Source organism: Entelurus aequoreus, linkage group LG02, assembly GCF_033978785.1.
Source record: "Entelurus aequoreus isolate RoL-2023_Sb linkage group LG02, RoL_Eaeq_v1.1, whole genome shotgun sequence".
In the NCBI taxonomy this organism is placed as follows: domain Eukaryota; kingdom Metazoa; phylum Chordata; class Actinopteri; order Syngnathiformes; family Syngnathidae; genus Entelurus; species Entelurus aequoreus.
In genome coordinates, this window is record NC_084732.1 from 28,512,525 (window position 1) to 28,640,313 (window position 127,789).

The window sequence follows — 127,789 nt, forward strand, 5'->3', positions numbered from 1 at the left end:
TTTTGTTTTTGGCTCTCAAAAAAGTAACAAAAGTAGCAGTACTTAGAAAGCTAAATATTTTTGGAGGGCTGTCCTTGGTGTAAAAGAGTTTTAGAACAACTATTCTTACAACTTTTTAGGTAAGTGGGGTTTTTTTTCCATAATTTTATAATTTTCTTAAACATTTTAACTTTTGAATATTTTTGAAAACAAATAGTGATCATAAAAATGTATTAATATGTAATATAAAATGTATACTTTTTCCCCCTTTTGAATATGTTTCTAAATTCCCCAGTTAAACTTCCCATGGAAAGTTTCCTGAAATTAAACTGTAGTCATCACCAAAATATCCTCTTCACATTTAATGTTTCCTGTACACTCCAAAGAAAGTAACTGTTGACAGGAATTATTCATTTATTGTCACACAATTGCATTGTAGTACAACATTGTGTTTTGTGATTGACTAAGATAACACAACTGTGTGACAAGAAAACAATACTTTGTTGTCATTACATTTGGATATTTGTTTATTGATTACATGCAGCAGGTTGATATGAGTACAGACAACTTTTCATTGATTTGGTTATGCAGTAAAAATGTTTCAAACTCATGTTTTTTTAAGTCTAGGTTGCATTTTATGATATAAAAGTATTTGTGAAGGAATGACTGATAGCAAGTGCACCTATTATTCCCCCCCGCCATGATATCATGTTGCCCATATAAGGAGTTCCCGTGTACAGCATGTGATGGGTATAGCTTGGTTCCAAGTGTCACAACAAATACTCCGGCGCCTCAGACAATCATCGGGCCCTCTAAACGCTGGGGAACGTAGTTTCTCACTCACAGAGGAGTGTCCTCCGGCAATTCACACGCAAAGATGCTTGAAGGGTTTTGTAATAAACAAGCGTTTTTCTTATCATCCATACTGAGGATTTAGGCTTGCACTTGCTGAATGAAATCTCTTTGTTTTATTTGCTTTTGCTTTTGCTTTTGTTTTCTCCCACAATATTTTTGTTTCCAGTTTCTACAGTGTGTGAATAAGTGTGTGTGAATGTGTGTGTGTGTGAGTGTGCGTGTTACCCTCCCAATGTATGGTTCCCGCCATGATTTTTTTGGTCATGACTGTTCCCCAAAGTTTTGCTATACTGCTTTCTCAGTGCCGTGCAATATCATCTGTTGTGATTGCTAAGCAAGAAAAAAAAAGACAAGACATTTGAGAGGCAAGTGATGATGTCATCCAGCTTTTTTCAGTGTTCAAATGTTTTTTCTGTAGTCACAAAAAGTAGAGAATAAACTGTTGGAATTTCCAGCTTCTAAATCATGTCTCCTGTCATTATTTTTATTATTAAATGTATATTATTGTCATTATTATTACTATTTTTGTTTAGTCTGTTAGATATTGTTGTGTGGTATAAAGTCTAAAAACTATATTTTGCTGAGGTTGAAATGACGGTGGTACCACCTTAGAAAAAACTTGGCTCTCCATGTATCACCTTTAAGACCAACATTAAAACACAGTAGCTTAGTAGGCCTAAGTATTCATTAAAACAAGGCAGTGGTTCTATATTCAACAAGTATATTTAATATTTTTTGGCCAGGCCAATGTGACATTACACACAGTTTGAACAGTAACACTGTGTTTGAATATAGGAAAATAAAACACTGTACTTTAATCAAGTGATTCTTTGGCGTGCCACTAGATGGAGCCTGTGTACCACTAGTGGTACGTGTACCACAGTTTGAGAAATAAATGGACAAGACTATATATGCTTCACTATATGGCAAGTAGAACCATGTGACCTCTCCCACCCAATCAGAACAAAAAGTGATTTACACAATGAAAAAAGTTACAATTTCATGAAAGAAAAAGTAAATACTCGATTATTGTAAATATACTAATAAAAATGTTTAGAATAGAAAAATGTATAGATTTTTTACTACACTGTATATTATTTTTTTTAAAACATTACAAAATAAAAAAAATTAAGAATGTTTTAGGGCAGTGTTTCCTCCCATTGTTGGGCTGCAAGCGCCCCCTAGGGGGCTGCCAAAAATATATTTTTCTCAGTTGTGGTGCTTGCGTATGGGCTGCAGCAGTACTTAGTTGTAATACACTTTTCCACCACCCGTGTCAGTAATGACAACACCCAACAAACAGAAGAAGTCTGGAGCTGAAGTCATAGAGTCCGTTTAAACCGCAGGCCAAAATGGCCCAAATCGGATTTTCCCGAAATCTGATTTTTTCCAGCTGACTGTTTACAGTGTAAGTAAAATATGATCTTTATCAGACTCCAGTGTAAAGGCGCACAGGCTCCAATGTGGCCCCAATGTGGCCTCGACGTCACTTGCATGCAGTTTGATAAAGTGAAAACAAAGGAAGTTGACCGGATTCCGTTAATGAACAAGGAAGTCGCTGTTACTTCTACTACAAAATTAAATAAAAGTTGCCACACCTTAAAAAATTGTTTTTTTACGTAAAAATAAATTTAAATAATATAATGTATGAATGGATATATATATATATATAGTGTAATATATTTGGGAGAGTTCTACCTTTTTATGGCTGTTAAGTAGAGGCAACACGGACATCAGCGTGGATCTACGTTAGATTTATTTTTCAACTCACTTACGTAAACAACTCACGCAATGTACGTAACATGTAAGCAAATACGCCACAGCGTTCATTCTGGTCCTTCAACAATCGCTATTTCTTCTGAATCAAAATACATATTTATATATTACATATAGCCTATTATTTGCGCAATATTGACTAGTGATGCACCGAAAATTTGGCCGTTGAAAAAAGACTTTTGTCTCTTGTGATGAAGTATCCACTCCTGCTGGCGGGCTGCTTCTTTCACTGCGCACACGAATGACGTAGCTCGCCCAAAGCTGACGAAAAAGTCCCATACAGGTCGCATTCAGGTCACATTGCCGTTTTGACTGAAGTCACATTTGAAAAGATCAGATTCCAATCGGATTTGGACTCCCTCCTGATGTAGCCTGAATCTGAAAAGATCAGATTTGAAGCACTTTGAAGTGTTTAGACTGGCAAACAAATCCAATCGGTATCACTTTAGGGCAGGGGTCGGCAACCCAAAATGTTGAAAGAGCGATATTGGACCAAAAATACAAAAAAAAAAATCTGTCTGAAGCCGCAAAAAATGTAAAGCCTTATATAAGTGTCATAATGAAGACAAGACCTGATGTAAGTGTATATATTTGCTATATTAGCCTACTATCAAAATGACTTGTGTCGCAGGCTGACACATATCTTCGTTGACAGAAATGTTGAAATGTAATAATTAATTCTACACATTTTTACAACTTTGAAAAACATTACTAAAATGGAGGCTTTTCAGAGGGTGAGATAACTCCTGGAAATGACTGGCTTAGAATGACCAAAGGTAAAGATGTGTGTGTCCAAGTTGAAGGAAACAGAAACTGAAAATATAATGAGCTGAAATATACCTAAAATACGAAGCATAATGATGCATTATGTCCATACAGCTAGCATAAATAGCATGTTAGCATCGATTAGCTTGCAGTCATACCACTGACCAAATATGTCTGATTAGTATTCCAACAAATCAATAAAATCAACAAAGTTCACCTTTGTGCATTCACGCACAGCATAAAAAGTTTGATGGACAAAATGAGACAAAGAAGGAGTGGCATTAAACACATCTTTCTGTGGCAGCGTCTGAGAAAGTTGTACATGTAACCAAACTATGGTGCGTTTAAGGACTTCCGAAATTAGTAGGACAAAATGGCGCGTGCCAATAACTCTCATCAGTGAAGCATGTTTAATGTAAACAGTGGGATTTATAACAATTAGGAAGCTTTGTGTCATGTTTGTCCTCCTACAGAAACAATATTAAAAAAATATTTTTTTTTTTCCTCATCTTTTTCCATTTTCATACATTTTTGAAAAAGCTCCAGGGAGCCACTAGGGCGGCGCTTGTGGCTCGAGAGCCGCGCGTTGCAGACCCCCGCTTTAAGGGCTTAGCAACTAATTGCCCATAACTCAATGAGCATCGTTCTCATGGTTATAAAACGTTGAAGATGTCTGTATCACATATAAGACAGTATTCCAAATAATTATAACTACGAGCCAAAGGTGGGCCACAAATGTCATTTACAGCCATGTGAAACAATGAAGTAATATGAGTCATAGGGACAATGCTTGTTTATACAAGGTTGTGGTGACATCTTGTGGTGAGGAAAAAAATAATAATAATACATTATCAAACTGTGGCACGTGGGCTCCACCTAGTGGTACACATACATTTTAATAGAAATGTAATTACATTAGAGACATGCACATATGAAATACAAATATACATTTTATTAATCAAATATTAGATTTAAAAAAATTAAAATCAAATAATTCACCTCAAATGCTGCTCAAATGGCTGCTGTTGGCAGGAGCTCTGTGCTCTTGTGTCATCCTTTTGTGTTCCTGGTGTTTTTCTCTTGTTATCATGTGTTTTTTTGCCTTTTGGTTCAGGACCCTTTAGGACCGTGTGACAAGGGGTGGTACTTTCGTGACTTCTGCGGTGCTTTTTTTGTGAACTTCTGGATCTGCCTCCAGGGAGGCTTTTGGCCATGGAGACCAGCTGCTGGGTCTCTGCCACACCAGAGTCCGTTTGGAGAGACTGGAGGAGATGCGGATGAAGAGACAGGGCTGCGGAGCTGGCGCTGAGCGCCGGGACGGACAAGCTTCACGGTGTCTTGGCTGAATGAGCAGGTATCGGACACCTCGGTCTCCTTAGACGCATCCTCGCTCATCCATGTGGACTGGACACTGGCCGAGAGTTAGTGGGCGGTCGAGGGTGGAGTCTGCTCTCTTGGTTGCTTTGTTGGGTCTGCTCCTGTCTCTGGCCATGCCCCTCCTCACCAGCAGACGATGGCGTGGAACACCGCAGAGGCCAGCACAGTGTATATGGGTGTTGAAATGATGTTTTTGTTTGGTTTCTTGTCTATGCATGGTGCAATCATGTGTGCGCAATATACAGTATATTATTGGTAAAAAAAAATTTGTTTGTTTGTTTGTTTTACTTTAGTGGCTGAGTGTAGAAGTGGCTGGTTGCATCAGCTCTGCTCTTTTAATGTCTTTAATATCCTTTGTGTTCTTTGATGTTTCCCTCTTGCACACGTTTATGTGTGCTATGGCTATGAGGGTTTTTTCCCCTTGGCCTCAGTCTGGACCCCCTCTCCAGGGGCCAAGACATAGACTGTTTCTCACCTTTTTTGTAAGGGGCCCTGGAAGTTGGCAGACCTGTCAGCGATCCTGTTCTGTCTCCCTGTAATGTTTGTCTGCTCTTGAAAGGGAAAGTGATGAAAATCTTAATTTCCCCTCGGGGATTATTAAAATATTTCTGATTCTGATTTCGAAATGCCACGAGCCAATTAATGATGTAAAAAATAGACGATTGTACTGTACTTGCAAAGCTTAACAGTTTTGAGGTGGTAGGTGGAGTAAAAAGCTGGAGAACTGAATGCATTGGAAGCAATAATCTTTTTGGGAATGTGTGTGCGTTTGTGTGTGAATGTGTATCTGTTTGCATTTTGGGGACCCAGAGTCAGGTTCCCATATCATGGAATATCAGTGCTATTTTAAAGGTCTTTCTTCTTGTGAACTGGGGGAAAGGGGGACATTGCATTATTCATATTACTCCACTAGATGGCGCTATGGTGTATATTATGCACAATATCACATCACCTCAAGCTGGATTTTGCCACAGAGATCATAAATAAACATGAGATCATCAACACAAAATTCCTATACAGATTGTGGACCTCCACCAAGGCCTAACCAGCCTTTATTTGGAGTGTGGCTTATTTGTCGCAAACATGACCTTGCACAACTCAACACGTCAGAAAAGGAGTAGAAAGAACAAGAGCTTATTTAAACCTCCACTTTCTCCGTGTCTCATAAATCACTCATGGTTTGTGTTCAAAGGCACGTTGTGCTAATGAAACACTAAAACATTCATACTAATTACTATCAATACAACATTAGTTAGTTTGAATGTAATTCTGCTTACACACGTAGCTGTAACGACATGCCTGCCTTGTTGGAGTTATTAGTTATTGGCACTCTCTTGTTAAAATAGAAAGTAGATGTGAAAGCCACAATTAAGCACCTGTGTGTACAGCGTTACTGCAAACAACAAAAAATCTCAAATGTTTGAATTTCTTAGTTCCACAACCTGCAAAGTTACCGTAAGTTTAAAAAAAAGTAATACGTAAAGTAACCATCATGGTTTATATACATTATCATTGTCTCTAAACAACATATTAAATAGTATAGTTGTACGGTATACAGGTACTAATAAAGTACCGCGGTACTAAGGAATTAAAAACGGTACTATACTGCCCCTTTAAAATACCGGTACTTTTTTTTTTTTACGGACATTACGTCACGTCCACATCGACTGTAACGATACCAGGTACATGAGCCGTATCTAGTCGATACTAAAATGATTACATCAATATTTTTTATTATCACAAATTTATTTTGTCATTTTTTTTACAAAGTCTGTAAATAAGTCACTGGACACTGGAAAACTTTACTTATGCCCAATGTATGATTCGGTAACTACTTGGTATTGGATTGATACCAAAATGTATCACCTAAAACGAATGTAAAGTATCAAACAACAAAGGAATGAGTTCTTATTACATTTTAACAGAAGTGTAGACAGAACAAGTTAAAACAGAAAATAAGCAGATATTAACAGTAAATGAACAAGTAGATTAATAATCTGTTTGTCCCTAATAATTTTGACAAAATAATAGAATGGAAAATGACACATTATGTTACTGCATACGTCAGCAGCAAAATTAGGAGCCTTTGTTTGCTTACCTAATACTGAAAAAGAAATTGTCTAGTTTGTTCACCATCGAATTTAATGGCAAAATTATTATTTGATTGCAACACGAAGCATACGTTTAATGCAGTGGTTCTTAACCTGGGTTCGATCGAACCCTAGAGGTTCGGTGAGTCGGCCTCAGGGGTTCGGCGGAGCTCAAAACACACCCGACTCATCGTGTAAATAAAAACCTCTCCCTATCAGCGTATTATGGATACTGATTTGCAGGTGTGTAATTTGTTGTGAGTTTATGCACTGTGTTGGTTTTGTTGTTTGAACAAGGTGATGTTCATGCACGATTCATTTTGTGCACCAGTAAAAAAACATGGTAACACTTTAGTATGGGGAACATATTCACCATTAATTAGTTGCTTTTTAACATGCAAATTAGTAATGTATTGGCTCTTAACTAGTCATTATTAAGTACTTATTAATGTCTTATTCTGCATGGCCTTATTATAACCCTAACCCTCTAACCCTGGCCCTAACCCTAACCCTAACCAAATAACTTTAAATTAAGCCTTTTTTACTTAGAATATGTTCTCCATACTAAAGTGTTACCAAAAACATATAACTTTGTCTTGAATTTGAAAAAAACAACATTTTATTTTTCACTAAAGAAGGGTTCGGTGAATGCGCATATGAAACTGGTGGGGTTCGGTACCTTCAACAAGGTTAAGAACCACTGGTTTAATGTATTTTAAGATTTTCTGTTAAACTAAAGCCAATATTTATTTTAATTTTTTTGTGGTGCCCTTTATCTTGAAAAGTATTGAAAAGTATCGAAATGCACTTTGGTTCCGGTAAGCTTACCAAAATATTGGTATCGGGACAACCCTATTAGATAGACATTTTTTGGGTAAATCAGTGCTAGGAGGTTGTTTTGTTACACTTTGTTCCTTTGCTACTGCGTTGAACTTTGACCATGTGACCCTGTGTATTCTGTCTTCTTTGTCTGTGGCATCAAGTAACGCAATTAGTTCAGAATTCCAAAGGAAAACGTCTCATTTTAGGCAATAGGCACCACAGGAAATCATCTGTAAACTCTAGTTTTAGTGACTTGTAATGATAGTCAGTGTAGCAAACAACAATAACACGAATTGTTGTTCTCACTTGAGTTTTTCCCTGTGTGCCTTTTTCCAAAGGATTTAGCCAACAGAGAGGAGATTAAAATAAAGAGATCCCACTCTTCTGTTTTGTTATAGTTCAAGCAGATTTTCCACCACAACTTCCTGGAAAGAATTAAAAGCAGAGGTTCTGTTTTTCAGCTTTCAACAAAATTAACTTTTTTTCTGGGAAACATGCCACTAGATTTGTATTCCGAGTCATTTGTGTACACATTAAGTTATGCTTTGTGGAAGTTAAATTAGGACAGGATAGGATACTTTTTGTATGCCACAATAGGGAAATAATGTGGCTGAAGTGCAGATTCAAAGAGTCCACCAAAAATAAGGTAGAATACGTGAAAACGAGAGGGAAACATGAAAGAACACAAAGGACATAAAATACAATAAAAGAGAACACAGCTGATGAAACCATCTGCCACCTCAGCGACCTCATTTCTACATACAGCTACAAAAGTAAAAACAACAGAAAACAAAAACATTAGCAATAAATGAGACATATTTCGCACATACTGTTGCGCCATGCATAGACTGTCAGGCTTGTCCCTGACAGTTTGGTTATGTTTTACTTTTTCCTCTGTGTTTGTTTTATTTCCTGTCAGAGCTCTTATTTTAGTTCAGTTTCCTGCTTGTCTCCCTGAGCGCTGCTTCCCCTCAGCTGCGGCTGATTGGCAACTGGCCACACCTGGTGTCAATCAGCCGGTTGCTATTTAGACCTGCCTTGCCCTCCAGTCAGTGTTGGAGTATTGTCGTTGTAGCTGTAAGCTACTATCTGTAAGCTGTATGCTGAATCCGGATAGCTGTTAATGTTTTCCTGTATGCTGTGAGCTGTCTTCTAGTTCCTCGTTTCCTGTTTGCTGGTTCCTGTTCCCTGTTTCCAGTTTGCCTGTTCCTGGTTCCTGGTTTGTGTTTTTTCTTGATTTTTGGACATTAAATCATGTTTTCCTGCACCAAGCCTGCCGTCTCTGCATCTTGGGGTTCGTCACCTATACTTCGTGATAGAGACGACGGAACAAAAACACAATTTCAACACCCACAAACACCGCGGTGGCTTCTACGGTGCTCCAAGCTATCGTCTGCTAGGGTGGGGGCAGCACAGCCAGAGACAGGAACAAACCCAACAAAGCAACCAAAAGAGCCTACTCCATCCTAGGCTGCCCACTAGTGCTCATGGGCCAATGTCCGCGCCAAGGCTCTGTGAAGCTCATCGATTCTGACACTCAACGCTAACCCTTTCTCTTCCTCCGCATCTCCTCCGGTCTCTCTATTTAAGCTCCGATGTGGCAGAGAACCAGCAGCTAGTCTAGGGTGCAAATATGGCCATGGCCTAATGGCTTCCCCAAGGCAGATCCAAAAGTTCACAAAAAAGCACCAAAAGGCAACGCAGAAGTCACGAAAGTACCAACCCTTGTTGTTCAGTCTCAAAGGGGCCTGATCCAAAAGGCAACAAACACATGAAAGCACCAGGGAAACACCAAGAACAAAAAATGAGGAAACACAATAGAACAGGGGCCGTATTTATCAAGCGTCTTAGAGTGCCATTTTACACTTAAGTCCTGAGAATTTGCGAAATTTAGTCTTACTCTCAAACTTAAGAATAAAAGCTATTTATCAACTTTCTTAAGTCTAAGAATCACTCCTACTCTCCACGATATTTAAGAGACCTTCAGAAGTGTCCTAAGTGGTTAGGAGTTGCCAGCGGGGGATGGCACTGAGGCGAGAGAGACGTGCGCGAACGTTCAGGGAGCGGAAGGATGTCCTGGCTTTGTTTGATGACGAGCAACTGTTTAAACGGTATCGTTTAGACAGAGCGGGTATTATTTTTGTCACAGATTTAATAAGGGGCGTCATCTCATCAGCAACATCCCACAGCAGAGCTTTCACAGCAGAACTAAAGGTCATCACAATTTTTTTTTGATTGATTGAGACTTTTATTAGTAGGTTGCACAGTGAAGTACATATTCCGTACAATTGACCACTAAATGGTAACACCCGAAAAAGTTTTTCAACTTGTTTAAGTCGGGGTCCACTTAAATTGATTCATGATACAGATATATACTATCATATATACTATCACCATAATACAGTCATCACATAAGATAATCACATTGAATTATTTACTATATTTACAATCAGGGGTGTGGAGGGGGGGGGGATATGGACATCAAGTAGTGGACATAGAGGGAGAGAGAGAGAGAGAGAGAGAGAGAGAGAGAGAGAGAGAGAGAGAGAGAGAGAGAGAGAGAGAGAGAGATCAGAAGGCATAAGAAAAAGAAAAAGTATCTGCATTTGATTGTTTACATTTGATTATTAGCAATCCGGGGAGGGTGTTAGTTTAGGGTTGTAGCTGCCTGGAGTTGAACTTTTATTGCGGTTTTGAAGGAGGATAGAGATGCCCTTTCTTTTATACCTGTTGGGAGCGCATTCCACATTGATGTGGCATAGAAAGAGAAATGCTTCGATATCTCGCCACTGGGAAAATGCAACAGTGTAACGCTGATGATTTGGGGCCATCACAACCATCAGTAAGCAGAATTGTTATGGAAACAATAATGGCCATTACTGCTCCTTACCTCGTCATGCGTTTCATTGACTTTCCAACAACACCCCGGATAATTCAGCAGAAGCAAACTGCATTCATGCAGGTAGCTGGCTTCCCTGGAGTGGTCGGGGCAATCGATGGTACACATGTAAGGATCATCGCTCCAAGTGTGGACGAGAGTGTGTTTGTTAATAGGAAGAGGTACCACAGCATCAACACGCAAGTAGTGTTCGATGCAGACTATAAAATCTTGGATGTGGTACCCAAGTGGTCTGGGTCCACCCATGACGCACGGATACTAAATGAAAGTGGTCTGAAGCAGCTTTTTGAGAGGCACATTGTGCCACCTGGATGTCACCTAATTGGGGATAAAGGATATCCTTTACGCCGCTGGCTTCTTACCCCTTTTCAGATGCCACAGACACAAGCACAAATTAACTATAATAGGTAAACCAAACAAAATGCCTAATTGTTTTAAATGAAAAACATATACATCATATATGGTTTAATAGGAGGGTTCATTCTTATCACAGGGCACACAAAAGCACACAAAGTGTGGTGGAGAGGGGGATTGGCCAGTGGAAACGCAGATTTCATGTGCTGCATTCAGAAATACGGCACACCCCAGACAGAGTGTGCCGTATCATTATGGCATGTGCAATACTGCACAACATTTGTAAGGAGCGCAATGTCCCACTCCCACCAGCAGACGATGATGACGATGAAGGAGGAGATGGAGACGCGAGCGTCTCTGGCAACATCCATCCATGTGATGGGGCAGCCTTCAGACAATACTTCGCCAACCTCCACTTTGGGTAAGAACAATAAATCATCGATACAGTGGCTTTTATCAATTCATTTTATTAGTCACTCGGTATCTTTTCTTTTTTTTAAAGCCAAGCTGTAGTACTCCTCTTGGAGCTGCAGCACTTTAATTTGCAGCTTAATTTTTTGTCTCCGCAGTCCCTGCAGATCATCCGTCTCCTCTGCTGAGTCGCAATCACTCACCTCGGCCTGAAAAACAAAAGAGACGGCATGCTCAAGATGTGATAAACTTAAGTTGATTTCTTCTTTTTCACCCACCACTTGATTGTTGCCTGTTGCCTCACACAAAGTGCTTGGGCCTGGCTGCATTTAATACCTGCATTGTCCTTTCCATCCTTACACTTTCCATCATTGTAACTGAGCTACTGTGTGGAACAATTTCCCTTTTGGATCATTAAAGTTTGTCTAAGTCTAAGTCTAAGTCTATATTCATTTTTCATGCACTTATTTGACATACATGTATTTATCCGCCACACATTTTTTTCTGTCTTGCCACTGGTGAGGGCGGTCGCATCTCTCTCCGCTCCCTCCTTCCCTGCTTGCTCTCTTTGTTTTTTGTCTTGTCTGAACTATTTTGAAGCCTCTTTTCTTGAGCTGTCCTCAAATCTAAACATCAAAATGAATTTGATCAACTGGACTCTCGACGCAATTGACACAGTCTTTTCGACAAGGAAAAGAGGCTCGGGGGAGCCTGGCTGCCCTGATGGAACCATTGCTGCGGGGTACGTGAGAGATTCCTGGAATACTTGGAGAATCATGTGCCTCTCAGTCCTTTCCATCGAGGACGTGGAAGACATCTACCTATTTGGAGCTGTGATCGCAGGGCATTTGCTGATTGGGCTGGGCATTGCTCTGGTGTATCGTCAAATTCGGAAGACGATGGCAGCCACTCAAGGGGCCAACAGGCTGTTCAACGCAATGGAAGGATTGGGTCGTGCTGTGGGATCACAGACTGGAGCGATTGCTGATTTGAATCGCAAGGTAGATTCCATCTTGATGATGTTACAGAAAGAATAAATTGGAATTGTCAGAGCCAGCATATAGAGCAGGAATGTCATTGTTTTGACTGCTCGAAGAAAAAACAACATCTTAATCTACGATTTGACTCCCTCGAATGGCCTTGAGGAACAGGCTGTTTGAAAACACTCCCCCGAGGACTCCTCAAAGATGGACGCTTTTGACCTTTCCCTTTTCTTCAAAAGCACCTGGGTCGGACTCTTGAACTCTTGGGGCCGGCCTCGGCCCATAAAGACAATCCAACATCTCACCCAAGTTAATTGGGCATACATGCACGCACATACCCCTCCCCAAATCAACGCCTTCACCACTGCTTTATTCCTCCGGGGTTGTGGGGGCTGAGCAGCGCTCAACAGCAGCTGCTGGCCTCCAAGGTCCTGTTGGATGACTTTGTTGCGAGTTGTTGTGATTAAATGTACCTTGTTTATGTGTGCCATGCTATGTGAGGTTTTTTTCCTCGGACTCAGTCTGGACCATTCCTGAGGGTCCAGCCTCAGACTGATATTTTTTTTTACTTCCCCCCTCCCCCCAATGTCACCTTTTTCCCACCTTTTTGAGGAGCGCCTAAGTGAGGCTGATCCGTTGGCGGTCCCGTCTTGTCTCCCTGTAACGTATGTCTGCTCTTAGCGGGATTGTGCCGAAAATGTAATTTCAGTTCTTATGTGTCTTGTACATGTAAGAATGGACAATAAAGCTGATTGATTGATTGATTGATTGACATGGAAGGCCGGTCCCGGAAAATAATGCCTACATTAAACCGGTCACTGGTGCAAAAAAGGTTGGGGACCCCTGCTCTACACTACAGATATGAGAGCCCTATATTTACAAGATTGAAATAATATTTATATTGAGTTAGCGCTTACAAAAAAAGCACAAAAACGTTCGTTTGTGCCAGAAAAATTGCATCAGTCTGAAAAAACAAACAAAAGAAAAACAGCATCGTCTCATGAGTAGACGATCTTTGTTCAACTACTAACTGTAGTCTACACTACAGATATGAGAATCCTATATTTACAGTATTAAAACAATATCTATATTGAGTTAGAGCTTACAAAAAAAGCACAAAAACGTTCGTTTGTGACAGGAAAATTGCATCAGTCCCGAAAAAAAGACACAAAAGAACAACAGCATCGTCTCATGAGTAGACGATCTTTGTTCGACTACTAACTAGTCTACACTACAGATATGAGAACCCTATATTTACAAGATTAAAAAATATCTATATTGAGTTAGAGCTTACAAAAAAAGCACAAAAACGTTCGTTTGTGCCAGGAAAATTGCATCAGTCCGAAAAAAGAAACAAAAGAACAACAGCATCGTCTCACGAGTAGACGATCTTTGTTCAACTACTAACTAATCTACACTACGGATATGAGAACCCTATATTTACAAGATTAATACAATATCTATATTGAGTTAGAGCTTACAAAAAAAGCACAAAAACGTTCGTTTATGACAGGAAAATTGCATCAGTACGAAAAAAAAATAACAAAAGAAAAACAGCATCATCTCATGAGTAGATGATCTTTGTTCAACTACTAACTACACCAGCCAAAGCAGGAACAAAATGTTCATGACACTTGCGTACTTGAACGCGCACCTGTACATTAATGAAGGTGTGTATTACTGAGCCAGACCTGGACATAATCTGGACTGTGTAAGTGTATCTTGTGTGTTTTATGTTGGTTTAATAATTTTTTAAAAGCCCCGCGATGAGGTGGCGACTTGTCCAGGGTGTACCCCGCCTTCCGCCCGAATGCAGCTGAGATAGACTCCAGCACCCCCCGCGACTCCAAAAAGGGACAAGCGGTAGAAAATGGATGGATGGATAAAAATATATAAAATAAAATAAATAAAAAATAAGGCACCGCCTTGCTTATTTACACCACAGAGGCAATTTATGCAAACAAGTTAGGGGCTACTCATTATAATCATGAGATTGTTCATTTTCATTTGATCCTCACAAATCCCATGAGCCTCTACACTACAGATATGAAAACCCTATATTTACAATCGAACGGCTCAGGGGTTCGGTGGAGGTCAAAACACACCCGACTCATTATGTAAATAAAAACTTCTCCCTATCGGCGTTTTACGGATATGGCAACAGCAGAAGTCAGACTGATTTGCAGGTGTGTAATTTGTTGTGAGTTTATGCACTGTGTTGGTTTTGTTGTTTGAATAAGGTGATGTTCATGCACAGTTCATTAGATAGATAGATAGATAGATAGATAGATAGATAGATAGATAGATAGATAGATAGATAGATAGATAGATAGATGGATGGATGGATGGATGGATAGATAGATAGATAGATAGATAGATAGATAGATAGATAGATAGATAGATAGATAGATAGATAGATAGATAGATAGATAGATAGATAGATAGATAGATAGATAGATAGATAGATAGATAGATAGATAGATAGATAGATAGATAGATAGATAGATAGATAGATAGATAGATAGATAGATAGTACTTTATTGATTCCTTCAGAAGAGTTCCCTCAGGAAAATTAAAATTCCAGCAGCAGTGTACAGAATTGAGATCGAATTTAAAAAAGTAAATAATGGGGGTATAGATGGAAACAAAATAGAGAAATATTACAATAGAATAAAAACAAAAAGCATCAATGAGAATACAAATATAACAGTAAAATAAGAATATAACAAGAGAAACTAGGCATTAGTGACCATGTTATGAAAACGTATTACACTGTTATTGTTTTGCATCCCCCGTCATTCTAATACCCCCCTCCCTCCCAGAGAGGAGTTGTACAGTCTAATGGCGTGTGGGACAAATAAGTTTTTTAGTCTATTAGTCCTGCACTTGGGATGAAGCAGTCTAGCACTGAACAGGCTCCTCTGGCTACTGACAACGGTATGCAGAGGGTGACTGGCGTCATCCAGGATGCTCACTAGTTTTTCCACAGTCCTCTTCTCTGCCACCGTCTCCAGTGAGTCCAGTTTTTGTCCGATCGTAGAACCGGCCCGCCTGATCAGTTTCTCCAGTCTGGAGCTGTCCTTCTTAGATATACTGCCCCCCCAGCACACTACGATGTAGTACAGAACACTGGCAACCACAGACTGGTAGTACATCCACAATAGTTTTTTACAGACGTTGAAGGAGTGCAGCCTCCTCAGGAAGTACAGCCTGCTCTGTCCTTTCCTGTACAAGTGGTCCGTGTTAACAGTCCAGTCCAGCTTGTTGTCCACCCACACCCCGAGGTACTTGAATGAGTCCACGGTCTGTACCTCGACTCCCTCGATCACAATAGGTTGTGACCTTGGACTCGACCTCCCAAAGTCAATGACCAGCTCCTTGGTCTTCGAAGGGTTGAGCTGCAAGAGGTTCCTGTGGCACCAGACAACAAAGTCCCTCACCAGCCTCCGAAACTCCTCCTCTCTGGCGTCCCTGATGCACCCGACGATGTGTCATCCGCGTACTTCTGGATGCACCAGTAATAAAACATGGTAACACTTTAGTATGGAGAACATATTCACCATTAATTAGTTGCTTATTAACATGCAAATTAGTAACATATTGGCTCTTAACTAGTCATTATTAAGTACTTATTAATGCCTTATTCGGCATGGCCTTATTATAACCCTAACCCTCCAACCCTGGCCCTAACCCTCAAACCCTAACCCTAACCAAATAACTCTAAATTAAGTCTTTGTTACTTAGAATATGTTCCCCTAGTGTCCAAAAAACTCAAAATTAAGTCTTTGTTACTTAGAATATGTTCCCCATACTGAAGTGTTACCAAGAACATATAACTTTGTCTTGAATTTGAAAAAAAAACAACATTTTATTTTTCACTAAAGAAGTGTTTGGTGAATGCCCATATGAAACTGGTGGGGTTCGGTACCCCCAACAAGTTTAAAAACCACTGAGTTAGAGCTTACAAAAAAAATGCACAAAAACGTTCGTTTGTGCCAGGAAAAATTGCATCAGTCCGAAAAAAAGAAACAAAAGAAAAACAGCATCGTCTGATGAGTAGACGATTTTTGTTCAACTACTAACTATCAATCAATCAATCAATCAATGTTTATTTATATAGCCCTAAATCACAAGTGTCTCAAAGGGCTGTACAAGCCACAACGACATCCTCGGTACAGAGCCCACATACGGGCAAGGAAAAACTCACCCCAGTGGGACGTCGGCGAATGACTATGAGAAACCTTGGAGAGGACCGCATATGTGGGTAACCCCCCCCCCTCTAGGGGAGACCGAAAGCAACGGATCTCGAGTGGGTCTGACATAACATTGTGAAAGTCCAGTCCACAGTGGATCCAACACATCAGCGGGAGTCCAGTCCACAGCGGGGCCAACAGGAAACCATCCCGAGCGGAGACGGGTCAGCAGCGCAGAGATGTCCCCAACCGATGCACAGGCTAGTGGTCCACCCGGGGTCCCGGCTCTGGACAGCCAGCACTTCATCCATGGCCACCGGACCTATGCAACTCCCCCTCGCAAGGGACAGGGGAGAAGAGGAGAGAAGAAAAGAAACGGCAGATCAACTGGTCTAAAAAAGGGGGGGTCTATTTAAAGGCTAGATTATACAAATGAGTTTTAAGATGGGACTTAAATGCTTCTACTGAGGTAGCATCTCTAACTGTTACCGGGAGGGCATTCCAGAGTACTGGAGCCCGAATAGAAAACGCTCTATAGCCCGCAGACTTTTTTTTGGCTCTGGGAATCACTAATAAGCCGGAGTTCTTTGAACGCAGATTTCTTGTCGGGACATATGGTACAATACAATCGGCGAGATAGGCTGGAGCTAAACCGTGTAATATTTTATACGTAAGTAGTAAAACCTTAAAGTCGCATCTTAAGTGCACAGGAAGCCAGTGCAAGTGAGCAAGTATAGGCGTAATATGATCAAACTTTCTTGTTTTTGTCAAAAGCCTTGCAGCCGCATTTTGTACCAACTGTAATCTTTTAATGCTAGACATAGGGAGGCCCGAAAATAATACGTTACAGTAATCGAGACGAGACGTAACGAACGCATGAATAATGATCTCAGCGTCGCTAGTGGACAAGATGGAACGAATTTTAGCGATATTACGGAGATGAAAGAAGGCCGTTTTAGTAACACTCTTAATGTGTGACTCAAACGAGAGAGTTGGGTCGAAGATAATACCCAGATTCTTTACCGAGTCTCCTTGTTTAATTGTTTGGTTGTCAAATGTTAAGGTGGTATTATTAAATAGATGTTGGTGTCTAGCAGGACCGATAATCAGCATTTCCGTTTTCTTAGCGTTGAGTTGCAAAAAGTTAGCGGACATCCATTGTTTAATTTCATTAAGACACGCCTCCAGCTGACTACAATCCGGCGTGTTGGTCAGCTTTAGGGGCATGTAGAGTTGAGTGTCATCAGCATAACAGTGAAAGCTAACACCGTACTTGCGTATGATGTCACCCAGCGGCAGCATGTAAATACTAAAGAGTGTAGGGCCAAGAACCGAACCCTGGGGAACTCCGCACGTTACCTTGACATAGTCCGAGGTCACATTGTTATGGGAGACGCACTGCATCCTGTCAGTAAGATAAGAGTTAAACCAAGACAAGGCTAAGTCTGACATACCAATACGTGTTTTGATACGCTCTAATAAAATATTATGATCGACGGTATCGAAAGCGGCGCTAAGATCAAGAAGCAGCAACATAGATGACGCATCAGAATCCATCGTTAGCAATAGATCATTAGTCATTTTTGCGAGGGCTGTCTCCGTAGAGTGATTTGCCCTGAAACCGGATTGAAAAGGTTCACAGAGATTGTTAGTCACTAAGTGTTCATTTAGCTGCTGTGCAACAGTTTTTTCGAGAATTTTGGAAATAAACGGAAGGTGGGAGACCGGTCGGTAGTTTACCATGAGGTCAGGATCGAGGTTAGGTCTTTTGAGCAGAGGATGAATAACCGCTTTTTTGAATGCTAGGGGAACAGTGCCGGAGGAAAGTGATAAGTTTATAATATTTAACACTGATGGACCTAATAATACAAACAGTTCCTTGATAAGTTTCCCAGGAAGTGGGTCAAGTAAACATGTTGTTTGTTTTATCCCACTTACACGCTGTAATAATTCCTCTAATGTTATTTCATCAAAAATAGAGAGACTATTTTGGAGGGCAGTGTCCGTCGTATATACAGTCGTATTTGTGTTAATAGAGCCCAGTTGTAGCTGGGATGCGTTGTCTTTAATCTCCTTTCTAATGAGTTCAATTTTCTTATTAAAGAAATTCATAAAATCATCTGCCGAGTGGGTGGAGCTACTGGGAGGAGTCCCTTGTTGGGTTAGCGATGCTACTGTACTAAACAGAAATTTAGGATCGTTTTTGTTGAGGCGGATGAGATTTGAGTAGTATTTAGCTTTAGCTAAGGTAAGCATGCGTTTATAAGTTATTAAACTATTACTCCATGCTTGATGGAAAACCTCAAGTTTAGTCGCGCGCCATTTGCGTTCCAGTTTTCTACATGATAATTTATGAGCTCTAATTTCTTCTGTAAACCATGGGGTGCGCCTTTTAGGGGCCCTTTTTTGCTTTAGCGGTGCTATACTATCAATAATTTCGCGCAAGGCATCGTCAAAGTTGTTAGTGAGTTTATCAATAGAGCCGACATAATTTGGGAATGGTGCTATTACCGAAGGCAGTAGGTCAGCAAGAGTCATCGTTGTGGCAGCATTAATGTTGCGGCCGCTATAGCAGTTATTATTATTATTAGCTTGTTGACAAAGAGTCAAAACTTCAAATTTTATAAGGTAATGATCGGACATTACTTTAGTATATGGAAGTATCATAACTTTGGAGGTGGTGACACCCCTGACAAGCACTAGATCTATTGTATTACCGTTGCGATGCGTGGGTTCATGTATTATTTGTGTAAGACCACAGCTATCAATTATGGTTTGGAGCGCCACGCACTGAGGGTCCGATGGGGTATTCATATGGATATTAAAGTCCCCCATTATGATTATATTGTCGGCGTGCGTCACTAGATCAGCAACGAACTCTGAGAATTCACTGATAAAGTCCGAATAGGGCCCAGGGGGGCGGTAGATAACAGCCAGGTCGAGAGGTAGCGGTGTGACAGACCTCATAGTAAGCACCTCAAACGATTTATATTTATTATTTAGGTTAGGGGTAAGGTTGAAATTTTCATTGTATATTAGTGCGACACCCCCTCCCCTTTTAAGAGGGCGGGCAACATGCGCATTCGTATAGTTAGGAGGAGATGCCTCATTGAGCGCAAAAAATTCGTCCGGTTTGAGCCAGGTTTCGCTAAGACCAATGACGTTAAGATTGTTGTCTCTAATGACCTCATTAACCAATAACGCCTTGGGAGACAATGATCTTATGTTTAAAAAGCCCATATTATAGGTATTGGGCTGTTTTGACGAGTTTTTGTTAAGATTATCCGTAGTGGCAATATTAACAATGTTGCGTTTATTATGCGTAGTGCACTTTAAATAGTTTCGACCATATCTAGGAATTGATATGACGGGAATTTTCCGATTGTTTGCTTGGTGCTGCAATAGACTGGACATATCATAATTTGCCACCTCAGTAGAATGCATGTCCAACTCTGACACAGACACAACAGAAAAAACATTATGTGAATTGTGTATTATTCTAAGAGAATTGCTATGCGTACATGGATTATCCAGCCTGGCGCTGGCTAGTTCTAGCTTAACTGACTCCTCACCCGGACTAACAGACATTGTAATTGCCTGTGACCGGGCTTGCTCTAGTGTAGTCAGTCAAGTGAGACTTAAATAGTAGTCTATGTTTCTAGACAGGATGATGGCGCCTTCCTGGTTAGGGTGAAGGCCGTCTCTCATCAGCAAGCCTGGTTTGCCCCAGAAAGAGGGCCAGTTATCAATAAACGTTAGTCCCTGCGTCCTACAGTAGCTAGCCAACCACTTGTTAAGCGAGACTAATCTGCTATATCTCTCATCATTGCCTCTCGCAGGCAGGGGGCCAGAGACAATTACTCGATGCCTGGACATCTTTCTGGCGAGATCACAAGTCCTGGCTATGTTTCTCTTTGTAATCTCTGACTGTCTCATTCTAGTGTCATTGGAGCCAACGTGTACAACTATATTCGCATAATTAGTGGTGCGATTAGCCTGTCGTACGTGTTTACTAGGCCTGTTGCGAGTTAGCTCCCTAAGATTAGCTTCAATGTCAGGTGCTCTGGCCCCGGGGATACACTTTATTGTGGCTGGTTTGCTAAGCTTTATGTTTCGGGTGATGGAGTCCCCTATAACTAAGGTGTGGTGCCCGGTAGACTGGGGTGTAGGACTAGCTAAAGAGCTAAATCTATTATGCGTCTCAACCGGTACACCGTAGCTTGTAGGCCGCTTAGGACTGCTACAAGCTGGGCTAGTTAGCTCGCTACAGCTAACGCTAGCAGATGTGTCCGCAACATCTAAAGTTACGACATTACTCTGCTCTAACTGGCGGACACGGCCCTCTAGCAGAGCCAACCTCTCCGTGAGTATGGTGCAAGACGCGCAGGAAGCCATTACTCACAGTGTTTTCTGTCACCGAGTGAAGTTCCTGCTGTCCTCAGGGAAGTGGTCGCGGTCTGTAGGAGTAGCTTCTTACTGACCGGCGCTGCCTTTCTCCGCGCTAGCTTAGCAGCTAGCTAGCTGAGGAAAGGGTGGTGGGACAGAGATCGGGTGATTTGCAAGTTATAAAGTACCAAAAAATGTTTGAGAAGTGATAAAGAAAGCTGTAGAACAATTAAAAGCACACAGATAGAGCGCTACTTAGCTTTTTCGCAACAGCGAACAGACGGCGAGCAGTCACGCACGGTGAACCGGAACCGGAACTACACCAGGGGTCACCAACGCGGTGCCCGCGGGCACCAGGTAGCCCGTAAGGACCAGATGAGTCGCCCGCTGGCCTGTTCTAAAAATAGCTCAAATAGCAGCACTTACCAGTGAGCTGGCATTTACAGAGAAAAAAAGTGCTGCACTTTCCCTCTGTGCAGATGGTGCTGAAAGACAATGCTTCTGCATCTGAGGCTTTTGACAAAGTTGCAGAAAAGTACTCTCAGGTCATAAGAGTTGGGCAAGAGTTTGAGAACAGGTTTTGTGACCTGGATCAGCTTGAGCCATGTGTGTCGTTCATTTCTAATCCTTTCATGAACGTGGACATATCATGCATTGCTGAGCAGTTAAGTGCAACATTCAGCCTGGATGCTGAACAGGTGGAGATTGAAATTGTAACACTGCAAAATGACCTCCACCTCAAAGCCCACCAGGCTGCACCAAACTTTTGGTGCCTTGTTGACACAGAAAAGTACAGTGTTGTATGCGCAGCAGCTATGAAGGTTGCAAGCCTGTTTGGTTCAACTTATCTTTATGAATCAGCCTTTTCTGACAAGAACTTAATCAAGTACAAACATAGAACACGTCTCACTGATGCACATCTGCAAGACTCACTCAGAGTTGCAGTGTCAAGTTACACACCAGAGTATAACACACTAGTTAACAGCATGCAATGCCAGGCTTCCCACTAACTGACAAAGAAACAGATAACAGATTTGGTGTCCAGTTCAAAGTGTGACATGATTTATTTAAAAATTTGAGAGTTGACTTTTGTATTTACATGAGTTACTATTTGTACAAACATGGTGCAAAGTAATTCACGATTTGTTAAAAAATGTTAGTGGCTAGCTAGTTAAAATAGGATATTGTGATTTCACAAGACTGTCTTAGAAGTGATCACTTGAAAATGTTCAATTTGAAAAATGTGCACTTAGAGAAAATATTAAAATAAAGTGTTGCATATTGATATTTATCTGTTTCTATATATATTTATTGTGAGAAATCATTAAGATGATCAGTGTTTCCACAAAGATAAATATCATTAATTATTAATAATAACATAGAGTTAAAGGTAAATTGAGCAAATTGGCTATTTCTGGCAATTTATTTAAGTGTGTTTCAAACTGGTAGCCCTTCGCATTAATCAGTACCCAAGAAGTAGCTCTTGGTTTCAAAAAGGTTGGTGACCCCTGCTCTAAATTAAGTCTTTGTTACTTAGAATATGTTCCCCTAGTGTCCAAAAAACTCCATCTTAAGTCTTTGTTACCTAGAATATGTTCCCCATACTAAAGGGTTACCAAAAACATATAACTTCGTCTTGAATTTGAAAAAAAAAAACATTTTATTTTTCACTAAAGAAGGGTTCCGTGAATGCGCATATGAAACGGGTGGGGTTCGGTACCTCCAACAAGGTTAAGAACCACTGCTTTAAACAATCTAAATTCATTGACAACCTGGTCTGGTAAAGATAATGTCCTTTAATTTAAAAACAAAAACAAAAAAAACATTTTCTTGAACAAAAAAGAAACTAAAATAAATTAAAAACAGTTACATAGAAACTTGTAATTAATGAAAATGAGTAAAATTAACTGTTAAAGGTTAGTACTATCAGTGGACCAGCAGCACACACAATCCTGTGTGCTTCACGGACTGTATCCCTTGCAGACTGTTTTGATATATATTGTAGGAACCAGAATATATTAATAACAAAAGGAAATAACCCTTTTGTTGAATGAGTGTGAATGAGTGTAAATGAGGGGGGGAGAAAGTGTTTTTGGGTTGGTGCACTAACTGTAAGTGTATCTTGTGTGTTTTATGTTGATTTAATAATTTTTTAAAAAGCCCTGCGATGAGGTGGCGACTTGTCCAGGGTGTACCCCGCCTTCCGCCGAATGCAGCTGAGATAGGCTCCAGCACCCCCCGCAACCCCAAAAAGGGACAAGCGGTAGAAAATGGATGGATGGATAAAAATATATAAAATTAAAGAAATAAAAAAGAAGGCACCGCCTTGCTTATTTACACCACAGAGGCAATTTATGCAAACAAGTTAGGGGCTACACATTATAATCATGAGATTGTTCATGTTCATTTGATCCTCACAAATCCCATGAACCTCTACACCGGTGGTCCCCAACCACCGGGCCGCAGCCCGGTACCGGTCCGTGGATCGATTGGTACCGGGCCGCACAAGAAATAAAAAAAATATATATATTTTTTATTTTTTTATTTTTATTAAATCAACATAAAAAACACAAGATACACTTACAATTAGTGCACCAACCCAAAAAACAGTCCGTAAGCACACATGATTGTATTTTTTTATGACAAAAAAATATATATAATAAAAAATATATAATTTAAAAAAAAAACATACATTCAGTTAGAGCTTACAAAAAAATGCACAAAAACGTTTGTTTGTGCCAAGAAAAATTGCATCAGTCCGAAAAAAAAGAAACAAAAGAAAAACAGCATCATCTCATGAGTAGACGATCTTTGTTCAACTACTAACTAGTCTACACTACAGATATGAGAACCCTATATTTACAAGATTAATAAATATTTATATCGAGTTAGTGTCATGTCTGTGTTCATGTTTTTGTTTGGCCATGTGCTGTTTTGTTTTTTGGACACTTCCTTAGTTCCTGGTTTCACTTCCTTGTTTTGTTTGTCACCATAGCAACCATTAGTTTCACCTGGTTCACATTGTCATGTCACGCACCTGTTCACGGTTAGTCACGCACCTGTTTTCACTTATCATGTCACTATATAAGCTTTTCTGTTTCTGTTGTTCGTCCTGGCGACATCACACACCTTCTCCACACAAATTTATGCTCTGCACCTGTTTACCATAGTTCTTGTTTCATCTCATGCCAAGTAAGTTTTGATTTAATGTTTATAGTTTTTATGCCCAAGTGCATGTCTTTTGTTTCATAGTCTAGTTTTCTACTTCCGCATTTGTGCGCGCCTTTTGTTTGTACCTTTTTGTTTGAGTTAAAAGATTAAACATGTCCTCACCTGCACGCCACGTATGGTCCAATTCATTTGCACCACGGGAGAGCAAACCACGCCACAGACCGAGTCATGACAGTTAGAGCTTTCAAAAAAGCACAAAAACGTTCGTTTGTCCCAGGAAAATTGCATCAATCCGAAAAAATAAACAAAAGAACAACAGCATCGTCTCATGAGTAGACGATCTTTGTTCAACTACCAACTAGTCTACACTACAGATATGAGAACCCTATATTTACAGGATTAAAACAATATCTATATTGAGTTAGAGCTTACAAAAAAAGCACAAACACGTTCGTTTGTGACAGGAAAATTGCATAAGTCCCAAAAAAAAGACACAAAAGAACAGCATCGTCTCATGAGTAGATGATCTTTGTTCAACTATAAACTAGTCTACACTACAGATATTTTCGAAAACCCTATATTTACAAGATTAAAAAATATGTATATTCAGTTAGAGGTTACAAAAAAAATGCACAAAAACGTTCGTTTGTGACAGGAAAATTGCATCAGTCCGGAAAAAAAAAGAAACAAAAGAAAAACAGCATCGTCTCATGAGTAGACGATCTTTGTTCAACTACTAACTAGTCTACACTACAGATATGAAAACCCTATATTTACCAGATTAAAACAATATGTATATTCAGTTAGAGCTTACCAAAAAAAATGCACAAAAACATTCGTTTGTGCCAGGAAAATTGCATCAGTCCGGAAAAAAAAGAAACAAAAGAAAAACAGCATCATCTCATGAGTACACGATCTTTGTTCAACTACTAACTAGTCTACACTACATATATGAAAACCCTTTGTTTACAAGATTAAAACAGTATGTATATTCAGTTAGAGCTTACAAAAAAAATGCACAAAAACGTTTGTTTGTGCCAGGAAAATTGCATCAGTCCGAAAAAATAAACAAAAGAACAACAGCATCGTCTCATGAGTAGACGATCTTTGTTCAACTATCAACTAGTCTACACTACAGATATGAGAACCCTATATTTACAGGATTAAAACAATATCTATATTGAGTTAGAGCTTACAAAAAAAGCACAAACACGTTCGTTTGTGACAGGAAAATTGCATAAGTCCCAAAAAAAAGACACAAAAGAACAGCATCGTCTCATGAGTAGATGATCTTTGTTCAACTATTAACTAGTCTACACTACAGATATTTTCGAAAACCCTATATTTACAAGATTAAAAAATATGTATATTCAGTTAGAGCTTACAAAAAAAATGCACAAAAACGTTAGTTTGTGACAGGAAAATTGCATCAGTCGGAAAAAAAAAATAAACAAAAGAAAAACAGCATCGTCTCATGAGTAGACGATCTTTGTTCAACTACTAACTAGTCTACACTACAGATATGAAAACCCTATATTTACCAGATTAAAACAATATGTATATTCAGTTAGAGCTTACCAAAAAAAATGCACAAAAACATTCGTTTGTGCCAGGAAAATTGCATCAGTCCGGAAAAAAAAGAAACAAAAGAAAAACAGCATCATCTCATGAGTACACGATCTTTGTTCAACTACTAACTAGTCTACACTACATATATGAAAACCCTTTGTTTACAAGATTAAAACAGTATGTATATTCAGTTAGAGCTTACAAAAAAAATGCACAAAAACGTTTGTTTGTGCCAGGAAAATTGCATCAGTCCGAAAAAATAAACAAAAGAACAACAGCATCGTCTCATGAGTAGACGATCTTTGTTTAACTACCAACTAGTCTACACTACCGATATGAGAACCCTATATTTACAAGATTAAAACAATATCTATATTGAGTTAGAGCTTACAAAAAAAGCACAAAAACGTTCGTTTGTGACAGGAAAATTGCATAAGTCCCAAAAAAAAGACACAAAAGAACAGCATCGTCTCATGAGTAGACGATCTGTGTTCAACTACTAACCAGTCTACACTACAGATATGAAAACCCTATATTTACACGATTAAAAAATATCTATATTGAGTTAGAGCTTACAAAAAAAGCACAAAAACGTTTGTTGGTGCCAAGAAAATTGCATCAGTCCGAAAAAAAGACCAAAAAGAAAAACAGCATCGTCTCATGAGTAGACGATCTTTGTTCAACTATTAACTAGTCTACACTACAGATATGAGAACCCTATATTTATAAGATTAAAAAATATGTATATTCAGTTAGAGCTTACAAAAAAAAAGCACAAAAACGTTAGTTTGTGCCAGGAAAATTGCATCAGTCCGGAAAAAAAATAAACAAAATAACAACAGCATCGTCTCATGACTAGACGATTTTTGTTCAACTACTAACTAGTCTACACTACAGATATGGGAACCCTATATTTACAAGATTAAAAAATATTTATATCGAGTTAGAGCTTACAAAAAAGCACAAAAACGTTCGTTTGTGCCAGGAAAATTGCATCAGTCCGAAAAAAGAAACGAAAGAAAAACAGCATCGTCTCATGAGTAGACGATCTTTGTTCAACTACTAACTAGTCTACACTACAGATATGAGAACCCTATATTTACAAGATTAAAACAATACCTATATTGAGTTAGAGTTTACAAAAAAAGCACAAAAACGTTTGTTTGTGCCAAGAAAATTGCATCAGTCCGAAAAAAAGAAACAAAAAGAAAAACAGCATCGTCTCATGAGTAGACGATCTTTGTTCAACTATTAACTAGTCTACACTACAGATATGAGAACCCTATATTTACAAGATTAAAAAATATGTATATTCAGTTAGAGCTTACAAAAAAAATGCACAAAAACGTTAATTTGTGCCAGGAAAATTGCATCAGTCCGAAAAAAAAGAAACAAAAGAAAAGCAGCATCGTCTCATGAGTAGACGATCTTTGTTCAACTACTAACTAGTCTACACTACAGATATGAAAACCCTTTGTTTACAAGATTAAAACAGTATGTATATTCAGTTAGAGCTTACAAAAAAAATGCACAAAAACGTTCGTTTGTGCCAGGAAAATTGCATCAGTCCGAAAAAAGAAACGAAAGAAAAACAGCATCGTCTCATGAGTAGACGATCTTTGTTCAACTACTAACTAGTCTACACTACAGATATGAGAACCCTATATTTACAAGATTAAAACAATACCTATATTGAGTTAGAGTTTACAAAAAAAGCACAAAAACGTTTGTTTGTGCCAAGAAAATTGCATCAGTCCGAAAAAAAGAAACAAAAAGAAAAACAGCATCGTCTCATGAGTAGACGATCTTTGTTCAACTATTAACTAGTCTACACTACAGATATGAGAACCCTATATTTACAAGATTAAAAAATATGTATATTCAGTTAGAGCTTACAAAAAAAATGCACAAAAACGTTCGTTTGTGCCAGGAAAATTGCATCAGTCCGAAAAAAGAAACAAAAGAACAACAGCATCGTCTCATGAGTAGACGATCTTTGTTTAACTACCAACTAGTCTACACTACCAATATGAGAACCCTATATTTACAAGATTTATTGAGTTAGAGCTTACAAAAAAAGCACAAAAACGTTTGTTTGTGACAGGAAAATTGCATAAGACCCAAAAAAAAGACACAAAAGAACAGCATCGTCTCATGAGTAGACGATCTGTGTTCAACTACTAACCAGTCTACACTACAGATATGAAAACCCTATATTTACACGATTAAAAAATATCTATATTGAGTTAGAGCTTACAAAAAAAGCACAAAAACGTTTGTTGGTGCCAAGAAAATTGCATCAGTCCGAAAAAAAGACCAAAAAAAAACCCAGCATCGTCTCATGAGTAGACGATCTTTGTTCAACTATTAACTAGTCTACACTACAGATATGAGAACCCTATATTTATAAGATTAAAAAATATGTATATTCAGTTAGAGCTTACAAAAAAAAAGCACAAAAACGTTAGTTTGTGCCAGGAAAATTGCATCAGTCCGGAAAAAAAAGAAACAAAATAACAACAGCATCGTCTCATGACTAGACGATTTTTGTTCAACTACTAACTAGTCTACACTACAGATATGGGAACCCTATATTTACAAGATTAAAAAATATTTATATCGAGTTAGAGCTTACAAAAAAGCACAAAAAGGTTCGTTTGTGCCAGGAAAATTGCATCAGTCCGGAAAAAGAAACAAAAGAAAAACAGCATCGTCTCATGAGTAGACAATCTTTGTTCAACTACCAACTAGTCTACAATACAGATATGAGAACCCTATATTTACAGGATTAAAAAATATCTATATTGAGTTAGAGCTTACAAAAAAAGCACAAAAACGTTCGTTTGTGCCAGGAAAATTGCATTAGTCCGAAAAAAGAAACAAAAGAACAACAGCATCGTCTCATGAGTAGACGATCTTTGTTCAACTACCAACTAGTCTACACTACAGATATGACAACCCTATATTTACAGGATTAAAACAATATCTATATTGAGTTAGAGCTTACAAAAAAAGCACAAAAACGCTTGTTTGTGCCAGGAAAATTGCATCAGTCCGGAAAAAAAAGAAACAAAAGAAAAACAGCATCGTCTCATGAGTAGACGATCTTTGTTCAACTACTAACTAGTCTACACTACAGATATGAGAACCCTATATTTACAAGATTAAAACAATATCTATATTGAGTTAGAGTTTACAAAAAAAGCACAAAAACGTTCGTTTGTGCCAAGAAAATTGCATCAGTCCGAAAAAAAGAAACAAAAAGAAAAACAGCATCGTCTCATGAGTAGACGATCTTTGTTCAACTATTAACTAGTCTACACTACAGATATGAGAACCCTATATTTACAAGATTAAAAAATATGTATATTCAGTTAGAGCTTACAAAAAAAATGCACAAAAACGTTCGTTTGTGCCAGGAAAATTGCATCAGTCCGAAAAAAAAGAAACAAAAGAAAAGCAGCATCGTCTCATGAGTAGACGATCTTTGTTCAACTACTAACTAGTCTACACTACAGATATGAAAACCCTATATTTACAGGATTAAAACAATATGTATATTCAGTTAGAGCTTACCAAAAAAAATGCACAAAAACGTTCGTTTGTGCCAGGAAAATTGCATCAGTCCAGAAAAAAAAGAAACAAAAGAAAAACAGCATCATCTCATGAGTAGACGATCTTTGTTCAACTACTAACTAGTCTACACTACAGATATGAAAATCCTTTGTTTACAAGATTAAAACAGTATGTATATTCAGTTAGAGCTTACAAAAAAAATGCACAAAAACGTTCGTTTGTGCCAGGAAAATTGCATCAGTCCGGAAAAAAAAGAAACAAAAGAAAAACTGCATCATCTCATGAGTAGACGATCTTTGTTCAACTACCAACTAGTCTACACTACAGATATGACAACCCTATATTTACAGGATTAAAACAATATCTATATTGAGTTAGAGCTTACAAAAAAAGCACAAAAACGCTTGTTTGTGCCAGGAAAATTGCATCAGTCCGGAAAAAAAAGAAACAAAAGAAAAACAGCATCGTCTCATGAGTAGACGATCTTTGTTCAACTACTAACTAGTCTACACTACAGATATGAGAACCCTATATTTACAAGATTAAAACAATACCTATATTGAGTTAGAGTTTATAAAAAAACACAAAAACGTTTGTTTGTGCCAAGAAAATTGCATCAGTCCGAAAAAAAGAAACAAAAAGAAAAACAGCATCGTCTCATGAGTAGACGATCTTTGTTCAACTATTAACTAGTCTACACTACAGATATGAGAACCCTATATTTACAAGATTAAAAATATATATATATTCAGTTAGAGCTTACAAAAAAAATGCACAAAAACGTTCGTTTGTGCCAGGAAAATTGCATCAGTCCGAAAAAAAAGAAACAAAAGAAAAGCAGCATCGTCTCATGAGTAGACGATCTTTGTTCAACTACTAACTAGTCTACACTACAGATATGAAAACCCTATATTTACAGGATTAAAACAATATGTATATTCAGTTAGAGCTTACCAAAAAAAATGCACAAAAACGTTCGTTTGTGCCAGGAAAATTGCATCAGTCCGGAAAAAAAAGAAACAAAAGAAAAACAGCATCATCTCATGAGTAGACGATCTTTGTTCAGCTACTAACTAGTCTACACTACAGATATGAAAATCCTTTGTTTACAAGATTAAAACAGTATGTATATTCAGTTAGAGCTTACAAAAAAAATGCACAAAAACGTTCGTTTGTGCCAGGAAAATTGCATCAGTCCGGAAAAAAAAAGAAACAAAAGAAAAACAGCATCATCTCATGAGTAGACGATCTTTGTTCAACTACCAACTAGTCTACACTACATATATGAGAACCCTATATTTACAGGATTAAAAAATATCTATATTGAGTTAGAGCTTACAAAAAAAGCACAAAAACGCTTGTTTGTGCCAGGAAAATTGCATCAGTCCGGAAAAAAAAGAAACAAAAGAAAAACAGCATCGTCTCATGAGTAGACGATCTTTGTTCAACTACTAACTAGTCTACACTACAGATATGAGAACCCTATATTTACAAGATTAAAACAATACCTATATTGAGTTAGAGTTTACAAAAAAGCACAAAAACGTTTGTTTGTGCCAAGAAAATTGCATCAGTCCGAAAAAAAGAAACAAAAAGAAAAACAGCATCGTCTTATGAGTAGACGATCTTTGTTCAACTATTAACTAGTCTACACTACAGATATGAGAACCCTATATTTACAAGATTAAAAAATATGTATATTCAGTTAGAGCTTACAAAAAAATGCACAAAAACGTTCGTTTGTGCCAGGAAAATTGCATCAGTCCGAAAAAAAAGAAACAAAAGAAAAGCAGCATCGTCTCATGAGTAGACGATCTTTGTTCAACTACTAACTAGTCTACACTACAGATATGAAAACCCTATATTTACAGGATTAAAACAATATGTATATTCAGTTAGAGCTTACCAAAAAAAAATGCACAAAAACGTTCGTTTGTGCCAGGAAAATTGCATCAGTCCGGGAAAAAAAGAAACAAAAGAAAAACAGCATCATCTCATGAGTAGACGATCTTTGTTCAACTACTAACTAGTCTACACTACAGATATGAAAATCCTTTGTTTACAAGATTAAAACAGTATGTATATTCAGTTAGAGCTTACAAAAAAAATGCACAAAAACGTTCGTTTGTGCCAGGAAAATTGCATCAGTCCGGAAAAAAAAGAAACAAAAGAAAAACAGCATCATCTCATGAGTAGACGATCTTTGTTCAACTACCAACTAGTCTACACTACAGATATGACAACCCTATATTTACAGGATTAAAACAATATCTATATTGAGTTAGAGCTTACAAAAAAAGCACAAAAACGCTTGTTTGTGCCAGGAAAATTGCATCAGTCCGGAAAAAAAAGAAACAAAAGAAAAACAGCATTGTCTCATGAGTAGACGATCTTTGTTCAACTACTAACTAGTCTACACTACAGATATGAGAACCCTATATTTACAAGATTAAAACAATACCTATATTGAGTTAGAGTTTACAAAAAAGTACAAAAACGTTTGTTTGTGCCAAGAAAATTGCATCAGTCCGAAAAAAAGAAACAAAAAGAAAAACAGCATCGTCTCATGAGTAGACGATCTTTGTTCAACTATTAACTAGTCTACACTACAGATATGAGAACCCTATATTTACAAGATTAAAAAATATGTATATTCAGTTAGAGCTTACAAAAAAATGCACAAAAACGTTCGTTTGTGCCAGGAAATTGCATCAGTCCGAAAAAAAAGAAACAAAAGAAAAGCAGCATCGTCTCATGAGTAGACGATCTTTGTTCAACTACTAACTAGTCTACACTACAGATATGAAAACCCTATATTTACAGGATTAAAACAATATGTATATTCAGTTAGAGCTTACCAAAAAAAAAATGCACAAAAACGTTCGTTTGTGCCAGGAAAATTGCATCAGTCCGGGAAAAAAAGAAACAAAAGAAAAACAGCATCATCTCATGAGTAGACGATCTTTGTTCAACTACTAACTAGTCTACACTACAGATATGAAAATCCTTTGTTTACAAGATTAAAACAGTATGTATATTCAGTTAGAGCTTACAAAAAAAATGCACAAAAACGTTCGTTTGTGCCAGGAAAATTGCATCAGTCCAGGAAAAAAAGAAACAAAAGAAAAACAGCATCGTCTCATGAGTAGACGATCTTTGTTCAACTACCAACTAGTCTACACTACATATATGAGAACCCTATATTTACAGGATTAAAAAATATCTATATTGAGTTAGAGCTTACAAAAAAGCACAAAAACGTTCGTTTGTGCCAGGAAAATTGCATCAGTCCGAAAAAAAAATTAAAAATAAATAAAAATAAAAAAATGCACAAAAACGTTCGTTTGTGCCAGGAAAATTGCATCAGTCCGGAAAAAAAAAAGAAACAAAAGAAAAACAGCATAATCTCATTAGTAGACGATCTTTGTTCAACTACTAACTACACACCAACCAACGCAAGGAACAAAATGTTCATGACACGTGCGCACGTGAACGCGCTCCCCGATTCCGTTGACCAATCAGCTGGCGTGTCTTTGTTGTTGCCTTTGTAGCTAACGCCGCGTGAACGCGACGTCAACATGTGACCGAGTGCTTTCATTTGAAAAAGTTTCTTGGACGGCTCGGCGGACAAAAAAGCCGTGGAGTCTTTTCTTGACTTTAAAAAAAAAAAAATTGTAACAGGGGGAAGTGACGAGGAGAAGGAGAGAGAGGGGGGGCTGTTGTTGGGACACGTGACAAGAGCTGTTTTGACAAGCCGCGGGGAGGAGGAAGAGCTGAACGGAGGAGTGATGATCATGGTGGTGAGGAGGAGTGGAAGAAGACGGAGGAGGAGGAGGGTCAGACTGTAAAAAGCATCACGACGAGGAAGACTCACGGTTCTTCTCAACGGGAGTTTACATCCAAAGAGTCCCGTGTCGTTACCTCTTTGATCCGTTTTTTAGCCGTTTGAAGGGAGCTCTCGTGCCAGGGGGACGTTAGCTTTGTGTCAAGTCGAGCTGTCGTGTTGTTGTGTCGGAGAGGAGAAAAGTTGTAATGACAACATGACAAAAAGGGAGACACTTGTGAACTAAATAGCGACTTGGAGGACGACTCGACCACGGTCGTTTGGTAGGCGAGCAAGTGCTAGCTTAGTCAGGTTGTTTTGTGTTGTCAACACAGCTGACTTGCAAGAATGCACGCGTGTATTTAAAGCCACCTAACTATGGCCAGGGTGTTTAAAAGAGTGTGTTATAGTCAGCTGGATTTTTAAACTATCCGTGCTTCGCTTGTTTTCTCAGGCGTATTTATTTGTTGTTTTTGTTGTTGCTGTTGTTGGAGCGATCCGCTGCCATGGACTAGTACAGTAGTAGCATGCTAACAAAGCGACGCTTTGTTGCGGGATAGGTAGCCAGTCAGGGCTTCGCCGCCTCGCTAACAACAACAAAATAAGGCATGTTTGGGCTCCAAGGGGCTCCTGCACGGTTTGCTGTTGAAGACAAGAACCCAGCAAGATATCCACCGATGACACTGGACAACATGAAGCCCGAGAGAGGTAGGTTCAACACCCACGACCCAACCCCCCCCCCCCCCCCCCCAAAAAAAAAAAAAAACAACACCTCACATCTCCCAAAATGGATCTGTGTGTTTCCTCACTGAGGAATGATGTAACAGCTGGTCACCTCTTATGAGACTAAACAAATGAGGACACTTTTTTTTTTTTTGCTGCTCCACTTCAAGGCTTTTCCTTATTTTTTGTGCATACACCGCAAACTCTTGTTTTGACAGGCTTTGCTGCTGCTGCAAGAACTGTTCCTGACAAGACACCCCTGTTGTGGAAACGAGGCGCCCTAACCTTATGCTTGCCAACCTGTTTACATGTCTGCAGCAGCAGCAGAGGGGAAACGGGGACAGACATGGGAGGGGAGGGCGGTGGGGATACCCTCGTTTGTATTACTTCCGTGTTCATTTGCAGAGGCTGTCCTCTGCCTCATCGATGTATTTACATAAGCGCTTTTGTGATTGATTGTACATCGTGGCTGCTGGTGACAACACAATTAAAAGTGGCATTGGAGGCAGTGAGGCAAGGCCACTCTTCTCAGCTGTGATGAGATTAGCTGCAGTCAATCAACACAGCCTGTGTTGCTGTGACGGGGTTATGAAACTGCACTCAAGTCTGCTGACAGGCCGACTGTATATTGGTAAATTGGTAATGCCAGGGGTCAATGCACACAAAGGGCGTAAACGCGCATCGGCGCCGTCACCCCTTTCATGTAATGAATCGCCTCTGAGGCCTTTTATACAGCAGACAAATTCATGATGTGACTGACCAGAATATAAAGGGCATACCGAAAGGCACTTGTGTAATTATAGCCTCCTAATGCAGCACAGCATGCTGGGTCGGGGGGAGTTGCAGTCATGTGTTGTGTTATTTGGTCACGACAAACTGTGTTTTTGTATAAGCCAATAAAAATGTGTGGCTTCGGGACAACCTCATGAAAGATAACTTGAAGAACATTGTCAAGGGTGGGGGTTACCCACATATGCGGTCCTCTCCAAGGTTTCTCATAGTCATTCACATTGACGTCCCACTGGGGTGAGTTTTCCTTGCCCGTATGTGGGCTCTGTACAGAGGATGTCGTTGGGGCTTGTACAGCCCTTTGAGACACTTGTGATTTAGGGCTATATAAATAAACATTGATTGATTGATTGAATACGATCCCCTTTCACACAAACCTTAATTGTAATATGCACTCCCGGCCAGTAGTTGGCGATGTCACTGGTCCTTCGCAAAAGGTCTTTCGAACATCCTTGGTTGGTGGAAAAAGTCATGGATGAATAAATAAATCCACACTCAACAGGTGTAGTAAACCATGTGCGAGAAGTATTTTTAACAACATATTACTGGAGAACGTCATATTTTTTATGGTGCACCAAATGCTTTGATTGTGATATCCTTTTACTTCTTGTCATTGTGGCCAAATAGCGTAATCTTTGTCGAGTCTCAACATCAAGCTTCTGTCTAGAAGGTAATCCGGCAGCAGAATATTTTAACCAAACAAGAGTTTGGGCATCTTTGCAATCCATTACGATGTCAAACTGGTTTCTCTGGTGGGCAGTGACACTAGTGTTCCAGCAGTTTCCAGTTCATGGCCGGCAGGAACCTTGGTGGTTTCTGAACGCCCTAACCAATATCCTGAAGTAAGGACACATCCAAAAGCTTGTCCTTAAGTACAGTTTTTTGAACTGGTGATCTTGAAAATGGTTTTTATTTTTAAATAACCAGCAGAGTGGAAAAACAAGTTGACTTTATATGCTTAATTGTGTTTCATTGTATCCATTAAACCAGACCTGGGCATTCTGCGGCCCGCGGGCCACATCCGGCCCTTTGTGCATCCCTGTCCGGCCCGCGTGAGGCCAATCATAAATTACAAAATACATTTAAAAAAGTATCTATGTCGAGTGTGCAATACAACGGTGCTGCTTTTGTTTTGAAAAGCGTTATTTGTATTACTTCCGTGTGGACGTATGCACGTGCGTGATTGTGAACAGCTGCAATCACAAATTACAAAATAAAGTTGAAAAAACATATATGTTGTGCGCGCAATACAACTGTGCTGCTTTTATTTTGAAAAGTGTTATTTATTGGCGTATGTCCGTGTGTAACCTGTGAGTGAAGGTGCACAGCGACAAGTGATGCACGGTTTACACCCGAGACGCTAAAAAGAGAAGCAGTCTGATAGTTTATATATCAATGATGAAATCTTAACATTGCAACACATGCCAATACGGCCGGGTTAACTTATAAAGTGACATTTTAAAATTCCCGGGAAATATCCGGCTGAAACATTGCGGTATGATGACGTATGCGCGTGACGAAGTCCGAGTAACGGAAGTTATGGTACCCCGTAGAATCCTATACAAAAAGCTCTGTTTTCATTTCATAATTCCACAGTATTCTGGACATCTTTTGCAATTTTTTTAATGAACAATGAAGGCTGCAAAGAAGACAGTTGTAGGTGGGATCAGTGTATTAGCAGCGGACTACAGCAACACAACCAGGGGGACTTTGTTGGAGCGCTAGCCTCGCTAGCCGCCGACCTCACCTTGACTTCCTACGTCTCCGGGCCGCCAAACGCATCGGGTGAAGTCCTTCGTCCTTCTGCCGATCGCTGGAACGCAGGTGAGCACGGGTGTTGATGAGCAAATGAGGGCTGGCTGGCGTAGGTGGAGAGCTAAGGATTTTAGCATAGCTCTGTGCAGTCCGGTTGCTAAGTTAGCTTCAATGGCGTCGTTAGCACAGCATTGTTAACCTTCGCCAGCCTGGAAAGCATTAACCGTGTATTTACATGTCCACGGTTTAATAGTATTGTTGATTTTCTATCTATACTTCCAGTCAGGGGTTTATTTCTTTTGTTTCTATATGCAGTTAAAGCAAGATGCTATCACGTTAGCTCGTAGCTAAATCATTTCGCCGATGTATTGTCGTGGAGATAAAAGGCACTGAATGTCCATTTCGCGTTCTCGACTCTCATTTTCAAGAGGATATAGTATCCGAGGTGGTTTAAAATACAAATCTGTGATCTACAATAGAAAAAGGACAGTGTGGAATCCAATGAGCCAGCTTGTACCTAAGTTACGGTCAGAGCGAAAAAAGATACGTCCATCGCTGCCTCTCAAGTCATTCACTGTAACGTTCCTCATATACGAATCTTTCATCCTCGCTTAAATTAATGGGGTAATCATCACTTTCTCGGTCCGAATCTCTCTCGCTCCATTGTAAACAACGGGGAATTGTGAGGAATCCTAGCTCCTGTGACGTCACGCTACTTCCGGTACAGGCAAGGCTTTTTTTTTATCAGCGAGCAAAAGTTGCGAACTTTATCGTCGATTTTCTCTACTAAATCCTTTCAGCAAAAATATGGCAATATCGCCAAATGATCAAGTATGACACATAGAATGGATCTGCTATTCCCGTTTAAATAAAAAAAAAATCATTTCAGTAGGCCTTTAATTTATTTATATTAATCATGGAATGCTGTTACTAGGGAAAGTTACAGGAATGCACACTTCATCCTATGCTTACTATACACTTCATTGTGCAACATGAGGATGTTTAAGGGGAACTAAATGTGATCTCTGAAAGGGGTACAAATGATTTCCAAAGCAGTGCTTTTGGTATAAAGTTAAGTTAGGTTAAATGAAAGTATTATTATTACTATTAAATATTATTATTATTATTATTATTTATCTTACGGTATATATCAAAAATAATATTGAGCAAAATTTAATTGAAATATTGTCGATGTGGCCCTCCAGCAGTGCTCGGGTTGCTCATGCGGCCCCCGGTAAAAATTAATTGCCCACCCCTGCATTAAACCATATTCAATTGTATTTACAATCCACAAAGATGTAAATATACCATCTAAACATCACAAAATGCCACAAATTCAGTCGGTCATTTTGAATATTTCGCTCAGAATATTTTCGTAAATTTTCATTGATTCTATGCCACTGGAGAAACACTTCTGCACTCTGACCATATTAGCAGATCAGTAATACTGGAAATATGCAAACATTGTAAAGAGATGTGCTGTCTGTCATTCACAATCATTATGTAGGACAGAACACATACGTTTGGCTTTTTTTAAGCATTCAAAATCGTAAATAGCTAACAATTGAGTTAACAGAGGGTCCTCTATTGCGCCCATTATACCCTTCTAAAAACATCTAGAAACCACAAACAATACTCCATTTACATGTGGTGACCTGAAAATTGACCAAATATGAGCAACCAACGTAGACGGCCTGTTTTAGCAGAGCATTGATAGCAGGGAGCTAATATGCTGCTATTGTTGACACACTAAGCCAGCGGCTGCTTCTGCTTCGTCTCAAATTTGGTAAAAATTTACTTCTAGATTATAATTAATCTCTGACCTGGTAGTAGACAAATGTGGCCATGGACCGAGAGGCTTGCTCCCCTTTTTTAGCCTTTCTTGGGGTCTGTGATTGAATCTTTATCTAAACGAGGTTATGTGAGAGTCCTGTCGGTTGGCATCCCAGCAAGACTGGAAATTTTAAAGTTAGTGTTTGTTTTATTATGGTTTATCATGGTGAGTTTTTATGTTTAGCACCTAGCAATGCTGTTGATGCTATAGTTTTTCCAAAAACGCTGCGTCTGTTTTGCACTCTGCTTCTAAAAACCTCTTTATGTTTGGGTTTAAAAGAATAAGGTTCTGGATTACAGTTTTATCAAAGTAATCCTGTTGGCTCTCACAAAGTCTGCTTGATTATTATGTTCTGTGGTTCCTTCTTCTACATCACGGATCACGTGACTGACTACTGTAGCTCATTACCTCTCAAAATGGCTCGGGAATCTCCATGAGATGTATACTATTTTAAACATATGTATTTATTCGCAAACTATAGAAGTATTTTGGTGTCATAAATTAAATATATATGGCAATAGCTTCAATATAGAGGTACTCTACTGGTACTTTAAAGGTTCCAAAACCCAACTTTTGTAAATTGACAATTATGTCTTTTATATTTAGTTCATTTGTTGTATCTTCGTTTTTGTTTACCCAATGAGTGCGGTCCGTGCTACTACCAAATTGAAACTAAAAGCTGCAGTCCCATCATGATCACTATGGATGCTTAATATTTTTTCAAGCCAAGACAGACAAATTCCTGCTTCCGATTCAGATAACCGATAACTTATTTGTATCTATTATTTTTAATTGTGGTTTTTGCACACCTGTATGTAAGAAAAACTCAAAGGCAGATTTAACAAACTGTACATGTAGATTTGTCCTGACAAAATAGTGGTCCTCAGTTTATGAGGATCTCAACTTACGAGTATTTTGAGATATGAGCTGTCTCTCAGCTTTTTTTGTTATCATACATTTTTAGTTATGAGCCTTTCTGACCCTAAATGGTGGTCTTACTTCCTGGCATTACTTTAAGTTAGAGATCGAAATAACTTTATTTTCCAACCATTGGAAACCATTAGCAGCAGTTGAGCTTCTACAGCAGCCCCACAGAAGTCGGCGACGTCCTCCTTTGGCACTGCTGAGGCTTGCTCCTCCACTGGTGGCTCAGCTTACTGCCTATGCCTGAAGCTGCTTTGGGAAGCAGTGTCCAGTCGGTCTGTCACTACGCCACGTTCCGAACTGGCAGTGTCCACTCTTCACCCTCACTACTCTGGTTTTGTAGGAGATAGCATAACTACAAATACCCACTTTTTCAACGCCAATTCCAACAGGCACCAATGAATTGATATAAGTTACGATCTCGGTTATGGAACCAATTGAGCTCACAAGTTGAGTTACTGCCATATCTGTAACAATGGCAAAGGACTGGTTCTCCACTAGCATCATGTTCACGATCACAGATCACTTTAGCCCATGTCTCTGGCAAACTTCATGGAAATTTCAAATGCTGCGGCGCTAGGAAAAAGCCAGGGCCTTTCTTTGCGGCCAGCTTTGGGGCAGTCTCATTAGCAGCGCAGGTGTCTTCCTAGCATTCACAACACTGCCGCAGTGATGCTGCCGTTTCAGGTGGTTGATAAGGTTTGATGTGTCGAAACTCAAGGTTTTTTCCCTCCTCGTGTAATATTTGCTGAACTTTTGTTGTGATTAGATAACGAAAAGCCTGCCTCTGAAACAGTGAAGAAGTCCCACACGATGTTTACAATGATGAGGAGTTTACAAGTAAGGCAATTGGGAGAAAAGGAGCGTCTGATACACCCTAACCATCCTAGTATGAGGGATCGCATCTCTTTGAAGCAGTTTATTTTATATTGGTTATCGAAGCAGTTTTTTAACGTTACCGGTGCGATATTATAATTCCTAATATTGACCCGATAATTATCGTGCACCAATAATCATAAACGTCAAGTTCATTGGGGCTCTCAGCCTTGTCAAGTTAAAATACATTATTGAACCTTCAGCACCACATATTTAAAATATTTAGGTAAATGCATTCCTATGTTTTCGAAAATGTAAGACATGCGTACTAGTAAATCACATTTGTTCATGAATGGCAGAATGCCTTTATCGATAATTAACTTAATAATGCTTCCTTAATGAATTGTACAGCTACTAAGATCAGCGGATACACATTACTACTATAACTCAAATCCTGAACGAAAAAAGCAGACATAATTATTAAAAGTGTAGGAACTGCAACCAGTTACTGTGTAGCAACTACCACCACATATCGATAATGTTGACACGTAAACGACACTTGTGTTTTGAGTCATAACCCGTCTGGTGCAACCATCCCCTCAGTCAGTTCTTCACCCATAATGTACTATCACCATGTCATCTTGGCTCACTCGGCTGCCATGTTCTAAAGATGACAGCTTGTGGCAGTACTGTAGATGTAGCCCATGGCACTAAGTCTACTCCACAACTGGCGGCTATTGTTAATTGAGAACATAAGGTTCCTTAAGTGGTGGACTCTGGATTCACTTGGCTGCTTGTTTCTCAGAAAAAGGCACTGCGGTGCTGAGAGAAGGTGTTTACTTAGCAGTCTTGGGGCCTACAGTGGTGTGAACAGAGCAAGCACTTTCACTGCAGTTATGGTTTGAGGGACATTACGGTAGGTTTTGGTTGGAGGGGACTTGTCGGGACATGTCTGTCTTGTTTGGCACTGATATGACATAGTGATCACATGGGTGTGAAAAATAAATTCAGGGTTTCAGGTTGGGGTAAGATGTGATAAGATAATCAGCAATGCTACAACTATAAAAGTATATAATTCTGTTTTTCCACAGGTCAACCTGATTAGATTTTCAAAATGGCGCCAGACCATAGCAGAAATCAGTAGGAATATATTTCTTATTCAACAGGTCAATGGTGTTTGCATTCATGTGATCCAATAACCAAACACATCTACTTGTGATTTAGGGCTATATAAATAAACATTGATTGATTGATTGATACTCTATGACATCTAAAATGATAGATTAATCTCTTAATAGATTACATTATATTGTGCCACTATATCTTTGTATTTTGATGTAAATTTGTCAGTATATTTGAAATAAATTCACACTACTACTACGACTACATCTCCTAAAATGATGATTGAGCATCCGTTTTGTAGGGTTGGTAAATCAAGAATTCACATGCCATCAGGCATGTGATTTTTACTTCTATGGTCGGAAATCCTTCTTTTTTATCTCTGTAAAAATATAAAAAAATAGTTTTCCGTTTTTTCCGACCTACAATGTGTTTTAAAATCTTGATCTACGGTTTTCCCGTAATGAGTACGGTTTTTGATAATCCAGTTGTAAAAAGTACGGTTTTCCATTAAAAATAATTAACTTAAAAATCGAAGCTACGTAGCGAAGCAACTCCACGGGCAGGGGACAAATTATGCGGGAAACCTCAATGATGATTGGTTGGTTTACATATAAGAAAATCCATGATTGGTTGGTTGGTTTACTATGATGAGTCACGATTGGTTAAGATTAGGGCAAAACATTACGGACAGGCCAATCAGAGGCAAGATAGGACGGGTCATAGAACCAGGAAGGGACATCACAACAGACCTGCACATCCCAGATTATGACGAGAGAGTCGGTGAAGAAAAGGGGGAATATTCAAGCGGGCGATTTATATATTAAAAAAACTAGTGGAATATGGCAGAGGGATTCTCTTCCTTAGATTTTTCTTTTAGCGATGTAGACGACGTCCAGGAAACCCACAATGCGTCTACTTGACCACATTTGGACAAAAGTATGCGTCTAGATAAAACATTGCCCAAAACATTCATTTTAGTTGTTTACCATTCAAGCCCAAATCCAAACTGCTCTCGGCATGGAAGACGTGGAATACACATTTAAGAACACACATGATTGTGGCAGACATGTGATGACTTTTGCTACAGCATAGACTGTCTATGCTAAATTTCATTTTCATTGGTGTTTTAGAACAAAACAGTAGCTGACATTTTGTTCATTATTTCTACTGTTTATATTTTGACATTGAATAGTTGAATCATTTTGAAACATAAACATGACTGCAAGATATTTGTTGTTTCATGCTATATATCACAAATGGCTATTCAGATAAAGTAAGTTAGCTAATGGAATAAACATTGCCCGCCTTGCGGCCCACAGACCCCCGACTTATTTTCAGTCTTTTTCATTAAGTTCAAATCACATGCCTGCTGTATAATACTGATGCAAAACCTCGGATCACAGGATAAGAGTTGGTTTCAAATCGACCGATACCGATCACATGTATTAACTGAAAAAAGTGTATTTATGGTCTGTCATATTGACAGTACAACAATATCAACACAATATACAATCTACATCCTCATTTTATTTTGTTCCGTACATTTGTTAGAACAAAACGGTCAATAGTACACAATAGGGATGTAACAGTATTGTAGATACCACGGTATTGCGGTTTCAAAATGTCAATAATGCCATGGAGCATGACGGTATTAAACAATAACTTGGTAAATGTGGAATTAATAAAAACGACAATAACAAAAAGGATTTAAGGAAAATAAAAATAATGGTCTACCCTTGGTATTAACACTACTGATTTATGGAACAATTTGTCTTCCCCTTATATGTATGCCAAACAGTCACCGCTAAATAGTAACAGAGCAGTTCAATGGTTATATTTTCCTCTCTCTAGACTCTATACAAATGTACTTGTTAATTTCCTGTTAATATCTGCTTTCTGCTGTAATGTGCTTCCATTTACACTTCTTAAAGTTTACTAAGCACTTGTTTTTTTGTGTTTTTTAAAGCTAATATATCGGCTAGCTTAGCTATTAGCTTGCCTTCTCCCGCATGCTGCTCTTCCGTGCATAACATGTTTAGCCTCGTCCTCCAGTGATAATGATACATGTAAGAACTGCAGTTCATCTGTTACAATGGAGGATTATTGATTTAGGGGAGCAGCTTCAGATAGCATATTGAGATCCACAATTAGCTGCTAGCCGCCTTTGTGGCAACTATTTATTTTGGTCTTGGACTAACCATCGAAATAGAAATCTACACTAAATATGACCACAATTAATTGCAATCAACGCGATTATTGGACGCATTTAGGTTGTGCGGATAGTAGAGATGCGCGGTTTGCGGACACAACGGCGGAGTACACGGATAATCCGCGTATAATCCGCGGGTCGGGCGGATGCTTGACGAAAAAAATAGATTTTAAATAGATTCGGGCGGGTGGCGGTTGAACCAATTTGGAAATATACATACATAGTTAAATGTATAAAGAGAATCCTATGCGTCCCAGCAACAAGTGCCGCAAGTGAGCGCTCCTTCAGCGCAGCAGGGCGCATTTTAGAGACCAGGCTCTCTCGCCTGAATCCTGGCACTGTAGATGCCATTTTATTCCAGTGTTATGAGAGTAGCGTATGTGTGTGTGGGGCCCTTTAACAGGTGACAGCATGTGAGGTGAGTGACGTCAATGAGTGTGTGGGCGAGAGAAGAGAGGGAGCGGTAGCGTGAGTGCGGGCGGGACTAGTTTGTTTTGTTTTGTGTTGGATTGGCTGTGTGCAAGCAATCAATAAAGCAAGAGTTGCAACTAATCGCCGGACTCATCGTTCACCCTAAAGTCGTCCGCTGTGTAGACCCACTGCGGGTAAAGTGAAGGGTGTTGCCCCGAGCATACATCGGCCCTGGAGAAGTGTCTCCCCTGCGCTCTTCGACTACGGTGTGGGAGCAGGAAGCAGGAAAGGTGCAACACCTGCATAGTGCTAACAAAAAAAAAAAGTAAGTAGACATACGGTTGGATATGTTAAACGAATTAGTCTACGTTACCTAGGCTATACCAAATAAGCCCATGTCTAACCTATATTGAGTTCGGTCAGCTGAATAATTTTGATGGTTACGTGTTGTTTGGGCGCACTACAATGCAAAGGAATTAAGGCAATTGCGTTGTTTATTGTGTTTTTTTTCTATTCAAGATATACTACTGTATGTTAATTATTTGGCCTCGCTTTCAAGTGAAGCGCATCTCCGATTGGCTACAATGTAAGGCTATTCAGCCTGCTTTGTTTGTCGCGACCGTCTATTTTCATTATAATTCAATTATTATTATTTATTTAATTTATTTTTGTTTAAATAGGGATGACATACATATGTTATTGTATAATTTAAATTTGTGCGCGTGATTGACAGCCTAAGGCTTATGAGGCACATTTTTTATTTATTTTTTTATTTCAACTTAAAAACGTATGAGCCTATGCCTATGCCTACAACATAAGCTATGTGTTTATCTTTATTTTCCTGCCTGTCGTTGACAATGGAGATTGTCTGATATTTTGTCATGGCTGCAGATCAATCAATAAAGGTTCATCTTTGTCGCGAAATTGTTCACTGTTTCACTGTGCACCCCGCCCTCGTCCCTATTTGAGCATTATAACGTTAACAAGTTAATATTCATTGAAATAAATTCAGAATTTTTTTTTTACCTCACGAAAATATAGGCCTAGTCTTTCTAAAACATTTTTTTAACTTCTTAAAAGCATCGTTCTGCTTGCTGCAACTGTGCACACAAAGTGTGAGGAACGCACTCCTGATCGGAGGGCATTGGCAACAATAGTCAACACTTTCTTAATGGAAATGACAATAATATTATAATAATGATAAATAATATTATCACGCATTAATATCTCTTAGCCACTAATGCGTGGCCAAGAGATATTCATGCGTGGCACACATTGAATGTCTCTGCTGCATTGGATCAGTCTCCTGTCTTTAACAGGCAAAAGCTTTCTATAACCTCACTAATGCCTTGCATCGTCTATATTAGATATATAACAACGGGCGGATGGCGGGTGGGTGTGGTTTTGATAAAATGTTGGTTTGGGTGGATGGCGGGTGGATGACGACTTTTGTGATGCGGTTGCGAATGAAATAATTTCCTATCCGCGCATCTCTAGCGGATAGGCTCCAGCCCCCCCGCGACCCCGAAAGGGACAAGCGGTTGAAAATGGATGGATGGACGGATATATCCATTTGTTGCATTCAGTGGGCCATGGTTCCATTATTCAAGGGAGAAGAGATGAGCACTTAACATTTTTCTCAGAGACCTAACATCATCTGACCTCCCCCGTGTTTTTTCCTGCGACTTGAGTGATGAGTCAGGTTGGTGTGGGAGTGCATGTGCAACAGATTGCTCCTAAGTTGAACCACGTTGCTCTTCGAGTCCTAAAAAGAACACCCTGGGCTTGAGCTGGGCGTTATGGCTGAAAACTGTACCATGATATAGTGTTTTATATCAGTCAATATCAATAATTATTTATATTTGTATGACCTATTGAAAATAAGGACCAAGAGAGAAATATATTCAATGTTTCTATTTAAAATGTGACTTTCCTCTAAATTGTATTACTCCATGCTATCAAGGCAGAAAATAAATTACATGTCAACTTGGGATGTCCCGACCCAGGTTTTTGCACTTCCGATGGTGTTTTTGCACTTCCGATCCGATGCCGATACTGGCCTTATCCGAGCATGTATTAAAGTTTAAAGTTATTTAGCCTACTTAGTTTTCAGATTCATGTTGAAAAGGGTTTTAGTACTCTTGATAACAACTAGCCAGCTGAATTAGGTGAGTTTGAATAATACACAGTATTGGGACTAACGCGTTACAAAGTAACGCGTTACTGTAATCCCGTTAGTTTCGGCGGTAACTAGTAATCTAACACGTTATTTTTTATATTCAGTAACTCAGTTACTGTTACTACATGATGCGTTACTTCGTTATTTTACGTTATTTTTTTATATAGTATCGGCTAGAAACAGGATCTGAATGTGTTTTATTGCAGTGGAGCAGTGACGTGCTTCTGATTATTCCTCTGCGCTCTGTGTGTGTGTGTGTGTCTGGGTGTGGGTGGGAAGGGGAGGGGAGGGGAGGGGGGTGCGCAATACAACGTAAACCGTTGGCCAACTAAAAACTAACCACAGAACACTATACGACTATACGGTATAGTGTTCTGTGGTTACTTTTTGGTTGGCCAAGCGGACGTGACGACAGGCTGTCCTCACTCAGGTCCGCACGGACCTGGAGGGGGCGTGCCTTAAGTCCGGCTGGAAATCGGGAGACATTTGGGAGAATGGTTGTCCCGGGGAGAGGCACTGAAATTCGGGAGGGTTGGCAAGTATGAGATATTCTCACTTCTTTTCTTTTGTCTAGCACAAAGAAAAGAAAATTTTAGTTAAATGTAAGTTGTGTCTTGGATCAAAGATCCCGTCTACTGCCCAAAACAACAATTAAAATCTGCCTGGTTAGGCTTTGTGTATGTCACGTGTGCCTTCCTTAGGTGAAGCCAGGTTTACAGCTATGTTGTTGATTGATTAATTGATTGAGACTTTTATTAGTAGATTGCACAGTACAGTACATATTCTGTACAATTGACCACTAAATGGTAACCCCCCAATAAGTTTTTCAACTTGTCCACTTAAATTGATTCAACTTGTTTAAGTCGGGGTCCACTTAAATTGATTCATGATACAGATATATACTATCAAATATATACTATCATCATAATACAGTCATCACACAAGATAATCATCAGAGTATATACATTGAATTATTTACATTATTTACAATCCAGGGTGTGGGATATGGAGGGGGGGGGGGGTTAGGATTTGTTGGTATCAACACTTCAGTCATCAACAATCAGCATCAACAATTGCATCATCAGAGAAATGGACATTGAAACAGTGTAGGACTGACTTGGTAGGATATGTACAGCAAGTAGTGGACACAGAGAGAGAGATCAGAAAGTATAAGAAAAAGTGTCTACATTTGATTATTTACAATCCGAAAAGGTATTATGTGGAAGGGGGGGGGGTGTTAGTTTAGGGTTGTAGTTGCCTGGAGGTGTTCTTTTAGTGCGGTTTTGAAGGTGGATAGAAATGCCCTTTATTTTACACCTTTTGGGAGTGCATTCCATATTGATGTGGCATAGAAAGAGAATGAGTTAAGACCTTTGTTAGTTCGGAATCTGGGTTTAACGTGGTTAGTGTTAGTGTTAGTGCTAGTGTTATTATGCGGTTTGTTACTTATGTATGTTATGTTGCAGCTATTTAAAATAGTTTTGTCAATTTGTTCTGGCCTGAAATAAATTGGCCCTATGAAACATATCTTTGTCTTTGTGTGTTGTATGTAGACCACATTGCTTAGCAGAGTTCAGTGATGCAAATGCATGTCAAGTTGATCAACAGATTGTATTATTCTCCAGTGCAATAACAGTATTGAAATGAAGGCTAAAAGGGCATTAATGGGAGCTTTAAAAAAAAAAAAGTAGAAGAAGTAACTAAATAGTTACTTTTCACAGTAACGCATTACTTTTTGGTGTAACTGAGTTAGTAACTGAGTTACTTTTGAAATAAAGTAACTAGTAACTGTAACCAGTTACTGGTTTTCAGTAACTAACCCAACACTGATAATACACAATGGAGATGTTGACGTGCAGAGTTTCAAACACTCTTCATTTTCTAGCAGGGGACTTTTCAAATGATGCTACATATTAGCAGTAATGCTACTTTTTATAGCAACGCTTTTGCCCCACACTTGACAAATTACGGTTGTCTGTTCGACATATTCCCACTTGAAGCCAAACCACCGCTAGACGATGGACCCCCTGCGGTTTTTCTTGGGAATTAATTAATTCTTCCTTCATTATTACCGCTCACACGGCTACGCTAGCATCACAGCTAACGTTAGCCGTGCTGCTACCTCTCTGCTGGGAGAGGGCGTATACGTATGTGACGTATGACGTGACAGTATGTGACGTATGTAAGAAGGTGCGCTTGCTGTCTGTGAGAAGCAGACACAAGAAGGAGTGGGAAGAGCCTGTCGTGTAATGCCAGCAGCTAAAACAGGGGTGGGCAATTAATTTTCACCGGGGGCCGCATAAGCAACCCGAGCACTGCTGGAGGGCCACACGACAATATTTAAATTAAATTTTGCTCAATATTATTTTTGATATACCGTAAGATAAATAATAATGATGATAATAATAATAATAATTTAATTTAACCTAACTTAACTTTATACAAAAGCAGATTGCTTTTGATGGTCAATTTATCCTGCATTATCCAACATTTTTCCCCATCAGATTTGGACAACCATCTGTTGTTAAAAATAGTTTTTAATCATATTTATTTTATATTGTTTTTTATATTCGTTTTATATGTAATTGTTTTTTCTTTTTATTCAGTCATTGGTGGAGCTAAGGATAATATTTGAATATTGTTTTTAATATTGTTGTGCAGCACTTTGGAAACATTTTGTTGTTTGTGCTATATAAATAAAGTGGATTGGATTGTCACACCTGCCAGCTTGTCCCATTTCAGTCCTAACATGTCCAAACACGCATTTACCTATGTGAACAAGTCATTACCTGTGGTTGTCTCTTTAATTGACTGCATGGCTGCCAGCTACTCCGTGATTTGAAAGTCTGCAGTTATCCCACGTAAGAAGAAGAGCAGCCGGAGGTGTCACGTACATCACAGCTCTCATCCGAAGTTAGCGAAAAACAGTCCATGTCTCCGGGCATATCAGCGCAACAGAGTCCAATAAGCACTCCTTAATAAATTCTCCGTCAGAAAACGCCTTACTTTTTCTGGCGCTTTTGTGACAAATGACGAAACTTGTCCTGACAGCTGCATCTCTGGGGGTGTGAAATATGGCAAAAAGTCCTTGTTGGCTTTGCAGTTTTACCATCAACGCATCGGCCTCCCTTGCGCGCGCTTCATCAGACACATTCCGGTATTTTCCCTCATGTTTCTTCGTGTAGTGGCGATTAAAATGATATTCTTTAAACACAGCAAGCTGTGTACCACAAATTAAACACACGGCTTTACCATTAATTTATGTAAAGAAATACTTGCCAGTCCAAAACACGCCATTCGTCATCAACTTTTCTTTTTTTAGCGTCTCATCACTTGTCTCTATGCACCTTCACTCGCAGGTTCCCCCCGGACATATGGCATAAATAACACATTTCAAAATAAAAGCAGCACAGTTGTATTGCTCGCACGACATAGATGTTTTTTAAACTTTATTTTGTAATTTGTTATTGCGCCGTTCAATTCACTCACAATCGCACACGCGCATATGTCCACACGGAAGTAATACAAATAACGCTTTTCAAAACAAAAGCAGCACCGTTGTATTGCACACACGACATAGATACTTTTTGAAATTTATTTTGTAACTTATGATTGGCCTCACGTGGGCCGGACAGGGATTCGCAAAGGGCCGGATGCGGCCCGCGGGCCGTACAATGCCCAGGTCTAAACTAAAAGCAACTGCGTGAGAACGTATACTCGAATATCACAATATAGTAATTTTCTATATCGCACAGAGACAGCTGACATTTTTACCGGTAACTTTTAATTCACATAGCCGTCTTAACGGTTAGGACACAGACCTGTGGATGTGTGGAAGGTGTGCTGGAAAATGCGAAACGTAAATTAGGGAGCAGCAGAAAAGTAGAATGTATTATTTAAATCTGTGCGTTGGAAAACACGGACCGAAATTCTTTTTAAAACTGGATCTGGATCTGCATTTTCCCATGCCTTGCCGATACGCATTTTTTGGCAAATATCGGCGGCCGATCCGATCCAAATATCGGATCGGGACATCCCTAATGTCAACACAACCATGGAAAACACTAAATCAATGTAAACACATTTTTAAAATCACATTGAACACTTAACAATAACCTCTTAAAATTCAAGTGCAAAAATAAGGAATACATAAATGTTTAATAAAGTGTAACAAAATAGTGCAAAGTGCGAACATGTAAACACAAAGAAACCTGATAACTATTTTCTGCATATTTAGTGCCAGGAAGTTATTGCTGTCCTCAAGGGTCAGCGCAGCTAAAATGGTGTGGTATTACCGGTCTTGATGGGGACGAGCACCTTTTATAATTTACAGACCTCATTGGTCTGACTCCAGTCTGTTTTTAAAAATCCAAAAAAGGGCCATACTGTCGAGGTGACTTTTCCTGTTTTATCAAAAAAAATTTTGCTCTTTACAGCACTCATTTTTAGTTTATCTTCTGACTCCATGCAAAGAATCAACCACGAGACAACAACATTGGCGCAACTAGACGTAATAGTTGATGCTGTTACCTGATTGGCTATTAGTGTGTCACTCCCACTGATCAATTTTCACACAGAGCGAGTGCATTTGTGCATGCAACCAACCTTGCTTCGCCATTTCCGGTTTCTTCTAACAACAAAGAAAAAAAAATTATTGAACGTTTAATCGAACGCATTTTTTTTAAAATATCAATTACGTATCTATAGCTATATATATTGATATCGTTTTATCGCCCAGTCCAACCCTGGGTCTTTTTACAAGGGGGCTTATATGTATCAGTAAAAAGACCAAAAAGCCAAAGATGCAAAAAAGAGCTAATCATTCGCCGCTACCTAAACAAACTGAGATCTTGCGAAGTATGTTGAAGTCTCGCTGGACATGATGGCTGAGATTTTGTGCGAGGTTTACCAAACCTTTTCAACTCTGGTCCATTTCCAAATTGCACAATGTTTTCGGTGTTCAAATGTTAGGGTTCCACCGTATCCTTAAAAAAAAAAGTTATTCCCTGCTGTTAAAGCTGTAATTGCATTTTCCTCAAGACCTAATAAGTGCAAAGATTACATTCCAAATATATAAAGACTTTATTACAGGGGTTACATGAGGTCAGGTGGTGGAATCTCCCAAACAAAAGAGCCATGGTGATGGAGTTCTTGTTATTTTACACCCTCAACTGCCACTCTCACACTCCCACCCTTTAAGACTTGCATTTAGAAGCATTAAATGACCTCATAGCAGGTTATATTGGAGAGCCTTAGTCAGCTGGGAAGCACTGCTCTCTTCACTGTTGTTTATTGTGTTTGTATGGCGATGTGTTGCAAATAGGTCCGTTAGAAGGAGGAGTCAGTCCCTCTGCTTGCTGCATATATTCTGTTGTGTCCTCAGACAGATTACAGCTGCCCCGAGATGTCCCAGACTCGTGCAAGAGCGGATCAGTGGATCTGTACTCTCGCTGAATAGCCCCAGATAACACAGAGTGACGTACACTGTTGGGCCATGCAGAACCGGTCTAGTCCCGTGTTGTCTTTGTCAGTGATTTATCTCACGGCAGGAGGCAACAACAACAGATGCTTTTGCCTCGGTCATACAACTCTCGCTCAATTTGAACTCACCTGATTATAAACCAGGTTACAACTACTCTAAAGACTAGGGTGTCTGAAATAAAAACCTGCACATAATTTAATCTTGACTTATGATCCCATTAAAATCCTAGTATATTGATGCAGTTTGGTTTCTAAGTTCTTTTGGCGGTTTGGGCCCTTTTCCAGTTTTTCATTATTTTTGTTTGTGGTTGTTTTAATTGTACATAGAATATTACACAGGCTGATAAAAATAAAATTGGCCCACAGGCCCAACAACCTGCTATGTGCCAGACCCATAGGAAAAGCTAACATTGCTTTGCATACCGTGCCCTCTGTGTCGGGGTCAATCCTTGGCCAACATTCATCCCTAGTGCTGTTGTGACAAGTTGGACTTTAAGTAGCCTAGTCGTGCGTCGTCACTTCAAGGGATTGAGCTTCCTCCAATATTTCGAGTGCAGAAATGGTCTTACATATTGATAGAACGTTTCATTTTTGTAGTAGGAATGTAACGATAAACAGTGATACTGATAACTGCGTTAAAACTTAGGACGGTTTGTATTAACGTTTTAATTTAAAATTTTAGAAAAATCAAGATTGATAACTGAACTGACTAATGCCAGCTCGCTATCTTAAATACTAACATGAAAACAAGAGACATTAACACAGTTTCCTTTGAAGAAACAACATAGCCCAATTTAAATTTTCTGCTTTACCTGCTTTCCAAATATAGACGGCCACAACTTTTGAGAAAAAAGATCGGCCAATAAGTTGCAATTGAGGCAGCAAATCAATCAAAACTCATCAAATACACACTCCAATACACTTTTGTGGAGAAATTGTGAGCAAGTCTCCAAAACATACTGAGAAATCTTTGTAAATTCCTGCCCACTTTTATTATTTTAATCTCAAAGTCTTACTAAGATTTTTTAAATCAATTATTTATTTTGTAACATTTTTAAACCACTTAGTGATTGCATTTAATTGCATTAAGAGCTGAACTTGATTATGTATTTGGAAATATTTAATTTAGTTTGTGTTATCTATTTTAAACTCATATTCTCAACTTTCATCATGTTCTATATTCTTGTTTAAAAATTACTTTCACGGAAAAGTTTTTTTTCCTCCTCGGTAAAGGCATTTCAAAATAACACATTTTATGCCATACCGTCAGAATATCATACCAGCGCATGTGGCATTCTGTGGGACAATGTAGTTAAACGTCAGCCAGAGCTGCAGGAACAGGAAGAGCCATCTGGACATGGTGGTTCTTGGAGCAGTTCGTCAAATGTCTCTTACGGTTTCCTTATTTAGGCTTGTCTTTAGCATTGACAATCCATTATGCTGCCTTGGTTATCTAATGAGAGCATGGGTTTATTTTTATTGGCATTTGAATCAAGGTTAATACAATGTTATAATCATATTTCCATCATATCTAATCTAATAATAATTCCTGATTTAAAATAGATAAGTATATGGAGTTCCCTTAGTGCTGTGCAACTCTACCTTCTAACCATGTTTTGATTTTGTTTTCTGCAGCACTAACCTACATGCATCCAATTATTGCCATTTTTGGCCTGCTCATTTGGGTATCGTGACCCGCTCAGATAGTTAACAAGGCCAGAATTGTGCAACTTTGCACTATTATAACAGATGGTTGCTCTTCTTTTGGAAATATGACCAACCCCCTTCATCACATCCGACCACTTTAAGGTCTTCCCTTTAGCATGTGGTATTTTAAGGGGTAGAGGTCAGAAGGTGATTGGGTGAGGGGGATCATGGAAGCCAGTGGGGGTGTTTGAGAGAAGGAGCTGTGGTTACAAGGTAGCAGCTTGGAAAGGCGCTTGTCCTATTAATTAGGCAAAACCAGCAGTTAATTATTCGGTTTTGTTTTCTCCCAATGCGACTATGTAGCTGTTCTTTTACAGAACATACATGGTTAGACACAGGCTCTGTTAACAGAGAGCAACATTGGGGACTCATACCGAAGGCGTAGAGCACATTGTTTATTAACAACAGTCTGAGGGTTCAGTAAATTTGAGACTACCGGTACTATCCCCTTTCTTTGTCCAATCATACGTATACATCTAATCAAGCAAGCCAGTTGCCTTGAGTATTTTTTGGGAGGAGATAATTGCCTTCACCCGACCTACCCTGTAGATTTTCATCTTAGCTCTATTCCAGTTGACAGTAAGTTCAGAGGTTAATGTACATTTTTCCCATGTGCTCAGCTGATTTTTACTGGTAGTTTTTTTTCTTCCTTTTATTTTAGACGGCGCAGCACATTGGTAATGGTAGATGTAATTTAAAGTTTTTCAACTCTTGATCAAAGAAGTCGTGTGCTCTGATTCATGCTCAGGTTTTCACATCCTTTGGCACAATAGGAAGAGGTGGGCCAAGGCACGACACAGGTTTCATGCACATAAACTGAGTCAGATAGCTACTCTAATGAGATAGATCTTACCAATTCTTGTAGATAACTTACACAAATCATAACTGAAATGTACTCAAAATAATCCAAAAGTCAATGCTTGTTCACCCATGACTACGTTTGTGTGTTAGCTTTCAACCCTACGGTTTATTATACGGTGTGGCTAATTTTTATTAATTTTTCTTAGCTAATGACCTTAATGTTTTGTATTCAACAAATAGTTTTCATATTACACAGGCAGAGACACTGAATATGTGTGTTATTGTTTGTGCTATGGCACCATCTTTTGAACGAGTTCGCTCACTGTAGGTGCTTCGGGTTGACAAATGTACTCTCTGCTTCGTGCTGGAAGTACATTCGTGCACAGCGTTTCTGCTCAAAAGGATTCTTCATCATTACAAGCAACATTTGTAAGTTTTACAATATATACTGAACAAAAATATAAACGCAACTCTTTAGTTTTGCTCCAATTTTCATGAGTTGAACTCAAAGATCTAAAACGTTTACTTATACACAAAATACCTACAGTATTCCTCTCAAATATTGTTCACAAGTCTGTCTAAATCTGTGTTAGTGAGCAGTTCATCTTTGCCAAGATAATCCATCCAACCTCACAGGTGAGGCATATCAAGATGCCTTAGGCTGCCCACATTTAAAGGCCACTCTGAAATGTGCAGTTTTATCACACAGCACAATGCCACAGATGTCGTGAGTTTTGAGGGAGCGTGCAGTTGGCATGCTGACAGCAGGAGTGTCCACCAGAGCTGTTGCCCGTGAATTCAATGTTTATTTCTCTATCAAAAGCCGTCTCCAAAGGCGTTTCAGAGAATTTGGCAGTACATCCAACCGGCCTAACAACCGCAGACCACGTGTAACCACACCAGCCCAGGACCTCCACATCCAGCATTTGCACCTCCATTATCGTCTGAACCCAGCCACCTGGACAGCTGCTGCAACAATTGGTTTGCATAACTAAAGAATTTCTGCACAAACTGAAATCGTCTCAGGGAAGCTCATCTGCATGCTTGTCGTCCTCATCAGGGTCTCGACCTGACTGCAGTTTGTCATCATAACCACTCGAGTGGGCAAATGTTCACATTCGATGGCGTTAAGCACGTTGGAGAGGTGTTCTCTTCACGGATTAATCCTGGTTTTCACTGTTCAGGGTAAATGGCAGACAGCTTGTGTGGCGTTGTGTGGGTGAGCTGTTTGCTGATGTCAACGTTGTGAATCGAGGGGCCCATGGTGGGGGTGGGGTTACGGTATAGGCAGGCGTATGTTATGGAAAACGAACACGAGTGCATTTTATTGATGGTATTTTGAATGCACAGAGGTACCGTGACGAGATCCTGAGGCCCATTGTTGTGACATTCACCCGAGACCATCAACTCATGTTGCAGCATGACAATGCACGGCCCCATGTTGCAAGGATCTGTACACAATTCCTGGAAGCTGAATAAATCCCAGTTCTTGCATGGCCAGCATACTCACCGGAGATGTCACTCATTGAGCATGTTTGGGATGCTGTGGATCGGCGTATACGACAGCGTGTTCCAGTTCCTGCCAATATCCAGCAACTTCGCACAGCCATTGCAGAGTAGTGGACCAACATTCCACAGGCCACAATCAACAACCTGATCAACTCTATGCGAAGGAGATGTGTTGCAATCCGGGAGGGAAATGGTGTTCACACCAGATACTGACTGCTTTTCTGACCTTCCCAGACCCCCAATATAGCAATACTGCAAACATTTTAAAGTGGCCTTTTATATTGGGCAGCCTAATATATATATATATATATATATAATCATGCTGTTTAATCAGCATCTTGATGTGCCACACCTGTGAGGTAGGATGGATTATCTTGGCAAAGAAGAAATGCTCACGAACGCAGATTTAGACAGATTTGTGAACAATATTTGAGAGGAATAGGTCTTTTGAGTATATAGTAAAGTTTTAGATCTTTGAGTTCAACTCATGAAAACTCACGTTTATATTTTTATTCAGTATAACTAAAACAATTCTTACCTACTAAACTGTCCAATATGTGACGTCTGTAGGAGTGTTTTCATGAATATTTGTACGTGCTATTGTAATGTAACCAAACTGGCATTGTTAGCGAATATACTAACATGTTTATAAGTGTCTGTGTTAGTATTATTAACTTACAATCAGTACGTGTTCATGCGCTAAATTAGTTAGATTTCTCAAATAGTTCAGTCCTAAATAAGCATCCTACAACCCATAGAAACATCTTAATTTGATCGTGTTCGGTTTTTGAAAAGTCGGTCTAAAACACATGGATTATGCGACGGAAAACCAGATCTCTCGACTGCCAGAGGGGACCCTTCGTATCACGCATGCGCCAGTCTCAACGCACGGGATACAACCCGAAAGAAGATACCGTTCAATAAAAATATAAGCAACAATTGTAATAAAGAGGAGACTGTTTATTTGCTTCACAAATTAAAAGAACATAACATTTAAAAAATATAACGGATTTATTTAAGAAGGTAGCTAATGAAACGTACAATGCCATCTTTATTCGAACTCACGAACGAATTGCGAAGAGGAAAGAGCACAAAGCAGGTATATCAAAGGCGAATAATAAAGCGTACACAAACCTCTTCACGCTGCATGTGCGCGCTCCAAACTGTGTAGTAGCAATAACTCTGTATTCCCCACAACTGGCAAGATAGTCCAGAACAATAGCAACCCTCATCTGGAACAGTATCGGCCATGTTTTCTTTTGGAATTAAAACTCCTTCTATCAATCTACGTAGCATTATGAATGAACTCCGAGACATATGAAAGCTTTGTTTCCATAATTCTCTGTCCGAAAATTCCTTCGAATGAACTCTCTGCCGCCGGTCTTTCCTTGCTTCGGACTTGCATTCACTCCGATACATTCTTGGTAGTAGAGTCATGTTCGTAGCGCAATCTAAGATCATTCCTTGATGCTGTCTGCTATTTAAAATCAGCATGCCCATTAGACACGTAATATTTGTAATCTGTTGCAGCTGACATCGGGTACGTAATGAGTACGGTTTTTGATAATCCATTCCGGTTTACGGCTGCAGTGGTAAATACTACGGTTTTCCATTAAAAATAATTAACTTAAAATCGACGCTAAGTAGCTTAACTACATTTCCCAATAATCTTACTACTTTTTAAACAGGTAGCGATTTCAGTAGTTTAGCTATTTTTAGACCCATGTAGCGGTTAGCTAAGCTACATGCTACAAAAGAAGAAAGAGGGAGAAGAGAAAGAGAGAACTGAACTGGCATGACAAAATATATTGGAAAATTCAATGATGATTGGTTTACGTATAAGAAAATCCATGATTGGTTGGTTGGTTTACTATGATGAGTCACGATTGGTTAAGATTAGGGCAAAACATTACGGACAGGCCAATCAGAGGCAAGATAGGGCAGGTCATCGAACCAGGAAGGGACATCACAACAGACACGCACATCCCAAATGACGATGAGAAAGTCGGAGAAGAGAAAAGGGAATACTCAAGCGGGCGATTTGTATATTAAAAACACTAGTGGAATATGGCAGAGGGATTCTCTTCCTTAGATTTTTCTTTTAGCAATGTAGATGACGTCCAGGAAACAAGACAGCAGCTGGGAATTAAAAAGTGCCTGCCTGGAAATGTATTTTTTATCTGAGTTTGATATATTTTGGATTATTTGCACAGCTATGTCATTTATTTTATGTAGAAATAATGTGTTTCTATTTTATGTATACATTCTTTTTTTTTCTTTTTTTGTTTATGGTATGTAATTCTGTGCTACTTAAACCGTTTATTTTATGTGCTGTTAATACCCATCTTGACTAAGTGGGTTAATATAAGTGCCATTGACAAAAATTAATATCTTTATATGTATATATTTCACCAGAAAATATATTGAGATATATATCGAATATCGAGTTTAAGTAAAAATATATCGAGAGATATTTTTTCGTCCAAATCGCCCAGCCCTAATTCACGCAGGTGGCTTTTGGCTCTGATACAAAGGCAGAAGCCAGAAAATTACTCCCCCAGTCTAACAGTCAAAAAGCCAGCTTTTACAGGCTGTGTAAAAGAAGCTTGAGGCAGTCACATACAGTCATCAAGCGCCACCTCAATATGTCAATGACCCAACTGACACACTTTGCTCATGCCCCATGGAGCCACTCGGATTGCTTCACCGCGACTCCCCTTTCTAGAAGTTGGCATGAGCGCAGCGCAGGCGAGGTCAGAGGCCAATGCTTTCACGTTCAAGGTTGGCTATGGTTACAGACAAGAAACCAGCATGTCCTACTGCCCCACTGTCCGAAGCCACCATTGGATGGGCTGCCTCAATCATGAACAGAAACAGCGAAGGGTAAGTCCCTTGTTATTGGACTGAACTTTGGATGGTAATGTCTTAAATATGCTTCCCACCTACTTCACTTGATATACTTCCATGTTACGTAACATGCATTTAACAATGAGTGAAGAGCTTTTCTCACATGATTAAAGGGGAACTGCACTTTTTTTGGATGTTGCCTACCATTTGCAATACCCATGTGAGACAAGAACATGTACTGTATGTCTCTCTCTTTTTTTGTGCACTCTAAATTCTAAAATATATTTTTTACGAGACGGCTAACAATGCAGGTAATGGAGATTCGGTCTATTCCGCCTATAAACCACTCTAAAAAAAACAACAACAATGTTTTATATACATGGGGTAAGTATGTATATTAGGTGCATTTTTGACAACATGATATTTACCCTATTGTGATCATTTTAAGCATTAAGGCGCATTGACATAGCGTATCGCAACGTTCGCCATTTCCTTCAACAGCAACAACAAATACTAATCTTGGCAGATTTCATTAGCACTAACAAAGACTACTTTAAGACAAATGATGTTCCAGAACCTTATATTTTTGAGCCTGAATGTGCAGAGGATGAACTCCAAGCTGCAAACGCTTTGTGCTATAGTGAAGCACTAAGCATCATGTAGCAGTATTGCTAAACAAGAAATACACATTACCAATGTAATAAAACAACCACTTACAGTACAATGTCTGCTCTCACTGAGATGTTTATCTTTTAGCACAAGACTTGTGTTCCCCGTTTAGATGAAAAAAAATCATAATGCTCACTCCTCAGGTAAACAGTACTGGAAGCAAACAAGCACCTTGTCATGTCTTCCTCAGGATGTCTTAGGTTGTTCTAAGTTGAATTTCAAAGTTGACCAGTTTCCCGGTTTATGGCCACAACCTTCTACTTTACAGGTTAAAGGCATGCTTTATAATCTAGCACAAACTTTTACCAACTCAGAAGGCTCATTGGCTCAATGTGTCAAAAGCTGCAGTCGTCAGCCACGTTACCTTTCTTTAATCAAAAACGTTCCTCGGCGTTAGCTCTTGTCATAAAACAATGTCGCTAATACTTGGTTAATATGCAAGTCACGGCATGTAAATTAAGTATTGTTGTCAATTTGTTCATGTTTTTAGAGGGTTTTAAAGGCGGAATGGATGATTCTAATTAACTACATTATTAACAGTCTTGTACTAGCCGCATTTTAGAATTTGGACTGCACAAAAAAGAGAAAAACACATGTGTTTTTGTCTCACATAGGAATTGTGAATGATAGGCAAAATTCTAAAAAATGGCATTTCCCCTTTAAGAGCTTTAAGGCTTTGAATGTAACATGTGCATATAAGGATGGATGGGTCATAATGTCAGCTTTATGCGTTTGCTCTTATATCCGTTCTACAACCGCTTACTAGTGTTGAATAGTCTTAAATTGTTGTGCTTTACTGTGTGGCAAAATGGAGTTCAGACATCTTTTGGGAACAATGATCTTTGGAAAATCAAATGTCCTGACCTTCATAAGAAAGATACTTGGGCCACTGGCAATGATTTCTGTGGCATTTTGTGAACCATTATGGTTAGAGTTAATGAAGGCTTATGAAAAAGTAAATGTCACAGTATTGTAGTGTTTATTTTCTGTCTCTCTTCAGCTTACATGCTCAAGAGGGAGACTTCTTTTATAGCGATTCCATTTCTGTTGAACAGTATTTTCTCCAAATATTTTGTCATCCCTATGTAAAATTTTCATTTTGTCCCTGTGCTTTGCGTGGGGTGTATCTGGGTTTTCAGACTTCAACCCACATCCTCAAAAACAAGCATGCTCGGTAATTGCAGACTCTAAATTGACCGTAGGTGTGAAAGCGAGCATGTATGCTTGTTAACCCTCTGATTGAGTGGTGTCCATGGTGTAACCCTGGCCCGTCAGCTGGGGTAGACTACAGCTCACCCAGAACCCTAATTGTGACAAAGCAATATAGAAAAATTAATGGATGGGTATATGGTTGAACTCCGAATTAGGGGCGTTTAACTAATCCACTATGAGTGCTATTGTAGTCAGGATTGTGTAACAAAACGTGTATTCGTTTGCAGACTTTTGTCCCCACACAGCACCCATTAACAACATGAGTGACAGGAAGTGCAACTTAAAGTCACGCGTCTCCTCCGTGAACAGCTCAGCCTTTGGGTAGCAGGGGTCATTGCTAGCAATTGTGCCAAGAAGAAGCCTACACAATCTTTTTCTGTCAAAGTCTCCCTTTTGGAGACACCTCACCTTCCTGGTGAAATACATAAATCGACGAAGAAAAGTGGATAAAACAATAGCAGTGTGATGTTAAAGGGGCTGTTTATAACTCGCTCACAGTTAAATTTTTCTAAGCAAAAAGATAACTAGAACACCATTGGCTAGCTTATGTTACCATTAATGGTTTACCAAAACCTATATGTGCTAAAACTGTATACATAACAATTTTTTTTACCGGCCCAATAAAATGATTGGGGTCTACGGCGATCACTCACCCTGTCTCGTCAACGCTTGCGTGCACACATACTAAAACAGTCCCAAGAGAAGCAATGAACAATTTGCAGTCATGTTGTTGTTCTGAGAGAATATACATTCAATGATAGCTAATGCTAACTATCCAAATCGGTATCATTAGCTTCCAGCACTGAAAGCTAATGCGTGTGCATGTGTTACGTACGTACGTAGTTACGTCATTAGGTCATAGAGGTTGGAAGAGGGCTGGATATGACATTTAAAATACATTGGAAAGTTAGGGCCCTCTAGGCATCTGTGTAAATTTTGCAATCAGCCCCTTTAACGTTCAGTAGAGGTGAGGAACTGGGCTATCAGTTGCCATTATTAATGTTGCACTTTGGGCGTTAAAGAAGTTTAATTTCCTCCATCCATCCATCCATCCATCCATGTTCTACCGCTTATTCCCTTCGGGGTAATTTCCTGATAACTAAAATATTAATTCAGTCTAGAAGGTTTTACTTGTCTTTTCCTTTACCTTTATTCATAGTTTTGTTTGCTGCCTCACTGCACCTAGAACTTGTATATTTTAACTGCTTGCCTCATTGTAGGTGCTGAGCAGCTCATCTGAATAACTGTGTTTTTAAGGGCCTGTCCCCACAGAACTGTTTTTAAGTGGAAACGGTGAAGATATGTATGGTTTCAGCTAGGGCTGGGCGATATATCGAATATACTCGATATATCGCGGGTTTGTCTTTGTGCGATATAGAAAATTACTATATCGTGATATTTGAGTATACATTCTCACGAAGTTGCTTTTAGCTGCAGGTATTACACTACAGGCTCTTCTCACTATTTATTGTCTTTCCTTCTCACGGAGACATAAAACAAGCGTACCTTGTTACATACGTCACATACTGTCGCGCGTGCAACCTCATATGCTCTCGCGGAGCAGAGAGGTAGCGGCATGGGTAACATTAGCTATGATGCTAGCGGAGCCATGCGAGTGGTAATACGAATCTGGTAACAAATGAAGGAATAATTAATTCCAAGAAAAACAGCATGGGGTCCATCGTCTGGTGGTGGTTTGGCTTCAAGTGGGAAGATGTTAAACAGACAACCGTAATATGTCAAGTGTGCGGCAAAAACGTTGCTACCAAGTGTAGCACCACTGCTAATGTGTAGCATCATTTGAAAAGTCACCCGCTAGAGAATGAAGAGTGCTTGAAACTACGCATGTCAACATCCCGGCCGGTGCCACACCAACAAAATGCCGAAGCAACCATTTCCACATCAACACCGTATGAAAAAAATAGTCAACAGAATGAGATGACGTCCGCAGTAACCTACCACATAGTGAAGGACATACACTATTTGATTTCCTATTATGCAGCTATTTTTTATTTGACAGTTATTGAAATATCTTGTGTGACATCATGCACAAAAGTGCACTTTATTTGTTTTAAACTATTGTAGTGGTGTTCTGTACAAAAGTGCACTTTAATTTAGTGTTGTTTTGATAAGTCATCTTAGTGACATCATGCACAAAAGTGCACTAATAGCTTGTTTTAAAATGTCTCTGACAATCTTGCACTTTCTGTTTTGCCACTGCTTAATAACTGTTTAATAAATACAGTTTTGGTAAATTGACTTAGTTGTGATTTCCCTCTCTGCATGAAAGTTTAAAATGAGCATATATTAATGCAGTATGAACAAGAATGTTTTAATGTAGAATATAGAATCATCATACTGGTGTGATTATATGCATCAAGTGTTCATTCAAGGCTAAGGCAAAATATTGAGATATATATCGTGTATCGTGACATGGCCTAAAAATATCGAGTCGAGATATTAATAAAAGGCCATATCGCCCAGCCCTAGTTTCAGCTTATTATTACCACGCAAACGGCATTTTAGGTTATCTGAAACTATAACGTTTTTGAAAACTGGCTCCAGAGTGGGAAGGTCTAAAAACTTTGGCATTGTCGTTTTCGTGCAGCAAAGGAAGCCGCCAGAGTACCCGAGAACGATGACGTCGCCTCCTCCTTCCTGCCCTGTCACTGCCCTGCACGGTCACATGACAATAAAAAAAGGAACGCCCAACAGCTGTCAACAACAAAGCTGTGATTGTAATGTACAGACAGTTGTTACTACTATTAGCGCTATGGCAACAAAACCCCGTCCAGTCATCATCTATCAAGTAGACATGCAGTGCAGACACATTCACAACAATAATAACACACACGTCATAAGTTTAAATGCAACAATGTCAAGCTCAGGCCACCAGAAGAACGAGTGCTTTTTTATCTCCTTTACTATTGTACGCTACTGCTAAAACCACGGTTTTACTGTTATATACTGTACTATTATGTACCAGTGATGATTAATATTGTAACTTTTGTTAAAAGTGTGGAATTAAAACGAGACTTGATTGATTGATTGATTCTTTTATTAGTAGATTGCACAGTACAGTGCATATTCCGTACAATTGACCACTGAATGGTAACACCCGAATAAGTTTTTCAACTTTTTTAAGTCGGGTTCCACGTTAATCAATTCATGGTAAATATCGGGGAATTGTGTGTGTGATGTAAACAATTACAGCTATTTCTTTACTTTCTTTTATTGAACAAGATTAGTTTTTTAAAATAATGCACATACACTATCAAATAATAAAAGACTACATACATTAATCTATATAAACACAATCCAACATCCTCTTTATTTTCCCATTTGCGTGCACCTCCTACGAATACTTTTTCTTCATTCTGTCTCCTCCTCGGCTGTCGTGGGTCTGCAACAACAAAGTAAACAATTTAGAACGTTTCATCACCTCATTGCAATCAGTATGTTAAGAAATACAAACAACATACCCAACACAAAGATTATGCATCATAACTTAACACATCGAAAGTTACATCATCATGCTAGCAGTTACATCATCATGCTAGCTAAACTACCTCTGATGTAACTTAACAAGTAGCTCGTAGCAGTTAGCTCGTCAAGATTAAAGTATGATTAAACCTACCAAAAGTGCATTTCTGCTTTAGTGTCTACTCCAAGACTCAAAACTATTGCTGGTGTGACTGTAAGCATTCGAGGGAAGCTGTAGAATGAAGCGACTTTCAGTGGATGAAGAATTTTCATGACTCTGAGTCAACATTCTCTTGATATTTCGCAGTTTTGTAATTAAGTGTGACGCGCAGAAGTAAATCCACCTCATCGTCGGTCTAAACAAGAGTCCCTTTCTTTGTTTTCTTTCTGTGACATGCTCTCAAATCTTTGGGTTTTTGCTTTTAGAGCCCTCCAGTGCCTAGAGCAGTGGTTCTTAACCTGGGTTCGATCGAACCCTAGGTGTTCGGTGAGTCGGGCTCAGGGGTTCGGCGGAGGTCTAGACACACCCGACTCATCATGTAAATAAAAACTTCTCCCTATCTGCGTATTGCGGATACGGCAACAGCAGAAGTCAGACTGATTTGCAGGTGTGTAATTTGTTGTGAGTTTATGCACTGTGTTGGTTTTGTTCTTTGAACAAGGTGATGTTCATGTACAGTTCATTTTGTGCACCAGTAAAAAAAACATGGTAACACTTCAGTATGGGGAACATATTCACCATTAATTACTTGCTTATTAACATGCAAATTAGTAACATATTGGCTCTTAACTAGTCATTATTAAGTACTTATTAACAGTGTTGGGACTAACGCGTTACTAAGTAACGCGTTACTGTAACGCCGTTAGTTTCGGCGGTAACTAGTAATCTAACGCGTTATTTTTTTATATACAGTAACTCAGTTACCGTTACTGCATGATGCGTTATTTTACGTTATTTTTATGTAGTATCGGCTAGAAACTGAAGATCTGAGTGTGTTTTATTGGAGCGCTCCGGTGGAAAAGAAGAGGCGTGCTTTCCCCCACCCACAGAAAGCACGCCTCCCCTCCAGAGCCGTACTTCGGGTCTAACAACCTTCACTTTACCCGGAAGAGGGTCTTTACAGCTGAGGGTGAATGACGAGCCCGGCGGTTTGTTGCAACTTTGTGACTTTATTGGACGCAGCCATCCAGCAAGCTAGAGCACCTACACGCACTCACTAGGGATGTGCGTATCGATCCTGTGGTATCGATATATCGATACTCACACGCTACTCATTTGGCATCACTTTTCTGAAAAAAGTATCGATATAAACCAAAAAACGGCGTGTGGGGGGTGCAAGCATCACTTTCAGATGTTTTTGATTACTTACTTAACTTACTATGTGCTGGGACACCCCTGTACCTGGCAGAGTATAGAGCTGGCCCAGTCACGTGACAGGAGACAGCGAATGAGCGTCGTCAACGTGCAACACACACACAGCCAGCCGACAGCGATGCAGCCAGGCATATCCAGTGTTGTCCAATTGTTGACTTAAAACAGGCATTGTTTTTTTTTTTTTTAGTAATGTTTACTGAATATTTTTGTTTAAATGATTATCCAAAATTCAAATAATTTCCACACAGGGGAATTTACTGTTAGTTGAAAATTGCTTGAGTATTTAAAACAAGATAAGAAAGAGATACCATTTGGAGATTCTTCATCTTTGCATTACAGTTTTATTTTTTTCCAAGAAAATCTTGAATATATGATTGAATGTGATTTTGGTTTTAATCTGTAACATGATTTCTTACATTTCGAAAACATTAGCCTATTTCATATTTCATTAATTGCTAATTATATCACAAACTTTAAAAAATAACTGCAGCTTCTTGCAATTCGGATTTGACTGTTAATTGGAAAGCCCTAATATTTAATTATTATTATATATAATATATAGTTATTATTATATATAATATTTAATTTATTTTTCATATTTATGTTATTCATTGTAATTTTACTTTTATTATATATTGACCATAATAAATGTGGTATAAATGGTCTGTATTTGTCTTGTGATTTGTCTTAAATAATAACAATAGTAATCAATCAATCAATCAATCAATGTTTATTTATATAGCCCTAAATCACAAGTGTCTCAAAGGGCTGTACAAGCCACAACGACATCCTCGGTACAGAGCCCACATACGGGCAAGGAAAAACTCACCCCAGTGGGACGTCGGCGAATGACTATGAGAAACCTTGGAGAGGACCGCATATGTGGGTAACCCCCCCCCTCTAGGGGAGACCGAAAGCAACGGATGTCGAGTGGGTCTGACATAACATTGTGAAAGTCCAGTCCACAGTGGATCCAACACATCAGCGGGAGTCCAGTCCACAGCGGGGCCAACAGGAAACCATCCCGAGCGGAGACGGGTCAGCAGCGCAGAGATGTCCCCAACCGATGCACAGGCTAGTGGTCCACCCGGGGTCCCGGCTCTGGACAGCCAGCACTTCATCCATGGCCACCGGACCTATGCAACTCCCCCTCGCAAGGGACAGGGGAGAAGAGGAGAGAAGAAAAGAAACGGCAGATCAACTGGTCTAAAAAAGGGGGGGTCTATTTAAAGGCTAGATTATACAAATGAGTTTTAAGATGGGACTTAAATGCTTCTACTGAGGTAGCATCTCTAACTGTTACCGGGAGGGCATTCCAGAGTACTGGAGCCCGAATAGAAAACGCTCTATAGCCCGCAGACTTTTTTTTGGCTCTGGGAATCACTAATAAGCCGGAGTTCTTTGAACGCAGATTTCTTGTCGGGACATATGGTACAATACAATCGGCGAGATAGGCTGGAGCTAAACCGTGTAATATTTTATACGTAAGTAGTAAAACCTTAAAGTCGCATCTTAAGTGCACAGGAAGCCAGTGCAAGTGAGCCAGTATAGGCGTAATATGATCAAACTTTCTTGTTTTTGTCAAAAGCCTTGCAGCCGCATTTTGTACCAACTGTAATCTTTTAATGCTAGACATAGGGAGGCCCGAAAATAATACGTTACAGTAATCGAGACGAGACGTAACGAACGCATGAATAATGATCTCAGCGTCGCTAGTGGACAAGATGGAACGAATTTTAGCGATATTACGGAGATGAAAGAAGGCCGTTTTAGTAACACTCTTAATGTGTGACTCAAACGAGAGAGTTGGGTCGAAGATAATACCCAGATTCTTTACCGAGTCTCCTTGTTTAATTGTTTGGTTGTCAAATGTTAAGGTGGTATTATTAAATAGATGTTGGTGTCTAGCAGGACCGATAATCAGCATTTCCGTTTTCTTAGCGTTGAGTTGCAAAAAGTTAGCGGACATCCATTGTTTAATTTCATTAAGACACGCCTCCAGCTGACTACAGTCCGGCGTGTTGGTCAGCTTTAGGGGCATGTAGAGTTGAGTGTCATCAGCATAACAGTGAAAGCTAACACCGTACTTGCGTATGATGTCACCCAGCGGCAGCATGTAAATACTAAAGAGTGCAGGGCCAAGAACCGAACCCTGGGGAACTCCGCACGTTACCTTGACATAGTCCGAGGTCACATTGTTATGGGAGACGCACTGCATCCTGTCAGTAAGATAAGAGTTAAACCAAGACAAGGCTAAGTCTGACATACCAATACGTGTTTTGATACGCTCTAATAAAATGTTATGATCGACGGTATCGAAAGCGGCGCTAAGATCAAGAAGCAGCAACATAGATGACGCATCAGAATCCATCGTTAGCAATAGATCATTAGTCATTTTTGCGAGGGCTGTCTCCGTAGAGTGATTTGCCCTGAAACCGGATTGAAAAGGTTCACAGAGATTGTTAGTCACTAAGTGTTCATTTAGCTGCTGTGCAACAGTTTTTTCGAGAATTTTGGAAATAAACGGAAGGTGGGAGACCGGTCGGTAGTTTACCATGAGGTCAGGATCGAGGTTAGGTCTTTTGAGCAGAGGATGAATAACCGCTTTTTTGAATGCTAGGGGAACAGTGCCGGAGGAAAGTGATAAGTTTATAATATTTAACACTGATGGACCTAATAATACAAACAGTTCCTTGATAAGTTTCCCAGGAAGTGGGTCAAGTAAACATGTTGTTTGTTTTATCCCACTTACACGCTGTAATAATTCCTCTAATGTTATTTCATCAAAAATAGAGAGACTATTTTGGAGGGCAGTGTATGTAATAATATTTTTGACTGACAAAAAATTGCCAATAAGAAATTATTGGTATCGGTATCGGTACCGATGAAAATGCAAGAAAAAGCATCGGTATCGTATCGAATCCTAAAAGTGTGGTATCGCCCATCCCAAGCACTCACTGTCGCCGCTCCCTCACCTCTCTCGCCCACTCACTCACTGACGTCACTCACCTCTCATGCTGTCATATCTTAAAGGGCCACACACACACACACACACACATACGCTACTCTCATAACAACTAACAAGACATCATGGCGAAGCCAGAAGTCGAGTTTTTTAACATGGAGACATTCTCAATACTTTTCTTTTGTCGAGCACAAAGAAAATAACATTTTAGTTAAATGTAAGTTGTGTCTTGGATCAAAGATCCTATCTACTTAGAGTTAAAGTTAAAGTGCCATTATGTTGCAGCTATTTAAAATAGTTTTGTCAATTTTTTCTGGCCTGAAATAAATTGGCCCTTTGAAATATATCTTTGTCTTTGTGTGTTGTATGTAGACCACATTGCTTTCTGAGTTCAGTGATGCAAATGCATGTCAAGTTGATCAACAGATTGTATTATTCTCCAGTGCAATAACAGTACTGAAATGAAGGCTAAAAGGGCATTAATGGGAGCCTTAAAAAAAAGGGAGAAAAAAGAAGTAACTAAATAGTTACTTTTCACAGTAACGCATTACTTTTTGGTGTAAGTAACTGAGTTAGTAACTGAGTTACTTTTGAAATAAAGTAACTAGTAATTGTAACTAGTTACTGGTTTTCAGTAACTAACCCAACACTGCTTATTAATGCCTTACTCGGCATGGCCTTATTATAACCCTAACCCTCCAACCCTGGCCCTAACCCTCTAACCCTAACCATATAACTCTAAATTAAGTCTTTGTTACTTAGAATATTTCCCCCTAGTGTCCAAAAAACTCTAAATTAAGTCTTTGTTACTTAGAATATGTTCCCCATACTAAAGTGTTACCAAAAACATATAACTTTGTCTTGAATTTGAAAAAAAACCCAACATTTTATTTTTCGCTAAGGAAGGGTTCGGTGAATGCGCATATGAAACTGGTGGGGTTCGGTACCTCCAACAAGGTTAAGAACCACTGGCCTAGAGACTCATTTTTTGAGATTGTAAACAATAACAGAAACGACTTAAGATGTTTTGGTAGTAGAAAATGTCATTCTAAGCACTGTAGTATCGACCATATATTGACACTAGGGATGTACGGTATACCGGTATTAGTATAGTACCGCGATACTAATGAATCATATTCGGTACTATACCGCCTCTGAAAAGTAACGGTCCCCTTTATTTAGAAAAGTATCAAAATAATTTTGGTAGCGGTACCAAAATATTGCTATTGGGACAACACTAATTGATACTATACTAGCTAAACTTGGTAGTTAGTGTCAATGTTTGTATCAATCTCTCCACCTCTGTGTATACTCAAGAGCTCTACTTTAGCGGTTAGCATTTCCTCCTACGGTGTGTAGTGTAGCATGTTTAGCTTTTCGTCGTCCTCCTGTGATGATACTTGTAAGAAACATAGTTTATGTGCTGCCAGAAACAAAGTTTGAAAGTTAGATGTTGACAGACAGTAGCTCGTAATTCGCTAGCGAGGACACTACATTGCGTTGAGGACGCATTTGTCGCTGTCAAAGTTGCAAGACAAAGATAGAATGTTTCATCAACATGCATTGTCACAATATTACGGTAGTATATAAGCTCTATACTCAACCAAATGTATTATTTATATCGTATGATGCAGGGGTGTCAAACTCAAATACAGAGTGGGCCAAAATTTAAAACTGAACAAAGCCGCGGGCCAAGGTTGAACAAATTAACCTTTTAAAAGGGACCCAAACAAGTTTTGCATTGAATATTGAACAAGCAAGGCTTATATAACTTTATAGTGACATGCAAAATCGAGATTCAAATAATAATAATAATAATTAAAAAATATCAATGCCATATCAAGTACAATTTAAATAAAAATTGAATGCCTCTTTTCTATGTGCAGCCTTCTGAGGTAAATATCAACATTAACTTTTTCCACAGGCTAATACATTTGAAAATAAAATAACAATGAATAAACAAACCATTCAGGACTTTAATAATAATAATAATAATTGATTAGATTTATATAGCGCTTTTCTAGACACTCAAAGTGCTTCACAGAGAAGTGAGAACCCATCATTCATTTTTACAACTCATTCATTCATCATTCATTCTCCAGTGTGAGCGGCACCGGGGCAAGGGTGAAGTGTCCTGCCCAAGGACACAACGGCAGTGATTTTGGATGGTAAGAGGCGGGGAGCGAACCTGCAACCCTCAGGTTTATGGCACGGCCGCTCTACCCACTACGCCATGCCGTCCCGGAAAACTGCTCAGTTTGCAACAAACTGATCTAATCTGATGTGCCCAAGCCAAATACCTGGCATCTTTTCTTGGATGCTAGTTCATTAATGTCGGGGCTCAGGCTTTGAGCTGAGGCAACCTTCATTATTGAACAAAGGGGTTCATCAGTCATTATATCTCGTAGTCCACAGTCTTGGGGGCGTGCCTTAAAGGCACTGCCTTTAACGTCCTCTACGAGCTGTCGTCACGTCCGCTTTTCATCCATTCTAACAACGTGCCGGCCCAGTCACAAGATATGTGCGGCTTCTGTACGCACACACACGTGAATGCAACGCATACTTGATCAACAGCGATACACGTTACACTGAGGGTGTCGTACAAACAACTTTATCACTGTTAGAAATATACGCCACACTGTGAATCCACATCAAACAAGAATGACAAACACGTTTCGGGAGAACATCCGCACCGTAACACAACATAAACACAACAGAATAAATACCCAGAACCCTTTGCAGTACTAACTCTTCCAGGACACTACAAAATACAGCCCCCCCACCCACACACACACACACACACACACACACACACACACACACACACACACACACACACACACACACCTTGTAGCGTCCCGGAAGAGTTAGTGCTGCAAATGATTCTGGGTATTTGTTCTGTTGTGTTTATGTTGTGTTACGGTGCAGATGTTCTCCCGAAATGTGTTTGTCATTCTTGTTTGGTGTGGTTTCACAGTGTGGCGTATATTTCTAACAGTGTTAAAGTTGTTTATACAGACACCCTCAGTGTAACCTGTATCGCTGTTGATCAAGTATGCGTTGCATTCACTTGTGTGTGCGTACAGAAGCCGCACATATTACGTGACTGGGCCAACACTCGTTGGACAGCATGAAAAGCAGACGTGACGATTTTCGGGAGGCGCACTGACATTTGGGAGTCTCCCGAAAGGGTTGGCAAGTATGAGAATTAGCGGCGAATGCGGTGTTACCGCGGCACCGCCGCTGTATATGATCGGCGGGCCAGCTCTAGTGTTAATTTGATATCGCCTCAAGGGCCAAGTGAAATTACACGGCGGGCCAAATTTGGCCCACGGGCCAGAGTTTGACACCCATGGTATAATGTATATATCGCCCAACCCTGGTCTGGATGAGGTTTTGCAGCAAAATTAGCCTTCAGCTGAGTTTTGTCTGTTGTCTCACAATGACAAAACTTTAATTCCCCCCCCCCTCCCCCCCCCCATGTCTGACAGCTTTTTTTATCAAGTGGTGTGTGTTGCTGCTCAGCTGGCAAAACAACTGCTGTTTGTGGTTAACAATGGTGGGTGTGATAGAGGACAAGGTGTTGTGACATGGGGTGTTTGCGTGTTTCCAAGCTTGAAGGAGAACAATGGCAGCTGAGTTCACAAAACAGAGGAAGAGTTCTCCTCAGCTGGAACTATACTCAGGCTCCTCAACCAATCAGGGCTTGTTGCTATGTGTGCACTAAATCTGCCTCCTTTGTGTTACAATGTGGGAGGGACATACACACGCACTCATGCTTATGTCCTGAGTTTATGGCTTTGAAGTACCTCAAGTGCAAATCAAGCTGTAGCAAACAAGACAAGTTTCAGGCGTAAAACGCTCTGCCACCAACTAGTGGTTGACGAAGCCCCTTTACCATTGCAGGAACCTTTTCAGGAACTTTCCTATTTTGCCTGTTTTTTTCAAATACTTCCCTGTGTTTCCTCCAAAAACTACCTGGTAAAATGGTTACCCTAGCAGCCTGCAAGGTCAGGGTCTTTTCAGGAACTATTGAAATGTGAGTAAATGGAAGAAAAACAAACAAAAGTGTAACAAAGGTAATTCATGTTAAATATTCACTATTTTGTTTGTTACATGTTACCAGTAATCCTAGGAATGCCTTTTGTTTAGTTAGCCAAAAGCAGAGTTAACCGAATCCTAATGCTAACTGGTCAACAGGCTGATGCTAATTATACATCAAACATATGTGTATGTTGTCAGTGTGAGCGCAGCACTGACATATATATGTATATGTGTGTATATATTGTATATATGTATGTGTGTGTGTGTGTGTGTGTGTGTGTGTGTGTGTGTGTGTGTGTGTGTGTGTGTGTGTGTATATGTATATATATATATATATATATATATATATATATACTGTATATACTGTATATATATATAAATATATATATAATATAAAATCTATAAGTAAATGTAAAGCTAACATATTTTCTTATATATATATATATATATATATATATATATATATATATATATATATATATATATAATATATATATATATATATATATATATATATATATATATTATAGCTTGTCTCCACAGTTTTCCCCCGTCTTCTTTTATTATTTCTATCAATCAATCAGCATCCATCTATCCATCCATTTTCTACCGTTTATTCCCTTCGGAGTCGCGGGGGGCGCTGGAGCCTATCTCAGCTACAATCGGGCGGAAGGCGGGGTACACCCTGGACAAGTCGCCACCTCATCACAGGGCCAACACAGATAGACAAACAACATTCACACTCACATTCACACACTAGGGCCAATTTAGTGTTGCCAATCAACCTATCCCCAGGTGCATGTCTTTGGATCAATCAGCAGCTGTAGTTAAATATGGCAGCAGTTGAATTGTAGGACATCCTGGTGCACACTAACAGTATGCAGTGGTTGTAAAAAGTGCCACAAAACAATCCCCAAGTTTTTAAGATTCTGGATTCTGAAAGATGAAACCACAACAAAGTTTTTCAAAACAATGTTTTCATGAACTGGTTGGAGTGACATAATGTATGCTATGTATTTGTAAAAGTTGTAAATGAAAACATACCTGTAAAAAGGGGGTAGTATTAGTGTTGTGTCATCAACACGCTTCAATGGGTTTTTTTTTTTAAAGCATCAGTAAAAGATGTTCGGTATACTGAGGCTGCAATTTTGCTGAATATCTGTCTACAAACACATTTTGATTAGGCAATATTTTCTTACAAATCTCTGCAAAATGTGTATTGGTCCAATTGCAAGGGCATTTCTATTGCATAGCCCTCATCAGTTCATCACACCCAATGGGGTGTCCTAATTTCTTCAAAACCTTATCTGGTTGTAAGCCACCTCTTTTACTCCTGAACTGTTACAAACAAGAGTGACATTTGAGGCAAAATGTGCACCTCTGTTGTGTTGCCTGTGCTATTAAGTGTTTCCCATGTATTAATTTACTTGTGGCAGGCTGCCAGAAGTAAATTTAAGGCTGCCACAAGTAAAAAATAAATAATTATAAACTATATTTTATGAAAAATATATTTTGTTAGATATTTTGTTATACAGAAAAATACATGTTAATCCTAATTGCTAATAACACAGATTGATTTTTAAATATATGTATAACATTTTTGGCCTGTCGGTACCTGTCCGCTGCCTCCGGAGTCCTATGAGCCAAAATAACCCGATAGGACTCTTTCTTCAGTTTGACGGCATCCCTCACCCGCTGGTGGATACCAGCGGGTTCTAGGATTACCGCCACGACAGGCACCAACTACCTTGCGGCCACAGCTCGAATCAGCCGCCTCGAAAATAGAGGTGCGGAACATGGTCCACTCGGACTCAATGTCCAGCACCTCTCTCGTGACATGTTCAAAGTTCTTCCAGAGGTGGGAACTGAAACACTCTCTGACAGGAGACTCTGCTAGACGTTCACAGCAGACCCTCACAATGTGTTTGGGCCTGCCAGGTCTGTCCGGCATCCTCCCCCACCATCGCAGCCAACTCACCACCAGGTGATGATCGGTAGAAAGCTCCGCCCCTCTCTTCACCCGAGTGTCCACAACATGAGGCCGCAAATCTGACGACACAACTACAAAGTCGATCATGGAACTACGGCCTAGGGTGTCCTTGTGCCAAGTGCACATGTGGACACCCTTATGTTTGAACATGGTGTTCATTATGGACGAGCACAAAAGTCCAATAACAAAACACCACTCAGGTTCAGATCCGGGCGGCCATTTTTCCCAATCACGCCTCTCCAGGTTTCACTGCTGTTGCCAACATGAGTGTTGAAGTCCCCCAGTAGGACAAGGGAATCACCCGGGGGAGCACTTTCCAGTACTCCCTCGAGTGTATCCAAAAAGGGTGGGTACTCTGAACTGCTGTTTGGTGCATAAGCACAAACAACAGTCAGGACCCGTCCCCCCGCCCGAAGGCGGGGGGAAGCTACCCTCTCGTCCACTGGGTTGAATTCCAACATGTAGGCTTTGAGCCGGGGGGAAACAAGAATTGCTACCCCAGCCCGTCACGTCTCAATGAGTGCAACGCCAGTGTGGAAAAGAGTCCAACCCCTCTCAAGAGAACTGGTTCCAGAGCCCTTGCTGTGCGTCGAAGTGAGTCCGACTATATCCAGCCGGAACTTCTCCACTTGCGCACTAGCTCAGGCTCCTTCTGCCCCAGCGAGATGACATTCCACATCCCAAGAGCTAGCTTATGTAGCCGAGGATCGGACCGCCAGGTGCCCTGCCTTTGGCTGCCGCCCAGCTCGCATTGCCCCCGACCTCTATGGCCCCTCCCATGAGTGGTGAGCCCATTGGAGGGGGGACCCACGTTGCCTCTTCGGGCTGTGCCGGGCCGGGCCCCATGGGGACAGGACCGGCCACTAGGCGCTCGCCATCGTGCCCCAACTCCGGGCCTGGCTCCTGAGGGGGGCCCCAGTGACCCGCGTCCAGACGAATGAAAACTGAGTCTCGGTTGTTGTATTTCCATAGAAGTCTTCAAGCTGCTCTTTGTCTGATCCCTCACCTAGGACCTGTTTGTCTTGGGAGACCCTACCAGGGGGCATAGAAGCCCCCCGGACAACATAGCTCCTAGGATAATTGGGACACGCAAACTCCACCGCTTGGCCCTCTTGGGGTTTGGTCACAATAATTTTAAATTAGCAATTTTGTCGATTTGGTTGTGTATATTTGAGGGTCCTCCTTAACAGAGACAGAACCTTGCTTTTGGTTGTGATTTTTATTCAAGTACACAATTTTGCTGACAGTATATTTTTTTATTTAGCTTGGATATTTAAAAGTTTACATTCCAATTACAATGTTCAAGTATACGAGAAATACAGGTTTATTGCATTTGAAAGGGTATGCTTGCAATATAATGTATTATCATTACATCAGCGGTTGATTTGGTCTTAGAATAATGTTGACAATAATATTGTTTATCGGCAATAATTTGTTGGTCAAAATGTCGTCCAGCAAAATTTGTTAAAGGTCCAGCCAGGCCTACCCAACATACCCCTAGCCATGCCCCCACCGCCACAGGTATATTTTCAATATATGGGAAACTCGTATTATTTTTCTGACAAATGGCTGATGGCTCTGTTATTAAACCCCAAAGTTTGATCCCATAAGTTGGATTGACTTGGAAGTTATCACACTACTCGATGCAATCAAAACCCCCACAAACAGTCATCTCTGACTTTCAGCAATATCAGAGCTACTTTGACAAAATGAAAGGCGAGGTGAGCTATTTGTCTTTCATTTGTCTTAAAAGGCCCTAGCTCCAAATAGTAAAGAATCCTTTAAAAATATCCTAAATGCATACGGTGAATTAGATCACCCGCAAAATCAGATAATTTGTTCCTTTTTAAATTTTTTACATTTCCTGAAAGTTTTATCAAAATCCACCCATAACTTTTTGAGCTATGTTACTAAATAACAGACAGTCAGACAAACCCCAGCAAATACTAACTTACTGACAGATGTAATTTATCGAAGGATAAATTACAGGCTGTAAGAGGGTTCACTATTTGCATCAGTCTCAGCCACTGAGCGTGCTAGTTTTATAGCAGAATTAAATAAATGGTGTGAACCCTTTTGTTTGTCATCCACTCTCTGTCTCTGTGCGGGGAGGTCGGGTCGCTCGCTAACATATATGCACAGTAAAAATCACCCGTATAACGTAAACGTAAGGTAACATAAAATATGAACATCATTTGTTCATATTTCTGACATTTACTGAAAGTTTCATCAAAATCTGCCCATACATTTTCTTTAACTAACTGACACAAACACCACTTATACATAACCTCCTGGCAAAGGTAAACATACTAACAGTTTAAGTAAATATTGTTTGATCCTACCCTTTAAGCTACTCCAAAATCAGGTGGGGAACTACTCGTAGCTCACAAGCTACCCGTTAAAGACCCCTGCTTTTGAGTGTGTAGTACAAAATGTGGCACATCTTTAGGGGACTGACAAGCGTGTATGCAGTATGTAAAATTTTGCAAAATTATTTGAAAGTCATTAAGGACACTATTAGTCACAGACCATTTGTCTAATGACGATAAAACTGAGAATGATACAAGCCAGCATGTCTTCAACAACATTTTGAAGACAACCCATATAGGCCATCACAAATGTCAACTACCTATTTTTGATTAGATTTAGATCTGAGCTCTTGCTGGCCCATGAAGAAACCTTTTATTTTATTCTGATAGTCTTTTTTTTTTTGTGGTTGTATTTTTTCTATCCGCTATGCAAACAATGGGGCACCTAAATTTTTTGGAAATATTTACTCTTACCAACAATCAGTTCCTATTTAAAGACTGTTTGGAACCAACCATTTGTCATTTTTTAAGCTAACAATACGCCCGTTTACCACCGCAGGAGCTTTTACAGGAACGTTCCCATTCACCCTTGTAAATCAAATACCTCCTGCCTTTCCACCAAAAACTACCCAGGTTAATAAAGTTCCAGAGGAACTATTTCAATTCCTGTAGTGAGGTGGTACTTTGAAAAGTTCCTACAGGAACCTCAGAGCGGCAGGCTGTGCTATTGAACGCTGATTGGTTGAACACATTTGGGGCATTCCTAAAACTTTGCATTCAACATTTAAGCCACCATTAGACTGTGCAAGACAACATATTTTTTTTAATTTATTGTTTATATTAGTATTAAGATAGATGGATAGGAGAGAAAGAAGAACGAAAGGAACTTTCGACTTTACAGGAACTTTAGTGGGGCCTCTGTGTGCTGTAGAACGCTGATTAGATAAACTATCTTGTACTCCTGGGCGGATAACAAATTTTGCTGGATGATGTATTGACCTACAAATTATTATTGATATACGATATTATTGCCAACATTATTTTGAGACCTAATTAACCACTGACGTAATGATAATAAAATATATTGCAAGTATACCCTTATAAATGCAATAAACTCGTATTTCTCACAATTTTAATGCAGGGACTAGGGTGGCGGAAGCGGGGATCGAACCTGCAACCCTCAGGCCACTCTACCAACCGAGCTATACCGCCGGACTTTGAAGCGATGACGCAAGCTGCTCTCCGGGACCCTGAGATTTTGTTGTTTGGGGATATATATGAAATAAAAGAGGTAGTAAGTAAATAAGTAGAACAAAGGTAAATCACATCAAATAGCCATTATTTACTTTGTTACATGCTGTAAAAGTAGTCAGTGACATGCCATTTGTGTAGTTATTAGCCTCAACCAGAGTGAACCGAATGCTACAGTAATTCTAACAAGCTGACGCTAAATTTGATGTTTGTGTTGTCGCCGTGAGATAAACACTGACATTTATTATCAACATACATTGTTATTTACAGCTATAATGGACTATAAGGACTTGTCTCACCTCATGAGTTTGTTTACTGAGAGTATGACTTTCTGACTGTTGGACACTGAGTATGGACAAACCTGACTTTTTATATACAATTTGGTACACTTTGTTTTTGAATTATATGCTTTTTTATCATATTGCTTTGTATTGTATTTACTTATACTTGAGAAAAATAAATATGACTCATGTGTCTGTTTATTTACATGGTATCAATGTAAAAATGTACCACCACTCATCAATATGTCATCAGCCTGGTTTGTATAAACTACCCTGAACTGTGAAATGAGGTGGAAATACAAACCATGGGTCTTCAGGAACTAGTAGTTCCAGGAACTTAAAGTTCCTGAACCTTTTGTGGGGAAAAAAGGCATCCAGTTACAAAATGACTGTTTTGGGGGAATGCCAATTTCTTTCCAGAGCCCATTGCTACTTCCAGTCTTGTAATTGCTTTGGCACAACGCAGACACAAACAGGAAAGGTGAGCATACCGCTGACGTCTAGTGTAAGGTTAGCAGGGCGTGCGTTTTCTGCAGTCAAACCACACGGAGGGAGAAGATACTAAACACAAAATGTATCGAACAAGTTAAGAATACGTTGCGATTACATAGTCCTTTGTCGAAGCACAACACACACCTTGGTTGTCTTTAAACATTATCAATATGCTGCTCATTCCAATTCATGTTCTTCAATCCCCGTGATGGGAATGTTTAACACATTGTTCCCGTTGCCTTGGTAACATGGCCATTTTCCCTTCTGGTTAATAACTCTTGTGCCCACTAAAGATTGCTCTCTGTCATTCGTTAAGCTTGCCTGTGCTACACATTTTCTTCCTTAGCAACTGTACTTTTCTTCTATGATGTGAAAGGGGAAAACATACTTTGCCACAGGGCAGCTCTGATAATTATATTTCCTAACCATGTCTGCTTTTAGAGGCTCCATAGCTAACATATATTAAAATGCATCTGGCTTCTTTCTGCAAAAAATGACAATGTAATATTTGTTCTGCAGACAGAATTCAATGTGACCCAGTCATAAAAGCATGTGAAGTATTTTTTATCACATTGGAATTCCAAATAATTAATATCAAATGATAATGTTCCTGCAGAGACTCCCAAAGTTCATTCGACCCGAGACTGTAATATGCAAACGTTGCATGTTTCCAAGTCAAAGGCAAACTTTGGAGAGTGGGGGACAGAATGTCCTGCAGTCAACATAATTGAAACAACATTAGACGCTAAAGCTGTATTGTCACACCTGAAGAAATATGAGCATGTTGTCAACGTTAGAATGCATTGCAGCATATTTGTTTATTCCACTGGAAACTGGCAGTTTTTGGTTCACGCTCTCACAGAGGTATTATTTTTAACAATATGTATGTGGTTGTGGTTTTCAGGGGTGTATAACGTGACTGCATCACACGGAGATGAGTCAAAAGTATAGCCACAATAAGCATTTTGTCAAAAGTGAGAATTATTTACATCAACTATGTCCCAATAGTTCATTTTGTGATCTTATTTGAACATTACAAGATAACCAGTCAGCATAATGGGCTATATTGTTATTGCTGCCATGCAAGAATCAATTTGGTAAGTAAGTGATTTCACTGCCTTAAAGGGGACCTATTATACAAACCTACGTTTCTTACCTATTGGTATGTTTTTTGTGTATTTGGGGTCTGCTTAAGTCCTGAAAATTTGAAATCAAACCATGGAGGCATGGCAGAGATATTTATCCAACAATCTTGCCTACATACTTCAAACGAGCCGTTTGGAATTTGCCCCATTTGTGACGTTTTCCCCATTGTTAACCTAAGCAGACCTAAGCAGATATTTCCATATGTTTTACCCAAAGAGCTTTGCGCAAGAAACACATTTTTGCAGGTTTACTGCCAGGAAGTTACATGGTCTGTGTAACTTTTAATTTGGTCTATTACTCTTATTTAAATTTGGAGATTAATTTATGTTACGCAGTAATTATTATTTAAATAGTATAGGACCAAATTATGATTTTAAAGTAGCACATTTGTTATATTTTGTAATGTATTTTATTTATACAGTCCTATATCATTTTAAAGTAGCACATTTGTTATATTTTGTAATGTATTTTATTCATACAGTCCTGCACTATAGTTTTGTACATCCGAATAGGAAAAGGACATGGGTTGAAAAGAAAAGATGAGCGCGGCGAAGGGCTACGATCCGTTTTTTAAAAATCGAATAAAGTGCCATACTGTCGATGTAACTTTTTCTGTTTTATCCACAATTTGTTTGATCTCTGCAGCACTTATTTTTACACTTTTCTCACTCCATGCAGAGAATCAACAACGAGACAGCAAAATGGCGCAACCAAACTTGATAGTTGGTTCTGTTACGCGATTGGCTCTTTAGCATGTCCCTCCCATTGCTCACCGATTACTTCGTGTTTTGCTAGGTTACAAGACCACTAGTGCCTTTGTTCATGTAGCCGACCATGCTTCGTTCTTTCCGGTTTCTTCAGACCAAAACACATTTTTTATTGATTATACATGTAATGTCCTGATGAAGAGCTACTTATAGGCAATCAATCATCCTTGCAATGCAAAATGGATTGTCTTATTGACTGTCACTGTTCCCATTTAGCACAGTCCTGATTTGCATTCCTTCTTTTGCATTTCCTTTACACATGCAACACTTTTAAGCTCAGACTGATCTTGACATGCAAATAAACAGGTTTTCATCTATTTGCTATTGCTGTTGTTAAGCGTCTTTTAAATTCTTATGATCTGAAACTGCCTCAAAGACGTATGGCACCACCTGTTGATTTGACATAAACTCGACAGCCCTCAAATATGTTTTGTTGCAGACAGTGATTCATTCTTGTTTTCAATAGGGCATATAGATTGCTTTGGGATATTTATATACTGTATATATATTTGAAAAATACTCTTCTATTTTTCTGCTAGCATTGCTCAGACTTTTTATTATTCATCTCTTTCTGATGTGTGCTTGTTTCTCTCCCAGGCTGCATGTTATCACTACTGTCCATATACAGCACCTAGCCCTTTGATAAGCGTTGGAGCAGATGTGGCGCAGTTAAGCTCGTCAGTGCTTTTGACTTTGATCGTGTGTGTCTTTGCAAACTGCTGGCAAGACTCAAGCTGCTGCTCTCAGTTGCATTTGAATGATTCATGCTCGTATACAAATGGAGTGCTCAACGCCATACAGAATAACAATGGGAGTGTTTTTTTTTTTCAAATGTTTTTTTCTACCAATATTCAAATTAGCTGTGAGTGTGTTAATGTGCAGCTTTTGCTATGGTAAACCAATCTAGCTTGTGTGTCCATCCTGCATGGATTAATGGGCTAGTTTATATAAAAGTGTGCACGTTTGCATGTGTGTTTTCTATCGTCCCATCTGACTTTTTTAAAATAGAAACACTGCTGAGATCAAATCATTGAAATTTGATTATTTGCCTGTTTTTTTCCACACGAGTGAGGAGTCTCAAAACACATCTAAGCACCATTAGACTAACGATGGCCAAGGAAATGAGCGACATATTTGCCAACAGTGACGATTGATTGATTGATTGAGACTTTTATTAGTAGGTTGCACAGTGAAGTACATATTCCGTACAATTGACCACTAAATGGTAACACCCGAATAAGTTTTTCAACTTGTTTAAGTCGGGGTCCACTTAAATTGATTCATGATACAGATATATACTACCATATATACTATCATCATAATACAGTCATCACATAAGATAATCACATTGAATTATTACATTATTTACAATCAGGAGTGTGGAGGGGGGGGGTATGGACATCAAGTAGTGGACATAGAGAGAGAGAGAGATCAGAAGGCATAAGAAAAAGAAAAAGTATCTTCATTTGATTGTTTACATTTGATTATTAGCAATCCGGGGAGGGTGTTAGTTTAGGGTTGTAGCTGCCTGGAGGTGAACTTTCATTGCGGTTTTGAAGGAGGATAGAGATGCCCTTTCTTTTATACCTGTTGGGAGCGCATTCCACATTGATGTGGCATAGAAAGAGAATTAGTTAAGACCTTTGTTAGTTCGGAATCTGGGTTTAACGTAATTAGTGGAGCACCCCCTGGTGTTGTGGTTATGGCGGTCATTTACGTTAAGGAAGTAGTTTGACATGTACTTCGGTATCAGGGAGGTGTAGCGGATTTTATAGACTAGGCTCAGTGCAAGTTGTTTAACTCTGTCCTCCACCTTGAGCCAGCCCACTTTAGAGAAGTGGGTAGGAGTGAGGTGGGATCTGGGGTGGAGGTCTAGAAGTAACCTGACTAGCTTGTTCTGAGATGTTTGGAGTTTAGATTTGAGGGTTTTGGAGGTGCTAGGGTACCAGGAGGTGCATGCGTAATCGAAAAAGGGTTGAACGAGAGTTCCCGCCAGAATCCTCAAGGTGCTTTTGTTGACCAGAGAGGAAATTCTGTAGAGAAATCTCGTTCGTTGGTTAACCTTTTTGATTACCTTGGTTGCCATTTTATCACAGGAAAGGTTAGCCTCTAGAATGGAACCTAGGTAGGTGACCTCATCTTTCCTGGTGATAACAATGTCACCTACTTCTATGGTGAAGTCATTGACTTTCTTAAGTTTGATGTGGGACCCAAACAGGATGGATTCTGTTTTACCCAAGTGTATGGATAGCTTGTTGTCAGCGAGCCAGGTGCAAGTTCTACAGAGCTCAGCACTGATAAATTGTCCTGCAGTGCTGCAACCGTGTGTTTGCTCTAAATGGTGTGTTAGCTACCAAAGCTAACCCCTTGCTGCTGTCCTGGAGGACATTTTCCATCCAACATAACTGAGCACTGATCTGCTCCTGGGCCAGAGACATAGAGATGAATGAGAGGTGCATGTTTTGTGTGCTAGCGGCGGGACTCCAACATGATGGCAGGCGCTTGTAGCCTCCTGATCATAAGAAATCCTAATCTAAATCTGACTTGTTACGTAATTCACATTTGCCTCGTGCAAACAAACACAAGAGAGGTCACGGGCATGTGGGGAAGAGAAAGGGATGAAGTGTTGCTTTGTGCCTGCGTAATAGTGCAAAGTGCATCAAACAAGCTGCTTATTTCCACCTAACAGTTCAGTTAAGCTCGCCATGGTACCCTTTGGAACAATAAACCCTGATCAAGCATGTGGTGATAGCTGCATTAGCCTACATTAGCAGGTTTCCCACAGAGATCTTGAAAAATAAGATACAACAGATAAATAGGTCGAGCTTTTTGTCACCCGTGCATTCCCCAAAAAAAGCTAGTAAACAGCAGTGCATCTATTAATGCCTCACTACACAAGTGTCGTACTACAACCTTTACCCCAGAGAAAGTGAGGGGAAAGGTTGTAGTGGGATATTTTGGGTCCCTTTACAAGGTTGACAAAGAAAAACACATAACAAACGTAACCCAACCATACTGCTCGACGTCAAACATGACTTTAGATACTATATCATACCGTTGTGGCTGGTACTCCTAAAGGAGAGTAATACTGTACTGTTTTTTTATGTACTTGTAAAAAAGCAGATCACTTCCTGGTTTCTGAAGGATGACAGACAATGTTAAGAACTGACGTAAAGTCCAAGTGAAAATAAACAATGCTGCAGTCTGTTAACGAACAGTAGTTCATTGAAAGGCAGATAGCATACTGAACTTTACCTGACAGTATACTGCCTGATACAAGTTGTGTTTGACAGCTTTTTTGGGTTTCTAATTGCCATCTACTGTAAATAGTGCTAGTAGATGTGCGAAATATGTACGATATAAATACTATAAATTTGTTCGACAATGGAGCTTTTTATACTATCGTTATAATGTGGTAATGCATGTGGATGCCACATACTAGCTAATTTGACAGTGACTAGTAGAGGTGGGGGAAATAATCGATTTTTTTAGATGCATCGCAATTCAGACTTGGACGATTATAAAATCGATTATTAAACCTCGATAATCGATGTATTTATTGTAAATAAAGTAATGCAGACAGTTATACAATTTGGCTGACTGCAGCAAGCCACCTCTCCCGATTGATGCGACCACCTCCTTTATTATAGGACACTTATGTTCCAGGTTTGCACATATTTCCATTATTTTAATTAATGTGATTGGAATTAACTGTTTATTACAAATGCACTGTTTTTAAAAGTTGCAAGTAATAAAAGCTTATTTAGTGAAACGAAAAGAAATGTAAAACTGCATCAATATGCATTAATTAAAGATGCATCAATAATAGTTTTTTAATCGAATTGTAGCTCCTGAATCGTAATCGAATCGTGAGATGCCCAATCATTCCCCGTGTCTTCAAAGCAAAGCAGTATTCTTGCTAGCAGTTAATGTCCCTTTACAATGCAAAGCCACTTCTAAATCAGCAATCCTCGCCTCTAAGGTGGCAAATAAACTGTTTCTCACAAGTATCATCCCTAAAAGGACGAGGTATGGCTAAACATGCTACACTAAACACCATTGATATGCTAACCACAAGAGAGAGCTCTTGAATGTAAACAAAGGTGGGCGGATTGATACGAATATCAATAGTAACGATACCAAGTATAGTATCCGGTCGATACTACAGTATTTCGATGGATATTTTTTAACATTAAAAAATATTTTGTCGTTATTTTCAAACTCAGGAGATGAGTCTCTGGACAAAGGAGGGCTTTAACAGCAGAAATCAAAGGCTTACATCTAACAATTTTAATATTTATTGATATTGTTGCACTGCCATCTTGTGTTTTTGTCTGATTATAATTGTGATCAAAAATGTAATCATTCAATGATCTTGAAAATTTGAAGTATCAGTATCAGCAGTGGTATGACCAATACTGGTCAGATGATACCAAACTAATGAAGTAAGTTTCCAGACATCAGAAGAATAAGTGCTTATTACATTTTAACAGAAATGTAGAGATAACCATGTTACAACAGAAAGTAAGCAGATATTAACAGTAAATTAGCAAGTAGTTTATTATTAGTTTTGAGAAATTAATACAACCGGGAAATTGTTACGTTACCGCATATGTCAGCAGCCTAATTACATAACCGTTTTGAAATGCTTCTACTGAATTACCATTCCCATAATATTATATCCATCCATCCATTCTCTACCGCTTGTTCCTTACGGAGTCGTGGGGGGTGCTGGACCCCATCATGTTGGTATATATTGTTATCGCAGAAGGCTGCAATATATATTGCGATGTATATTTTAGACTTATTTCGCCCATCCGTAAGAGCTATTCATACCTGTAACATTGAGTAATCACCTTATTTTTCACATAGCAAAAAATATCATTTTAAGCACTTCCAAAGTCCCTCTTTTGGAGGTAGGTTACACATTACAGGAGACCAATAATGTGCCAGCCAGTAAGGTTTTAGTCATAGGCCAGAGAGTCAGAAGCTTTCAGGAAAAGGCAGCACTGAACATTGACCCTTCACACAAGGCTTAATGATTGGTAACAATGTCTGTAATCACATCAGTTGTATAGCCAACCATGAGATTAAAAAATTTATATTTCTGAATATTTGAGCATGTCTCGACCGTTTGTTTTTGTCTAGCTCTAATGATATCTACCAGTTTTCTAAATATGCTACAGGTAACTAAAAACTCTTGCTCTCTTTATTTTTTTCTACCTTTAGCTTTCCGCCAGTCTGTCTCTTTGTCTTGTCCTGCATCCCGATCACCTCCCTGCCAGGATCCATTTAAGCTTTGCGTCTTTGTGTGTGTGTGTGTAGGCTTCATAGAAATGTCCTATTCAAGCATGAGGCCTCAACCCAAACCCTCCATCACTAGCCCTTTTGTCCAGCATTGCACATGTGTGTGTGTTTTCAAAGGGTGTGTAGGATGTCTTGGTTGGGCTGTGTGTCACTGTGCCTGTGTTTTTTAGTATTCATGATTTTTTTCTTATACATGCACGCCTTCAGGGTGTTAATGTGGGCAGCATGCTCTAAGAATTCTCCCTCCGAGAAAACCGCAATCTGACACAGACCAGCGCCTTTGCATTTGTGTGATTTGGACTTTAGGCGCCTGTTATGTAGCGGCTGTTTCCCCTTTCTCTCTTCATCATTGATGACTTCCAGCCCCATCGTCATCCATATACGTTTCTCACCTCCTTCACAGAGCATTACCTTTAGCCCAAATCTCCCAAGTGCAGAGCCAAGTGGTTAGAGAGTAACCGCCCCCTGCTTGCACTTGTGCAGCCTGCACATAAACATGGAGGAGGTGAAGGACTGTCACCTTCAGCTTTCACCTTTGTCATACATTACCGCAGCTTGCTTTATTTATTATTTCATCATCGTGCGGTTGTTGAAGCTTTTGGAAAACAATCTACACGATCCACCTCATTCAGCCTGTGTATTCAGCCTACAGCTGGTGAACAGAACCCAATCTCCCCCCCACACACACACACCCAACCCTTCTTGTTTTGTGTTGAACTGCATCGCTCTCCACGTGCAGCAGCAGTAGCATGGAGGAGGGGTTCCCCTGCAGGAATGTGTGTGTGTGTTTTTGACTGGCTGGCGGATTGCACCAGACACTTAGCACATAGTGTTTTTGACGCCAGCTGTGAGAGACTCCCTGGTTCTAGCCAGACTAATGTGGTGGAGTGTACTCTGGATGATTGCGTAGAGAAAAAAAACACCTCCTTTTTCCCCATTTTGTTTGTATTATATTTGTCAAATAGGCTTTTATGGCTGTTTACTGTTTAGTATGGCAGCCTGGATGTCTTTTTAATTGGATGAATGTCAACTTGTGCTATTCCCATAAGGGGAAGGTCCAGATTTAAATAAACTATAGGACCATATGTGCTCTTCAGACCATGTTACAGTAAAAAAAACACAACACAGCAAGACAATAGTAGCACTGGTACATTGCGCACCATGTATGAACAACAATATTTACAATATTTTTTTACTCGAAGGGCAACAACACTTTTTTGGAATTTTGCCTATCGTTTACACAATCATTATGTTAGACAAGAATATACATACAAAAGTCAGCTTAGACTTAGACTTAGACAAACTTTAATGATCCACAAGGGAAATTGTACAACACAGTAGCTCAGTTACCATGATGGAAAGTGTAAGGATGCTAACAACGGAGGTAATGGGAGTCGCTTGATTTCTGCCTGAAGCGCTCTAAAAACATCCAAAAATGTCCCATGTTTTCATACATGTTTTGAGTATATATGTAATGTAGTAACAAGCACATTCATAGTAACATTTAATGTTAACGTATTTTGATCATTTGAAGAATATGGCGGCACATTTATTTATTTCAACAACAATAACAACAACAACAAGTACTACTAATCATGGCAGACTTTATGAGGAACAACGACTACTTAGGGACTAATAATGATCCAGAACCATATATTTTTTAGCCTAAATGTATGGAGGATGAGCTGAAAGTTTTAAGAAGCTGAGTGATAAGCAGGTACAGCACATAGTACTTTTGCTAAGTGCTAAACAAGAAATACGAACTACGAACAAAATAAAACAATCACTTAAAAAATGTCTGCTCTGATGGGATGTTCACATCTTCCTGTTTAGCTAAATAATTAATCATAATCCTCATGCCAAAACGAAAAAAACGTCTTTTCTTGTCTATCTCGCCATCTCCGGGTCGAAGTTGAATGTTAAAGTTGACCAACTTCTCAGGTTCTGCCCACAACCTTCTGCTAAACAAGTGAGAGGCATTATTTACAATATAGAATTAACTTTTAGCAGCTCACTGGCTGAGTATGTCAATAGCTGCATAAGCGAGTTACCTGTCTGTCCACGGCGCCGCTAAAAGTAGTTCCTCTGCATTAGCGCTTATAGTACCACTAATAACTTGGTTAATATTCAGTTCACGACATTAAAATGGAGTATTGTTGGCCGTTTTTGAATGTTCTTAGAGGGCTTTATGGCCGCAATAGAGTACTCCCAATAGCTGCATTGCTGGCCACGTCGTACTTGCCGTATTTTATGAAATAGAATGCATATAGAAATGGAAAACATACATTATTGTCTTACATAGGGATTGTGATTGATGGGCACAATTCCAGAAAAAGTGCAGTTCCCCTTTAAGCAATATTATAGGCAAAATAGGTATAGAGTGAACATAAAACTACAGAATAGGCCATGTAGTGAATCATATTTGCGATTTTGTGATGTAGGAAATGATTGTGAGATATTGTCCTTGTTATTAATAGGAAATGTGTATGCAGGGTTCAACAAGGTTTGATCAAGTTCTAAACCACATTGTGTCTTTGATTGGGTTTTGAATTGTTCAGACACTTATTTTTCAGTCAAAAAATGTCATCACGTTTCAGCATAGTTTTGGCAGGTGACAAATGTAGAATCCTTGGCAGAGGTCTGCACTTTTCTGAGTGCTCTTGTTTCAATTAAAGCTGCAGAAGCCAGAATGTTTAAGTATGTCTGGTCCTGCTGCCCATAATGTAACAAGGGTGGGAGGGGGTGGGGGTTCTGGAAGCTGGTCGTTCGCCTCTTTTTATGCAAAGTCACCACAGCTTGTATAGCAAATTGATCAGCTGCAATGAATAGACAGTGCTGCATTCACATGCGCATACATGGAACAGATGGAACACTCATTCAAAATGCAGATGCTGCCTCTGTCACTAAGCACCGGATCGCTTCACAAAATACATTTGTTTTCTATGATGTTGGACTCTACAGAGGCGATCTCTGCGCTAAAGGAATGAATACTACACTGATTCGTCCAGTCCAGCCATTTCGTTCTTATTTTTTCCAGGACAGTATATTTTTCGACACAGATTAAGCCTTTGTTTCCTGATTATTTTGGCGCTATCTGTATTATGTCACTTTATCTTTACTTCCGGGTCACACGGCTTGCGTCAAATCAGAAATCAACAATTGGCAGATCGTTTGCTATCCGTTTTTATCCATTTTCCAATTGTGCACAAAATTGGAAATTGGAGAAACTGTTTATCCATTTTTCATTTTGGATGTGAAAAGAAATTTTAAATAAGTTATTTTTGTATAGTTTTGGTTTTATTTTGAAAAATGAATGAACAAATCCATCCATCCATTTTCTGCCGTTTATCCCTTTTTCGAGGTCGCGGGGGGTGCTGGAGCCTATCTCATCTGCATTATACACAGATTTGTAGGGTACCTTTCTGAGAGCATGCCGCTTGTCAGCAAACCTGCACTCCCAGCGCAGAATCACAGATGAGCTCACCAACCTTCCTAAAATGACTTATCTGATTCATGCTGGTGTGGCTAGGGATAGTGCTAAAAAGTTCTTTATAGTAATGCAGGGCTTGAATTTTACCGCGGCAACCACGGCAAGTGCCGCGGCAAGAACATTTCGTGACCGTCCTTGACCTTTTTACTTGTTAATGGACGAGGGATGTACAAACGTAACCGTAAGCGGTATAATGGTAAATTTCAATAGTTAGTAATACCGTTTAATTTTTTTATTAATGAAAAACCGTCATTTATTAATGCATTTTCGGCAAGAGGAAGTCAGGCACATGCGCACCAGCGGTGTTTGGCTGGATAATAATGGCGGACCAACGACATCGACTTTGCTTCGGAGATTTCCCCTCTGAGTAAACGGAGCCAAGCGCTTGGTTTAACGTAATTTTCCCTCGCTTCCCGCTGTGCGTTTAAGAGCGCACTGCGGTGTTTAAGATGGAGACAGGTGTGGACAATATTGGAGACACTTGTCCCCAAAGTAAAAGTATAGAGCGAAGGAGACAACTATTTGATGTTTTGCAGTAAGCGTTGTGTCGTGAACGTTGTCACAACTTGTTTATAAAGTCTTTACTTTGATTACTGGGATGTTCACTCATCCTTTATTTAACTGCAAACTGTATCAGTGTTCAAATAACATCAATACTGGCTAAAATGTTTTGTCATCTCATCGAATTAAACGCAGGCTGTGGAGATTGTGCATTCGATGTGAGAGGGATCACTCCGGGGTTTTTTTTGTTGGCCAAACTGTTGTACTGTGAAACACTAGGGAGGCGTTGGAGAAGAACAAAGCTTGTTTATTGGACTTCATCTTCATTAGCCAAACTGTTTCATGTTTTATTTTGATATCAAAAAGTAAACCCGATATGTTGTTTTTTTACATTAATTTTGTTTTTTTCATGTCACAAAGGTGTTACTTCAAAAATCATTCATGTGACACATCATTTTTTTAATGTTTTATTGTATACAGTTAATTCCTATATGACATATTTCTGATCAAACTCTTAATAGATCTGTCCCGATACAGCATCTACATCTTCATATAAATGTACTGCACTTAAAAAAAAAACTCTTATCAAAATGTCAAAATAGAGATAAAGGCATCATGTAATGACAAACAGCTGACAAGTTGATGTTTTTAAAGAATAAAAAAAACTAATATTTGTCTATAATTATATGGATAACGTTTATCTGTAGTCTTTTTTTATTAGACATTACAAACTACATGATGGTATTACGTTCACACCCCAACACTGCTTTACCTAACAATCAGTAATGATTATTTCAATATTGATAACAATAATCTTAATTATTACTTTGGCCATAATTGGCAGCCCTAGATCTCCTACATAAACACTATTTTTTTAGGCCTGGTAATGACGTACAGTTGTCCAATAAGTTCGCCATTGTTAATGTTCAAATAACAGGCATTGTCTTGGATCTTTATCTGTACTTATTCCACAATACGGGCAGATCCACCTCGGTACAGCCTTTATATATGCCTACTTTGTGGTTGTGCCTGCATGTGTTGGAGAGAGCAGACGGTGACCCCTGCCACTGCACTGAGTTGACATGGAAGGTAAATGTATTCCTACTGAAGCAACCAAACTGGAAAAGTTGTCACACAGCCCTTTTAAAGCGTAACCAACAGAGCATACAGAGAGAACAAACCTTTTACCCAGGCTAGAACTTTTATCACCTAATCAGTGAATGTAGGATCTTAAAAACACTTCTTCTCAACCAGGGATGTCAAACAATCGGCCCGCAAATTTTTCAACAGTTTTTAATGTCTCAGGGGTCCCACAATAGTGTATTGGAAAGTGTGATGGCCTAAATCTAGTCTTGATGATGGAATTTGGACTGTTTAAGAGTGCACATAAAACCTCTTATTTTGTGTGTCTCTAGCTTTAATCAATCCCTCCATGATGTCACAATGCCGCGATTACGCCAATTCTTGCAAATTTAACCAATCTGGACACATTTTCCAATCCCCACAAATTTTGGCCAATCGCTGACATTTTCACCAAACAAATTTGTCTCAGCAGCACTCAAACACAATGTAACTGTTTAACCAATCACGTCTTCCCTTCCTTGTTTACACTAACAGAGATTTATTAATTCACTAATTTAATACTGGTCATTAGGGATGTAACAATAAACAGAATTAATGATAATTGCGGTAAAACTCCAGACGGTTAGTATTATGGATTTAAATGAAAATTATCAAAAAACGAGATTTATAACTGTACTTTGATTAACTCCAGAATGCTAGCATGAAAATGAGACAAAGTCTTTCCGCACTTTGATAAACTCACAGACTAACTGACACAAGCTTGCTAACTTAAATGCTAACATGAAAACGAGAGAGATTGACGTCTTTTCCCATAAAGAAACAACATACAGTACCTGTACTTTGATTAACTCCAGAATGCTAACATGAAAATGAGACATTAAAGTCTTTCCGCACTTTGATAAACTCACAGACTAACTGACAGCTTGCTAACTTAAATGCTAACATGAAAACGAGAGAGATTGACGTCTTTTCCCATAAAGAAACAACATACCCCAATATAAACTTATACAAACACATTGCTTTGAGCAACAAACCTATTCAATTGTACACATCTCTTCATGTCTGTAATGATTGTTCTATACTCAGAAGAATACGAGACAGACGTGTTTTTGGTTGATAGTTTGTTTTACAAATTTTGAACGCATGTGTGTAAACATGCCAGCAGATGGAGCACACTATTAGTTAAGATATGTAGTAAATACAGTAAGCCTAAATGTACACTTCATGAATGAAGAATATATTATACAGTATCTCACAAAAGTGAGTCCACACTTCAACTGTTTTTCTAAAGTATGTAGAATACTAGAAATGTAGTTTGGATATACTTTAGAGTAGTCAATATACACCTGGTACACAAAATGTAATTTCCTTTAATGATGTATTTTAGGAATATTTGTATTGTTGACTTGTTTTCAACATAAATTATTTTTAAATGTGAATATTTTGTTTTTCTTATGTGAATGCTGAGATATTATTTTTTGTCTTTTCCTTACAGTAATACACGTGTACTTAGTTGTGGCTGAGTAAACCTTCACTTGCACATTGTGTGTGCTCTGTTGGTAAAATGCTTTTCCCAGTATGTTTCTCTATATTTTTTCATTCTTCATAATATAATATAAAAATTGCTGGAGGAAAAATCCTAACAATTTTTCCAAATTTCACTTTGTCCTGCAATTATATTGCAAAAAACACTTAATTTTATTTTTGGGGAAGAACTTTCCCAGGCATCTATCAAAAGGCTTGTGACATCCTAGGGGGACTAATGATAAATTGCTGTTAATGTTCAAAAATGTTTAATTTATGATGCAAAGAAAGCATATTTTGTTAGATTTGTTGAAATCATTTGCTTTTTTTGGTAAGGGTTATCAAAAACACTAATTACAAATTCATAAATCACAAGCTTATGCAAAGATAATGTAAAAAATAAGCTATGAAACATCGCAACTTACTGTATGTTGCAAAATGATGCATTTTAGGCGGCAACAATCAAAAAAAGGCTGTGAATCCTGGAGGACTGTTTAATGCTAATGAGCTGTGTTTGTCTACACCTGTCCCCAACCTTACAAAGGGTTCTTCCTTGAAGTGGTGGGCGTAAACATGGCGTGGGCTTATGCTGTTGGGGGCGGTTCAAAGGCGGTATCATGTCCATGGTAACAGGGGAGTTTCGGAACCCAGAACTTGAAAAACGATGGTTTTGAGCACATCATCTCTCAGAAGTGGAGCAAACAAGTCAAGCGGAAAGATTCTCTCAAATTTAGTGGTCGTAAACAGACCGTAGGGACACATATTACTGTTACGACATCATTAATAAGTAAATGTTTGCTTATTAGGGGATTTTTAATGCTTATAAATGCTCTTACTTTGTGTTTTCTAGACGCCACAGAGGAGTTTTTCGAGTATGACGCGGAAGAGTTCCTGGTGTTCCTAACTCTGCTCATCACAGAGGGACGGACGCCAGAATATTCAGTGAAGGGCAGGACCGAGGGGCTGCATTGTCCACCAGCCCAGTTGGCCATGCCACCTCTTCACAAGCATGAATGCAGCGATAAAGTGCCCCAGGTAAGACAAGTGCAGACTAAGGCTGCAACTAACGATTATTTTAATTGTGGACTAGTCAGTAATAAAATTTTTGATCAGTCGACTGGTCAAACAAATATTTATACATGTTTGAGGTCCCAACTTCATTGTAACTCATTTTCAAAAGCTATTGTAGTCATTTGTAGCAAAATAAACATATATTGCGTAGGACCTAAGCAATGTATGGTTTGTTTTTGTTACAATATGGCCAGGGTTAAATTGAAACATTTTTGCAGCAAATTTCTAAAAACACTAGAGGGCTCCTGTTGTATAGAGCAGTGGTCCCCAACCACCGGGTCACGGCCCGGTACCGGTCCGCAGACCGATTGGTACCGGGCCGCTCAAGAAATTTAAAAAAGAAAAAAAATTCTATTTTTTTAAATTAAATCAACATAAAAAACACAATATACATATTGTGTATGTGTATGTCAATATAGATCAATACAGTCTGCAGGGATACAGTCCGTAAGCACACATGATTGTATTTCTTTATGAAAAAAATAACCCCCCCCCCCCGTCCGTGGGACAAATTTTCAGGCGTTGACCAGTCCCCAGCTACAAAAAGGTTGGGGACCACTGGTATAGAGGAACCTGGACCACTGTAAACACATTAGCAGATCTTTGCATTGAAATTATACCCTTGCTAGCAAACATTAAACACTGGGGTCCAAACCTGTAATTTACATAACCGAGGCGTTCCCCAGGGCACCCCTTTAAGTCCTCTTTTTTGACAATTACAATTTGTTTTCATGATCTGATTTATGGAACTAAGGTGTTGCTGTTGTCTGTAGCTGGTTTACTTGGATACAGTCAGTCGTCATTTGTTCAATGTATTTAGTTATACTAATAGTGTTCCTCAAGTTTCCCTTTTAGGTCCTCTTTTTTTTTCGTCATTTGGGCTATTTAACCAAGTTCAGTTAAAAAAAACCTCTTGAGTTAATATATTAGCAGAAGGTCCCTAAAAACAGTTGAGTCTGGCCCCATGGTCCTTAGCTCTCTGGAAATGTGGCACCCGAAAACAATTTAGCTAAATATCCCTGACCTATGGTTTTAATTTACTATACAAAGCACATTACCACAGTGAAATAAAAATTAAGACTGAAGTGCAAGATATTCCGTAAACATGATGTTCGGTGCAAAAGAAATGTAAAGTATAGGATCAACTTTTATTCATCCCACTACTGGGAAATGTCATGGTTTCAGTGCAAATTTACATACAAAAAAGTAAACTATTTCAAAATGATAACACTAATATTGTACTCCTAGTTATTAAAACAGTTTTTATTCCTTACTGTCAGTTAGGATTATTAAACTACATGCTATTATTTACATAAAGGAATAAAGGTGCAAACATGAACATTAGTTATCATAGTCAAAACATTAATTATATTTAAAAGTAGCGGGTGACACTATAAATGTGGGTATTAATACAATACCAAGTAGGTAATTATAGGGGCAGTATCGATACCATTAATGTTTTTAAACAATAACAAAAAACACAAAAAAGGATTTTATAGTGGTAACAACAAAAATATTGATGTAATTACGTTAGCATACTGATACGATACGCCCATACCTATACTGATCCGCCCACGCCTAATATTCAAAGATTAGTAGCTTGCTTAACCATTTTGGTGCTTACATTTACTAAAAAAGTGCAAACTACCTAATTACTTCTGTTACTTTATGTAAAAACCTGCACTGTAATAACGTAATTTCCCCATTGTGGGATAAATCAAAATCTATCCTATCCTATTATTTCTTGTGAAGATAGATTTAATCAATTAAATCTGGAAGTAACATGCAATGCGACTTAAATACATAATTGCATACATTGCTCTGTTGGCACTGGAGCCGCTGGCATTAGTTGTTAAAAAGAAATAATGTAAAAACATTTTTTGACAAAAATTTACTTTGGGAAAAAAAATTATGTTGTGTAAATAATACAAAATAATATTGCCCATGCTTTATTACGTTTGCTTTAACTGAAGCTTACCTGAAGACGACATCGCAGCGGGGTGTTGGCATTTAAGGTGATTATGAACGTCGTGCTGGCATGAAACATGGTCATGGTCAGGGTCAAGGTAGATTTATTTATATAGCATCAGACTACTGCCCCAAAGTGCTGTACAGATTAAAACAGAAAGGTAAAATATAAAAAAATAATCATCCAAATCACAATAAGCACAAATAATTTTATATATAAAACATTGTGTAAAAAACAAAACAAAATGTAAAATATTAGGAAGAATAAAAATCACAATAAATACAAAATAATCTTAAAACACAGTTAAAAATGGATAAAAAAAAAAAACGTCCATACATGTTTCCAGCCGAGCTTATGTTAAACGCCAACGCAAATAAGTGAGTTTTTAAAGAAGATTTAAAAGTACAGTATCAAGAGATGTTGCCGTTTTGAGATTCACAGGAAGAGCGTTCCAAAGTTTAGGGCCTGTCTCTTCTGGTCTTTAATCTCGATCTTGGGCATTCTGAACAACACTGGTCAGATGACCTTAAAACTCTGACTGGGGTGTCCAGAATAAATTGGTCTGATTTGAACGGTGGAGCCAGCCCATGGAGAGATTTAAAGACAAATAATAAAATAATTGAACTGCATCCTAAAAACAACAGGCAGCCAGTGGAGAGAAACCAGTACAGGAGTGATGTGCTCATGTTTTTTCGTTCCTGTGAGAAGGCGAGCAGCTGTGTTTTAGGACCAGTTGTTAAGTGGCGAGTGGAAGACTGATTGATGCCAATGTTTAAAGAGTTACTGTAGTCCAAGCGGAATGTTATTTAGTGCATGTTTCTAACTGTATTTATGGGCAGGTAAGATTGATCTTATGGAGTAGTCTAAGCTGGAAGCAGGCAGTTTTTACTACTGAATGTATTTGTTTGTCAAAAGAGTTATCAATAAAAACACCAAAACTTATTGCATAAGGGCGGCAGTAGGACTATAGTGGACCAAGAGCACTGTTCAGGGCAGAAAAAAGATCTGGCTTGCCAAAAATGATGAACCATTTTTTTTTTTATTAAGAAAATTAATAGACATCCAGTCTTTTACTTCCTGCAGGCACTGTCGGTTTTGGAATTACTTTTTAATTTTTAAATTTTGTGTCCTGTCCAGCTACTCAGGCCAATCATATTGTTTATGTACCATATTTTTCGGATTATAAATCACAGTTTTTTTCATAGTTTGGCCGTGGGTGCGACATATACTCCAGAGCGACTTATGTGTGAAATTATTAACACATTACCGTAAAATATCAAATAATATTATTTATCTCATTCGCGTAAGAGACGAAGCAAATGGTAGCAATCGTCACACACACGTCAGCAATCGTAGCTCACACATCAACCAATAAGAATTCGGTGGGAGAGGGTCATGGCAGAAGTGCATTGTGGGTCATGGGATGCTAACTGCTATATGCTATATGCTACTGCCGTAGCTATTAAAATGGATCACATCCACATTGGCGGTAACTTATAAAAACTGAGAAGGACTGAACAAAAATGGCACCAAAAAGGAAATCATATACTGCAGATTACAAGCTGGACGTAGTGAAATATGCAGCACAGAACAGCAATCAAGCAGCAGAAAGAAAGGACATACCAGAGGCGACACCGGGGAGGAAGATTTCATCGGATTTAGCGATCGGGAGTGACAGATTGTTTGGTAAACGTATAGCATGTTCTATATGTTATAGTTATATGAATAACTCTTGCCATGATGTGTTGCGTTAACATACCAGGCACGTTCTCAGTTGGTTATTTGTGCGTCATGTGGCGTACACTTATTCAGTCTGTTGTTCACTATTCTTTATTTATTTTAAATTGCCTTTCAAATGTCTATTCTTGGTGTTGGATTTTATCAAATAAATTTCCCCCAAAAATGCGATTTATACTCCAGTGCGACGTATGTATGTTTTTTTCCTTATTTATTATGCATTTTCGGCTGGTGCGACGTATACTCCGGAGCGACTTATAGTCCGAAAAATACGGTAGATGCCCATATTTGCTGTACAAATTTACTTTACAAAAGAAAAGTGTGGGATACTTCTCTTGTTGCCTTATTTGTATTTGACTTTATTAAATGGATTTATAGTATTATTTGGCGCAGCCGGACCGGAGAAAAACGGGATAGAAAGAGAAAAAAAAGGAAGACATAGGGGGAAATTGCGGGGGTAAGAGTGGATGAGACAAAGACACAACAACAACAACTCGGTTTTGGAATTACAAGGTAAATGGATCTGGACATCATGTGCAAAAAAATTAAAGGGGATTTTATGTTTCTTAAAAATGTATCCCAATGACAACATGTAAAGGGAGAATAAAATTGGGCCCAAAAATGTATCCTTGAGGCACCCCACAAGTAAAAAGGACCTTTTTAGAGGAAAAATGTCCAAGGTTTACAGTAAAAGACCTGTCTGTCAGATAAGCCTGGAACCACTTTAGGACAGTGCCTTTAAGACACTGATTCAAGATTCAAGACGAGATATTGTGGGCAACAGTGTCAAATGCGGCTGTCAGTTCTAAAAGCACCAGCACAGCCGAGCTACCAGCGTCAGCTGCTAAAAGAGGGTAATTTTTTTTTTTTAAAGAGCTGTTTCTGTGCTGTGATGAAATTTAAAACCTGATTATAATTTTTCGCAAATCTCATTTAAAATAAGGTGGCACTGCAGTTGAGTATAAACCATTTTATGAGTTTGACTTTTTAAAGTTTACTGACTGCTTGCTTATTTTTATGAAAACGTTTCCACACTTGTGTTTGGGTTTATATTCTATCTCCGGTAACTGCTTCTGCCTCATGATTAACTTTGTATTGTAGGTGGGGCTTAGCAGTACATAATAACTCTATGGAAATACAGTAGTACCTCAATTTATGAGTGTAATTGGTTCTGTGATGGCGTTCTTAACTGAAAACAGTTGTATCTTAAATTGTTTCCCTTAAAAATGATTTGAAATCAATTTAATCTGTGCTTGACCCCTTCAAAACAGCATCATTTTCACACAGTCTTAAAAAATAAAAACCAGGTTATAGATACAACTATTTTATGTAAAACATTGCAATTATTTTATGTAAAACAATACAATAGAATATAATAGAACCAACTACAGTAGTTTGATGAGTAATAATGTACAGCATTTACCTTGGAAAACAAACTTCTACGGTATCTCCCCCCAGCTGCTTCTCTGTCAAACACATCAGCAGCAGCTTGTCCATATTTTCATGGATAAATGTCTGCCGTTTTAATATTATTTTATTGTCCTTGGCTGGCGTTACTGACTAATTCTGCTTTAGTATAGTGCAGACTTTTTCACCAAGTTAGCTCTGTCATGTTTTTGAAGGATACTTTTTTTAAATCAATGAATATTTTCCACTTTTTCTTAGCATTGTTTTTCCCACTCACTTTGCTTTATGTCAAACTGTAGTTATATGGTAATGCTAGCGAATAAAACCAGATGTTTTGGGCGGATCTTACAGGGTTCACTGTGACATTTGGTACGTCAACTAATGGCAGGGATGCTTGTACCTCAAATTTGTGGTTGCAACTTAAGGAATAACAATTAGCCGTGTGGTGTCTCTTATCTCAAAACACTCTTAAGTTGGGCACTCTTGAGTTAAGATACTACTGTTTATCAAAATGTAATCAAGCTGCGCGTCAACAATATACGGGCGGGCGGGCGGGCGGGCGTGCTTGCGTGTGTGCGTGCGTGCGAAGATGAGGTAGATAACCTCGACTTGGTCATTTGAAAAGTAGCTTGCCAGCTGAAAAAGTGTGGGCACCTTTTATCTGACTGATTGGTAGCACCTGCCAGAAGGCAACAGTTGGAACTTGGAAGCAGTGGTTTCTTAGGTGAGAGGAGTCTTGAGCAATATCCTTAGCTCTGCTGAGGTGGCGAGAAGCAGCAATGGTAGCTGGCAACCAATAATCTTTCCAGGTGCCCTCACCACACTCTGCAGTGATGGCAGAGATACAGTAGATCAGGAAGGGTTCAATGGCTGTCCGTAGAAGGCCGTCAGCAGCCTCCTCTGTTTTCCTGTTGAGCACAACCCTTAAATGTTCCCTTGCTGTTTCTTTATGGATTTTTGACCTCCAGCACAATACATCCACATATAAGTGCGTCCCTAAACGAGGGTCTACATAGTCTTGGGCCCCATCTGGTTTGCGCCCCCCGCCCTTCTCAATTTCAGGTTTTCCCCTGTTGACTGTCACTGGTGATTACCAACACTTCACATTTTGTCCATGTCAAGTGTCGGCAGGCGCGGCGAACCCGTTCGGAGGTGATCCTCCTCTGGAAGAACAGCATTCCCATCATGATCGAGGTCATGCTGCTGCCAGATTGTTGCTATGGAGACGAGTGCCCACCCAGCAATCCCATCAGCGACCCGGTCATCAAACAGGACGCGCTGCTGCTGGAGAGATGGACTTTGCAGCCGGTTCCCAGACAGTAAGAGCAAACGCACATCTTACTTCACGTGCATACAACAGCAGTTTTCAACTGGTCTCACTCGGTGACCCACATTTTCCAATGCATGTTTTGTTGCGACGAGGTATGGGTACTGAATTTATTACTTGTATAGGTACCAGAGGTGGGTAGTAACGCGCTACATTTACTCCGTTACGTCTACTTGAGTAACTTTTGGGATAAATTGTACTTCTAAGAGTAGTTTTAATGCAACATACTTTACTTTTACATGAGTATATTTATAGAGAAGAAACGCTACTTTTACTCCGCTCCATTTATCTACATTCAGCTCACTACTCGCTACTAATTTTTATCGATCTGTTAATGCACGCTTTGTTTGTTTTGGTTTGTCAGACAGACCGTCAAAGTAGGATCTATCGCATGCCTGCGTTTCACCAAATACAGTCACTGGTTCCGTTTCACTCCGTTTCACCAATCAAACAGAGCCAGGCGGTCACATGACTGTCACACATGGACCCCGACTTAAACAAGTGGAAAAACTTATTCGGGTGTTACCATTTATAGGTCAATTGTACGGAATATGTACTAAACTGTGCAATCTACTAATAAAATAATCAATTAATCAAAAGTGTGAAGGAAAAAAGACACTTTTTTATTTCAACCGTACATCCCGACAAAAGCCTAAAGACTGACTGCACAGTTCCTGTCTTCACAATAAAAGTGCCGCTCCATCGCGCCTGCGCTAACAAAATAAGAGTCTCCAAAAGCCAGCGCAAACAAGCTAGCTAGCTACGGAGTTTGCCGCCAATGTATTTCTTGTAAAGTGTATAAAAACGAATATGGAAGCTGGACAAATAAGATGACAAAAACCAACCACTTTCATGTGGTATTAGACAGAAAGGAGGAACTTTTTTTCTCCTCCATTTGAAAACATGGACGTTATCAGCACTACTGTCTGATTTCAATCAATGCAAGTCATCAGAATCAGGTAATACACCAACTTATATTCTTGTCTTCATGATAGGTACCGACCAAAGTCCGTCTGTGCTACTCTGTACCAATTTACGCAAAATCAAACGCTGCCATATTTCGATACCTCTGTTGCAAGTGACGTCATGTCCGATTGTAGACTCAAGCGTATGGCCTGGAAATTTGCAGTCAAGAACTTAGAGCAGACCTAGCTAGATTACCTCTAAGTAATGTTGCAATTTTCCATGCCAACAAAACAAGAAGAAGGTGCTCAAAAGTATAGTAAAGCTCCACTACTCAAAATGTGCTAGCTCGATGCTAATATACATTGGATTTGTCTTTGACATGCTATTGATTATCTTTAGAGTTTTTATTTAGTGATTTCCATCCATCCATCCATTTTCTACCGCTTGTCAACACCTTCAAATTGGGTAATTAAAACTACAACTAAGATACATGTATATTACTGTTGTGCAATAAGTACAATTCAACTTTACGGCGAAGACTACTTCCTAGCTAAGGCAACACACCGTAGTCTACCACTACTGCCATCTAACATCATGGAATTGCAACTGTATATAAAGTCTATTATATAATACAGTACATTACTTGGTCAGTGTTAAAAAAAAAAAAAAAAAGCTTTTCATAAACACATTTGAACACACAAAAGTACTGAAAATGGGCATGGTTCAGTACCTCCTGGTATTGATTCCTAGGTACTGGGAATTTGTACAGTATCGATTCAAATATGAAATTTGCCTATACTTAGTTGCTACCCACTTTTATTCAATCAATCAATGTTTATTTATATAGCCCTGAATCACAAAAGTCTCAAAGGGCTGCACAAGCCACAACGACATCCTCGGCACAGAGCCCACACAAGGGACGTCGATGTGAATGACTATGAGAAACCTTGGAGGGGACCGCATATGTGGGTAACCCCCCCTCTAAGTACAGTCCCTAGTGGATCCACATAACAGTGAGAGTCCAGTCCATAGTGGGGCCAGCAGGAGACCATCTCCAGCGGAGACAGGTCAGTAGCGCAGAGACGTCCCCAACTGATGCACAGGCGAGCGGTCCACCCCGGGTACCAACTCTGGACAGCCAGCATCTCATCCATGGTCACCGGAACCGGAATAACCCGGCGAGGGGGCAAAGGAGAAAAGAAAACAGCAGATCAACTGGTCTAAAATAGGGGGGTCTATTTAAAGGCTAGACTATACAAATGAGTTTTAAGATGGGACTTAAATGTTTCTACTGAGGTAGCATCTCTAACTTTTACCGGGAGGGCATTCCATAGTACTGGAGCCCGAACAGAAAACGCTCTATAGCCCGCAGACTTTTTTGGGGCTCTGGGAATCACTAATAAGCCGGAGTTCTTTGAACGCAGATTTCTTGCTGGGACATATGGTACAATACAGTCAGCAAGATGGGCTGGAGCTAGACCGTGTAGTATTTTATACATAAGTAGTAAAACCTTAAAGTCGCATCTTAAGTGCACAGGAAGCCAGTGCAGGTGAGCCAGTATAGGCGTAATATGATCAAACTTTCTTGTTCTTGTCAAAAGTCTAGCAGCCGCATTTTGTACCAACTGTAATCTTTTAATGCTAGACATAGGGAGACCCGAAAATAAAACGTTACAGTAATCGAGACGAGACGTAACGAACGCATGAATAATGATCTCAGCGTCGCGAGTGGACAAAATGGAACGAATTTTAGCGATATTACGGAGATGAAAGAAGGCCGTTTTAGTAACACTCTTAATGTGTGACTCAAACGAGAGAGTTGGGTCGAAAATAATACCCAGATTCTTTACCGAGTCGGCTTGTGTAATTGTTTGGTTGTCAAATGTTAAAGTGGTATTATTAAATAGATGTCGGTGTTGAGCAGGACCGATAATCAGCATTTCCGTTTTCTTAGCGTTGAGTTGCAAAAAGTTAGCGGACATCCATTGTTTAATTTCATTAAGACACGCCTCCAGCTGACTACAATCCGGCGTGTTGGTCAGCTTTAGGAGCATGTAGAGTTGGATGTCATCAGCATGACAGTGAAAGCTAACACCGTATTTGCGTATGATGTCACCTAGCGGCAGCATGTAAATACTAAAGAGTGCAGGGCCAAGAACCGAACCCTGGGGGACTCCGCACGTTACCTTGACATAGTCCGAGGTCACATTGTTATGGGAGACGCACTGCATTCTGTCAGTAAGATAAGAGTTAAACCATGACAAGGCTAGGTCTGACATACCAATACGTGTTTTGATACTTTCTAATAAAATATTATGATCGACGGTACCGAAAGCAGCGCTAAGATCAAGAAGCAGCAACATAGATGACGCATCAGAATCCATCGTTAGCAATAGATCATTTGTCATTTTTGCGAGGGCTGTCTCCGTAGAGTGATCTGCCCTGAAACCGGATTGAAAAGGTTCACAGAGATTGTTAGACGCTAAGTGTTCATTTAGCTGCTGTGCAACAATTTTTTCGAGGATTTTCGAGATAAACGGAAGGTGGGACACCGGCCGGTAGTTTACCATGAGGTCAGGATCGAGGTTAGGTCTTTTGAGTAGAGGATGAATAACCGCTTTTTTGAATGCTAGGGGAACAGTGCCAGAGGAAAGTGATAAGTTTATAATATTTAACACTGCTGGACCTAATAATACAAAAAGCTCCTTGATAAGTTTTCCAGGAAATGGGTCAAGTAAACATGTTGTTTGTTTTGTCCCATTTACACATCTTAACAATTCCTCTAATGTTATTTCATCAAAGAGAGAGAAACTATTTTGGAGGGCGGTATCCGTCGTATATACAGTCGTATCTGTGTTAATACTAAAGAGTGCCGCTAGGTGACATCATACGCAAATACGGTGTTAGCTTTCACTGTTATGCGGATGACACCCAACTCTACATGCCCCTAAAGCTGACCAACATGCCGGATTGTAGTCAGCTGGAGGCGTGTCTTAATGAAATTAAACAATGGATGTCCGCTAACTTTTTGCAACTCAACGCTAAGAAAACGGAAATGCTGATTATCGGTCCTGCTCAACACCGACATCTATTTAATAATACCACCTTAACATTTGACAACCAAACAATTAAACAAGGCGACTCGGTAAAGAATCTAGGTATTATCTTCGACCCAACTCTCTCATTTGAGTCACACATTAAGAGTGTTACTAAAACGGCCTTCTTTCATCTCCGTAATATCGCTAAAATTCGTTCCATTTTGTCCAACGATGCTGAGATCATTATCCATGCGTTCGTTACATCTCGTCTCGATTACTGTAACGTTTTATTTTCGGGCCTCCCTATGTCTAGCATTAAAAGATTACAGATGATACAAAATGCGGCTGCTAGACTTTTGACAAAAACAAGAAAGTTTGATCATATTACGCCTATACTGGCTCACCTGCACTGGCTTCCTGTGCACCTAAGATGCGACTTTAAGGTTTTACTACTTATGTAAAAAATACTACACGGTCAAGCTCCTGCTTATCTTGACGATTGTATTGTACCATATGTCCCGGCAAGAAATCTGCGTTCAAAGAACTCTGGCTTATCAGTGATTCCCAGAGCCCAAAAAAAGTCTGCGGGCTATAGAGCGTTTTCTATTCGGGCTCCAATATTATGGAATGCCCCCCCGGTAAAAGTTAGAGATGCTACCTCAGTAGAAGCATTTAAGTCTCATCTTAAAAGTCATTTGTATACTCTAGCCTTTAAATAGACTCCCTTTTTAGACCAGTTGATCTGCAGTTTCTTTTCTTTTCTTTTCTACTCTGCTCCGGGGTGGACCGCTAGCCTGTTCATCGGATGGGGACATCTCTATGCTGCTGACCCGTCGCCGCTCGGGATGGTTCCTGCTGGCCCCACCATGGACTGGACTTTCGCTGATGTGTTGGACTTTCACAATATTATGTCAGACCCACTCGACATCCATTACTTTCGGTCTCCCCTAGAGGGGGGGGGGGTTACCCATATATGCGGTCCTCTCCAAGGTTTCTCATAATCATTCACATTGACGTCCCACTGGGGTGAGTTTTCCTTGCCCGTATGTGGGCTCTGTACCGAGGATGTCGTTGTGGCTTGTACAGCCCTTTGAGACACTTGTGATTTAGGGCTATATAATAAACATTGATTGATTGATTGAATAGAACCCAGTTGTAGCTGGGATGCATTGTCTTTAATCTCCTTTCTAATGACTTAAATTTTCTTATTAAAGAAATTCATAAAGTCATCTGCCGAGTGGGTGGAGCTACTGGGAGGAGTCCTTTGTTGGGTTAGCGATGCTACTGTAATGAACAAAAATTTAGGATCATTTTTGTTGAGGTGGATGAGATTTGAGTAATATTTAGCTTTAGCTAAGGTAAGCATGCATTTATAAGTTATTAAACTATCACTCCATGCTTGATGGAAAACTTCAAGTTTAGTCGCGCACCATTTACGTTCCAGCTTTCTACATGATAATTTATGGGCTGTAGTTTCTTCTGTAAACCAAGGGGTTACGCCTTTTAGGGGCCCTTTTTAGCTTTAGCGGTGCTACACTATCAATGGTGTCGCGCAGGGCGTCGTTAAAGTTGTTAGTGAGGTTATCAATAGAGCCGACATAATTTGGGAATGGTGCCATTACCGAAGGGAGTAGGCCAGCAAGAGTCGTCGTTGTGGCAGCATTAATGTTGCGGCTGCTATAGTAGTTATTATTATTATTAATTTGTTGACAATGAGTCAGAACTTCGAATTTTATGAGGTAATGATCGGACATTACTTTAGTATACGGGAGTATCGTAACTTTGGAGGTGGTGACACCCCTGACAGGCACTAGATCTATCGTATTACCGTTGCGATGCGTGGGTTCATTTATTATTTGTGTAAAACCACAGCTATCAATTATAGTCTGGAGCGCCACGCACGGAGGGTCCGATGGGGTATTCATATGGATATTAAAGTCCCCCATTATGATTATATTGTCGGCGTGCGTCACTAGATCAGCAACAAACTCTGAGAATTCACTGATAAAGTCCAAATAGGGCCCAGGGGGGCGGTAGATAACAGCCAGGTGGAGAGGCAGCGGTGTGACAAACCTCATAGTGAGCACCTCAAACGAGTTATATTTATTATTTAGGTTAGGTGTAAGATTAAAGTTTTCATTGTATATTAGTGCGACACCCCCTCCCCTTTTAAGAGGATGGGCAACATGTGCATTCGTATAGTTAGGAGGAGATGCCTCACCCAGCGCAAAAAAATCGTCTTGTTTGAGCCAGGTCTCGGCGAGACCAACGACGTCAAGTTTGTTGTCTCTAATAAATGGGTTATACTTGTATAGCGCTTTTCTACCTTCAAGGTACTCAAAGCGCTTTGACACTATTTCCACATTTACCCATTCACACACACATTCACACACTGATGGCAGAAGCTGCCATGCAAGGCGCTAACCAGCAGCCATCAGAGGCAAAGGGTGAAGTGTCTTGCCCAAGGACACAACGGACGTGACTAGGAAGGTAGAAGGTGGGAATTGAACCCCAGTAACCAGCATCTAACTAATAACGTTTTGGAAGATAATGATCTTATGTTTAAAAAGCCCATATTATAGGTAGTGGGCTGTTTTGAGGATTGTTTGTTGAAATGATCCAAAGTAGCGATATTAATAATGTTGCGTTTATTATGCGTAGTGCACTTTAAATAGTTTCGACCATATCTAGGAATTGATACGACGGGAATTTTCAGATTGTTTGCCTGGTGCTGCGATAAACTGAACGCATCATAGTTAGCCACCTCAGTAGAATGCATGTCTACCTCTGACATAGTCACAACAGAAAAACATTATGTGAGTGATGCAAGCCGCTGCCATCAGGGCGCCGCCATCTTGTCAACCTATTGAAGTAAAACCAAACAAATTTACTTTTTTAAACATTAATACATAAGGTAGAGCATGATAACGGCATGCAATAAAATAAATGAAATTGTACGAAGGAAGACCACAAATCAGTGGTGGAATCAATATAAATGATAAATGATAAATGGGTTATACTTGTATAGCGCTTTTCTACCTTCAAGGTACTCAAAGCGCTTTGACAGTATTTCCACATTTACCCATTCACACACACATTCACACACTGATGGCGGGAGCTGCCATGCAAGGCGCTAACCAGCAGCCATCAGAGGCAAAGGGTGAAGTGTCTTGCCCAAGGACACCACGGACGTGACTAGGAAGGTAGAAGGTGGGAGTTGAACCCCAGTAACCAGCAACACTCCGATTGCTGGCACAGCCACTCTATCAACTTCGCCACGCCGTCCCCAATATAATGTTTAATATTTTTTTAATATTGTTTACTTGCGTGTTATCACCTTATTACTGAAAAAGGAGTATTGAAAAGTGGGACATACGGATACTGGTAGGAATGAAATAAAATGTGTACCATACTGAAATGAACCAAACTATATGCCTTTTTTATGATTTAATATGATTTAAATACAAGTTTAAATACATGATCACAAGCTTGGTACCCACAGGGTCTATTAGCCTAGAAAACTGGCCCACTTTTCTGCTCACATTTGTTGAATAGTGAACACACATCCTTGAAATGGTTTTCATTAACCCTGACACATTTCCACCTTTTTTTATTGTTTTTCCCCAAAAAATAGAAGCGGTGATCGTTTCATTGAGGAGAAGACGTTGCTGTTGGCAGTTCGCTCGTACGTTTTTTTCTCGCAGCTCAGCGCCTGGCTCAGTGCCTCCCATGGCATTGTCCCCAGAAACATCCTCTACAGGTTAGACGCTATACTTTCTTATGATGAAACATGCCTTAAAATTGGTTTAATTTCCACTTTAAGATGAACACTTACAAGAGTACTCGTTGTCGTTACACAGAATCAGCGCTGCCGATGACGATTTGGTTTGGCAGTTCTCCCAGCCTCCGTCCGAACACGTTTTCCCCATCCCCAATGTGTCCAACAGTGTGGCGCTGCAAGTCCGTGTGCAGTCACTGCCCCGCCAGCCTACCTATCCCACCCTGGCCTGCAGCATCCACACCGGCCTGCCTCCACTGTATAGCAAGACCCCCAGCCTCAACCCAAACCTCAACAGCCATGGTGGCCCGACCACCCTCCGAAAGAGCCAGGAGCCCAGCAAGGAGAACCTCCTTCACAGCTCCAACATGTACAGCAAGAGTTCCAGCTCCATGTCGGGGCTCCTCCTTAACGGAATGCCTATTCGTAATCTTCCCATCAACAACATCCCCATAAACAGCCTCCCGCACACCATTGATCCACTTCCCTACAGCAAAATGAGCCAGGAGCCCGGGGAAAACAACACGTTTCAGAACGGAGAGCTCCCACGGGTCAACGTGCCTCCAAGTCAGGACTCTCCACTGTTCCACAGGTCCTCCCACTCGCCCACACCCTCCCGCTCTCATTCCCCCTCCACACTCGCCGGAAGCAAAGCCGGGAAATGGCTCTACTCGTCGTTCAATGGCTCATCTGACCCCCCACAGTTAGAGGATTACAGCAGCAACCGCAGCGAGAGGACAAAGGCGCCCATGCCGGAGCCTCTTCGAGCTTTGAAGAATTTCTCACTGGCCGAGCCGCCCCGCTGCCCGTCCCCTAGACCATCGGCGAGCGAGACAAACCCCCTCATTGGCTCGCTGTTACAGGAGAGACAGGAAGTTATAGCCCGCATCGCACAGAGGCTCAACTTTTGCGACCCCACAGCACCGCCACTCCCCCCGGCCCTCTTCGCCTCTGAAACCCCCCCCAAAGCCACGTGGGGCAGTAACCATGACGACATAGCTGCCAGTAAGACCAAAGAGCCAGAGGTACCGCCCTACGAGTGTGTGGGACAGGCTTTGCCCACTCCGTTCCACACCCCCTTGACCGCCACATCTTTCCACAAACGGGAGACATCCTCTCCAAAACCCGCAGCCTGCAGGAAGCTGAAGCTGACCGAGAAGAGAGAACGAGACGAGGGGAGCACGACGAGAGAGAACGAGGGCGAGCAGGAGCGAGACAGCTCCCTCATTGCCCAGGCAGTACACGACATCACCAGACTCATCCAAGAGAGACTGTTTGTCCCCTCGCTGTCGCCCAGCCACAGCAGGAGCGGCAGCCCTCTGCGCCACACACACACGACAACAGTCACGCACACCATACGCACGTACTTGCACCCCGCACACGTTGCCAATGAAGGCTACACCAATGGCTACATCCCCAACCATGAACCTAACAGAGACACGCACGCCGTGGCCTCAGACGCGCCCATTTGCACAAACAAGTCCATAATCAACCCGGGGACTGATTGCCATTCGACCCGAGCCCAAAATGGCACTCACTTTACACTTGAAGAACCTTCATTCAGAGGCCAGTCGCACGCTCAGGCTGGTCCACGTTTACGAACTCCCACACCGGAAAAACTCCCGGTCCACACAACCAGCAGACATAAGGTCCCTTTGCCGGAAAACAGGAGTGACCAGCCCTCTATGCGGAACGCCAAAATGAACTGTAACACAATCCAAAACCACAGAAAACCTCTGTCACCAATGCAGGCTGACGCTTCAGCCCAGGACGAGAACCACTCACCTAGACAGTCTTCAGACCTGACTCCCCATCCTACTGTCCTGGTAAGAGAGCCCACATTTAATCTTTTTTCACAATCGAGCCACATAAGCCACAGGTGGCGCTATAACCACTAACCGACATATTTAATAGCAGTTAAGTGCCACCAGGACAAAAAAAGTCCTCAGGGTATACAGAGTGTATAAAACATTTTTGGATTCATATTTGTTTTTTTAAAATCAGATTTTACAAAGAACTTCAGTCCAAAATAAAATAGCTAATATGCCATGTTTTTGAAAGCTCATTTGAAGTAATTATGCCAGTCTTTTCTTAATTTTGAAAACTGTAATCATTCACATTGTACTTGTTTAAGGGCTGGGGTAAAGCTCAGACCTGAATATACATAAGATTAGTAATAAAACACAATTTAATGCCTTGTTTTTCTTTGTTGTGTCAGATTCCAAACCTAATTGTAGTTTAGTATCATGGGTCAAAAAGTCCCCATTGACTACTATTATTCTACAATTATTACATTACGCAATATAATCACATGCATTTTCTAATTCCAGGGCTTCATTTTGGAGAAAAATAGTACACCTTGTCATATTTACTGTTTGGAATTAGATGGGACAATTTGGTTCTCACAAGGCTTTGACGTGGTGGTGGCTTTTTCACATTTACAGGTTTGCATTAATATTTAGGACTGATATTTATTAAGAGAATTGAGCAAAAAAATATAAAAAATATCAATACAATAACATTTTATACACTCTTACCTCCATGAGTTATTAATATTATTCCTCAGTGTAACATTGATTTAAAAAATAATTTGAAATACGGTAAAAGTAATCAAATTAAACATGAAAAAAACCCTCTCAAGAAAAAAACATTCCATTCAGAGTAACAAAGCCAAAGGTATGGCTAAATATAGGGCAAATATTTACTTGAAAGGACGAAAAAAGTCCCCAATTTACTCTAAGGCAGGACTACTGGCGGCCCGGGGGCCAAATCCGGCCTGGGAATGACACCATACTGTCCCCGGAGTTCAATTCAAAACTTGGAGACAATCATTATTGCAGCAAGAGTGCTCCTGTTTTATCGAGGAACTTTGACCACTGTAAACATATCCTTCCATTGACATTCAACCTTCCTAACAAACATGGAACACTCGGGTCCAAACCTGCGATTTAAATTACTGAGGCGTTCCTCAAGACGCCCCTTTCTGTCCTCTCATTTTTGGAAATTTTTTGGAATGTGATTTATGTAACTAAAGTGTTACTGGGGCTTCTTTACTTCAGATGCAGTCAGTAGTGATTTGTTAAACTTATTTTCTTATACTAGTGGTGTTCCGCAAGGTTCTATTTTAGGTCCTCTCTTTTTCATCCTTTAGAGTATTCAACTGGTGGCCTGTGAGTTAAGTTCAGAAATCTTATCAGAGACTCAACATTTTTGCTGCAGATTCTTTAAAACACTGCAGTGCTGTTGTAGAGATGATTTGTGACTAGCCTTTTTGCAGAAAGGCCTTAAAATAGCAGAGCACTCCTTTAACTCTGACAAAATAAATTAAACCAAAACCAAATGTCTACTGTAGAGCAGTGGTCCCCAACCTTTTTTGCACCACGGACCGGTTTAATGTAGGCATTATTTTCAGGGACCGGCTTTCTACTTGTGTCTGATAAAAACAGCAAAAATAAGTGCATGAAAAATACAACTCTCTATAACGCTGAATTAGTGGGAGCCCTGGGCTTGTTTCCTTTCAATGAAATGCAGATGGAAATGAGCCTTGGGCTTCAATTTGTAACATTTATATTTTATATGTTTATTGAAGTGCATTGTATCATGTCACAAAGTTATACCAAATATAACAAATGGCAACTTCCTGTCAGGATTTTTACTGTACATCTATAAACAAGCTTATTGGTGTGTCTAGTGGGACAGGCTAAAGTTACGTCGCAGAAAGTGCAATCGTTTATAAATGATTTAATGTTTTCCTGCTGCCCGGTAGCAAATGTGTCACGGACCGGTACCGGTCTCCGGACCGGTGGTTAGGGACCACTGCTGTAGAGGACGCTGGTTCTCCGGAATGCACAAAATGAGATTAGTAGTGAAGAGAGAAGTTTGCCTTCCCCCGTCATTGCTTTTTTGAAACATGGCCCTTAAAACAATTTAATTGAATATCCCTGCTCTAAGGGTTAAAAAAAAACATTATATATAACAATAGCAAATTCAGAAAAATGTGAATGATCCTTCGGGGCTTCTTTCCACTGTAAGTAGCCCCAAATGTATCAGTGACTTGATGTGGACAAAAAATAGACATATTTTTAGTGTATGACCATGGCCACAACCAGGCAGGATTTGAGTGCTAATAAAAGATGATGGCACGGTGCTTGAGAAGATGGTTTCAAAGATGATGTGGGTTTACTAGCAGACGCTTTAACTCTCCCTCCTTCTTTGCTCTCTCTCTGTTTGTGCTCGCTCCAGCGAACTCACGGCCCTCCCCCCTTGCGGCCCTGCAACGGCTGGAGGAAGCAGAATCGCCACTCGTTAGACGCCACAGCCACCAAAGCCTTCCACCCCTGCACCGGCCTGCCGCTGCTTTCCAGTCCTGTACGAAAAGCACACTCACCCACTCACACTCTCACTGAACAAACTCTTGTCGGTGTTATGGCGGGTGTTTGTTCTGTAGTGACTCAAGTTTGCAAGCTTGTTGAATTGTCAGTGTTCGCAGATTATCAGTGTTATAATCGTGGCCATCTGCGACGTTACTCACAATGCAATCAGCACTAAAGAAACTATCTACTGAGCAGTTAGCCAGTGAGTACAGAGGCTCACACTATGGCAGCATGATTCACTCGTAACTCAACATGAGGTCAATTATTGCTGAGTCACATAACAACAAGCCTAGATCCCACTTACACCTCATCACTAAATGTACAAATATAGTGAAATCATATTGAGCTAGTTGAGTTTGCCAGCCATGTTTTGTGCATCATATAATAGTAATAAAGTGTGCGTCTGCTCTGCTGCAGGTTCCTCAGAGGAAAAACCAAACTGGCTATTTTGACCTGGACACCTCCTTGGTTAGCTGTAAAGGTTTGCCTTGGGCCTCTGGGAAAAGGTATTTTTTTATTTTTTTCTACGCTCCTTTGAAATCTTTATTATCATGTCTGCACCCACCACTTTATGGTATGCATCTTTTTCTAGTGCTATGCAGCAGTTCAGTGCATGTATGCACTTAGATATGGAAAAATGTAACCAAAATGTCTCCTGTGCTCCTTGTTAAAACTGATGAACATCAGAGCTTTCTCAAAACCGCAACCAAGATAGATACTCAATGCATGTGTTTGTTAGTCAGTTATTGGATTAAATTCAACACGTGAAGTTTTTTATTTTTATGTACATTAATTTGAGCTTTTTTTTTTTACCTCATTACCTTAAAATGTGTTGTCGTAACGAACAGGTTAATCAAGTGTGTGTTTTGTTTTAACCCCTCAGGGTGTGCTCTAAGGGTGAGGAGGACGACTCCCAACAGCTGTTCAGTGCGAGCGCTCCACCTGCCAGTCTCAGTCTGCTGGGGAACTTTGAGGTAAAGCTCCAACACGCCTTTGTTTACATGCAGTATAAAGATTATACATGTGATACAGTATATCTTGATGCAATAAATACTTGCAGATTTTACACTACACAGTATTTCATCCCTCACATTTTAGCAATTATTTTGTACTTCAACTTATGAGCACATTGTCTTTCACAACCAAGCTCATAACTCAGAACACTTGTATCACAAAGAAGCTCAGTCCATTGAAATTAATTAAAGTCAATTCAATCCATGCTTGGCCATCCCAATAGAGCACCATTTTAACATGTAATATGTCTTTCTAAATACAAAACAAACTTTTAGACAATAAATATTGTTTGAAAAACAATATAAAAGCATGTACTACAAACAACTATAGTAGTTTTATGAAATAATTAGGGTAACGATTCATTTTAACAACGATTTGATTAAATTCAGAATTTGTGGTTGCCGATACAATTCAGTGACAATATTTTTTTGGAACGATACGATTTGAAACGATTCATTGAGTTGAAATCAATTCAGTAACTGTTTAGCAAAAAAAAATCAACCAGTGTGACTGAAATAAATACTGGATATTGGTGAAGTTTCCTATATTCCTGTTATTTCTTATATGGTAACTATGTATAAATTAATCATGGCTACAAACAAGCAAGTAAACAACAATTAATAGCCAATGCAGTCACATCTTATTTGAATAAAGTGTAACCAACACTTAAGGTTGAATTAACAAGAGAAAACCTCTTTGCTCTAATTTTTAATATTCAAGAAATGTTAAATAAAACTACACATTTTAACAGTAGATTTACCTGCTAAATAAAGTTCCCCGACCCGGCCACACCGGATCTGTTCCCCGCCCTGGTGTCGCCAATGAAGGACAGCGTCTCAGATTTGCAGAAGCATTTATGACCCCTTCATCCCTGTCGATGATGTTAGCCGCCCCTTGCTTCCTAATTTCCAAAGCCTCCTTCATCCATCTCTTCTATTTATTTGTTTCTCATGAAATGACTTTCCTTGGCTGCCAGTTGCTGTGTTCCGGAGGTCGGTGCGTTGCCGTTACTTGCTCCGCTGTCAATTCCGTTGTGTTGGCCGCAACTTTTGTGGCTTAAAGTTGTGTTGCGGCTTTATATTATTGTGTTGTCGTTTGTCTTTGTTGTGGCTTTTACAATCGTGCTGTAGCTGAAAGTTGTTGTGTTGTAATCAATGATATTGTCTTGTCCTTTCTCAGCCACCATAGCTATCCGCCATTTTTGTTTTGATGACACCACAGACGATCAAACAGACTTAACGTTGAACTTCCTTATTATTAAAAGTGCTCAATTTAATATAAAGTCTGCCCTTTGTTAAATCAAATGTTTTCCTTTTTCTAGTATCGATAACATCGATCAATATCCTTTTTAAAACGATCTTGGATCAATACCTATCTTCCGGAAGGCAAACTTGCAGAGCACAGATCGATATATTGAAATGTAGGAATTTCAATCGAACTATTCATATATCAATCAATCGGTACACCCCGAGAACTAATGTAATGATATTGTTTAGCATTTTACCTTGGGAATCAGATTTTGGTAGGTGTCTCTTACAGGCTGCTTCTCCGGGGTGTAAAAATATGAATTTGGAATTCGCTGTTTATGTTCCACACAGACATATTTGAGCGACGGACCAGATAGATGAGAGTTGATGATAAGCTGAGTACCAAAGGTAATGCTCAACCTTCCTGCAACTTCTCAATATTGTCATGGATAAATGTTCATCGTTTGGATGTTTATGGTTGGATGCCACAGACGCTGCCTGTAGCTTGTGTGATGCAGACTAATGCTACGGCAGGGATTACTTGCCGGGTAGGATGCTAACAGGTTGGACATGTTTTTAATGGTTTGTTTCTGTGATTTGTGTCGATCTCTGAAAGGGACTCAAACGCGTAGATTAACCGTCTAACCAAGACGTATGTTTGTTTCTTGTGTAAAACAAAGCAGGAACAGCATCATGTAACGATATATTGTCTCTTTATTGCTCAAACGGCACAGCCTGTTACAAATATTAACCAACGGTAAAAATGCTTGTGACTCAAAATATGCTCTCAACTTAAAGCATAACAAAAATCTAAGAGACAGGTCGTATTTCAAATTAGTCATAAGTTGAGGTACCACTGTATCTCCTCAAGGGACAATACTAAAGAACTGAAACTTGTATCTACTTTAGAATAGTCACTGTACAGCTTGCATAGCAGTACATATTTATTTCGCACTAAAAGTAAGTCAACACTTAACAACTGTTGTCTTAACAGCTGGCAACACAAAGGTGAATGTACGTCACAGTAAAAATGTCCAGTGTCAATATTTAAGGTGAGCACCATTGCTATCAAGCAGTGCCTTGATTCTCTGGGTTCAGGTCTGGAGAAGACATACCTGGCTAATCAGTTATCACCTTCAGCTTTAGCTCCCTCAGCAAGGTACTTGATCATCTGAGAGGGGTGTTTGGGCTCCTTATCTTGTTGGATAACGGCCACAGGGCGCAGTTTGCTTCACAGTACGCAGAACATGTTGGAAATGTATGTTTCCCCGCAAGAAGCCTCAGCTGCCCAGTGCGGGCAGGACTCATGCAGCCCCAGACTATGATGCTACCACCGCCTTGCTTGACTGTAAGCAAGACACAATTGTCTCACTACTCCCTTGTGTCGTCAGCTGTGTGTTGACTCGGAGTAATTCAACACTGCTATAGAAATTGTACACAGACTGCTCTGAAGTGTATCTATGTCTATAGTTTTGTCCCTTTAAGAAGATCTATGTGGTCAAAATGGTTGCTAAAATGTTTGTGAAATACTGTAAAGAAACCTTTGAAAAGAGACTATAACTATTAAATCCGATCTTGGGTGTAAATCCAGCCATTTTGTGTTTTTCAAGCCGGAATTATAGATCTGTTTTGTGTTGAAGAGCAACAGTGTTTACCAAATGAACTCCCTTGTCAGGAGTGCGTGTTGAACTACCGCCTGGAGCCTTTAGGGACGGTGGAGGGTTTCACAGCTGAAGTGGGAGCCAGCGGATCCTTCTGCCCCAGTCACCTGACCTTGCCCGTGGATGTGTCCTTCTACAGCGTCTCTGACGACAACGCCCCCTCACCTTACATGGTACGACTGCTGTTGTTGCCCTCGTTTTGCTTCAGCTGCTCATTCTTTAGCTGTCGTGTGACATAATGCTTGTAAGCACGCATCACAAAAATATATTTTTTCTACCCTCAGGCCTGCTCCACTCTAAAAGCTTGCATAACGCTGTATCTAATAATCTGTTTACCATGCAATATGTTGAAGGGTTTGTCTTAAATGCTTGAGCTGATTTATTTGAGATCCATAGTTTCTCGTGCAATGTTTCTGTTGCCATAAAAATAGCAACCTACTCTAAAGAAAGCTTGTTTTTTTCCCAAAGGGTGTCATAAACCTGGAGTCCCTTGGGAAAAGGGGCTACCGAGTACCTCCATCAGGAACCATTCAAGTGGTAATGGCTCTCTATAATTCCATTTGATGTATTCTGTAAAAAGCTTTCCATAGAAAATCAGCATAATTTCTTCATTTTTTGTTTACTCCAAGTAAGGGCAGGGATGTGAGACCCCTAGTGGTTATGTTACAAACAGTCAAAGACTATTTTTTTCACACAGACAAAAAGTAAGGTGGTCGACGGTGGCACACGCAAACACCATAAACAAATGCAGTGGGGAGAATTCAGCAATAACATAAACATAAGATTTTTAAACAGATGGGGGAAACAAGCCACAAATGCCCAAAACACATACAAACCCCCAAAACAAGTGCATGAGAGAGATCCATAGAGAGTAATGCTGCAAGTTGCAAAAAAAATCGGACATTTGCCAAGCTACTTACTTGAGGGGATGTCTGTCTTTAAAGACATAAGCGGGATGCCCAGAATTCAGTTGGCTGACTTTTGAAAAGGGAACAAAAACTTGGCCTTTCACGTAGCTAAGGTTAGCGTAGCGTAGCGCCCCTATTGTTTATACGTTTTTGGTTTTGGATCGTTTCTGTGTTTGGAAGGATCTATTCAATCAGACATTGTACAATAAGTATTGGTATATTTTAGTGATCCAATCAGACATTGTACAAAAATATTGGGATAATTTAGTGATCCATTCATAAAAAATTTTGGACATTTGGATGCTTCTTGAAGGCCCTTTTGAAGGTCCATAAAAGCAGGCTTGGATATGTTTGGTGTGCAAAAAGCCCATCAATCATTCTCAGGGTGGACTCAAAAAGATTTGGAATTTTTGTCAAAAGAACTTTCAGTTCTCTTCAGGTTGAATCACGAAGCGGCCTAATACTTTTGATCACAGTGCATGTTCATTTTTCTACTGCAGTACTATGACGTGATGTTGTGAGATTTACATTGCACACAATGTTCCCTGCCCACACAGACCTTATTTAACCCGAACAAGACGGTGGTAAAGATGTTTGTGGTGATGTACGACCTGCGTGGCATGCCAGCTGGGCACCAGACCTTCCTTCGCCAGAGGACTTTCTCCGTCCCCGTCAGGAGAGATGCGAACCATCAGATCAACAGGAAGCCTCTCACGTTGGGCCAGGGACGCACATTGCGCTACCTCGTTCATCTGAGGTGAGACAGACTCCATTTCCTACAGTACTACCAACTATCTTTTCATGAACACATGTTTGCCGTTTAGATATTATCTCAACACTCTTTGAGACTCATTCTGCTTCAGTAATTGTTTCGCCTAGTTGGCGACACTTTCAGTCATATTTTTAATTAATTTCTTTTTTTAATTGAATGAATATAATCCATTGTTCTTAGAATTGTCTTTCACATTCACTTTCTTCCTTTCCATGCTTGCAAAACAAAGTTATGTCAATCTCAAGCTATAAGCTAATGCTAGCGAGTAAGACCCGATGTTTTGATCGGATCTTACAGGGTTCACTGTGTCATTTGCTACAACAACTAATGCCGGGAAAGCTTGTATGTCACATTTTTACTTGCATCTTAAAGAATAACAATTAGCAAAGAGACAGCTCTTATCTCAAAACATTCCTAAAATGGGATACTCTTAATTTGAGGTACAACTGCATCACTTTTGACACTGCTAAAGCTGGATACCACTACTACCTGTAAGAATAAGAGAGGATAATATACAGTATTCAGGCCCCAAATTTTTACTTTAAAGGTCAAGGCAAGTGTTGCCCTAGAGGAGGGCTCATATTTTAGGGCACCAAGGCAAGGTAGAAGGGCACCAAGGCAAACGTTCTTTTATTTCGAGGCAGGGGCTCAAAAGCAAGCATGCATGCATGCATATATATATAATTTGTAATGTCTAATAAAAAACATATAAACGTTATCCATACATCTAAAGACAAACATTAGTTTTTTATTATTCTTAAATAATATCAATTTATCAGCTTTTTGTCATTACATGATGCCTTTATCTCTATTTTTACATTTTGATAGACAGAGGGTTTTTTTTGTATTACTTATTTCTTTTTTTAATGCATGTACATTTAAATGTACTGTACATGTAGATGCCGTATCGGTGCGGATCCATTAAGAGTTTGAGCAGAAATATGTCGTATAGTAATTATATGTGCCACATGAATGGTTTTTGAAGTAATACCTTTGTGACATGAATAAAACACAAGTAAACATGACGTTTACTTTTTGATATCAAAATAAAACACAAAGCAATTTGGCTATGAAGTCTAATAAACAAGCTTTGTTCTTCTCCAACGCCTCCTTGTGGTTCAGTACAACAGTTTGGCCAACAAAATAAAACAGGAGTGACACCCCTCACTTGAATACACAATACTCACAGCCTGCGTTCAATTCGATGAGATGACAAAACATTTTAGCTAGTACTGATGTTATATGAACACTGATACAGTTCGCAGTTAAATAAAGGACGAGTGAACATCCCAGTCAACAAACTAAAGACTTTATAAACAAGTTAACAACGTTCACGACACATCGACTGCTGCATGTTTCCTCACCTCATTAACTCTGTCACAGCAGCTGTATTGAGAAAATAAAAGCAACATCAAATATTTTTTCTCCTTCGTTGTATAGTTTCAGTGTGGGACAAGTGCGTCTTTCTCCAATATTGTCCACACCTGTCGCCATCTAACAGCAGTTCGCTCTTAAACGCACACCGGGAAGCGAGGGAAAATGACGTTAAACCAAGCGCTTGGTTCTGTTTATTCCGAGGGGATATCTACGGAGCAAAGTCTGTGTAGTTAGTATGCCATGATAATCAAGCCCTTTGAGACACTTGTGATTTAGGGCTATATAAATAAACATTGATTGATTGATTGATTGAAGCCAAACGACGCTAGTGCGCTTGCGCCTGACTTTGTGTTGCTAAAATGCATTAATAAATGACGTTTTTTTTAGTCACTAAAAAATGTACGGTATTACGAACCGTCTGGAATTTTTGGGCAAATTATCATTATACCGTTTACCGTTACATGCCGAGTCCATTAACAAGTAAAAAGTCAAGGGCGGTCACAGCTTGTTCTTGCCGCCGATGCTGGTAAATTTTTTAGGGCATTACGGCAAATGACTAGGGCGGTCGCGGCAAGTGCCGCGGTTGCCATGGTTAATTTCGAACCCTGAGTATTGATGAGATCAACCACTTCTGTTCAACAACATGGTAACGTTAGCTCTTTGGTCTTCACTTTGCTGCTATGGATTTTCTAGCTTTCCTCAGTGTGCTCTTAGTAAAGTTTGTCTCTCTAAATAAGTAGCAGGAGTTTATTTCAGACAAGTTAGAAAGAAAAACATTTTAATAAGAAAACAAATTATAGTAAGTGTACAGATATAGAAACAAATTATTCAAAATAGAAAACCCATAAGAAATTAAAAGAATACATAATGATTAGGATTTACCTATTATTCAAAACTGGAGTGGGAAGAAATGTAACTTGTATACTCCCACCTTTCCTAAATCAACTACCTAGCTGTCTTGTCATTATCATCTATACCAGAGGTCTTCAACACAGGATCCGTAACCCCACAGCAGGGCGTGTCAAGAGAATGTTTAGTTGAATGGACTTTTTCATATATATTATTTTTCTACACAAATAACATTCAGAATTATATACTTTGTAGAAGAAACATTATTGTAGATAACTGTTACATGTACCTCAAGTAGAAAATAAATGTGCATATGAAAGCAACATAGGCATTATTAACAGAGTAATACGGCTTAAACTAAATAACTTAAATAAATAAAAATAAATGTGAAAGATGGCACATAAGATGTAACTGCATTGTTTGTCCTAGCATAGAACAATAGTGTTGATGTATGAGAGGTCTATTCTTACACATATCAGAGAACACATCTCAACTATTTGAAAGTTTGGCATTGAAGTATAACAGCGCTGCAGTGAGGTCTTTTGCCATTTTTGACAAAGAAGCATAAGCAGCTGCTTCTGGAAGACATCAGGTATTGTATGTAATGTTGGTAGATGATGATGTACTTTAACTGTGGCATCCTGCATGCCCACTCTGTAAATAAGGGAAAAGCAAATGTATTATTTTTATTAGTATTATTTGTATTGTTATAATCATCTGACTGACACACAAACTCTAATGCTACAGTTGTAAAAACAAAACATGTTGCAGTGTTTCTGCTAGGATTTGTATTTAACACTTAAGTTTTTAAAAGTAACGTAAAGTAGCAGCGGCCATTAACAGCACAAAACACACAAACAAAAGAACATTTTGCTCTGCTTTGATTGATTGAGACTTGTATTAGTAGATTGCACAGTACAGTACATATTCCATACAATTGATCACTAAATGGTAACACCCGAATAAGTTTTTCAACTTGTTTAAGTCTGGGTCCACGTTAATCAATTCATGCTGCAGTATATCTTGTGTGCACACACTCCTCGTGCTCACCGATAGCGCCCAATAACGAGTAACTTTATGTAGCACTTAAGTGTAACTATAAGAACGTTTGACGGACCAACGATGACAAGTTCATTTTCAAACATTTTCCATCATGCATTCAGCTACAAGTTGACGTACCTCATACTCGACGTGGAGTTGTGACTGCTTGTTCCGGAGTTGGCTCAACATGTTGAAGTGTTGCCTTCCTTCGCTGGGACTTTTTTCCTGCATTTTCTGGTGATGGGCTGACTGTCCTCAATTATTTTACCTTCAGCGTGCTTTACCAATCCAAAATACGTCCAGACTTCAGATGTTGTTCGTTTACTAGGAGGACAACATCTCAAGAGCGAGGTCCCTGTGTTGTTTTCCGCCATCGCAATCAGCGCCTTTGCGCATGCGCCATTTTCAGAGGCGGAGCTGATGGTGCGTTTTCAGCAAGTGAGCAATGTCGCTTAGAATGTATTAATAAATGAAGTTTTTTCGATAATAAAGAATAAACGGTATTACTAACCGTCTGAAATTTTACCGCAGTTTATCATATCGTTTACCGTTACATCCCTAGTTCATTAACAAGTAAAAAGTAAAGGGCGGTCACGGCATGTTCTTGCCGTAAATGCTGGTCATTTTTTTAGGGCATTACGGCAAATGACAAGGGCGGTCGTGGCACTTGCCATGGTTAATTTTGAGCCTTAAAAACTTTTATTTGTGTAGTGTTGGTGTTTGTTAACATGCAATTTATGAAAGTTCTCCTCATATGGCCACCCTAGGTTCCAGAGCTCCAAGTCTGGGAAGATCTACCTCCACAGAGACATCCGTCTGCTGTTTTCTAGGAAGTCCATGGAGGTGGACAGCGGTGCTGCCTATGAGCTCCAGTCCTTCACAGAGTCCCCCATCGACCCGCCTTTCTCTCCCCGCTGCTAATGCCTGACAGACTCAAACACCCCTCCTTCATCACCTGTTCAGCCATTAGTCACTGTGTCAGTTTGTGAGACGTGTATTGGAAGACAGATTGAAGGACAGCAGGTGATGGAATGAGAGGTCTTTTAAAGAGTTTCAGACGGCGTGCATGAACTTTGATGTTCGAGGGTGACTCCCGGTAGGAAAATTTAAAAAAGGCCTTACATGATTAAAGAGTGAATCCTCCAGCGTAGAGAGAGTATAGACCTATGATTGTCTACAGGAATAGTTCAATTGTTTCCCTAAATCAGAATGTTAAATTGCAATCACTTGACAAATGCACATTCATGATATATAAAAAAAATGGTGGTTTGATTGTAAATTATCTCTCATTTGGACTTAATGATTCCGAATGCATATGGGAGAGGACAAGAAGTGGAGTGTCGTCCCATCATCGTCATCCTCCCTCCCTCAAAGGACCAGTGAAGACGTCGACCATGCAAGCGCACTGAATTCAAGTGAATTCATCACAGCAGAGAAAAAAAAACTATAGAAATGCACTGTGGATTACTTTTTTCTTTCCTCCTCAAAACTGGAAAAAAATGATAGTAATATTCTAATACTGTTTTTTGTACTGTTACAAAGAAAACCACTTTATTGGAAGTGTTGCAATAGAAAGATGTAACCTTTTAGTTTTTAATGTTTACACTTTCACTTTTCCGTTGAGCTAACCATTCTGTTTTATTTAATATTTAAATTAATATTTCAGTTACTGTTTGTGATGTCTGCCATGCCAAGATGATTTAGTGTAAACTGTATATCATAGTATTTTTGACATTAATATTCAAATTTGAGGGAATTAAATATATCTATCTTCTAAAACAATCTTTAAAAATATGTTCTGTGTGTTATTCCCCACTCTTATTTTCCTCATAGCTCTACAAATTCAATATACAAATACTCATGAAATTAATATAAAATGTAATCATACATTTAGATATAAGATAAACATTTGGCAGGAGAAAAAAAACATTTAAACATCCTCACCCAAGTTTTTTATTTCTTTTTATCAGACTCTGAACAAGACAAATACACAGTTTTAACAGTTAAGTGTCATAATCTGTCCAAAAAGGAATTATTACATCGTTCATATGTTCTGCAGCTGCACTCAAACCATGTCATGTTCTCTTTAAGATGAATATACTTTATTCCACCATCCTAAACCAATGATCTGTTTGAAATGAGCTCAAAAAGAAATATTTTTTGGGGCAAGATAATATCCTAGACTTGAGTTGTTTTTTTAAAAATTAAATCTTAATTTTTTTCATATCTGGGATTATTTTGGAGGAAATGCTGACGGGCCAAATTCACCATATTGTTAAAAATGAGTAGGTTTATCAGGGTCACAAACCACATTATGACAAGCCAAGATCTGCAATAATAGTTTACATGGCTCTGTAATGTGTTCATATATTTAAATATTATTTAGTTTAAAAAAAGTGGATAAAATAAAGCGATATTACAAATGCATCTAGAGAAAATTGTGTATTCATATATTTAAAAAATATTATTTTAGTTAAAAAAAAGTGGATAAAATAAAGCTTAATACAAATGCATCTAGAGAAAATGTGTATTCATATATTTAGATAAATATTTTTAGTTTAAAAAAAAGTGGATAAAATAAAGAAAAATACAAATGCATCTAGAGAAAATTATGTGTATTCATATATTTAGATAAATATTATTTTACTGAAAAAAAAACTGGATAAAATAAAGCGAAATACAAACGCATCTAGAGAAAATTATGTGTATTCATCCATCCATTTTCTACCGCTTATTCCTTGAAAAAAAGTGGATAAAATAAAGTGAAATACAAATGCATCTACAGAAAATTATGTGTATTCATATATTTAGATAAATATTATTTTACTTTAAAAAAAAGTGGATAAAATAAAGCGAAATACAAACTCATCTAGAGAAAATAATGTGTATTCGTATATTAAGATAAATATTTTAGTTTAAAAAAAGTGGATAAAATAAAGCGAAATACAAATGCATCTAGAGAAAATAATGTGTTCATATATTTAGATAAATAATATTTTAGTTAAAAAAAAGTGCATAAAACAAAGCTAAATACAAATGCATCTGGAGAAAATGTGTATTATTCATATATTTAGATAAATATTTTAGTTTAAAAAAAGTGGATAAAATAAAGCAAAATACAAATGCATCTAGAGAAAATAATGTGTTCATATATTTAGATAAATATTATTTTAGTTACAAAAAAGTGGGTAAAATAAAGCTAAATATAAATGCATCTAGAGAAAATGTGTATTCATATATTTAGATAAATATTTTTAGTAAAAAAAAAAAAGTGGATAAAATAAAGTGAAATACAAACGCATCTAGAGAAAATTATGTGTATTCAACGCATCTAGAGAAAATAATGTTTATTCATATATTTAGATAAATATTTTAGTTTAAAAAAAGTGGATAAAATAAAGCGAAATACAAACGCATCTAGAGAAAATAATGTGTTCATATATTTTGATAAATATTATTTTAGTTTAAAAAAAAAAGTGGATGAAATAAAGCTTAATACAAATGCATCTAGAGAAAATGTGTATTCATATATTTAGATAATTATGATTTTACTTTAAAAAAAAAAGTGGATAAAATAAAGCGAAATAGAAAAGCATCTAGAGAAAATAATGTGTATTCATATATTTAGATAAATATTTTAGTTAAAAAAAAGTGGATAAAATAAAGCGAAATACAAATGCATCTAGAGAAAATTATGTGTATTCATATATTTAGATAAATATTAGTTGAAAAAAGTGGATAAAATACAGCGAAATACAAACGCATCTAGAGAAAATGTGTATATTTAGATAAATATTTTGGTTAAAAAAAGTGGATAAAATAAAGCGACATACAAATGCATCTAGAGAAAATAATGTGCATTCATATATTTAGATAAATATTATTTTAGTTAAAAAAGTGGATACAATAAAAAATGCATCTAAATAGAGAAAATAAACAAATGTACTGATTTTGCTCCCGAACATCACGTGTTGCTATCTAGCAAGTCAAGCAATTTTACTAATCCGTATTCTCGCACACTGTGTGCGCGTTCACGATGACGTGACGTCAACTCACACGTGACGACGTCGTTGTGCGGGAGCGCGCGCGTACGGATCTGGCAGCAGTAGGCGGGCTGACTCGGCACACGACGTCCACCATCAGTCAGAAGAATACTACTTGGCGACGATATCCTAGCGACACACCGCTTTTTGTGGACATGTCGGACGGAAACGAAGACGTTCAGACGTCCGAAGAGACGCTGGGTGAAGAGCAGGTATTCAAGCTGGCGTTTATTTGTGAACAAATATGCGGTAGCGCGGTTGACTTTGTTGCGGCTACAAATACTAGCTTAGCGCTAATAGCCCTGTTGGGTTCGCGCTCGTTTATTGTTGACAGACCTTCACGATTCGTGTTTTTTCCTCCCCCCAATCATGCCAAATAAACAATGTCTGTCGACTTGTTGGTGCGATAGGCTCTCGGGGAAATTTCATTTTTGCTAGTAAATTCAAGTCACCGGAGAAAGGCAGGCTAACAACTGTGATGACATTCTGGTTAGCTCAACAGCTAGCGTCGTCCCACCCCAAAACACTTAGTCATGGCCTTCACTTTGACTTTTTTTTGTCAAGCCACCTCTGTTTTTGTTTTTTTTGCCGAGTGACACCCTTCCGACGAACCGATCCCACTTTTTACACAGACCAGAGCGGCTTTTGACATGTCCATTTCTCTGTTCTCAATTGTTGATGACTGAAGTGATGTTAACAACCAAACCTAACCCCCCACCCCCTCCACATCCCACACCCCGGATTGTAAATAATTCAATGTATATACTCTGACGATTATCTTGTGTGATGACTGCATTATGATGATAGTATTTATATGATAGTATATATCTGTATCATGAATCAATTTAAGTGGACCCCGACTTAAACAAGTTGTAAAACTTATTTGGGTGTTACCATTTAGTGGTCAATTGTACGGAATATGTACTTCACTGTGCAATCTACTAATAAAAGTTTAAATCAATCAAAAGCACCTCTAGCGGTCCGATCAAGGCTATCTAGTAGCCTCCTGCACATTAGCACGCCTGTTCAATGCCAATGTCACGAGCTACTGTAACAGTATTTTTTTGCATCCAAACGTTACATTTGTATGTATGTAGGCATTAGCCAGGCCTCCCTCGCCCGCCTGCAGCTCGTGCAGAACTCTGCTGCTCGTCTGCTAACACAGACCCGCAGACGTGAGCACATCACCCCTATATTAGCGTCCCTTCACTGGCTCCCTGTGCATTACCGAATCAATTTTAAACTCCTATTTGTTTTTAAATGTCTAAACAACCTCGCTCCAACATATTTCTCCGACCTCCTTCGGCCTTACTGCCCCACCCGATCCCTAAGATCAGCCGATCAGCTGCTACTGACGGTCCCTGACACAAGGCTGAAGCTTAGAGGTGACAGAGCTTTCGCCGCTGCTGCTCCCAAGCTCTGGAACGACCTACCTCTAGGGATGATACTCGAAACCGATTTTCCCGGTTGTTCGATAAGAAAAGAACTGAGTCCTCGGACTCTAATCCCTTTTTGAGAACCGGTACCCGTTATCGAGACCACTATAGTAAAGAAAAAGAGTTGGTTCTTTATTCGAATCCCGTCCCAACCAGAAATGCCCCGTGGGACATCACAAGAAATGACGTCATGCAGCTCAGTCATTAAGTTAAAGTTAAAGTACCAATGATTGTCACACACACACTAGGTGTGGTGAAATTTGTCCTCTGCATTTGACCCATCCCCTTGTTCACCCCCTGGGAAGTGAAGGGAGCAGTGGGCAGCAGTGGGCAGCAGCGGTGCCGCGCCCGGGAATCATTTTTGGTGAATTAACCCCCAATTCCAACCCTTGATGCTGAGTGCCAAGCATTAGGCGCAGATAGGGAAAGCAGGAAAAACAATGGACCGGAAAAAGCACTCCAAGGTGTAATAAAGTTCAAAACAAAAGGTATAATCCAATGAATAACTTTACTGAGAGATTTGAGCAGGGTACAAACACATGACGAACACTTTTACGACCAACCGGAAACATAGCAACCAGGCTAGCAACGCACCTCCTTTACGGCAGCTGTCGCAACGTTCTTAAAGAAACCGCAGCACATACATATATATATACAACGAAGTTGGTAGAGTGGCTGTGCCAGCAATCGGAGGGTTGCTGGTTACTGGGGTTCAATTCCCACCTTCTACCATCCTAGTCATGTCCGTTGTGTCCTTGGGCAAGACACTTCACCCTTGCTCCTGGTGGCTGCTGGTTAGCGCCTTGCATGGCAGCTCCCGCCATCAGTGTGTGAATGTGTGTGTGAATGGGTGAATGTGGAAATACTGTCAAAGCGCTTTGAGTACCTTGAAGGTAGAAAAGCGCTATACAAGTATAACCCATTTATCATTTATTACCATTATATGACATGATCTCCCTTTTTTAACTTTTGTTTTTCTTTCCTTGTAAACAAAACAAAATCACGCTGTATATGTGTTGTCTGTCTAATTAGAATAATGCAGTCGAGGCGTGTTGGCTGAGTTCTTGACGTTTACTTTCACAGCGTGCTCATAACCTAATTTTTAGCTGCCGGGTGGCGACATGCAACAACACTTTTCGGGGCTACCGCGCATGCTCGTCACTCCCGTTGCATGCTGGGTAGTGTAGTTGTTATATTCCCTAGCTCATAACATCACATCTTTCCCCCTATAAAGAAATAATGTTAACTCAAAAAAGTGTATTTCTTTTTAAGCTTTAACTTTTCATTTTTTAGCATTGTAACCACATTTGCAAACAACTTTTCTCTTCATAGAATTTTCTTTCAATAAAGAAATAAAGTGCAAAAATGTCAAAGCATCAAAACAAACAGTTATGTCAAATAGCAGCAGAAGTGCACTTTTTGGAGAGCTGTATTATTTTCAGTTTTGTGCTCAAGGGACTGATTTTATTTAAAACTATATTATTATTTATACACCTATAGTGATCCCAGAGACAGGTTGTTTTTGTGTTACTGTATATATTTGTTTTTCTGAAAAATCCCACTTAATATACTTTGGGTAACAGCAGTCAATATTTATTTATTTTATTTTTTAGGGGGGTAACAGTCATTATTTATTTATTCATTAGATTTTATTTTTTTCTTATATAATAAAAGTGAGCTTTTGTTAAACCAAATGTTGTTTGTTTTTTTCCATATACAACAACCTATCTGGACTCGATGAGAGAATCGATAAGGAATCGGTTCGATAAGAGGATTCGATAATAGGCTCGAACTCGATCTTCTTATCAAA

General features: G+C 39.4%; 2 protein-coding genes across 2 annotated transcripts in view; both read left to right on the plus strand.

Moving 5' to 3' along the window:
* Window positions 1-32,768: 32,768 nt before the first annotated feature.
* atosa (atos homolog A) lies at window positions 32,769-121,646 on the plus strand. The gene is made up of 12 exons (XM_062024370.1): window positions 32,769-33,737; window positions 92,876-93,060; window positions 99,332-99,528; window positions 107,115-107,240; window positions 107,341-109,084; window positions 111,501-111,626; window positions 112,049-112,137; window positions 112,515-112,605; window positions 115,568-115,726; window positions 116,022-116,090; window positions 117,019-117,218; window positions 121,268-121,646. The coding sequence occupies exons 1-12, from the start codon at window positions 33,638-33,640 to the stop codon at window positions 121,419-121,421; spliced, it is 3,240 nt and encodes a 1,079-aa protein (XP_061880354.1). The 5' UTR covers window positions 32,769-33,637; the 3' UTR covers window positions 121,422-121,646.
* Window positions 121,647-124,592: 2,946 nt separating this feature from the next.
* The window catches only part of arpp19a (cAMP-regulated phosphoprotein 19a), a 9,221-nt gene continuing 6,024 nt past the window's right edge, over window positions 124,593-127,789 (plus strand). The window contains exon 1 of the mRNA XM_062024382.1: window positions 124,593-124,755. Coding sequence (XP_061880366.1) covers window positions 124,699-124,755 — 57 coding nt within the window. The 5' untranslated portion in view covers window positions 124,593-124,698. The remainder of the gene's footprint in view (window positions 124,756-127,789) is intronic.

What these genes read in the sequence shown, in the direction of transcription:
- atosa (XM_062024370.1), top strand. Translation starts at nt 33,638, where the DNA reads ATGTTTGGGCTCCAAGGGGCTCCTGCACGGTTTGCTGTTGAAGACAAG. An exon ending in CAACATGAAGCCCGAGAGAG is followed by an intron (nt 33,738 to 92,875) that starts GTAGGTTCAACA and finishes TGTGTTTTCTAG; the next exon opens with ACGCCACAGAGGAGTTTTTC. An exon ending in CCTTGGGCCTCTGGGAAAAG is followed by an intron (nt 112,138 to 112,514) that starts GTATTTTTTTAT and finishes TTAACCCCTCAG; the next exon opens with GGTGTGCTCTAAGGGTGAGG.